Raw genomic sequence first — 144,179 nt, forward strand, 5'->3', positions numbered from 1 at the left:
GACCTAGACTACTATCTCGAGTCAGGTGACGACCCCGGTATTGTCATCACCCCTGTGAAACTTAGAGGAGCGTCGAACTACGATGAGTGGGCCAAAGCGGTTCGTCGCTCGATGATTTCAAAATTTAAATTTGGCTTCCTTGATGGTTCTGTGAAGGAACCCATGGTGGATGAGACAAAGATGAAACATTGGATTGCGGTAAATTCGATGGTGGTGTCTTGGATCACAAACACCATAGACGAGAGCTAGCGTTCGAATCTGGAAGACTTTGATATTGCTCACGAGTTGTGGAGTCATTTGAGGACGCGGTACTGCGTTGTGTCGGGCACTAGGGTTTGTCATATTAAGATGGCTCTGAGTGGCTGCAAACAGGGCACGTCGAAGAGCGTCATGGAGTACTATAGCTGCTTGTCGAAGGTATGGAAGGAGTACGTACAGTATGCACGAGTACCAAGGTGTATATGTGCGGGTTGTACGTGCAACATAGCAAAGCAGGTGGGGGACATTCATGATGAAGATCGTCTGCACTATTTCCTAATTGGCCTAGATGATCACTATGAAGCCATTCGTGCACAACTGTTAGCACGATCGCCGTTGCCAGGCCTCGACGAGGCGTACCAGACGGTTATGAATACCGAGACCATGCGCGCCAAGGCAACGAGGGGTACGGAGAGTGTCATGGCTTTCAAGGTCGGGACTAAGGCGCGGTCGAGGTTGGGAGATGCGAGTGACAGATTTTGTGGTCATTGCAACCGCGAGGGTCATGAGGAAGAAACTTGTTATCAGCTGATTGGATTTCCCGAATGGTGGGATAAGAAGAAACGAGGTGGACGAGGGCCTGGTCGAGGAGGCAGGCCGACAGTTAGAGGAGACAGAGGAATTCGTGGGGCAGCGCCGTCGACCAGTGGTGTCGCTCGTGCCAATGCCGTGAGCAAAGCCACAGGAGGGGCGACAACCACTGTGACGAGTGGAGGCGGATCGCAGGGAGCAGTGACGACAACCAATCATGAGCTTGTTGGTGTGACGAAGGAGCAAGTCCAGCAAATTGTTGACATCTTGTCACGACCACCAAACAAGTTGCAAGGTAATCTTGATTTACGATGGATTGTTGACAGTGGGGCCTCACGTCATGTGACGGGTGATATTTCAATTCTGAGAAATATCAAAACATCAAGAACTCAACAGGTTGTGCTACCAGACGGTCAACCTGCAAATTCAAATCAATATGGTTCGGTGGTCTTGGAGGATGGTTCCGTGCTCGATAATGTCCTATTTGTGCCTAAATTGAACTGCAATTTAATTTTTGTAACTCAATTAAGTGGCGAATTACATTGTGCTGCTCAATTTACTAACAAAATGTGTGTTCTTCAGGACCGCTCGACGAGGATGGTGATTGGCGTGGGTGATCGACATGAAGGACTATATTTTTTCCGTGGGGCTCCGAGGGTTCGTGTGCTAGCAGTGGAGTGTGTGGTCGACTTGTGGCATCAACGTATGGGGCATCCGTCGGGAAAAGTGTTGCAGTTCCTTCCTCCTGTGAGTTATAAGATTAGGAAGAATAAATACATTTGTGATGTATGCCCACGGGCGAAACAATGTAGGGAGAGTTTTCCAAATAGTGATAGTCGTGCAAGTCGCCCATTCGATCTTGTTCATCTTGATTTATGGGGGCCTTACAAAATACCCTCGTCGAGTGGGGCGAAGTATTTTCTTACCATTGTGGATGATTATTCTAGGGGTGTGTGGATTTATTTATTGTGCAATAAAATGGAAGTTGAATCGTCGTTTCTTAATTTTGTTGCCATGGTTAAATGTCAGTTTAATCAATCCCTGAGGGTTGTTCGTAGTGACAATGGTACCGAGTTTAATTGTTTGCAAGGGTATTTTCTAAAAAATGGGATTTTGTTTGAGTCGTCGTGTGTTGGGACACCTCAACAGAATGGGAGAGTCGAGAGGAAGCACCAACATATTTTGAATATTGGGAGAGCGTTACTGTTTCAAGGGAATCTTCCTATAAAATTTTGGGGGGAATGTATTCTGGCTGCTTGTCACTTGATCAATCGTACACCCACACCGGTCCTTGCCAATAAAACCCCTTATGAGATGTTATTTGGAAAACCACCATCGTATGTGTCTATCCGGGTATTTGGGTGTCTGTGTTATGCGTATAACCTGCGGAGTAAAAGGGATAAGTTTGCGTCTCGTGGTCGCAAATGTGTGTTTTTGGGTTACCCGTTTGGCAGGAAGGGATGGCAACTGTACGACCTAGAGACACACGAGTTCTTTGTCTCACGGGATGTCAAATTTCATGAACGGACGTTTCCATTCGCAGACACGTCGACTATGTCGCCTGCAATGCATGATGGTGATGGGGTGATTGACCAGTGGGGTTTGGATGAGAGTGGGACTGGATGTGCTCAGGAGGTGTCGCCTGCGGGTGACACGGAGGAGGTGTCGTCGCCTGCGGGTGACACGGAGGAGGTCTTGTCGCCTGTGAGGGAGGAATAACAACATGATACACCTAGTCGAGTGGAGTCAAACGTCGTCTCATCAACGACAGGTGTGGATGAGACGACGGGTAGTGCTGAGAGTGAGACAAGGCAGTGTGTGGAGGATACGGAGTTAGGAAGGGGGAAGCGTGCGAAGTTTCCGTCGACAAAACTGAAAGACTGTGTGATACATATAATACGGGAAAAATATAGTACTTCCGACAAAACACCTACGGCGTCACCACCCTCAGGTACTCCTTATCCTATCACATATTTTGTTAATTATGAGCGTTTTTCGTTAAAGCACATGCATTATATAGAAGCATTGCAAAAAGGGCAAGTTCCTAAGAGTTTTAAACAAGCGATGCAGCATGAGGGGTGGCGTCAAGCAATGGCTGCTGAAATCGACGCGTTGGAGGAACAGGGGACATAGACGTTGGAAAATTTACCGGAAGGGAAGAAAGCACTGGGGAGTAAATGGGTGTATACTGAGAAGCGTGATGAGGATGGGAATTTGTTGAGACTGAAGGCCCGATTGGTATGTCTGGGGAATCATCAGGAGGAAGGGTTGGATTATAATGAGACGTTTGCTCCCGTCGCGAAGATGGCTACAGTTCGGACTTTCCTAGCTGTCGCAGCTGTCAAACAGTGGGACGTGCATCAGATGGAAGTCCACAACGCTTTCTTGCATGGTGACTTAGAGGAAGAGATCTATATGAAGATTCCTCCTGGATTTCAGAAGAATAATTCTGACAAGGTGTGTCGAATAAGAAAGTCGTTGTATGGGTTGAAACAAGCACCTAGATGTTGGTTCCAGAAGTTGTCGACTGCACTGACGCACTATGGCTTTCGACAGTCGCTGTCGGATTTTTCTCTCTTTACCCTATCTAAAGGTACGTTGCAGCTGAGTGTGCTCATCTATGTGGACGACATGATTGTCGCAGGCAATAATAAGGTTGCTCTTGAGAGTTTTAAGGCGTACTTGAAGGAGTGCTTTAAAATGAAAGATCTCGGGACTCTGAAGTACTTTCTTGGGTTAGAAGTGGCACGCAGTAGTCAGGGGTTCTATGTGTGTCAGAGAAAATATGCTCTCGACATCATCTCAGAGGCTGGATTGTTGGGAGCAAAGCCTGTGGAATTTCCTATGGAACAGAATCATAAGTTGGCATTGGCAGATGGGCCAGATCTGTCGGATGGTGAGCAGTATAGGCGACTAATCGGACGTCTGGTTTATTTGGCTGTCACACGGCCAGTCGCCTACTCCGTACATGTATTATCCCAATTCATGCAAGCACCAAAGGAGGCACATTGGGAAGCAGCTTTGCGAGTCGTGAGATACTTGAAGAAGTGTCCGGGTCAAGGTATATTACTTTGGTCGGACAGTGCGTTGCAGTTGGAGGGGTGGTGCGATTCAGATTGGGCAGGTTGTCCAATGACGCGTCGGTCGGTGACTGGATGGTTTGTGTTACTTAATTGGGATGTCGCCAGTTTCTTGGAAGACCAAGAAACAACATACTGTTTCTCGGTCGTCTGCTGAGGCAGAATATCGGTCGATGGCAGCTCTGACGTGTGAATTGAAGTGGTTGAAACAACTTCTACGCGACTTGGGGGTGACACACGAGCAAGGTATGAGGATGTACTGCGACAGTCAGTCTGCATTGCATATCGCACAGAATCCGGTGTTTCATGAAAGGACAAAACACATCGAGTCAGATTGTCATTTCATTCGAGATGCAATCAAGGAAGGGGTCATCAGTCTGTCGTATGTGTCGATGAAGGTTCAGTTAGCAGATATCTTCACGAAAGCGTTGGGGAAGGCGCAATTTGAGTTTTTTTGAACAAGATGGGCATTCGAGATCTTGATGCTCCACCTTGAGGGGGATGTTAAGATAGAATATGTTAGATATTATTCTGTGAATATTCTGTAGAGTCCTAACTATGGTATGTTACCTAATATGTAACCTAGGGTTTAGGTAATGAGTTGTACTATATATATACGTGTGTTATTAATGAGAAGGATACGAGATTACACAATATTTGACATTTTTTTTTGGTGCGAATGAGCCAAAAGGGCAAATAAATTACAAATGGGGGCGGGGGATTCGAACCCGAGACCTATTGTACACAGACCCTCAGTCTTAACCCTAAGCCAAGACATCATTGATTCTTTAATTGATTTCAGTAGGGTAGATCTTCTGTTAGACGATCTAATCGTACAATAGAATCTAACGTGATATTAGTTTAAATCATATGCTTTGAGTTGATTGATCATTTGACATTGTATTACCATACTCTTTTGGAGGAGTCCACTTCAACTGGACAATTTAACATATGCAACTGTGTAACAATGTAAGTCATATGTCTTTATATCATCGTATTAGAGCATCTCTAATGGTAAGACAATTTGATAATTAGCTTGTTATATCACATAAGATTTCAAGCAATTTCATTGTCTAGCTAATTTGTGCTCCAATGACTAGCAACTAGCTTGTTATTTAAATTGGTCTCACTTGTCAATTAATAATTAGGCAATTTTTGGAAGCTAGTTATCAAACAAATTAGCTTATTTAAGCTAATTTACTTGTGCAATCTAATTTATTACTTTCACTCCAAAGGTGTAGCTATTAGCTTGAAACTTTTATAAATTTCAAGCTAGTCCCTAACTACAACCATTGGAGATGCTCTTATAAGCTTATATCGAGTGTTGTTAAAAAAAGTGATTGAATTAGAATCTACCCAGATTAAAAAATCTTAGATTCGGCTTATAAAAGGTTTTGAAAATTCACTTTGAAATGAATAAAAGCGAGATTAATTAATAGATTAAATTAATTTTTATCATCTAAAAAAATTGAAAATTTGTTTTTTACCCACCTAAAATAATTTATTTATTTTTACCACCTAATAAAATAAAAAATATATTTTACCACATCGGCACCTCTTAACTACAAAATGGACGAAAACGTTATAATGGGAAGTAAGCGAAAATGGTAGCTTAAATATATGAAAATCGTGGGAGAAGAGAAGGAAATAGAAAATATAGTCCTTGAAGTGGGTCTGCATAACGTTTCCGTCCATCTTTCCTATTAAGAGGTGGTAAAAAACAGTTTTTATTTTATTTTTAGGTGGTAAAAAACAATTTTATTTAGGTGTAAATTTTTTTTTAATTTTTTTTTGTACCCTAATTGATATGAATTTGATCATAGTCGCTTAAACTACGAACTGGTGTGAAGCTAGGTCTCCCCTTATCGGGTTAGCATCACTTCAATAATTTGGGCGAAAGTTAAAGCCTTCATTCCTTTTTAATTTACAAAGTCCGATTTTACTATTGACAACGAATGACCAATTATCATATTTAATTACGTAGTATCAAATAGCTATAATAATAATAATAACAATAATGCTAATAATAGTAATAATAATACGGAGTAATAATAATAAAAGTTACTCCGTAATAATTTAAAAAAACATATCGAAACTAATCTAATAGGGCATGCATGTTACATACGACTATGTATTTCCTTGCATACAAATATGCAATACACCAATACTCAAAAGAAAATTAATAAAAGTATATCAATACAAAATGTGTAACTTAAATAAGAACAAAAACTGCAAAATAAGTATTCCATAACAAGTCTCTCGAGCTTTTAATAATCCTACAATGGAAACTTCCTCCTTCCTTCTAGTATGCAATACGATAATGGCTTATATTTTGTCAATTTGTATATAGCTTTGCATAGATTAATACCAACTAAAGCTAGATTTTGATCTCCATCTTAAAAATAAAAAATAAAAAATAAAAAAAAAGATTCCACAACTTTTGTTGGAAGATAAAGATGATGTAAAGGTGGTTCTTTGTTTGTTTTAGCAAGTTATTAGGTAAACCACAAAGATGATATATTCTCTTTGTGTCGGTACATTGCTATTTAAGTCATTCTTGTGACTTGTGACTTGTGAGTGACGTTTCTTTCCTTTACCTTATTTTCTTTAGTTAACTATTCTACTTGTCCATATTTGCACGCTGTGTCATTTGTTTGTGAAGAAAGCAAGAATCAAAGGCTCAAAGCTTTTTTGGACTTTGTTTACCTTCAAAAATATAAGTGACGACAATAGCCGATAGCCAATAGGTGTCAACTTTGAAATCAGACACAAACCCCCAACGCTTTTAGGGTCTGAGTCCGATCACCGATGGCTTGGATAAATCAAGCCACTGAGTACCGGAAGAGGCCTTCGTGGCTGACTGGCTGGTGCCTTCGCCGGTAATACAATTGGTCAATTGGGAACTATCGAGAAAAAAAAAGCTATAGTCACAAAGTTATTGGTGTAAACAAGACATAATACTTTATATTTAAGGAGTTATACACAATAGTACATCGACGATTATACTTCTCGCTAACAAATCAATGGTTTTAGAGGTTTCACTAAGAAAAATGAACTCTTCCAACAAAGTGCTTAAATGTGCTATTAGCTAGAAAATCAGCCACAAAACAAAAGCCGCAACAATTTGTCAGTGACACAATTCATTCGTTGAACCAGATTAGCTCAAAAGAGATCTTGTCAAGTGCTCACGAGCCAAAGCCAGTGCCTGAGATATAGTCTGTGGAATAACAGGAGAACCTTTTGTCAGTGTTTCATTCTAAGCACATGTATATATGTGAACTGCATACACTGTACATATATCCGCTGGTAAAAAGTATCAAATACTAGTGATTTATATTGCATTTCCAAAGGAAACAATCAGATGCCAAGCAGAAGCACACAATTAGAGTCGGTCAGTCACGAACAGCACAAGGAAAATAATGACGTCTGAACGATCAAAAAACACAAAACTTAAAAACATCACCTGCTCAGATAAGGGTGCAGCAGGATCAACGCTACTGGTAGCAACTTTACTAGCAATGACATTACCATCTGTCTCAAGAATCATCCTGCAAGTGGGAATGAGAGATTAGGCCTGAGCATATCAGAACAAAAAGTATAGGAAGAGCGAGTAAGAATATTCGTGACTCTCATCATGATGTCTATTTATTGAAATATGCACACCCAAGTCATATTTAGAGGTTTGATATCCATTCAAAGGTTAATATAACAAACCAGGTGCAGAATGTTTCTAATGATATCTTAGTATGCCATGTCAGTATCTTACATGGTCACAGACTCACAGGCCCACAAGCCTGCCCTACACCAAAACTAAGGCAAATGTAATAGAAAAAGTTGAAAATTAGGATTCACCCTTGAGCTCTGTGATAATGGACACATTGCGAAAAACTGAGAACGACACCCCTGCTAGTTTATATGGAGAGACACTAGAACTCTAGAAGTCGTTACACAAGCAGCTTGAAGCTCCATAAAATTTGGCCAACCAAGCAATATGTCTTCTCCCATGGAACTTTGAATTCCCATGGACTATGGCAAGTCACAACTTACTATCAAGGCCTACTGAAGAATCAAGAACATGGGCTTATTCTACTCTAGTTTTTATCCATAGTTGATCAAATTGTTTTCTGGCACAAGAAATGAGCATGATAATAATGCAACAAATAATAATTACCTATGTTACTCCGACACTCCGGTGGAAGGTGTGTGTCGGTGTCGACACGACCCGACCCGCGACACGACACTCGACACGTGTCCGGGGAGGTGTCGACACCGGTGTCGGAAAAGGGTCCGAATTGCAGTGTCGAAATCGGGAGGAGAAAAGAAAAGAACTAAAAAAATAAAAATAAAATGCATTCGAGATGAAGATATACGTAGTAGATGATAAAATTAGTCTTACCCGGACCAAAAAACAATGGATCTTGAAGAATTCGAAACCCTAGATCTAACAATTGATGGTCGGGGAAGGCGAGAGAAGAAAAAATATGTTGGGGCTTTTGCTGTAGAAGGAAAAACAAGCATAATGAACTCTTCAATTTTCGTTTTCATTGATTATTTTCTTGAGAATCAGCCATAGTCATGGCTGAAGAGGTTTCTCTTTCCCGTCGGTTGTTTTGTGGTTGTTGGTCAAATGGTAAAACTGCTGGTCATTGACTCATTGCACAATTTTTTTTTTAACCTTTAAAAAAAATAAAATAAACAAGGGTAAGTGTGGCCCGTGTGGGAGCCTGGGAGGTGTGCCAGGTGGGAAACAAACCCACGTGCTATCTGTCATACGGAATACTTTTTTAAGGGAATCTTTCCATTACTGTAGTTTGCAGACAACCATTAGTCAACTTTTTCATTTTTTTTAATTTCTTTGTAATTTGTAGTAACACTTTTAAAGAACTATTCTTTGTACCTTTCCCTCAAAAAAACATAACTATTCTTTGTACCTCACTATCTTCATATTTTTTTTATTTGACAACTAATTTTGTTATTTTATAAAAAGTGTCGCTTTTTTATCCGACACTTTGTATAGGAGCCGTGTCTAAAAATTAAGTCAAGACACTCCTTTGACCGTGTCGGAGTGTCTGCAATTATTTGAATCGGAGTGTCGGATACTCCGACACCCGTGTCGGACACGACACCGACACCCGTATCTGAGTAACATAGATAATTACTATCAAGGCCTACTGAAGAATCAAGAACATGGGCTTATTCTACTCTAGTTTTTATCCATAGTTGATCAAATTGTTTTCTGGCACAAGAAATGAGCATGATAATAATGCAACAAATAATAATTGCACTCCGTTTGGGAGAATTCCTAAACTTGTAAATGCATATAACTTTTGACCCCAGAAACGTTCTGATGCTCCTAAGACTTCCAGAATGTTTTGGAGAAAAAACAGAGAATACAGCAGGACGAGTAACAACAGAGGAAAATAGTATAACCATGTACCAGAAACTGGGAAAAAAACACATGCTCGCCATCATCATGCTTACGGAGATAACCCCTAGTTTTCTGCTCGTTGAATTACTAAGATGGTGATACTTCAACCAGAGGACATTTAAGATTTAACAAAATAAATGCACTAGCCATAACGAATGCACAGTCTATAACCATCTTGGGAAAACTACTACAAACAGAACCATATCAACTTAGCAAGTGAAAATTTTTTAGATAGCTTTTGCTGCCATGTCTCGGGTAAGTTCACTACTTCAACATTCAATCCAAGACACAATGTTTCATAGGTTTAAGAAATTTTGAGACATTATGAAAGCAATTATCAGCCAGGATTTTGCATAAAGCACAAGAGTGATACGAAGTAACTCGGAAGAAGAAGAAAAAAGAAAGAGAGAAATATCAATATGAAAAAAAATTAGAAAATTTAAACTGTAGAAAAATATGAAATCACATAGAATCAAGTGCTTGGACATTATCCTTACCCTCTGTCGACTATCTCATCAAGGCATAGAAGTATAAGATCCAAGTTCTCAAGGGCCTCACTTTTATCAACCTTGTTCCTAGACATAAACAACACCGTATAGATAACCGACAAGCATAAGTCGAAAATCAATCAATATAACCATAGGAAAAATCCATTTAACTCTTAAAAAATCTACCTCAGTAAAAGGGTAACAGCATCATAGAAACCTTGAAGAACAGCATCCAAAATGAGTTCATTTTCATCATCACCTCCAGTCACAAAGAAGTGGAGGTCTTGGACGAACTTATAGATTACAATGTTGCTGTCAAACATAGTTATCTCAGCTGCAATGTTACGATTTATCAGGGACCATATATAATAATGAATAATCAGGAGTCTAAAAGTTCCAAGGAATGTAACTTAACAGCCTTTAACTTATTACATACACCCACGTGGGATATACTCCTTCCAACCCAAAATAACCGTCTTTCGAATTTAGTTTGTCCAGTTTTAGTGTCTTATTTGTTTATACTTTATAATGCATATGAAACCAATCATGTTTCTCTATCCCATTTTTCTAAGTGCTAACACCGAAATTACTTTCTCCTCAGATTGTACCAAAATATTTATGAAAATCATATAGGAAGGTGTATCAAGCAGGTTGACACGGAATAATGCCTACTAAACAAATTGTTATAAAATGTCCTAGGGAAAGAGTCTCATTTACACGACTCGTAAAACCAAGGTCTACCAATCAACACACAAATGTCTCAGACAATTGGCAGGGTGTTCTTATACAAAGTTGAATAGAATCAATGAGCATAGATGTGTTCCCTCAAAAAAAAAATGAGCGTAGATGTGAAAAAGGGTCTTATGTCTGAATCAAAATCCCAATAGAATGGATAACTGTTTCAAAAAAATTCATACTACCTTCACAGCTAAGTATACTGCAGAAAAGGTATAACTAAATAAGTGTGGAGACCCTTCCCCAACCAACTGAATAAAGGAAATAAAGGAAAGTGGAGGCTATTAATACTTATCAGAGCGGAGGTATCTTCGGAACATGCTGAACTATGGAAGCCACATGTTGATAGTTACATTACTTGCATACCACTTTTAGTAGTAAGTATCGGAAAGATACGCTTCAGAATTCAGAGCAATTGCTTTCAAAGAGCCAAAGGTGTCTCCTTTTCCGGTGTTCTCCTTTAAAACTTACTCCCCTTTATCACATAATAATCCCCCTGTTTGCTTTATTGAAACCTCCTAACTTTATCTTCCGGATAACTTTGTTAAACTAAAAGTTACCTTTCTCTCTCCAACTGAACAAGTCTTTTCCTCTCACAATTCAACACTTTCTCTTACTACTTCTTTTCCTCTCTCTATCCACTTGCTCTCTTTTTTCCATACATTTTACAGCTTTTCTTATCATCCATGCCAAAGACCTATATGTGTATAATACAAAGGAGTTAATCACTAAATCAATGACAATTCTTTTGCAAAGGATTTTCAGGAACTTGGCTTCTTTCTTCGATCAATTTGAAAGCTCGAAAAAAGGAGTAATAACAAGTCTCAAGTAAAATTTAAATTATCTGATCTCTTTTGATCTTCACTCATGTTCACGCTGAAAAATCCTAGAAACTTAACCAATACACGAAAGTAGAAATGTAAAGACCCCATCATCTTTGTTCTCCCTTCCAGCCTTACCTTCCTCTCTTCACATCCTCGCTACCATTCTATTTCCTTAATGGCCTCCCTGTGAATCCCGATTCTAAATTTTCAACTTTGGTAACTAGACCAAACCATTATTGTTTTGATTAATTTAAACCAAGACCCTTCTAAAGTTAATTAATCAACTGTATCAAATGTCCACAGAAGAAGAAATGAAGTAGAAATCTAAGTTATTGGGTCAAGATTTCAGCAATGCCTGTATAGATTAATTGCTCTTAGATGCATGCACCGCTGTAAAGGGGGTTCCAATTTGTGATTTCTTTTAAGCTTTTAGGTAATATACACAGGGTTGATTTAGCAAAAACAAATAGCAAGACAGCAAAGATTTGAGGTTCTAACATTGTCCTCTTTGCTTCCCCAAAAAGTTTAGGGCCAGAAAACCAAATCTAACCTCATTCCGTATCACCAACTGGATATTATTGAAACACGAGTTACACGATTTTGCAATAAGATACTCATAATCCAAAACATTGCAAATTATCTAATAAGCCAGCAAGCTAGGATACTTACAAACACTAACATCACCCTTACAAATGAATCTAGTTCCTCTAGAACATGATTTGACACAAAATGCATCTTATCAATCCGAAAGGAGTTGCTGTACTTCAGAAGCAACATCCTTAGAAGGAACATTGCTCATTCTAAATAGACAATACTTCGGAAAACAGATATCTTTGGGAGGACCAAGTAATAAAAAAAATATTATCATCAACTAGGTAGAATTTTCTGTTAATTTTGGTGACTTCAAAGTAGACAACACACGCAAATGTTTCAGAACTTCTGACATAGAGACCAAGCAACTTCAGTATTTTTATGAAAATTAAAAAACTGACACGCAGTTTAAGCCCTTATTTTCAAAGAACATGCACCTCAGATTGAACATGCTACGGACACCTTTCTAATTGACGATAGCTCATGGATTGAATTAAACAATCCAAATCCAAGAATGCCCAAAAAAGGAAGCAAGAATACAAGGTTATACAACACAAAGAAACAGAGATCAAATGTATTCATAACTCCAGGGACCAATTAACTAAAAATAAACAATTGGAAATTGAAGTGTTGAGTTGTTGACTTAGTCCCTTATCTTCCATGCACCATCCATCAATATCAAACCCACAGAGCAGTACCTTTCTCATCCTATTTACTATGCGAAGTTATTAAATTTAGGTTAAGACAATATGTTAAATTGGTGTAATTTTTAGTTTTCAAAAGCCAGGGCTGCATTTGACTGAACGTGCAAGTGCATCTTGGTTTATGATCATCAGTACAAAAAAAAAGGGCACATAATCACTACCACATGTAAAGGCACATTTTAGGGGAGCTACTCACAGTCTACCACAACACTTAAAGTCCCTTCACACTTTGACTAAAAGTACTGATGCGTAAAATATCCGTGTAATTAGTAAATTGTGCACTTCAAATGCACCAAATCCTGTACTCAAGATCTGATTGCTCAACCTGTTTGTGTTCTATCATCAATTCGAACTTTAATCATAGTTCCCCATTTTAAATCTCAACAGCATCTGAAGCTACATAAGCTTTCAAACAAAGCGTCAAAGCCATACTGCAGATCACACACGTTTCCAAACAAAACAATACAAACCAGACAGCGCTTAAGAACTCGACGCCCTCAAAACAATGTTGAGAAACAAACACTTGAGTATAATCTCTAATAAACTAATGCAACAAAACCTCAATCCTGGGTATACCTTCTGTCCTGGCATTTGTCTTCTGGGTTTTGGTAAACACGGATTTCTCATACGCCAATTTCGCTGCATTCGTAGCCCATTCATCCGAATAATACTTGACAGCTACCCTCTTCCCTTCGGAATCAAGAAGAAGTATGTTCTTCACTAATGGGCATGAGTCCTGCACAATCAAATCAAATCATAATCAAACATCATCCAGCATTTATACAGCAACAAATTACACTAACATCGCGATTCAACACCGCATTACATAAATCAAGATGGTAATAACGAATGCTTTAACGACGAAAACTGTTTAATCAAACCCTAATAAATGTTAATTTCACTCAATTGTAACATAGAAACAATGAAATCGAAACAAAGTGTTTTCTGGTTAGGGGAAATCAGATCAAAATTAGGAGTTAAGAGCAAAATCAGATCAAATCGGAATGTTACGAAAATTTGCAGGAAATGAAGTGGATCTAGAGAGAAAGACTCACTCGATAAACAGAGAATGAAGCCATATTCTGGGTGGAATCGAAGATCTGAAACTTGTCAGTAAATAGGGAGCTGACGATGGAGCAAGATCAAAGAGAGAGAAGGAGGTGAATGTCGGGGTCAATTTTGGGCTTTTAAAATCAAAAGCAACTTACTGGGTATCGGTACGCGACGGGGGCAGGGATAGGTATAATTGAGTAGGGATTATCGATAAATTACAATCAAGCCTGTATGATGCACAGATAAATAAATTAAAATGACGATTTGTCATAAATAATTTTTTTAAATCACTTTTCATACGAGAAAAACCTTTTAAAAAAAATTGTGAAAAAAGACCTTAAAATGAAAATAGAGAGACAGTCTTTTTGTGTTTCAAGCATTGACCAAAGATTTTCCGGCTTGACTTTCATTGTGCCGGTTACGTGCTCTCGTTTTTTCTTATTTACGCATTTTCCCTCCTTTTCCTCCCATATAAAAGGGATTTAAACCTAAAAAACAAAATATGGAAAACCACTTCAAGTTCTGTGCACGTCATTAATGAAGCTCAACCATCAATTTTCATCTATTGAATGTTGTAAGTCATGAATTTCAAACGTCACTTTCTTCACCTACTTAAATTGAATATATTTTTCCCATTTCTGGTTAAAATTTCTGACATTTTCTCACTTATTTTGTTCCATTTTTTGCTATGTTTTGTCTTGCTCTGTTGTACTTCAATGTCGTCCAATAAAGGAAAGAGGAAGGCATCAACATCAAGTAAAAGGAAGAGGAAAACGACAGAGTTGTTTGGGAATTACAGACTCATACAGAAGCCAAGGTAATTTACATGATTTAAACCCTAAATTTTCGATTTTTATTAAATAACTAGTTTGTGGCCCGGGCGTTGCTCCGGATTTTACTTTTAGTGGGATTTACTTATTTTAAATATGTGGGGTTATTATTTTATTTCCATGCAAGATCAGTGGCCGATCAACAAACTTACTTCCCATATCCGAAAATCAAAACAAAGTCGAGTTCTCTTCTTCATGATTAGTTGATTATTATACTCTTGTCAATGTTTCCCTCTTCTGCACTCATAATTACACTCCATTACCCTAAGTATTTTATTTTTTAAGCTTAAGTTGAGAAGAGAAGAATTGTACATTTATAAGTTAGTAATTAATTCCCTTTTGTTTGTTTTTTTCCTTTAATTCATTATTATTCATTTTAAAAAAGTTGTATTTATTATTTAAATAGAAAGATATAACATCATTGTGGCTAGCTAAGATGGTAAGAATGGTAACTTTTAATTCAAGAGGTCTAGTGTTCAATCCTTGCTACATGCTTTTTGGTTGTCAACTACATGCCATGATACTTAGTAGTGGTGATGTGGCGTAATAAGGAGGGATCTACGTGGCACATATACGTTCTTATAAACGCCTTTTAATATATTAGTATAGATTAGGGATTTTTGAATAATTAATTAGGATTATTGTATAATTAGTGCTTAATCGGATTGTAAAACCAATGTGTTAGTGTGTAAACCATAAAACAGTAAACTAAAAATTTGTGTATGAATGTTGGATTATTTGTGATTGAATTTGGTTGTGCTTGGATTAAAATCAAGTAATTGAATGAGTAGTGTGTTTTTACGTGTGTGCATCAGGTTTAACGGTAGGATTAACGTAGACTACACTTGGTATAAATTGATGGAGCCTGTTACAATTAGGTTGTTTCACGGGGGTCAGTTTGTAATGAATAATAGTAGTAAAACAACGTATGGAAAGGGGTGATAATCCTAAGGCGGGGATGGTATTGCATACAAATGTTGATGAAGTATGCTATTTTGAGTTTTGTGATTGGATTAAGAGGGAATTGGGCCATGGGATATGAAGAGGTGGGTCATATATGGTTTAGGAGGCGTGGTTGTAGCCTAAATGGTAATGGTAGGAAAGAAATTAAGAGTGATGTTGAGATTCCCGAATTTTTTAGCGCACCCGAGAAGGATGGATCGTACCAATTGTATGTGGTATATGTTAAGAAGGGGCATGATCTAAGGAGTAGATTTCATGCACATGTGAGGTGCATGGTACAATGAGATTGAAACTAAGGGTAGTGGAGGAGGGAGTAATTTTGTGAGTGGTGACTCAGAAAGGGAGGGCCCACATGTTGTCCAATTTAGCAGTACAGTCAGCCCTAGTAGTCAAAACCCTAAATCCAGTCAACACTCAAAATATGTGAACAAGTTGCCTCCAACCACAAATATGTCAAATACATTTTATGCATCATTCTTGTCCAGAAAAAACCCACCCCTCCATCAAATCTGTTTCCATTCCTCATACTCCCACCTACCCCTAAACAACCTTTCTCACTACTAGATCAAGTAGTGAGACAGAAATTGCCCACAATTTCCCTATATAAGAGAACCCTTGTTGAAAAAAGGGCACATTTAGGTGTTACAGCTGGATGTGATCAGGAGAGAGTTGTAGGTGATCAGGAGCTAGCTGGAGGTGAGCAGGTGCTAACTGGAGGTGAGCAGGAGCTAGCTGGAGGTGAGCAGGAGAGAGTTGGGTTTGAGCAGGAGAGATCTGTATGTGAGCAGGAGAGAGTTGTAGGTCATGGGAAAATAGCTGTATGTGAGGGGAAGAGAGCTGCAAGTGAGAGGAAGAGAGCTGCAGGGGAGGATATAGTGGTAGAGGGTGACTGTGAGGATAGTGACACTATTACAAAAATGGGCAAGTAAACCCTTCCAAAATGGAGCAAGAGACCTCATTTGAGGGGGTCTCTATCTCACAGGTCTCTTTGATAAAAGAGACCTTCTTATCTAGAGGGGGTCTGTTTGGTAAAAGATAGAGACCCCTTACCTAAGAAATGGGGTCTGCTATGTAAATCGTATGGAAAATATTTTAGAAGGGAATGAGACCCATCATTAGAGATATGAGGTTTGTTTGTTAAAAATATTCAGACCCCATGGGTAATATAGGGGGTCTCTTTGAATTTTTTAATATTTTTTATTCAAGAAATTAAGACCCCATATATAAGATAGGAGGTCTCTTTGAATCTCTTTATTATTTTCTATCCAACAAATTCCGACCCCTTATATAAGATAGGAGGTCTCTTTGAATTTTTTTTAATATTATGAATGAGAGATATATCCCTTTTTATACCTAATGGATCTTTTTGCATTTATTTTTTTAAAAAAATATATAAAAAGTTGCAATAGCAGGCATTAAACCCGCTACTGCGTGAAACCTGCTGACCTGATATCATGACGAAACTATATTTGCTGAATAATAATTTCTTAACATATTCCATAATAATCCGATTGTAATCTCAAAAAACACAAAAAACTATACATCAATTATAATTTCTAAAATCGAAGAGTTTTAGATCGTGACTAGTATAATACCCGTGCGATGCACGATATACTGATCTAAGTATAAATTTATATGAAATCTGATAGACAATATCATCAAAATAGTACTTATGGATACTTTTCAAATTAAAACTATTATTATTGCTCATTCAGTTTCTTACTTATTAAAACAAATAAGGGTAGATATATAAAAAATAAAAATAATAATTATTCCCACTTGTGTCAAGGATAAAGTTATCTCGTCCACCCTTTACTAATTGGATAGTAATACCTACCTAATACTCGCATGGTCACCCCATCAACCTCATTACCCGATCACTTAGCACCTACATACACCACTTACTTTATTCACTCAGAGATGACTTTCAGGCGGGGCGGGCTCTGCAAACGCGTATCCGCCTACAATTCTCTTCTCCATCTTCTCCAACGACGATAGAAACGTTACCCACCACTCCCAATCCATGTCTCGAGAAGTACAAAATAAATTTCATCCTCTATCATCACCCTCCCCCCCCCCCCCCCCGGTATACCCACACCCGCCTCAAACCTATCCTTAGGCTCAACTCTCTTTTTTGTAAGAGTTTTGAATTAAAAACTCTATTATAGAGTTTTTGACAATTCGTTTGTCTGAATAGAGTAATTGAATAAATAAATAACATATTGTATATATATATATAGATAGGACCAGGTTCCGGTGAGAACCTCCCTTAAGATGAGAACCTCTAGCAACCATTAGATTGAGATAAAATAAGCGGTCGAGATTCAATCTAATCCAACTCCCAAAAACAAGCTGACTTCTTTCTCAATTTCGCGCCCTCTCTCCCTCTCTCTCTCTCTCTCTCTCTCTCTCTCTCTCTCTCTCTCTCTCTCTCTCTCTCTCTCTCTCTCTCCTCAAAGTCTACGCGACTACGCTCTTCATTTTTCTTCAAATTTCCGAAAAAATTTGTTGCAAATTTAGGTATAATCTGTCAACTACTAGCTACAATTACACTTGATTTCTTCTGAAAATCAAAATTTCTAAAGTTTTACATTGATTTCCAGCTTCAATTTAGGGTTCGTCATCGTTTTGGGGCTAAATCAAAGACTAATGGTTTAATTTGGGGGACCTACTTCAAATTTTCCTACGACACTGTAAAATCAAGATCTATATCAGGTACTCATCTATTTTCGAACAAGTTAAATTAGGTTTTCTAATCTTATTCGTTTGTTGATGCCGAAAAGTACTTGTTTGATTTGGTAAAATTACTTTAAAATTCGTCTGCGATACTCAACAATTCACTAAAATCGTGCTCAAAATAGATCAGGTATTATTAGAATATGCTTAAAATCGAAATTTCTTTGTTATAATTCCGAATTTTGTGATTTAAAGTCAATTTTGTCGAGTGTTTTTTGCGCTGAATTTTGGTCTGAGTTTGCGAAATATTGCGTTTAAGTTAAATTGGACGAGTTCTTTCAAGATATATTTGTATCAATTTGGAATTATTTAACTTTTTTAGTTGTGTATGAATTATTAGGTGTTTTAGTTGTGTATGAATTATTTGAGCTCAAATACATGCTTATTTCAATGCTATGGAGTATTTAACAATGTTTGTGAAGTGTGAACTAATCGTGTCTGGTTATATTGAATAATTAAAACAATTTTTTCAGTTGATTTCATATCTCTAAAACCGCTCATCAAAAGTAAACTACGTCTCTGTAAAAGTAAGCTAAACCTCTCTAAAGGTAAACCTAAATCTCTAGAAAATCAGATGACTTAATAGATTTGTTGTTGCTTATGTAGCCTGATGTTGATGATGCTGTTGTTGGTTTACAAAATGAAAATCAGATGTCCTGATTGCCTTCTTAGTTGAGGGTGATGCTATTGTTGGTTACAAAATGAAAGTAACCAAATTGACTAAAAGTAAACTTAATCTCTCTAATAGTAAACTCAATCCCTCTAAAAGTAAACAAAAAAAAAATCTCTCATGAAGTATTCTTTTCTCTTATTTTAAAAAGTAGATCGAAACTTGGTAAGAGTAAATCAATTATGCTCAGAAGTAAACTCGTGAGGTTGGTTTCCTGGTTTTGAATTCTTATGAAGACTATTATAGAAATGGATGATTAGTAAATGGTGTTCTGTTTTGTTCTGTGCTGCTGCTGTGCTGCTGCTATTCGGCCTTTGTTTCTGCCTGTCTTTTTGTGTATGTTCTAAGCCTGGGATGCGGAGCTAAAAAAATGTGCAATGTTTAGAGATGTTGATAAAATCTCTCAAAGATAGAGGTAAGTGCTTGTGGCTTGGAGTTGGTTTTTTTCTGGCTTGAGTTTGGAGTGTACGTTTTGTGAGCTTGTTTTGTTTCTGCTTAGCAGCAGACCAACATCAGTGTGACTGCAGTTTATTAATGGCTCATTCCCAAGAACATCACCTTACATAGAGGAATGCCAGTTTCCGGAAGCTCTTGATCCCATGGTAGTGGCAGGCAGAATAGTGATATGCAACTTCTCGGCTGGATTTTACAACCAGACTTCCTCTCTCACTTCCATCATCAACACTGCAAATATCTTGGGATTCACGGGTTTCATCCTAGCTGTGAATCCTGCTTATGGTAATTTCATTGCAGAAACAGGGCCTTTCCCTGTGCTTAATCAATATCTAAGTACGCACTTTTCTGAAGTTGGAAATAGTTGATAACGAAGATGGTGTGTTGACCCAACAGATAAAGTAACCAGATTGTGCATAAGTAGACTAAATCTCCTCAAAAGTAAAAAACATATCTCTAAAAGTAAACTAAATAATAACGAAACTTCAAATATAAATTTCTCTTAAATATTTTGTGAAAACCTATTAGCTCAAATGGTAGAGCAATGTGAAATCGCACATGGATGTAGGTTCAAATCCTACATAGGTCATAATATTTAAATCTAGAATGGTGGATAACCATTTTAATTTCTATATAAAGTTTTAACAGTTCAACATGAAGAACTTTGTTAACCTAGTCGAATTATCAGTTATAGGAGATATGAGAGCTTGAAATTGTCCATTATGTCTCTCAACACAAAGCAAGAACTTGTCCATTGCTATTGGTTTATCAAGATGTCATTCATTAACCGGCATTGTTCATAAAATCATGTGTCATCACAGATAGTTGGAAAGAAAGAATTTCTTCCATATATTTGAAAAGTGCCTTCTGATTGACATTTCCTTTTGTTTCAGTCTCCTATATTTGAAAAGTGTACTGAGTATTACTTTTGTTACAAAGTTTTCTTATTCTTTTCCTTCGACATTGTTGGTGGAGGACTCTGTTCAAATACAATTGATTGAAGCTCCCATTGCCTTCATGCTGTGCATAGCTTACAAGTTACAACCTCAAGTTCATATGGTGTAGGTCGTTTAGGAATTTGAACCGAGATGCTGATGAAGAAAATGCAATTTCCCATGATGCATGTGCTTGCAGTTGGCTGTTTACTTTTAAATTAGTTCCACTTACTTTTTTTTGTTATTTATCTACTTTTAAAAATGTGATGTAACTTGAGATTTTTTGTTTATGTGATTTACTTTAAATCAGTTCATTTACTTTTAAATTAGATCAATTTAATTTTTGTTCAATTGATACAGGCTGCTGCAGGTTGGGGATTGGTGTGTCTCAGATGAGCACCTAGTTCTTGGTATACATCAGTAGTATGAAGTGAGGGAGGAGGACCCGACTACCAGCTCACCTTCGAAGAAGGCCTACTAGAAGCAGCTGAGGGAGGTATTCAACATGAACAGGAAAAGGATTCTTGCGTTCAAGAACAAGCCACCTACTCCTGTTGAGTTCATGCCCCAGGAGTATGCTTCTGTCCACCAATCTAAGCCCGTTAAGCCTCGCAGACACATCCCTCGGGTAATTTCTTATGCCTATTTCTATATCAAATCCACAAAATCGTTTATGTTTATCGTTGTTCGTTTAATTGGGTTGTTTTGGTTAACGTAGGATAAGGAACCCTAAGCAGAAATTGTTCTGCCACTTGCAAACTTCTGTTTGTTCTGATATTTTGTTAGTAGATGTACTTAAACCTATTAGCTCAAATGGTAGAGCACTATGCATATGCATAGGGGATGTAGGTTCGATTCCTACATAGGTTTTCTTTAAAAGTACATCAAAAAAACTCAAAAGTAAATAAAAGAAACTCAAAAGTAAATCAAAATATCTCAAAAGTAAGTCATAATAACTCAAAAGTATCTCATAAAAATTCAAAAGTAAATCAAAATATTTCACTGAAGGCCTGATGCAAACTGTTCAAAGTTGATTTTCCTTATTACTATCCTGATCTACTAAACATCAGACCCTTTATGAATATATGTGGCTTTCGTTGCATTATTAATAAGAAGTATTCAAAAAGTAAAAAAAAAAACTCAAAAGTAAATAATTTAAACTCAAAAGTAAACTAAAAATCTTAGAAGTAATCAGAAAACCTCAAAAAACTTATTACAATCAAATAATTCAAAGTGGCAAATGATCGAGCAAAGAGTCATTGACTTTCATCTCTTACAATATGAAACAAACTATAAGAAAGAAATATATGGTCGGATGTCAAAAGTAAAGGTTTTAAACTTAAAAGCAAATAAAACAATACAAAAAGTAAATAAAGATAAAAAACTAGAAAACTCCGATTATTGGAGTATATAGGTTAAAGTAAAGATTTTTTCAATTATAAGTAAATAAAATAATAGAAAAAGTAAAGACAGACCTTTCCCTCAAAAAAAAAAAGTAAAGACGAACCTACGTGGGATTCGAATTCACATCTTTTGATATTGTACCAATGAGCTAGTAGGCTAGTTAAATAAAAGTAAAGTAAAAACCAAAAAAACTTAATCCTTCTCTATGCATCATTTGCACACATGTTGGATGGAAATTCTAAGGAAACTCATCATGTTGTCCCGATTCGATGAGGTGGTGAAATTAATTGATCAATCTTTGGAAAGACCTGATATGGTCTTGATCGATGAAGATGATGCGAGCAACCTGAGTAATATGTTAATTGATTCTGATTGCTTCATGGCCCTAAAAACAGTGTTATTGCTTCCATATGGAACAATACAAGTACATTTGCAACTCTTAGATGCATTTGTGATGTTCATGCCCACCAACACTGAGGTTTCAATAGCAAAGAGGTTAGCCATGATGAACTCAGCCTCGTTCAAGTCCCTTATGCAGTTATACCTACTAAAGCCACAAATAAGCCATGGTGTCACATTCCATTTGAGTACAGTCAATATAGAAAAAGAAATGCAATCTATCGAGGTGATTTACCACATCCCCTGCATTTTTTGTTAACAACCAAGTCTCCCGCTCCCATCCAGTCTTGCACTGCGCTACTCCAGCAGCTACAAGTCTTCCCACTGCAGTTCGCTATTATAGATCCAATCATCCAAGTCAGACCAAACCAAAGACACTCACCTCAACCATAATAAGCTTAAGAAAACACCAGTAAAAAGCTTTAGAACTCTCATTTTCATAGCAGGAAAAGCCGATTGATTCTCAAAATGTTATAGAGCTAAAATTGAAACCATAAAAACTGGAAACTCAAAAAGTAAACGAACCTACGTGGGATTCGAACCCACATCTTTTGTGCTTTTGCACAATGCTTTACCAATTGAGCTAGTAGGCTAGTGTTTTTAAATAGAATAAATAAAAGTAAAGCAAAAAACCAAAAAAGTAAATCAAAATTATTCAAAAGTAAAGGCCCGATCTTCAAAACCAAAAAAGTAAATAAAAAAAACAAGCAGCCAGGCAGCATCATCAACTAAAAACCTACTGAAACCAGAACAAAATCCAAGAATCCAACATAACCAACAAAAGTCAACTTTGGCCAACATGCCAAAGAGTCAAAGGAACTCTAAAAATAACACACATCAGTGAACAACTACTGCAGCACAACACTACATCAGAATTGAAGGTGAGAGCAATTAGCTGATTTAAAGGAGACTTTGCCCTCTTCAAGATCATACCCTACAAGAAAATCCATCTGTGCCAAATTCCCAAAGATATCCACTTCAGTTGCTGGTATCATTGCAAAACACACCATATCTTCATGCACTTTAACAAATGTATTTGAAGGCTTGAGTTCGAGTTCTGCCCCAGCAAAGCGCACCTTAACAATCAGTACATCCATATTTGCATCATTCTTATAACACAATGACATAATTCCTTCTGGATCTTCTACCGGTTCAGCTTTAATGTTTTTCTTCAACTCTGCTTCTAAATCCTGATAGAATTCCTCAGGTACTAATGTTAATGTTGTTCCTGAATCAATTATAATATTACCTTCCTCAGCATACTTTGGTTTTGTATTTGAAGAGGTTGATCTTTTTCTATAATCAAAATCTACATTTCCAATTCCAGGTCCTAATCATCATTTTCAATTCAAATTTTGTTTACTAAAATTTTAAAATCCTTAAATTAAGCAATCAAATCACCGATCAAGACACTAAAACACAGAATTCCTGAAACCCTAACTTCAACAATTAAAATCGCAAATAATTGAATAAATCGGACAAATTGAAACAAAATCCAAAAATGGAATACGTACCTGGCGAATTGAAAGAGGAAAATCGCAAAGGTACAGGAATTAGAGGAATCGGAGATGAACAAACCCCAATTTTAGCAAACAAAATTGCAACAAATTAAAAAGAAAGAGCAAACAAAGTGGAAAATACTGGAAAATAAAACATTTATAAACCCTAATTTACTTACTTTTACGAAAAAATGATGAATGAGAGAAGATGCGAATGTAAGAAGTACAAAGCTATGAACTGGGTGAACGTGAATCGCAGAGGAGAGGGGATTTGTAGGAGGAGAGAGAAAACGGGGGGAAGAGAGAGAAACGAAAACTGAAAATCGGGTTGAGGGGGAGGAGGTCATTCAACAATGCGATATTACCAGATTACCCTTATTTTTTGATTTGTTCGGGTGAGATGTGGATCGTAGAATTAAATTGATCGAGGACTGAGATTAGTTCTCAGTTCTCATCTTAAGGGTTGGTTCTCACCGGATCCTGATTCTCCTCTCTCTCTCTCTCTCCTATATATATATATATATATATATATATATATATATATATATATATATATATATATATATATATATATATATAGGGTTGAGATCCGGTGAGAAGGGGCCTTATGATGAGAAGCGTGAGAAGCAATCTCAACCATTGCTTCAGGTAAATCTAACGGTGCTAATCGAGTCCCGTCCTTTTCAAGCCTGACAATCCACATACTGTATTAAATTCCCTCTCCCCCTCTCTTCCCTGGCAAAGCTTCAATGAAGCTTGAAAATGTCGTCAATTAACAATCAATTTAATCTGACCCTAATCAATTCTCTCGATCATTCACTAACACAACAACTAAATTTGATTAACAAAAATTTCAAGCATGTCCAACCCAACAAAGAAAAACATAACAAAACCAAAATCAAATAGAAATAGGAATCTGCCAATATGGAAGAAGAATGATAACTCGATGTTTCGATCTGCACCCAAAAATGGCAGGTACATCAAATACTAACCTTTATCAATACATCAAGGCACTGCACCTACAGGTATATCAACTAACCACTGCAGATACATCAACTAAACATTACAGATACATCAACTAAGCATTGCAGATACATCAACTAATTAAGGATCACATATACATAAAAAATTAATTACAAATACATCAAAGATCTACTATGGACACAATAAGTATCATGGATAAATCTCGGTTGAACTATTGAGAAAGGGAAGGCAACAAATATTATTGGGAAAGCTTACTTATTCTTTTTAGCTCATATATCGCCATTTTCAAGCTCCTCTGCAAATTGAGTTGGCAGGGGAAGATAAAAGGAGAGAGATAAAGGGGTTAGAGTGGATATCCACGTGTGACTAATTGTGACCAGACGTTGGATTGTTTTTCTTCAATATTTACGTTACTGCCCTTACTAACGCGGGGATATGGTTCGTTAGATTTATTTGATTCAACGATCCTGATTGCTTCTCACACTTCTCACCATAAGAACACTTCTCACATGAGCCCAAACCTATATATTAACGACGCTGACATGTCCAATCTAAAATCCACTCTTGCCCCGTCACCTGCGACGATTTCATTTTTTAACCCCATCACCCACCAAACTTTCTTCAACCCTTCCCACTTGGGACTGATGCACGGGGGGATCTCCCAAAAAACCGCCCCACTAACAATCTGACATCCCTATATTCGATAAATAATCCACTTTTCCTTTCAACTAACTTTTAAATATATTGACATAAGTTTATTACGAAGTATTAGAATTGACTGTTTTAGGTATAATATTGATGAAAATATTAAAAAGTTACATACATATATAATTAGAAGGTGAGTGTTCTCAAATCCAATCGATTCAAACTCGCCCCATTCGACTTACGATTTATTATATGAATATTAAATTTGCATATCTAAACTATAAATATAGACTATTATCATCAAAATAGAGCTTATAGATAATTTTTTTATTAAACTAATGATTGTTAGGTATGTTACTGCCCCATTCCATGTCTTATTTATTTAACAAATTCAAAATAGAAAAATAAGGACACGTAGATAAATTTACGTTCTTCCCCTTTCATAACAAACCTATGTCAAACATAAATTTATCTCATCCGTTCTTTACTTCGGTAGTCATACCCAGTTAACGAATAAGGGATGACTTTATGTTTATCTAAGAATAACACAACCTTCCGGACCTATCTTCTTTTAAAAGACTTCCCTCTACAATTACTTGTTAAAATAGGTAATATGCTACAACATTTTTTTAATCTTCTTGTTAATTATATAAAGAAGAAATGTTTAGTTTGTGAGGTTGATTTTCATATTACTTATTTTAGTAAGTCATTTATGAGGGGAGCCTTTAAAAGAAGACACGTCTAAAAGGTTGTGTTATTCATAGTTAATTGAAAAGTCAGCCCTTTTTAAGCAGACCGCTTAAAGATTGTATTTTTAGAATCAATTTTTCCTAAAAAATAAGTAAAGTTTAAAAATAAATGAATAAGTAAAATAAGTACATTTCAAAATAGCATGTAAAAGTTTTTTTTTAAAAAAAAACAAACAAAAAAAAATTAAAGATTTAAAAAAAATAAAAAAATAGAAAGAATCAGAAGCATGAAAGCTGTATAAGTCAAATGAAGTCATCAATGTATATTTTCTCCTTCCACTCTGTCCTATCCAACGCCATATTTTCCTCAATCCCAAGAAAGGTCATATCGTGCTCAATCACCTTCCTCCAAATTTTCTTAGGTCTTGCCCTACCCCTTGCAATTCTATCACTTTGCCACCCTTCTATCCTCCTAACCGGGGCATCACTTGATCTTCTGCTTACATATCCAAACCATCTCAAACGATTTTCCATCATCTTAAACTCATCGGTGCAACCCCTGCTTTCTTCCTAATAATCTCATTCCTCAAGCGATCCTTTCTTGTATGCCCACACATCCAACGTAACATGCGCATCTCCGCCACATTCATCTTGTGTACATGACAATGTTTCACTGCCCAGCATTCCGTGCCGTATAACAAAGCCGGTCAAAATTTTCCCTTCAATCTTTGGGGCATGCCTGAATCACATAGGAACCCTGTGGCACCTTTCCACTTCAACCAACCTACTTTGATTCTATGGGCTACATCGCCATCCAATTCTCCATTCTTTTGGATAATAGATCCTAAATAACGGAATATTTCAGAACTTTGGACAATTTTCCCATCTAAGGTAATCCCCCTGTCTCTCTATCTTGGACTCCACTAAACTTACACTACATATATTCCGTCTTGTTTCTACTTAGCCTAAAACCCCGAGTTCCAAAGTTTGTCTCCATAACTCCAACTTACTTTCCACTCCTTCTTTTGTTTCATCAATCAATACAATATCATCTGCAAACATCATGCACCAAGGTGATCTTGGATTGACTGAAGGAAATATGTCCTTCACCCAAGGTGCAGATTAATTGCGAACAATTAATTCAGTGAGATCAAGTGATCGGAACAGCTAGCTGGAGCAATGCTTCCGATCAGTGAGTTCTAATGGATATTGAACTCACAACTTACTCTTGACTGAACCTACAAGGTCACACCAATGACACGTAACAGATCACCGGATTAAATGAATCGGAAATTCATTTAATAGCTTTTCGGGATTTAAGTTGGAAACGTATTATACGATACGACCTTGCATCGGAATCGTATATCGTATCGCGAATATTCGTAAGCTAGGCGAAACGAATAAATCGTATCGTACGACGGTGATTCGTCGTATACGAAACGATAAATAATATATCGGAAATATATTAAACACGGATACGAGGAGCGCCCCACGAGCCGAGTGCACGAAGCACTCAAGGCCCATGGGCGCGCGTGCTAGGCAAGCAAGGCGACATAGCAGCGCTGGCCCATGGCCGAGCAGCTGTGTGCGCGCGCGGGCCAAGACCACGACACAGCAGCAGCAGCGCGGCCCACGGCCCAGCTCGCTGTGCGTGTCCGTGTGATGCTGCGCGGGCTTGCTAGCCGGCCTTGCCTTATGTCTTGGTCGGTTAGTAAGGTTATGTCAATAACCTTATGACCTAATTTCCAACTTACTGCAATCACAATTCAGATTACACACAACCCTAGGAGAAAACAGAGAACCCTAATTCTCTTTGTGCCTCCATAGTGTGTTCATCCCAAAAAGCAAATCTCTTGATCAATTGTCTAAGCTACGATAATCAAGACGGATCTGATCGTGTCGGTGAACCAAGTAGAGGAACGACAAGTGGAGTTCTTTGTTCGTGTTCGTTGACGGATTATTGTGGAAAACACGCTTCGAATGTAAGTTTGCTTAATCTGTGCTTTATACATGTTTCCTGGCTTTGGGGATTGTTCCGCACATGTTATTATGTTTAACTGTATTCCCCTACAGGCTACAGTGGTATCAGAGCCTTATGTATTCAAAGCATGAATTAGCATGATTATTATTGTTTTTGCATTGTCGAAAATTTTGGATTTTTTGTTGATTTTTCGGAATTTTTTCGAATTATTGGATTAATTTGCGAAATTGGCAGTTCCGAAATCAAAAATATTCGCTTTTTCGATTTTTAAAACCCTAATCTGATGGAAAACGATTTTCTAAGATCAACTCATGAGAATAGAATTGCGAAAACAGGCCTCGAAGCATCAGTTTTTGGGCGTTTTTGTTAATTTTTTATTAAAAATTAAATGTGTCGGACAGTAATTCAATTAAAAGGTTGACCTAAACTACTCGGAATTGCTTGAAATTTTAACACAATGTTTCTGGGTACATGCTTGATCTATGGTAAGAATTTCAGATTTTTCCGATAAGTATAAACCCTAATTTTGCCTTTCCCCAATTCGTAAAATTTACAACCCTAATTGAATTTTAATTAATTTTGGATTAAAAATTCGGTTAATTGAGGAAGGGGGTATAATTTCATGGGTCAGTGGCTAATTTTAAAAATGATTGGATTAAAATTTTGAATGGTTTCGTTAATTTTAATCGCACTTAAACCAAATTATTAATAATCTGAAATTTAATTGTTTATGAACGATATAAAGTTTCGGATTTTATTAATTAAAAGTTCAAACTTTAAATGTTGATTCGTTCGTTCTTAAAAGTTTGAATATTGTTAGCCCTTGATTTAATAATTTTACGAAATTGGATTGTCGTTAAAGTTTATTGAATCGTTAAAAATCGTTGTTTTTCGAAAATAAAAATCGTAACTTTTTTGAAAAATAAAATTAATGCAAGTTCGTGAAATTAAATTAAATTTTAATTAAGTTGGTCCGTATCACAAACCAAAAACACGAACACATGTGTGTGGTGGGCGTGTGGCTCGATGAGCCATGCGAGCTACCGTGCGCAATCGAGTCGCAGCAACGCGAGCAGCGGCATGCACGCTGCGTGCCGCGCGCGCTGGGCGAGAGGTCAAGGGCGTGTGTTGCACGCATTGCTGGGCGCAAGCCCTTGCGATGGTGCAGCGATGCGCTACGACGAGTCGAGCAAGGCACGTAGGGCAGCAGCGATGCTGCGGGTACGCGTGCGCTGGCATGCGATGGGTGCGGGCTATGCTCGCATGCCTCGTAGGCCATGCGACGGCTGCGATGGCTGCGGGCTATGCTCGTGTGCATCGTAGGCCACGCAATGCTAATGGGCTGGGCGCAAGCCTAGCCCAAGTAAGCACATGCCATCTTTTTTGTTGGGCTTGACTTATTTGCATTAATTTGGGCTAACGGGATATTTAATTTTAATATTTTATTTGCTTGGGCCGGGCCGCGAGTTTTAATTTAATATTTCATAATTAATTATCTGGAATAATTATTGGTTTGAGTGGGAGCCACTAAATGAAATTAAAATGAAATAATTATTTTAATTATTTCGTAGGTCTCATTATTTTAATTAAATTCAATTTTAATTAGAATAAAGTCTAAGGATTAATAATTTGGAAATTGATTAATCTTTTAGGACGCGTTTATGTGAACGTGAATTTTAATTAATTCACGTAAATACTTGCATATTAACATGGGCCATTCGTTTTAGCATACGAATGGATGAATGCGTAGAATATATATTTTATGCAATGCAGGTATTCCAAGTGACTAGTATGGCCAAATTTAGGATAGTTAAATACGGTATGCGCACCGTTCTATCTTTGAATGTAAAGTTTTAAATATGGTCTGCGTACCATGGAAATTTTGATGTAATTTATTATTTTCAAGTATTTCTAAGTTTAGAACTTTAAGTTAGCATTTGAACGAAGATTCAAGACGATGCCAAGCTAACAAGGAGGTGATGAAGATTGGATGCTTCAAGACAAGAAGTTTTGGGCCATACTAGATCACCAATTATTTATGCAATTTAATATATATATTATGCGTGAATGTATGAATGTATGTATGCTTTGCATGAACAGGTTGTTTCCTATGAATCGATTAATTTTAAGTTCACTAAATAATCGAACCAACATAGAAACAACTAGGTCCAAGTAATATTGAGTTTTAAAAATTGCCTTCCAAATCAACACTTACAAAAATCTAGGGATCTAAGATAGTAGGTTTACGCTAAAGCGAGGTGCTATTTTAGTTGACTTAGATGGTAAGGCGTCCTAAAGGAGCACGTTGATTGTGGTTATAACTCAAACAACAATGGCATTAAGTTGTGGCAATGGGATAAATTATGGCATTAATTTATTAACCAAGAGTAATTTGGAGATTACTAGGAATAGGTTTTGCTTACCTAAAATCTTAAAATACTTAAGACATGCTAAAGCTGCTTAAGCATTTAGGACTTTTGGGGTATTGGAATCGTTTCATTCATTTCGGACCATGTTTTTGCTTTTTGCATGAATGAAATGTTTTAATAGCTTTAATGATTGCATGTTTTTGCTTTTATTTCAAAGTTATTGAATTGTATGAATGGTTATTTATTGCAAATTCTTTTCGATTGTAGTAATCAAAATGGCCGCAATCAAAACACAACTCAAAGTAACTGAAATTCTGGATGTAAAATTGAACCTATCAAACTTTCTTGATTGGGAGAGGAAGCTTCGGCAAGTCCTCAGGTGGAACAACATTGAATATGTAGTTGACCATCCCATCCCCAGCTATTACTCAAAGGATATGACTCGGGAAAAGCACTATACGTGGGCAAGCTACGTATCGCTAGTGATGGATCTTATTCTTGGCTCTATCCCCAATGATTGGAGTGCAAGGTTCGTTGCATACTAGCCATGGGCACTCCTAAGGCATCTTAGGGATATATGTCGTGGTAGATTCCAACATAGTGGTCAACATGTCGACCAAAATGTTTTTGAATTGGTAAATTCATTTGAGGATCTAAAGCTTAACGCACCACTGGGTTGTTGTTTTGACGTCAAAAGACAAAAAGCAAGGGAAAGGGTCATTGATCTTGAAATGACAGAACGGACACCAATCAGAACTCATACAAAGAAAATGGTTGGGCTTCTCAACCGACTTGAGTTACTTGGTGATCCATTCCCAGATTCTGCAGCTGCGGGAATACTTTTGAATTCTCTTCACCCTGGTTATAAGAAATTCAAACTACTCTATTTTTCCAAGAAAAGGGAGAATACTCTTAGTGAACTAATTTACTTGCTTCATCAGTACGAATTGGACTTTGTAAGTGATAAGCAAACATCACTAAAAGTAAAGAGTAAGAAAATCAAGAAAAAGGTTCCGGGGAAGATCCAAAGCAAGGGTGCATCTCCATCTACTTCAGGAAGGCAAGTGGCGTCATCCAAGAAGAAGATGAAGAAGGATCATTCTCCATCTACATCGCAATGCTTCAATTGTAATGAAATTGGTCATTACAAGCGAGATTGCCCCAAACTAAAGGAAGAGAAGAAGGACGGAAACGTTGCTTCTCCTTCAGGTATGTATGTTATACATTGTAATCTAGCTAATTCTACTTCTTGGGTATTAGATACTGGTTGTGGCTCACACTTATGTTCCAATCCACAGGGACTAAGGAGAAGTAGAAAGCTTGATAAAGGCGAGATGGATCTACGCGTGGGAAATGGAGCACGGATTGTTGCATTAGCCGTAGGATCTTATTTTATTTCTTTGCCTAGTGGGTTTGTTTTGGAACTAGAAAACTGTTACTATGTTCCTAGTATCACCAGAAACACCATTTCCGTTTCAAGTTTGGATTCTAAAGGTTTTAGTTTTCAATTTAAAGACAATAGTTGTTCTTTTGCTTTGAATGGAATGTTTTATGGTTCAGCACAACAAGAAAACGGTCTTTACGTGCTAGATACAAGCAAACACATTTATAACATAAATACCAAAAAGGCTAAAACTGGTGATTCGAATCTCACATTTCTGTGGCATTGTCGATTAGGCCATATAAACATAAAGCGCATGGAATTACTTCAACGGAAAGGAATTCTAGAATCATTCGACTTAGAGAAGATTGATCAATGCGAATCTTGTTTACTTGGCAAAATGACAAAGCAACCTTTCTCAAAGGTGGGAGAAAGAGCAAGCGAACTACTAGGGCTAATACATACGGACGTATGTGGGCCTATGAGTACGAAATCTAGAGGTGAGTTCAGCTATTTCATAACGTTTACGGACGACTTCAGTAGATATGGCTATATTTACTTAATGAAGCACAAGTCTGAATCGTTTGAGAAATTCCGAGAATTTCAAAATGAAGTAGAGAATCAACATGGCAAGAAAATCAAAGCTCTAAGATCGGATCGAGGAGGTGAATATCTTAGCCACGCGTTTGATGACCATAAAAAAGAATGCGGTATTCTTTCTGAATTGACTGCTCCCGGGACACCTCAATGGAATGGAGTGTCGGAACGGAGAAACAGGACCTTACTCGATATGGTCAGGTCAATGATGGGTCAGGCCGAACTTCCTTTACAATTCTGGGGACATGCGTTGCAAACTGCAGCACTCACACTGAATCGTGCTCCGTCAAAAGCTGTTGAAAAGACTCCATACGAATTATGGACTGGGAAACTTCCAAAGTTGTCTTTTCTGAAGATTTGGGGTTGCGAAGCATATGTCAAGCGATTAATTTCGGACAAGCTACAACCTAAATCTGACAAATGTTTCTTCGTTGGGTATCCAAAAGAAACTATGGGGTATTACTTCTACAACAAGTCAGACAACAAGGCATTCGTTGCTCATGACGGTGTCTTTTTGGAAAGAAATCATATTTCCAAATTGACAAGTGGGAGAATAATAGACCTCGAAGAGATTTGAGACGAACAACAAACTCAGAACTCTTTAGAAGCAGTTCAAGTTGATGAACTTCCAAGGTCTTTAGAAGAGCCAGTGGGAGTAGTTCCTCAAAACGTTGTTGCCCCTCGTAGGTCAAATAGAACTATTTTTCAGCCGGACAGATGGACAGGCGTCCTCTTGACTGAAAACTTAGACGTTCTCATATTGGATAGTGATGAACCTTTGACTTACAAGCAAGCTATGACGAGCCCAAGCTCTATTAAATGGTTAGAGGCCATGCAATCTGAAATAGACTCCATGTCTGAAAATCAAGTCTGGGATTTGGTTGATTTGCCGGATGGGTTCACACCTATCGGATGCAAATGGGTCTTCAAATTGAAGAAAGACAAAGATGGAATTGTATACATATACAAGGCTAGATTGGTAGAAAAAGGTTACAGGCAAGTTCACGGCGTTGACTACGATGAAACCTTTTCTCCAGTCGCGATGCTTAAGTCTATTCGGATAATCCTTGCGATTGCCGCTTTTCATGACTATGAAATATGGCAAATGGATGTCAAAACTTCCTTCTTGAACGGTGTTCTTGAAGAGACTGTGTTCATGACACAGCCGGAGGGTTTTGTCGATCAAAAGAACCAAGGAAAGGTATGCAAGCTTAAGAAGTCCATCTACGGACTAAAGCAGGCATCAAGGAGTTGGAATAAACGATTTGATGAAGCAGTCAATAAGTTTGGCTTCATCAAGAATCAGGACGAATCTTGTGTATACAAGAAGGTCAGTGGGAGTAAAATTGCATTCCTAGTCTTGTATGTTGACGACATACTGCTTATTGGAAACGACATTCCTATGTTGGAGTCTGTAAAGATTTGGCTCGGGAAGTGTTTCTCAATGAATGACTTAGGAGAGGCACAGTACATATTGGGCATCAAGATCTATAGGGATAGATCTATGAGGATGATTGGACTAAGACAAAGCACTTACTTTGACAAAGTGCTAGCTAGGTTCAATATGATGGAAGCCAAGAGAGGCCATCTACCCATGTCACATGGCGTATATCTAAGCAAGAATCAGTGTCCCAAAACATCTGATGAGCGTAGAAATATGAGTGTAATTCCATACGCTTCGGCTATTGGATCCATCATGTATGCTATGATTTGTACAAGGCCGGATGTTTCGTTCGCACTCAGTGCAACGAGCAGGTACCAGTCAGAACCAGGTGAGGCGCATTGGACTGCTGCCAAGAACATCCTAAATTACCTGAAAAGGACTAAGGATCAGTTTCTGGTTTATGGTGGTACAGATGAGTTGATTGTTAAGGGCTATACGGACGCAAGCTTTCAAACCGACGGAGATGATTTCAGATCACAATATGGGTTTGTGTTCTGCCTCAACGGCGGAGCAGTAAGCTGGAAAAGTGCTAAGCAAAGCACTATTGCGGATTCTACAACTGAAGCCGAGTACATTGCTGCCTCAGAAGCAGCAAAAGAAGCTGTTTGGATTCGGAAGTTCATCGATGAACTTGGTGTTGTCCCCTCCATTAAAGGACCAGTGGCTTTGTATTGTGACAATAGCGGAGCCATTGCCCAGGCAAAGGAGCCTAGGAGCCACCAGAAGTCCAAGCACGTACTGCGGCGATTTCATATACTTCGAGAGATCGTTGAAAGAAAGGAAATCGAGATTTGCAAGGTTGGAACTGACGACAACGTCACGGATCCATTGACTAAACCGTTGCCACAAGTGAAACACAACGCACATGTAGCAACCATGGGAATCAAGCATGTTGGAGAATGGCTTTGATTTTCTAAGTATTGTTTTAGAACATCTGTTAGATCTATGTTTAAAACAATTGGTTTAACCATTTCATATTTATGAAATTTATTATTTCATATTCATTTAATTGTGGTTTAGAATTAAATGATAAGTCCATGTGATTCAAATCATTCAAATGGGATGTCAAGATGGATTCTTTGGCAAAGAAACACCCATAAGTGAACTTGAATATTGAAGTCACAAAGGATCCCTAATCCAGGTCATTGAAAGGTGGACGACCAATGACTAATGAATATTAGATTGCAAGTAGATTACTTAGTTCTGTTTCTTGAACTAGAGTGACTGGATGTCAGAATCTTTTGCATAGATACTTATTGGATCTTGTATCGGATTGACCATGAGAACGCTTTAAGAGATTAAAGTCATGTCATAGGTATTTCTCATTAATGGTGATTAGAAACCGTTCCTCAGAACATGAGCGATTATGTCTGCTCGTTTGAGAATTAGTTTGCTTTGATACTAGCTAAACGTCGCACCGTAAAAGGAGGCTATAAAAGCAGTTATTGGGCGTACTATGAATCAAAGTGAGTGTTCATAGATTGCAAGAATAGATTGTCCTCCTATCTTTGATAGGATATGGTGTTGTTGTGTAACAAGGCCTCTCGGAGAGTTAGATACTGTAAAATGCATGGCCGTGCTCAGAATGGTTAGGCTTAACCTTCTGCAAAAGTTTGACAGTTGAACTCTATAATCCGAGAAACACTTCTGGACCTAATAAGGATGGCTTGGATCTTACCTTATGTTCAGTAAGTAACACTAAGCGACAAAGGAATGTGGATGCACACTTGTCTGAATGACAAGTGGGAGATTGAAGGAAATATGTCCTTCACCCAATGTGCATTAAGTCTAATACCAAGGTTCAGATTAATTGCGAACAATTAATTCAGTGAGATCAAGTGATCGGAACAGCTAGCTAGAGCAATGCTTCCGATCAGTGAGTTCTAATGGATATTGAACTCACAACTTACTCTTGACTGAACCTACAAGGTCACACCAATGACACGTAACAGATCATTGGATTAAATGAATCGGAAATTCATTTAATAGCTTTTCAGGATTTAAGTTGGAAACATATTATACCATACGACCTTGCATCGGAATCGTATATCGTATCGCGAATATTCATAAGCTAGGCGAAACGAATAAATCGTATCGTACGACGGTGATTCGTCGTATACGAAACGATAAATAATATATCGGAAATATATTAAACGCGGATATGAGGAGCGGCCCACGAGCCGAGTGCACGAAGCACTCAAGGCCCATGGGCGCGCGCGCTAGGCAAGCAAGGCGACACAGCAGCGCTGGCCCATGGCCGAGCAGCTGTGTGCGCGCGCGGGCCAAGACCACGACACAGCAGCAGCAGCGCGGCCCACGGCCCAGCTCGTTGTGCGTGTCCGTGTGATGCTGCGCGGGCTTGCTAGCCGGCCTTGCCTTATGGCTTGGTCGGTTAGTAAGGTTATGTAAATAACCTTATGACCTAATTTCCAACTTACTGCAATCATGTAATACCCCGAATTTTTAAAACTCGATTAATTATGCTTAATTATTTTTATTTAGCTTAAAATCGTTTTAAAGCCTTAATTTGAACTTTATTTTAATTAACGAAGTTTTATTTCGCTTGAATTTTTAATATTGCTACACGATTTATTTTTTCACTTTATAATTTAATTTTCATATTTACGAGCTTAACGAACTTTTAAAATTTTAATTATTTTCGGATTTCTAAATTTATTTTATTCGGAAACTAAAGTAAATATTTAACGTTCTTATTTTTATTCGGAAACTAAATTTATTTTTCGTTAACGATATTTTTTTTTTATAAACAATTAATTTAGCTAAACATTTCTATTTTTAGTAGTTTCTTAAAATAGCAACTAAAATCTAAAATTTTACCTATTCTAAAAATTATGAAAATGCTCATGCACACTCAAAGCCAAAATACACAACTCTCTTCTACTCCTCTTTCACGTGTCAACCAAGTCAATGAGCAGAAAATTTTCTTACTTTCTTGACTCCTCTTTCTCCCTAATTCAGTCCAAGTTCATTTCCTTGGGCTCCAAGTACTACAGCTTCTTCTTCAATCTACATGTCTTCAAAAACCAGAAAATTGAGATGGAATTTCAACAACAAAAAAAAAACAAAATACAATTTCAATCATCCCTCCCATTCTCTTCTCTGTCGAACCACCACCACCCTCAGTGGCTGCTGCCACTGAAACCACCACCAGCAACCACGTCCCAGAACCACCACCACGCCTCACCCTAGCTCCCCTGCTCTCTCTCCTCGGACGAACTCCCCTGCCTCCCCTATTTCTTTTTCTTTTCCCTGCTCGCAACACCATCCACGCCGCACCACCACCTCCAGCCACACTCACCCTCTCTCCAACCAACCCCGACCACAAATCCCGACAAGCCGCCGCCCAGAACTAGCCGGAAACCCCTCAAACTCCCCCTGTTTTCCCCTGCTCACGCGACCACTTTCCCCCCCCCCCTTCGCTGTTTCACCGCCGCGAGCCACCTTCCACCGTCGCCTTTGGCGCGTTTCTGCTCGGCTGCGCCGCCCGAACACAGCCACCCCAGCGTCCCGTTCTCTCCTTCCTTTCCTCCTCCTTCGTGCCCTGCTGCTGCTTCCTCTCTCCTTTTTTTTCTTTTTCTCTCGACATTCAGGAAGCCAGGAAATCAATTCCTGACTTTTGAATTCTTTCCCTATTAAACCCAAAATAAAAGTGTTGGGCCCAATTCTAACATTTGGGTTTTTGGTAAGCTCAATTCTTATCTCTATTTCCAGATTTATAAATTTACCCTTCATGTTTTTCTAAATAAATTTGTTAAAGTATTTCAATATATGTTTATATAAATAATTACTAATAAAATTGTTTATTATTTTAGGTAGGAAAATATACTTTATTATCGGTTTTACTAAAAATAAGTTACTAACCATGTTTATTAAAAATGGAATTTAAATGATATTTTGTGTAAATCAATTTATGAAATATAAATATATATTTTGATTGGTATTTCGATTAATAATATTTTCATTAAATTATGAAATTATGTTTTTATTAAAATTCGTTACTTATAAATGAATTCTTATAAAACTTATTATTCATAAAATGGTGAGTTACTAACTTAATAATTTAATATTTTGAAAGAAATTAGACTCGGGGCTCAGGACGAACGAACCAAGGAAAAAGGCCTAGCAATCATGGAATTGAGGTAACGGCTATTGCTAGTACCCGCAATCCCCTTATAAATGTATTATGAAATTATGACGTTATGATTGAATTTATGAATTAAATGTTTTGATGTGTTTTATGGATTGTGGGAATGAATTATGATTTGTTTGAATTATTCGTTATAATATGATTTGATTGAGTTTTCTCATAAAATGATGTTCTTATGATGCCACGAATGAAAAGATGTTTTATGGATCCCAGGATCCAAATGATGCTTTATGATCTACAAAGAGTTATGTTGTTTCAACTGAAATACAAGCCAAGGCTTGGTAAAAATACATAAAACATGATAAATGAAAGTGAAAGACCTGGTTTGTCTGGCGGTATATAAACTACCATCTTCCTATCTACCGGTCATGCATGCACCACGGACACCTGTCCACCCATGGATTACGAGCCCAGGCTCCCATGGTTTATGAGCCCAGGCTCAGGGCCCAGGCCCCATGTTACGATGAGCCCAGGCTCTTATGGGCCCAGGCCCAGTGGAGAATTCCTTCACGGTTCGTACTTGCCGACAACTAGCATGTTAATTAAAAGTTTATGAATGACGTTTTTCATTAAAAGTTTATGAATGAATTAAATATGATGTTTTATTAAATGTTTTACCCATTCTATTCCCCCTGTGTTATTAAATAAAATGAGTTGAAATGAATTTACGTTGCTAGGGTAGTCGTTACTGAGTCTTCGGCTCACCGTTTTGTTTTCCGTTTTAGGTACTGCGGGGAACGATGGACACGAGTAGTGGCGAGGAACTTCACTATTATATTATTCACCTAGTTTATGCTTAATGTTTTAATAGTTTAATTAAAGACTTTTAGTAATTTATGTACTTATATTTTGGGAATATAAAGGATTATTATATTAGATTTGAGGTTTTTATGGCTTATGTATGATGTTGCCTTGTAACTTCCAAAAGAGAATTACGGCAGGTAATGTCCCGACCAAATTAGGTTAATTCCGCTGCTAATTATGCCTTAATAAGTGATTTAGAGGTCGGGGCGTTACAGTTTGGTATTCAGAGCAAAGGTTCTGGACCATAAGTGCTAAACCTTACGGGTTTTTGCGCATAGTAGAATTCAATAGGCTTTAAGCAAAGAGTTTTAAGGAATAAGTTAAAAAGAATATGTTAAAATCAAGTCAAGTTAAAATGAAATGAGTGTGAGCGTAGGAACGCACGGGATAAAAGGGATTCATTTCTTATGTTATTGATGTTTTCTTGATTGAATATGTTATGCGAAATATCGATTATCGAACTTACCAACGATGCCACGAACGAAGCTCACATCAAAGCGCAACATTCACAATGACGTCTCCCACAATGATGTTTCCTATGATGATTTCTATGACGACCAACCTATAGAAGACCCCAAGGAGATGATGGAACGATTAAGAAACTGCACGTACGTTGTCAACTGAATTAGTCAAAGATTCTCGGCAAACGAAAGTTACTAATGAGCACGGAAAAGCGTCACTATTTAAGAAGTTTTCACCTTCGAATCCACCAATCTATGATCGCAAGCCAATTCGATGGAATTTAAAAGACTAGATCAATCATATGGATCAACTACTCGAAACTTTCGACATACTCTAACGAATGGAAGCGAATATCGTGCGAAAAACGAATACTTGTTATTTATGTCAAGGAAAAGATTATTTCGTTAAAGATTGTCCTAAACCATCTCCAACGAATATCGGAACATTAACCTCGACCAATCATTAACGAAACAACAATAATGCTAAATCCATCACGCCCGTCAACATACGTAAGAAATTACATGATAAAGGACAAAGGTGACGCCAACACTGATATTATTTTGATTTAGCTCTCTCTCGCTTTAGAGTCGAACTTCCCTTGATTTTATGTTTACCGTCACATGTCATGTTATGAGTTTTCTACCCTAGATAGACTAGGCAAAGTCTAAGCATTTCCTTGGAAGAAGTTAAGTTAAGCATAGTGCGAACTCAAAGATTTTGTTGATAGTTTTGAGGATTTTGATGGTTGTGAAATCTTTAAGGATAATATAAACGTTAGGAGTACCAAACGAGCATAAGGCTGTGGTTGATCACTAATTATGTTAAGATTATTCTAATTTTTAAAGTGTTAAAGTTATGAACAAAAGTGATTCTTGGGTTACCTTTCCGATGAATATTTTGATGTTTATAAGTACTAAAGTCTGTTATCTAGAAGATGATTGAGTAAGGAAGCTAAGAAGTTATACAGAAAAGTTATGAACCCAACATGAGTTATGATAAGAGACCCAGTTGAGTTGAGCCATGAATAAGATCTTGCGGATTTTACCAAAGTAAGCTATCAAGAATTAGTTTGTCGATAAGGTTTAATGATAGGGTACCGAAAGAACATAAGTTTGTGTTTTGAGTGGCGAGTCACCGATTAAATCAAGGATTATTCAAGGTTTAAAGCATGCGAGTAGAATTGATTTTTGAGTTACTATTCCGCACTCTTTATAATGATTGCTCTATGGTTGTAAGTATCTAAGTGTATTTTCAGATATGTGAAGGAAGCTAAGCTAGAATTTTAAAGTTATGTAAGAATATTATGCGAAACCAAACATGATTGAGGTTACACATGAAGTTCTGAGAATTATAAAAGAAGTTATCAAGAATTAGTCTTTCAGTAAGGTTGATGGTATTCTTGGTTTACCTTTCCGCGTCTTTAATAGGGATTATTTTTGTGTATTTATCTAAAAGGATACTTGATAATCTCCATAAAGGAAGTTGAACTAGAGAATGTAGGGTGTTACAAAGATGTTATCTATGATTTATGGTGGAAACATGAACCTGAGTTTGCGTAAAGCTTTGAGGATCTTACCAAGGTAATTTACCGAGAATTAGTCTGTCTATCAGGTTGATGGTATCGATGAATGTTGTGAAATTCGAAAAGGATTATGAATGATTGAGGAATACAATGGAGTTGAGAGTAGAGAATCGACAAAATGACATGTCTATAGGACCAGGTAGTCTGAACTGAGTTTTCTATGAGCTAGATTGTTTCTAATAAAGGCACACTTGATGGCTTAGCGTTATCTGCAAAATACGAGATTCATTGATTTAAAATATTAAGGATAAGTAATGAAGTCGTATGTCTAACGATATATTTCTAGCCACGTGATTGGAATGGAACCCCTGCAACGAACATAGTCGACGAAGTTATTCAACGTAGAAGAAAAGATCGGGGTTCGAAATCAAAACGTATCGAATAAAGAAAGTCAACGACAAGATTCCTGCAGCAAAGGAGCCAATAGCAAATGGAAACGAAATATTATTCGCCTAAAAACGATATGATTTACGAATCACGATGTTGTATGAATAAGGTTAATTAATGATGAAAATTTCGGAAGCGATATGCGCTAATTGAGTCTCAAACTAAGATGTGTTACCATCACTAGTATATGAATATTATGCTTATGTTAATTGTGCACGTTTCAATTAAGAATTATTTCTTTACGATATGCTTTATGGATTATGTTTACGCTGGCATGATTGTGTTGTTAATAACTAATGTTTATACATGGAAGCCGTCTCCAATGGAAGTTCTCCCGAGCTCAGAGTACGAGATTATTATTATAATAAATAACTTTTACAACTATTTGAGTATTGCAATTGATAGATAAATATTTATTTTCATTATATATACATATATTTTCAGAATTATAATTTTGCATTAAAAACTACTACTTTTGGTGGAAAATATTTTCAAACAGGATCTCGCAAAGTAAAATAGGAGCCTAGTCTATGCTAACAAGTTTGCCCCTTTTATGTTCTTTGCTCCTCGATCCTATTATATGAAATCAAGTGGAGATACGAAAGACGATGGCGAAATGTAATTGGCCTTAATGACGATTAAGGATCAATATATAATTTTGCCCCTTTTGCATTCTTTACTCTTCGATTCTAGGTCTCGAGTTGAAGCGGAGTCCTAAAAGATGATGGCGGAATGAAGGCTAGACATTGTCGGGATTGAAATAAAATTTTGAGATATTGGTTTTAAAATAAAACATCATACTTTTATTCGAGCGTTTTCAATTTTCAACAAACATTTTATAAATCTAATTTTCAAGTTTCGAGGACGAAACTTTTTCTAAGGGGGTAAGAATGTAATACCCCGAATTTTTAAAACTCGATTAATTATGCTTAATTATTTTTATTTAGCTTAAAATCGTTTTAAAGCCTTAATTTGAACTTTATTTTAATTAACGAAGTTTTATTTCGCTTGAATTTTTAATATTGCTACACGATTTATTTTTTCACTTTATAATTTAATTTTCATATTTACGAGCTTAACGAACTTTTTAAATTTTAATTATTTTCGGATTTCTAAATTTATTTTATTCGGAAACTAAAGTAATTATTTAACGTTCTTATTTTTATTCGGAAACTAAATTTATTTTTCGTTAACGATATTTTTTTTTATAAACAATTAATTTAGCTAAACATTTCTATTTTTAGTAGTTTCTTAAAATAGCAACTAAAATCTAAAATTTTACCTATTCTAAAAATTATGAAAATGCTCATGCACACTCAAAGCCAAAATACACAACTCTCTTCTACTCCTCTTTCACGTGTCAACCAAGTCAATGAGCAGAAAATTTTCTTACTTTCTTGACTCCTCTTTCTCCCTAATTCAGTCCAAGTTCATTTCCTTGGGCTCCAAGTACTACAGCTTCTTCTTCAATCTACATGTCTTCAAAAACCAGAAAATTGAGATGGAATTTCAACAACAAAAAAAAACAAAATACAATTTCAATCATCCCTCCCATTCTCTTCTCTGTCGAACCACCACCACCCTCAGTGGCTGCTGCCACTGAAACCACCACCAGCAACCACGTCCCAGAACCACCACCACGCCTCACCCTACCTCCCCTGCTCTCTCTCCTCGGACGAACTCCCCTGCCTCCCCTATTTCTTTTTCTTTTCCCTGCTCGCAACACCATCCACGCCGCACCACCACCTCCAGCCACACTCACCCTCTCTCCGACCAACCCCGACCACAAATCCCGACAAGCCGCCGCCCAGAACTAGCCGGAAACCCCTCAAACTCCCCCTGTTTTCCCCTGCTCACGCGACCACTTTCCCCCCCCCCCCTTCGCTGTTTCACCGCCGCGAGCCACCTTCCACCGTCGCCTTTGGCGCGTTTCTGCTCGGCTGCGCCGCCCGAACACAGCCACCCCAGCGTCCCGTTCTCTCCTTCCTTTCCTCCTCCTTCGTGCCCTGCTGCTGCTTCCTCTCTCCTTTTTTTTCTTTTTCTCTCGACATTCAGGAAGCCAGGAAATCAATTCCTGACTTTTGAATTCTTTCCCTATTAAACCCAAAATAAAAGTGTTGGGCCCAATTCTAACATTTGGGTTTTTGGTAAGCTCAATTCTTATCTCTATTTCCAGATTTATAAATTTACCCTTCATGTTTTTCTAAATAAATTTGTTAAAGTATTTCAATATATGTTTATATAAATAATTACTAATAAAATTGTTTATTATTTTAGGTAGGAAAATATACTTTATTATCGGTTTTACTAAAAATAAGTTACTAACCATGTTTATTAAAAATGGAATTTAAATGATATTTTGTGTAAATCAATTTATGAAATATAAATATATATTTTGATTGGTATTTCGATTAATAATATTTTCATTAAATTATGAAATTATGTTTTTATTAAAATTCGTTACTTATAAATGAATTCTTATAAAACTTATTATTCATAAAATGGTGAGTTACTAACTTAATAATTTAATATTTTGAAAGAAATTAGACTCGGGGCTCAGGACGAACGAACCAAGGAAAAAGGCCTAGCAATCATGGAATTGAGGTAACGGCTATTGCTAGTACCCGCAATCCCCTTATAAATGTATTATGAAATTATGACGTTATGATTGAATTTATGAATTAAATGTTTTGATGTGTTTTATGGATTGTGGGAATGAATTATGATTTGTTTGAATTATTCGTTATAATATGATTTGATTGAGTTTTCTCATAAAATGATGTTCTTATGATGCCACGAATGAAAAGATGTTTTATGGATCCCAGGATCCAAATGATGCTTTATGATCTACAAAGAGTTATGTTGTTTCAACTGAAATACAAGCCAAGGCTTGGTAAAAATACATAAAACATGATAAATGAAAGTGAAAGACCTGGTTTGTCTGGCGGTATATAAACTACCATCTTCCTATCTACCGGTCATGCATGCACCACGGACACCTGTCCACCCATGGATTACGAGCCCAGGCTCCCATGGTTTATGAGCCCAGGCTCAGGGCCCAGGCCCCATGTTACGATGAGCCCAGGCTCTTATGGGCCCAGGCCCAGTGGAGAATTCCTTCACGGTTCGTACTTGCCGACAACTAGCATGTTAATTAAAAGTTTATGAATGACGTTTTTCATTAAAAGTTTATGAATGAATTAAATATGATGTTTTATTAAATGTTTTACCCATTCTATTCCCCCTGTGTTATTAAATAAAATGAGTTGAAATGAATTTACGTTGCTAGGGTAGTCGTTACTGAGTCTTCGGCTCACCGTTTTGTTTTCCGTTTTAGGTACTGCGGGGAACGATGGACACGAGTAGTGGCGAGGAACTTCACTATTATATTATTCACCTAGTTTATGCTTAATGTTTTAATAGTTTAATTAAAGACTTTTAGTAATTTATGTACTTATATTTTGGGAATATAAAGGATTATTATATTAGATTTGAGGTTTTTATGGCTTATGTATGATGTTGCCTTGTAACTTCCAAAAGAGAATTACGGCAGGTAATGTCCCGACCAAATTAGGTTAATTCCGCTGCTAATTATGCCTTAATAAGTGATTTAGAGGTCGGGGCGTTACAAATCACAATTCAGATTACACACAACCCTAGGAGAAAACAGAGAACCCTAATTCTCTCTGTGCCTTCATAGTGTGTTCATCCCAAAAAGCAAATCTCTTGATCAATTGTCTAAGCTACGATAATCAAGACGGATCTGATCGTGTCGGTGAACCAAGTAGAGGAACGACAAGTGGAGTTCTTTGTTCGTGTTCGTTGACGGATTATTGTGGAAAACACGCTTCGAATGTAAGTTTGCTTAATCTGTGCTTTATACATGTTTCCTGGCTTTGGGGATTGTTCCGCACATGTTATTATGTTTAACTGTATTCCCCTACATTGACCTCGTCAATTCGTCCATGACTATAGCAAAAAGAAACGGGCTAAGTGCGGAACCTTGATGCACTCCAATCGTAATGGGGAATTCTTCGGTCTTACCAACACTAGTTCTCACACTCGTGCTCAATGGCGAAGCTATGTGGGGGCCTAGGTAGGCCATGGCCCCCCCTAAGATTCTAAAAATATATAAAAGTTGCACTTGTTAATAACTTCCTCCCTTGGCTGAGTTGGTATTTGGTGTTAGCTGCCAAAATTGTAGTTCTGTGTTCGAATCAGATGACTAACATTTCTTGATTCTTTTTTTATTTTTATTTTTATTTTTTATTGAACTTATATTCATTTCTCAAACTTCTTTTATTATTTTCATTACATTTCTTTTTTTAGTGCTTTAGATTTTTCATAAAGTATTATCCAATGGAAATAGAGAATAAGTATGTTGTCCAACAAAATATATATACGTTTAATACTTAATATATGTTACTTAATTTTTGTTACCTAACTACTTTAAACATAACAATACTTAACCGGTGTTACTTAAAACTTCTTTGTTTATGGTGTCCAAGTATTTTAGTGTTTGTATCTTCAAATATTAAGAATATTCGGTCAATTTATATTTTACTGTAATAAACAACAACAAAAATATAGTTGAATTTATTATTGAAATTATAGTATTCTATTTTAGGGAATTAGACAAGCACTCCTATATAAAATTTTGGCCCCCCTTATACAAAAGGTCTGGCTTCGCCCCTGCTCGTGCTGTATATTTTTGAATATTTCAATTAAAATTTGACTCGTTTTCTAGTTTAAATTGTTTTTTTTTTTGTAAAATCTAAAATAATTAATTACCATTTTAGTAAATTCTACGTAATGCCAAATTACCAATATGTTTTGCATGAAACATGCAACATCGTCATTCTAGTTCAATAGTTGTAAATTGAACTAGCATAAAAGCAAGGCTTTCACTATTTGATTTATAGTTTTGAAATACACGTAGCATAACGAACCGTGAATTAATTGATACAAACTTTTGTATAAGGCGGTCTTACGAAAAAGACCGCCTTGATGGCAGCCAATATGCCACGTAACATCTGATGTGGCATGACTCATCAACCTTTTATTTTAATCAAAATATAAATACACATTTTCTTCCCATTTTCATTTGAAAACCCTAATTCCTTTCTCTCTCCTCCAAAGCTCTCTGTCTCTCTCTCCTTCAATGCCGTCAACTTCTCATCAAAATTGACGACGGAGGTGGCGAAGGCGGTGGCGGAGCTCCTTCCCGTTCCACCGAGTAGCACGAGATGAAGGAGGAGCAACGGTGATTCTCTTCCTTTTCGACGCCACGGAGGAGCAACGGAGGTGGCTTGTTGAGGTAATTCCTCATCTCTCTCCTTCATCTGAATTTCTCTTTTCTATCTCCTCTGAAATTCTTCAATTTTTTCGATTTTGATTTTTGAAACCCTAATTTTTGATGATTTGAATAGAAGAAGCGGCGGCAGTGGTGGTGGTGGAGGAGGAGAACAGCGAAGTCGATTGTGGTGTTTAGCAGCGGGATCCTGGTGGCCGGCGGGATGGGGAAGCGAAAACCAGAGCGGCGAAGGAAAGAGAGGAATGAGAATCCGGCGTCGCCGCCTTGCCATCGTCGCAATCGAAGGTTGTCGGAAATCTAATCTCCTTTGCGCAACCTATAAATTTCCGGCTTCTCTCTCGCTCGAACTAAATCTTCAAGGTATGTAATTCATTTTTTTTATTGTTGTCGATTTTGATGGTTCAAGCTATGGTTATGCTGAAGTTTTTGGATTTTGATTTTTGATGTAATTAGGTCAACTCTTGAGATTTTGTTTTTGATTCGATTACGTTTTTGTTTCGCTTCGATTAAATTGATTAGGTTTTTGTTTAATCCTTTAGGTTTTTGGTGTCGATTAGATTGGATTGATTAGGTTTACTTTTTTCAGTTTTTTCAGTTTATGTGGATGTAATTGATTTGTTCTTGTTTCCGGCAGGAAGAGGAGGCTTTGCAGTGGTGGCGGTCTGGCTGATGGTTGTGCAGTGTTGCTGCTGCCGTGTGATGCCGATTATTGTGATAGAATCGCTGCAGACTGGGGATTCGTAGCTGGAAGCACTGGTGTTTTAGTTTTAGTTAAGAATTGTAATGTTTTAGTTACACTTTTTTTGTATTTAGTTAAGAATAATTATGTTTTAGTTTTAGTTATAATTCTGAAATAATTGTTGATGGACTTATTTTCTATGTTTTAGTTATTAATTTTTAAGTTTTAGTCACGATTTTTTTGGTTTTAGTTAAGGTTTTTTGAGTTTTAGTTACGTATTTTTGAATTTTCATTCAAGGCTTTAGTTATGATTTTTCGAGTTTTAGTTATGATTTTATCGGTTTAAGTTACGATTTTCTTGGTTTTAGTTAACATTGTTTGAGTTTTAGTTATGTATTTTTGAGTTTCAGATAACGAATTTCAGATTTTTAGTTAAGATACAAATTTTTAAGCATTGAAAATAATTAGTTAAGCAATTGAATCAATTAGTTAAAAATGAAACTAATAAGTTAAGCAATTGAATCAATTAGTTAAAAATGAAACTAATAAGTTAAGCTTCAGAACCAATTAGTTAAGCAATTAGTTAAGTAATGTAACATATTAGTTAAAGCATGCAACCAATTAGTGAAGCACTGAAATCAATTAGTGAAGCACTAGAATCAATTAGTTATGCACTGGATTTAATTAAGTTATCACTGGAACTAATTAGTTAAGTTTAAAATTCAATTAGTTAAGCAACGAAACTAATTAGTTATGCAACGAAACCAATTAGTTAAGTACTGAACCAATTAGTTAAGCACTGAAACCAATTAGTTAACCAATGAAATCAATTAGTTAAGCATTGCAACTAATTAGTTAATATTTTATGAGTTTTAGTTAATAATAAGTTTGTTTAAAATTAATAACTATTTGACTCATAAGTTTAACTATTTGTCTTTATACCTTAACTATTTTGTTATTCAACTAGTTATGATTATTATTAATTTTAGTTATGTTTTACACTAGTATAGTTATATAGTACCAAAAAAAAATTGAAAATTTTAATTTCAAAAAAAATTCGAATCGAAAAAATAAAATTTAAGCCTGAAATTCAATTAGTTAAACCTGAAATCCATTTAGTTAAGCTTGAAGTCCAATTAGTTAAGCATAAAGTCCAATTAGTTAAGCCTGAAAAAAAAAATCGAAAAAAAAATTTCAAAAAAAAAAAAATTTCAAAAAAAAAATTTCCAAAAAAAAAATTACATGCTGACGTCAGCATGACGTCAGCACACGCGCCAACATGGCTGCCAGCAAGACTGCCAACAAGGCGGTCTTTCCTGTGAGGCGGTCTCACACAAAAGTTTCTCATTAATTGAACTATTTATAGATTGTGTAAACTATTAACTATCCACTTATTTTTTTTTTTTCCAAATTTCCAATCCAAATATATAATCCGAAAATCAAACTCTACCAAGAATTATTTTGATCCAACCGAATATATGAAAAAAAAAACTTCGATCGAGCTTGTTCCCGGTTCGTCTGGGGTGGTGCTTGAATCATAAAAATAAGGGAAACAAAAGCGCCAAAATAAAAAAAAGAAGAAAAAGAGAAAAAAGAAGAATCAACCAGCAAATTAAACGTTGAGATTGAGAAGTTTCCTCCTTCCACTGTTCCACAGTCCAAGGGGGGAAGGAAGGAGGAGGCAAACAAGCTGAGAGAAAGTGTACAGTGTACACCCGTATTGCTTTTGATTTCCTAATTCCCCAAATCGTCTTCCTTTTTTCCTCCTTTTTTTAGCCACTTTCTCTGGAATATTCAACAATATTCCCCCCTTTAATGCGGTTGATTCAGAATCAGATCAATCAAAATTCCCAAATCTCTATTTTGGGAAATCCCCAAGTCGATTTGTTAATTTTGGGGAAATTTGAACACGAATTAGAGTGGGGTTTGGCTCAGATTTTGAGATGGGTTCGTCGGAGAGTACAACGTTGTCATCTTCGTCGAATGTTGCAGGTTTAATTGTGGATGATGATTCAACGTTTGTTGATTCATTGCCGATTTATGTCAGAGAATTGATCGCCGGCGGCGCTGCTGGCGCTTTTGCTAAGACCGCGGTTGCTCCCCTTGAGAGAATTAAGATTCTTTTTCAGGTTAATTTGAAAAGTCCAAACATCTTTCGTGTTAATTCCTTTGCCAATTGCATTGTGTTCTTAGTTGATTGATGAATTAAGGGAATTAGTAATTTATTTGTTAGAAAGGCTAAGGTGAAGAGCATGTTTTAATTTGAATTATTTTAGGGATATTATTTATTTGGTGATTTATACTTCTTATTGATAACTGTTGATGCATGTTAATGTGTTATTATGTTATTTAATAATCTTGGACACTTTGAGGAATTTTCTTTATATTCGAGTCTTTGATTTTGAGCCCTTGTAGAAGATTTAGTTGTTTAGTGTTGAATTGAATGCTCCGTATACAAGCGCATCATCCAGGGGCGATCACTAAATTACTGAGTGTAGTGCTTATATATTAGCGTTTTACACATTTGTAGACTCGAACGGATGGATTTCATTCTCTTGGGGTCTACAGGTCACTGAAGAAGGTGCTAAATCATGAAGGAATTCAAGGGTTGTACAGGTAACTCTATGTTGGATACTCATTTTGAAGTTCTAGTTCTCTTAGATTGGTGCTAGTTCACTAGTTGTTAATTTATATTCTGCTATTTTATTGTGTATTAGAGGGAATGGTGCGAGTGTCCTCCGGATTGTTCCTTATGCAGCTTTGCATTACATGACATATGAGAGGTACCGTTTTTGGCTGTATGATAATTGTCCTTCACTTGGGACGGGGCCTGTTGTAGATCTTATAGCTGGCTCAGCAGCTGGTGGAACCGCAGTTCTATGCACTTATCCCCTGGATTTGGCGAGAACGAAGCTCGCTTATCAGGTGCTTAACTTAAGTTCATTATGAGCTATGACATTTTTCGTTTTACTTATCCTAAATGGAGTTTTTAGTTGGTTTTTCATGGCGTTTGTCATCATTTATGTGTTCTAAGGTAGTGGACAAACGGCCAACTTTTAGGAGCAGTAGCAACTCCTCCCCATCATATAGTGGAGTACAAGATGTGTTTAGACGTGTCTACAAAGAAGGCGGTGTGCGTTCCCTGTATCGTGGCGTGGGTAAGTTATTGTTTAGGCGAATTGGATCTCTTTTAGCTTGCAGTTTAGAATTTAAAGGGTTTAGTTGAGTGTTGCTCTTGTTATCACCCAGTTATCACCCGGTTTTCCTCTTCATATATTTAGTTTCTTGGTCACACACTCCCACCATAAAGCATAAATTTTAGGGAAGATTTAGGTCAGTGTTTAGTTAACAAGACAACCAGCCATGCTAGCTTATGTGTACTTATGTACTATGTTCACCTTGTATCATTGTGACTTGTTGTTTGACCAGGACCTACACTTGTTGGAATCCTTCCATATGCTGGTTTGAAGTTCTACATATATGAGGAGCTCAAAAGAAGAGTTCCTGATGAGCATCAAAAATCTATTGTATTACGTCTTTCGTGTGGAGCTTTGGCTGGCTTGTTTGGACAGACCTTCACATACCCATTGGATGTTGTTAGGCGACAAATGCAGGTAAATTTCTTATTGTATTCTATTTTCTTGCGCTTTCTTTCCCATTCCGTTTTCATTTGATATTACTCTGTATTTCTATTTTCAGGCAAAATGAATTCCTGTGTTTTATTTTCTGTTTAGGTCTTCTTTGATGGACTGGCATTTCTAGGGATGCTAGAATTCATTATTAGACGTGGATGCACTTATATTTTTGTTCTTAATGCCCATTATATACCTTATTGGTTGTTTTGCTCAGCGCCTTTGGAACAATGTTTTACTGATTTATTTATTTATTTATTTATTACTCCATTCTGCGTGGTTTTTATGATCAATAACATACTAGTTGGATTCCCTCTCCCATATCATCTGAAAGGATGAGTTAGCTTTGCCCTTTCAAAGAGGTTAACCTGATTTTTTTCCTTATAAAAAAAAAAAAAAAAAAAAAAAAACATACTGGTTGGATTGAGGCCATGACTTCAACTATTCCCAGAGCCTGCCAATGGTGAACATAGACATTTTGTAGTAAGTGGGAGTGTAGTAAATATACCACAAGTTATTGTTGCAAACTCAAGATGCTAGCATAAATTTTGAATGGGTTCTCGAAAAGTTGGCAGTTGCTCTGTTGATTTTAAGGAGATGCGACGGGATTAGGTCATGTGAAGTGATCCGTGCTACTATCAATCAGTTTCCTACAGAAATACATGGTCTTTGGACATGTCAAGCTTATGTTATCCAGTCGTGTTGATTTGACCTGAATATGGCTGTGCTGTGACTGCCGTCCATGTGACATGAGTATCATATAATCAGCTGTTCGTGTAAAATGAGACGGGGAAGTGTGTATTGTTAGTTTCATTCCGCATAATTGAACAATCAGATTTTTTTTGTTTATCCCTTTGTTGCCATTTTTTGTTCCGGTTCTGGTTCTTATGATCAATTTGGCGAATGAGAAAGCACAATTTGGAAATCTTAGTCATGGTCAATCCACTATCGCCATCTTTAGATGGACATCTCTTATCTAACAGTTAATTTTATTGTACAAGAGTGTATGATTACTTGTTGATCAGATGGTTTACGTGACAATAAATTCCATGAGAAGTGTCAACTTGTGTGTATGAGGGCTGACTTTTGGATAAAATTGTTTCCAGGTTGAAAATTTGCAGCAAGGTGGAGCAAGGTATAGAAATACCATCGAAGGACTTCGAGGCGTTGTGCAAAGTCAAGGATGGAGGCAGCTGTTTGCTGGTCTGAGTATTAACTACATCAAAGTTGTCCCGTCCGTAGCCATCGGTTTCACGACTTACGACATCATGAAGTCTTGGCTGAACATTTCGTATCAGCACAAACGACAAGGGATATCTGGTGGATGAAATTCAAACTCAAATTTAACCAAGACAGTAAGGCCAAGGCCAAGGTACAAGGAAATGTGAGTCCTCTAATTTGATGACATACATGTTCACGATTGATGTATTTTTGACTCAAAATCTTGAGAAAACTAGATAATTAATTTAGTACAGATGATTAATATATACTATACTTCTACATTGATTCGACTCAGATCTCAAATTGAATGCCTAATTTGTACAGAGCTAATTGCACTCTAGACTTCACTCAAAGACAGAAAACAGAGCAAAGAAATACAAAGTTATGGACTGTAGAACGACGCCCCACATTTGCATTTCCAACTAATAGGCTCATAATTTGCAAACTGTATCCCTAAGTGGCCGCCGCTGATGGTGGGTACTTGAATGGCTACACAAGGATTGCAACCATAACATTTGTGATCACAATCTGGGGGTCTTGAACCCAGTTCATTCATTCCTCTATAGCTTTCTGCTTCTGATGTCTTCTTTGAATCCTATAAAAATGTTTAGCAATGGTAAGAGAAGGAGAGAGATATAAGTAGACAAATAATGTGAGAAAGGGAGAGAACGGAGATGTTATACCTGTATAGAACTGTAGGGAGCTTGCTGTGAAGTTTCTGAAACTCCACCAATACCTGAAAACAGAAGATTCAATTAAGTTAAGAACAGATGATAAAGATATAATTGTTTTGACTCCGGGACTGGAAGTAGCCAAATTTCTTACCTGATAGTTGAGAAGAAGTGTCATGATTTGGAATCAAAACCCTACTAGTTGCAGGAACCCAACCCACAATTTGCACAAGTAATACTACAATGCAGATGAACAACCTACTCCTCCTCATTGCTCCCAAAAACTCAAATGATGAATGTGATGATTATGTATGTCTATTTTTTTAGAGAGAGAAAGTTAGAGTGAAATATGATTCAGATTACTTTGAGTTGAACAATGTTATGAATGATTTAATGCTCATTATATATGAAATTTCTGCCAATAAGTTTATTGGCTTTTCTTCTTGCATTGGGAGGAGAGGGAGAGAGAGAAACAGAGAGAGAGGTTTGCTTGAAAGACAAGGGATTGCTGCTGCTGATAGCTCTTCATATATCAATGACAACTCACTTGCAAAACACCAGAAAAAAACACAGGTTTTTTCTTTGTTTTAATTTTTATTTATTTTAGGTAGGTTTGAATCTTTGATTGTAAGACACCTTTTCTCTGTCAAAATGACAGCTGCCATTTATGGATCTGAGAAAGAAGATACTGAAAAAGAAAGGGAAAATAGGGATCTGTCCTACAAAAATCTCTGCCTTCCTTCTTTCTTAGAACAAGGTAAATTAAAATATAAAAGAAAAAATAATAAAAAAAAGAGAGTTTAGTAGTTTAGGGGTAGAGCATAGGGATCCTTGACTGCAGTGCCTTTTCTCTGTAAAATATTATTTGGTTTCTAGATCAGGTAAGAGATCTTCAGTTGCAGAAACCCCTCTATTTATTGTAGGAGTATCTCAATTTATGATTCATTCACCAGTTTTTTTTGCAGGTTTAGCTTCTTTATTGAGTTTGTTACTCCCAGTACTCTTTCTGTTAAGCCATTTCCTTTCTTGTTTCTTTATGGATTGGTTGTTACGGAGTACTTGTTAGCGATCGCGGGCGAAGTAATAACGTAACGTAACGTGTAGTCCGTATATATAAGTACTATGTCGAATCTTTAGGTTTAGGGGTTTCGAGCTTGCAATAACGTGACTATTATACCCTCAGTCTCAATTTATTCTCTCTAGTTGACCAATTTTTGTAAGAGCTTTTTTGTCAAAACGGGGAGTAAAATGAGACGGATGAAGTAATTATGAACCGGGGTTAATTAGAGAAAATGGAGTACTATGATGTGACTATACTAGTACTATTACTATGTAGAAGTATATTGATACAGTGGACTTGGAGTATGTTGTATTTGCAGAAGTTACAGTGCTGACAGTTGTTCTGATTTGTAACTGTCATGCAGCAACTTATTTCGAATTTCCTCTGGATTTTATATTTATAGAAAAAACAAATGAAAAATCAGTATCTGAAATTCTATTTTAGTCATGCAACAGAGAGAGATTGGAGAGTGACTATTTATCTTGTGTAAAAATACAGTGTTTTTTATTTTTAGTCATGAAATGAAAGCTGCTAATCGCTGTTCTTTGTATTTATGAAGTCTAGTGACATGTAACCATTCGTCCATTCTTATGTCTGTGTATTGAGTGTATCTATCATCCAGCTAACGTGTGACCAAGCTTCAAAATTAAAACTACGGAGTAATACGGAGTACTCTGTTATTGTCAAATTCTCGGAAATTGATTTTGAAACCCATTTTGCTTTTAATTGGTTTTGACACAAATTTATGGCCCTGTTCGTCTGATCTTTATTTGTCTGAGCTGAATTGAACTGAATGAAGTTCAAATGAACTGAATTGAATAAAATGGAACTGAATTGAATAGAATCGAATGAATAATAAATACTCCATAATGAATAACAAATACAACAAATAACAAAAAAGGTTGTAATAATACTAAGTATTAAATAATAATAATAATAATAATAATAATAATAATACCATGCTCTCACATTGGTATGCCAAAATCATTTCACCAAATACCCTTATTGTACTTTTAGTTGAAAAAAGAAAGAACGTTGATGGAGTACTTCGTATCTTATCTATGGAGTGCCACTTTCTTCACTTATTTGGATTCGTTGCTTGAAGATATGCTAAAAGTTAGTGTTCCTTTTGATTTTATTAGTTAGTCACATGCGAAAAGGGGCGGCAGTTGCATCGCCCATCAATTAGCTAGATCAATGTCGTTTGATTTTTTATAAGTTTGGGTTAATCATTGTTTCAGTGAGGTATCTTTGCTTGTACTCACGGAATTGTTAGTCACTAATCCATTCCTCAAAAAATATAAGAAATTCTAAGGAGTACAATATTTCTCGAATGTGTTTTTCGTATTACACATAAATTGTGTACTCCGTAGTTCAATGTTAAGTAACCTAAATAAACGATCGATTTCCGGCTAAACTGCTATAAGATATTCAGTTCCGTCGTATGCAAAAGATATACTCCCTCCGTCCCTTAATACTCGATCTGTTTTGACCGGACACGCTTGCCAATACACAATTTTAACCACTGATTTCTTTAATTACCTGTTATAAAAACTTATAAAAATATTAATATTTTGAAAATATATATTAAGATAAAACCAACAATATATTATATACTAACATTTGTTTTCATATATTAGAAATAAAATAGGGTCAAAGTGAATTATGTGAATAGTGCAAAAAGTAAAAACGGGTCGAGTATTAAGGGATAGAGGGAGTAGCAACGAGAAAGTCGGTTGAATATTAGCAATGCCCTTGACGAGTTGACACAATGAAGATATTGTTACTAATTTCAAGCCTTATGCAAAAACATACCAATTGACATTAGAGATTGCTTAAAGTAAAACGAGTTGCGATCTTCAGCGATAGATTAGAAAAAGGAAAAAATATTTGCTTTCTTGGTGACGTAGACAGTGAATCATAACTTTATAAAAAGGAAATTTTGACTTCTTCTAGAATTTTAGTCGGAAATTGCTCTAAACAAAAACTCCGTAGTTGCAACTTGCAAAGGAACAAAGGGAAGAACCTCGCACAAGATCATAAATTCATAATCATTAATCATAAATCAACATTATTTTTGGCCATCTAAATTATGAAAATGATTAGACTTATTAAGGAAACAGGCTGCCAAAAATACAAGAAACAAAGAACAACATAGATTTGTACAGTGCCAGATTTGGAATAGTGGTAGGACATAAATGGGAAAGTAAATAAGAAAAAATCATTTAATGATTAATAAAAAAAGAAAAGGGAAGAACATTAAGAAGTTTAAGGATGATTGAATGATTGGAAGTGATATTGATAATTCACTGCTGCTGTGGATTCAGAATTAACAAGACAAGACAAGACATATGTGTGTACAACGTAGGTGTAGTACGGAGTACATCCTATTTCTGTGTTTTACAATTTCTACTGTTGTTCTTCTCTGTTGTTCCCAACCTTTTCCTTCTTGTTTCACATCATACCTCAATTCTCTAAGTGTAGTCAATGACCCCTTCATTTAAGAATTGAGGGAAAGATGAACGGGAAATGAAGATCCGTTTACAAACCCAAAATTTCATGGTAAATTACTGTGCCACACGGTTTAATGACCGCGCCACTTATCATAGAGGAGACGAACTGATTTTTAAAGCAAGTCTAATGCCTAATAAAAGCCCCATAGCATATTAGGTTTCTGATAATCTCAGAATTATGGATGCCAAATAGTTCAGATAAACACTCAATCTTTTGATTGGTTGTACATGTCACTAATGATCTATTTGAGAGAGAATATTCTCATTGCTCATACATCAATATATAAATTTCTTACTTTGGAGACTTTTTTTTCTTTTGGCAATTCTGTACAGTATGAGCAGAAGTTATGGAGTATCCTATAATTAGGATTAAAATTTATGAATGAAAAAGAAGTTTTCTTTGACTCAAGACAGGAAAAGACCAACTTAGCCACAAAGACACAAACCTCAATATCATACCCTTTCCACAACCAAAGACTCCTTGTCATGGGAGTTTAATCACATCAATTGCAATCCGTGGACTATAGACCATGGTGCACATAGAGCATGGTGCACCATGTGCACCAAAAGAACACATGTGCATAAACAAAAGAACATGACACTACGACAAAAGAACATGCAATATAATGTTTTACTTTTTTGTTATAAAAAATCACAATTTATTAAAAATATTAAAAAATAAATGTCCATGTTCTTTTTACGTAACCAGATGTTCTTTTAATTATATACTAATGTTTTTAAGGTGCACCATGCTCTATGTGCACCATGGTCCACCTTCTAAATTGCGCATCAATTGCACTCCTTTCTATAATAAAATTATCTGAACTAAAATGAAACTAATACAGTACGAACTACGAAGTATAATAGATCTGACTTGAATTGAAATAAATTATAGTCAAACTTAACTAGACTGAATTTATTATACCTGAATTCAACTCAAATAGACAGAATGAGTCCAAAAGAATAGGCGAGTCTTAATATCAAAATTTTCATAGAAATCGTCTTTTTTTAGCCCTCGACACTACCCAAATATTTGCTTATGTGTAACAAAATATGAAATTACTCTTATTTGTTTTTCAATAATACAATAAATTAATACTCCGTACATGAACATTTTTATTGAACACAACCAGTCTCAGTTAAAGGTTGGAAGATAGGATATCCAAAAAATCCAGATCGACAAAATTCAATTTGAAAAATCTGAATATCCGATCCAAATGTCGAAAATTATATCGGATAAAAATTGAAAAATTCAAAAAATCCGTATATCCGATCCAAATATCGAAAATTGTATTGGATAACCAATTTTTTTCGGATATTCAAAAATTGTATAAGGTGATTATTTGTTGTTTATTTATTTGTTTAAAACTCCAATTATGTAAAATTTTAAAATCGGACCCAAAACTCCGAATATAGAAAAAGCGGAAAGCTCTTTTTTGTATCAAATCGAATGGCATCTTCATTTCACCACTTGTTTGAGATTTCAAATTTGAGTCTCTCATCACACATACTCCGTATGAACCTCCATAGTCCGTACCACATAACCAACCCACTCGTGAATGGGTTTTGGGTTTACCTTTGTTTTCCTATCTTTCCATGGTTGGCCTCGCCCGCTCATCAATGGATACATCCATAGGAAGGGATAAGTTAGTCGGGTCTGATCCAGGACCCACATAACCAACACCAATGTCACCATCACCCAACGCGTGGATGGTGCAGGGGTCTGCACGTAGATCTACGTGCACCTGCACCAAAACGCAAAAACATTAAAAGAAAACGCAAAAAACAAAAAAACGAAAAAGAACATAAAAAACTAAACAGAAAGAACTAGAGTAAACAAAAAGAACATTAACTAAACCTGAAAAGAACACTAATGTCAAAAAACTAAAGAAAATGTACAAAAATAAAAATAACATATTCTCTCTCCTGATAACTATAAAAAGAACAACTATTTTTCAAAAAGAACATCGTGTGAAAAATGCAATAGAAAAACAAAAAAAAAAATACATATTATCGATAATATTATTAAATATTAAAAAACTGTAAAAAAATTAAAAAGAACACAAAATAATTATAAAAAAGAACAACAACTTTTTTACAAAACACAAAGAACAAAATTAGAAGAAAAATAAAATAACAAAAACTCAAAAAAAAAAACCACAATAAAATAAGAAAAAAGAACAGAACACATGAAAAAAGAACATCATTTTCTTTTTCCTTATCAAACAAAAGAACAGAATGAAAGGGACGAAAAGAACAACAAATCTATGTTCTTTTATTAGTTGTATTTGTTCTTATCAAACCAATTAGTGTTCTAATTAAAAAGACGAAAACGACGATACTTTGATGCACTTAAAACTAGATCTATATTTTTATTTAAATGTATTTTTGTTTTTATCCCACACATAAGATCTATGTTCTTTTATTAAGTGTTATTTGTTCTATTCAAACGATTTTATGTTCTAATTAAAAAGACAAAACGACGATTTTTTGATGCACTTAAAACTAAATCTATATTTTTAAAAAAAAGTATATTTGTTCTTTTACCACGAATCAGACTATGTTCTTTTTTAAGTGTTATCTATTCTTTTCAAACCATTATATGTTCTTTTTTAACAATCTATGTACGTTGATATAAAAGAACAAACTATGTTGATGACACAGTAAAAATTAAGTTGTGAAAAAAAAACATAACAATCCGAAAAGAACATTAGATGAAAAAACAAGGAAACGTACCTTAAACACTTGATCAACATTTATCAGAAGCATCAACATTGAACTAGTGTTTTTCTTAATTCACTCATTTTCAACAAACGAGAAACATTCAGAAGAAATTTTAGAGAGAGAATAAGGAGAAAATGTATTTTTTTACTCTTTCATTTACCATCTCACTCTTTCTCTCTCGAAAAATCTCTCTTATGTTGAGAGAATATAAATCCTCTCCCCTCTCTCTCTCTCTCTAAAATGTATTTCTAAAATGACTAATGGTTATGACTCATAAGTACAATTATTATATATATAGTTGCTGAAAAATAGAAAATGAACAAATAGGAAGTAGAATCAAAGAATTGAAGAACAGAGAAGGAGAAAAGAAAAATTGTTAAAGAAGTGCATAATGAGAACCGTGCACGTGTTTTTATTTTGTTCTTTTAACAGAGTATTATGAAAAGAACAAATGAAAAGTCTTAAAGAACAAATATAGAGACTAAAAGAACAAGTCAAGTACTTTGTCCCACAATAACATATGATTCGGAATCATCATTTTCATCATTCTGTTATGAATTATCAAGCACATTATTCATAATATCTGAAAAAATAATAGGTTAATATGTATAAAAACAAGAAAAAGAACGCAATCAAAATAACAAAGGATAAATAAAAAGTAACAAGAAAAATAACACAATAAAATAAAAAGAACAAGTTATGAAATGCAAATAATATTGAAAATAATAAAAAAGAAGAACACAATAAAACAAAAGAACAAATTATGAAACGCAAATGGTCTATTTTTCTACTATAATGAAACTGTTCTTTTAATACGAGCATAATGTAACTGTTCTTTTCATTCGAGCATATGTTCTTTTAATACGTAAAACTGTTCTTTTCTGAAAAAAATCGTAATTACATAATCAAAATCTTCAAAATCAACGATTTCAACGAAATCAGCATGTTATTACATAATTTGATTCATTAAAATCATCAAATTCATCAAAACACGATTATTACAAAATCAAAATAGTCAAAATCATCAAAAACACAACTATTACAAAATCAAAATCATCAAAACATGCCATTTGTTATTACAAAATTGAAAATTTACCTCCCAAAATCTGATTATCAGCTGTAGAATTCAGATTTGAAGAAGAAGAATCAATTTAATTTGATGTTGAAGCAGAAAAATCAACGAATTTTTGGGGATTTTCATTAATTTCTCTCTCTAAAACCCATTTTAGAAAACCTAGACTTTCTCTCTCCTCTTCACAGTTTGAATTCAAAACATAAAACCCAGAAGAATATATATCGCAAAAATAACAAAAATCAAATAAAAACGCGATAAACATAACTGAAAAGAACAGAGCCTTTAATGTTCTTTTGTTCAGGGGTGTTCTTTTGTTCAAGGGCATTGTTCTTTTTTCTAGGAATTTAATGAAAACGCGCGTTTTGTATTTAATGTTGGTCGTTTTAATCCCGGTGCACCTAGAGCTACGTGCACACGCCTGCACCATCCAAATTGCCACCATCACCAACCCCAAAAGAATCCTAAAATCGTATTGGATCCTATCCTAAATTCCTAATAGCATCACTAGATAAACAAGAAAGGAAATAAAAAAATGGAGCACCCCAAATAGTTGATTCGAAGGAGATAATTGGTCAACTCATTTATCAACACTTTGTTCTGTCCACCAAATTTATTCCATTTCTCTTACTAATTTTCTTCGATAGATTTAAATTCTACCTTTTATCATTCACTTCTTCATCGAATTCACCTTTTTGTGAAATCAATTTTACATAATTTCCAATGGCAGACCACCCAGCAGCAGCAGCATCAAAACCAGGAGATCATCACCCAAGTACGAATATTTGATTTTCTTTACATTCCATTTTTCATTTATTTTGGATTTTGTTTGTTTTGTTTATGGGGTTTGATTTTTGAATCCTGATTGGCTATGATTGGGGCTGTTTCGGATTTTTTGTGGCTTAATTTCTTGCGATGTTATATTTTTTGATGCTCTCTATTTTCATCCTAATTTAAAAATAATTAGGTTATCAATTATTGTGGGAATTCAATCACTGTATTTTTTACTCTATCAGATTAGGGTCTAGATAACTTCAAATGATATGAACTACGGAAATTAACCCAAATCAATTAGTTTGTATTAATATGATGTTAATTCCACAATAATTAATTGGTCATTCTTTTTGAATTTCCCCTCTTTCTTAGAAGCTTGAAGGAAGTTTTATAGATTGAAATATTGTTAAAGTGGAGTTCTCCAATTGAGGGGTAGAGGTAGTTACAGCCCCCAACTAGAAGCAAATAAGGTTTTTGTAACAATTACGCGTGGCAAAACAACTCCTACCCTATGTTACTCGGACATGGACATGGACATGGGTACGTGTCCAAGTGTCTGACTTGGCTATTTTGTGAAAAGGTTCCATGATTTTGGTCCAGAATGAAGTGATCGGCATCCGTAGCCATGTCCGAGTATTGAGGCATCCGACTCGGGTGCTTGAGGTAAAACGAAGAGTTCAAGTAACATAGCTCCTACCATGTCATAGTTAAGGATCCTTCCGAGTTTGGGGGACGGCCCTTGAAGAATTGTTACCCTATTTGGTTGCTAACTAATCAGCTGTTTTATTGGCCTCCTTGGATTAATGAGTCAACTGGATTTAGAGAATTAGCTCCAAGGCGGTTGTTATGAGCATTAAGCTAATGTCATTGCGGTAATACTTGGTTCGAGAACGTAGTGTTGCCATATATCATGTGCTTTTGTGATTCTATGATTTGGATGAATTCTGTCTTTAGTTCAATTTTGTACAAGTGCTCAAATAGAAGGTATTATGTTGATGAATGTTTGATTATAATTTGCTTTGTGGAATGTGGATTCAAGGTCATATGCAAATATGTGTCATAAAGAACTGTGTCTTACTCCTTCAGATGCTAGTAAAATTGAGTTTGGACAGGATATTTCTGTTTCTCTTTTAAATCACCTAGACTGTTTCCCTTCTTTCTACTTTACAAGGAATTCATATAGTATATGGAATTCCTCAGCTTCACAGTTCATGAAATACTATAGTATTCGGAATTCCTCAGTTTGGGTTACATCTTGAATCTTGATGCTGTATGGATATCAAGGACACTGGAATATTTTAATAGACTTCATGATCACGGACAACAATCACGGGTTTTCTGGATTTTATTTTGATGTTCTGGAATTGAACAATCCGAAGATCCGATAAGTATGAATAATTGTGCTGGTTTCAGATATAACTTTGCTTATTTCTGACAAAAGTTTGCTTATTTATGTCAGAAGAGGTGAAATCTCCCAAATTTATTGAAAAAACTAAGGAAGAGATTGAATCACTCTTTCATCATAAGTCACCAGAATCACCACATCATGATCGCCATCGCAAGGAAACTCATGGGACAAGTGAAGATATTGATGAAAGCACATCAGTTGATGAGATTAAAGCACCAAATTTATTTGAACGGATAAAGGAAGAAGTTGAAGCCATCGTTGGAGCAATGCATCAAAAGAAGGATTCAAAAGATGACAAATAAGAGAGTGCTATGAAGTGGCTGTCACAAGAATTTCAGTTTGATTTGATCCTCACTTCTCCCAGGATTCAGATTCATGGGATGAGTGTAAGTCCTTTTTTGAATCTTACTCGTATTTGTTAGACACAATTCAGCCACCAAGATTAATTACATTTGTTTATGTAAAATCCAATTGTTCTTCCGGAAATACAGAGGATGAATGTTACAAAGTTGTATGACATTTCAGTGTTGTGCTCATGTTATCATGTATCAACCTATTTTCTTATGAGATTTCAACTAGTTTTGTCATATAAATTGCAGAAAGAAATCTTGGATATCATTTTCCGCTGCCCCTTTTGTTGTTTCTTTTGTTTAATAGAAAATGTATTTTCTGGGTTAAAAGTTTAAGTGTAATTTGTACTAACAATGTGACAATTAAATCTAAACGGATGGTAGCGGACCTGCTTCCAAACAATAATTAGTCATGTACATGTTGGATGCTTCATTTGTCCTACATGTAGTTTCATAGTTTCCCCCCACCACAGAGCATACTCTTCCATAGTCAAACTGGATTTGTCAACTTGAAACATTAGTTAATCATATGTTTTCATCACTAACCTACTTTTTGTCTTCTTTAGTTTGAATGTTAATTTGTTTTACTACAACAATCTCCAGGTGCCCTTCCCCTCATTACTAGGCTTCTAGTAACCAAAGTTTGAAAGGGACCCAGTTTCATGGTCCACGAGATTAATTCCAGTATTTAAATTTAAGAAAAAGGAAGAAAAATCCACAATTATTTTCAAAGGATTTCAAAAATACTACACCGTACTAATTAGTACGAACATTTATCCTTTCTGTTTCCATGTTTTGTTGGTCGTTTTTTTTTTGGTGTTAGCACCCGGTTCAAACTTAGGGCTAATCCGCATTCGGGGCGAGTTCTGGGTTGATAGGTTCCAGTCCCCTCCCAATTGTTGTTGCGGGGGATCGAACACGAGTTCTTCGGTTCAACCTTAGGGCTAATCCGGATTCGGGGCGAGTTCTGGGTTGATAGGTTTCAGTCCCCTCCCAATTGTTGTTGCGGGGGATCGAACACGAGTTCTTCCTACCAAGTTCAGCCCCAATCACCACTGAACCAACAGACAATTGATTTTTCTAAGGGTTAATTCATTATGCACAAGGGTTGTTATTTGATCGACAATACTGCACTCTAGTCTAATGTAAGAAGTATAATTTGGTTTATCGTTTCTACCTTAAAACTTGAAACTCAATGACAAAACCAAATAAAGACATATAAATGCTTTTAACCTCAAAAACCTCCTTTATTAAGGAAGCTTGTCTGGGGAAAATAAAAGAAAAGGGCAAAGCAATTCCCTTCCCTCTCATCATTACCGTTACAATTTCTGCTCATTCGAATTTCAAATTTCAAAATTATCTTCATTCTTATAACCTCACTCTCACTCTCATTCTCTCTCTCCTCTCACTTCAACTCAAACTACACAGCATTTCCCCAACATTTTCCCTCCTCTCCAACAGCAACAATCCAAACAACAAAAACATTAAAATCTCCAAAAACTCAAAACAAAACAAAAACATATATTTTCTCTGTTCTGAAAATGGGTGCTTCATCAAACTGGCTAAAATCCTTAATTACTCATAAAAAACCCAACCAAAATGATCATCAAGTAAGTAAGCTTGAATTATCAAATGGAAATACTTCAAATTTCTCTCTCCCTTTTTCCGTTCTAATTTTCAGCATTTGTTTGTAGGAGAAAGTGGGAACAGGGAAGAGCAAAAAAAGATGGTGGCTTTGGAAAAACCAATCAATTAAAGGACCAGGGGTGACTCAATCAGAACCGTCTGATTATGCTGCATCAATTGCTGGTGGAGATGCAAGAATTAATGCTGCCATGGCTGCTGTTATCCGTGCTCCTTCTAAGAATTTCTTGTTTGTTCGTCAAGAATGGGCCGCTATTCGCATCCAAACTGCTTTTCGTGCTTTTCTGGTATATTCTTATTTTCTTTTACTGTTTTAATTTCCCATTTTTCTGAATTTTGTTGTAATTGGTATGTGAATTTTGGTAATTGTTTATGTTTCTTTGAACAATTTTCAAACAATTTTCTATTCTCTTGATGGATTTTGGTAATTTGAACTTATTTTCTTGTAAAAATGAAAAGAAGTGAATTTTGCTTAAATTTGAAATGTTACATTTGTGGGGTAGATGAACTGTCCAAGTAACATAACATGAGGAAATGAGGTGGTGAAGGGTGATGGTGTTATTGTGGGGGTAAATCATACATGGACTCAGCCTCCTGGTAGTCTAATGTAGAAGAATTGGGGTAGATATTGACTTGTATGTATGTATGTATGTATGAATGGTAGGCGAAAAGGGCTTTGAGAGCATTGAAATCCCTTGTGAAGCTTCAGGCTATAGTTCGAGGTCGATTGGTGAGGAAGCAGGCTGCAGTTACACTAAGGTGTATGCAGGCACTTGTTAGAGCCCAAGGGCTTGTTAAGGCTCAACGTGTGAGGATGGCTTTGGAAGGACGGGATGAATCCAGATCACTCGATAATCTTCAACTTGATCCTGTTAAAGAAGCTGAGGTAACAATCAATAACAATTTTGACATCTAAATCTAATACCTGCATGTTTTATGTGTCCTTACTATTTGTCAATTTATAGGAACGATGGTGTGACAGTAGAGGAAGCGCAGACGAAATCAGGACAAAGCTGCAATCAAGGCAAGAAGCAGCTATCAAGAGAGAGAGGGCTATTTCATATGCCGCCACTCAACAGGTAAAACTATCAGCTTACTCAACTATGCAGAAATTTCTGAGAAATTCCGAGTTAATCTCAGTGATTGGAAAATTTTTGTAAATATTTTGCCCGAAAATTATATATGGTATAATGTTAAGTGTTGACTGTATATTTGTAGGTATTGACTGTATATTTGTAGTTATTGACTGCATATTACTCGGTGTTGATTGTATACCATTTGTAGTTGAATGTATATTTTATGATTGATGATGAATTACTAAAATACAATATTGTTTATTGGTAAGTGATTGACTGTATATTTATAGTTGTAGATTGTTTATTAGTAGAAGGTTATTGTATATTGTGAGCTGTTGACTGTATATTATATAGTTGTTAATGTGTTATGAAAATACAATAACGACCGTACATGTGGTCCACATTTGATGACATGTCACTGTATTTTAACCCACATTTAATGGCATTTTCGTAATAAAATCATCAATTATTTACGAAAATGCCATTTGATTAACTCGGAAAGGCTCGAAATTTCTTGTACTACAGTTTGTTTAATCGTGAAATTTGGTATTGCAGCAATTCAGAGGCAGCCCAAATTTAAACCCTGGAAAGAACAAACCATTTACCACTAATCAGCCTCCGAAACTTGACAAGAACAGCTTTGGTTGGAGTTGGTTGGATCGTTGGATGGCTGGCAAACCATGGGAAAGTAGATTGATGGAGGAAGTTCCAAGTGACCACCTTCCATATATGTCACCACTCTCAAAGAAGCAAAATAAATTGAAAGTTGGTGAGTTGTCAACTAGTTCAGAAAAACTTGGAAGAAACGACTCATCAGTGAGGATTGTCAGAAGGCCTAACTTTGTAGGACATACAACAAATTCGAAGCTTCTGATTGAAGAAACCTCAACTTCTACCTCATCTTTGTCAGCTTCTAGAACACCAGCGTCAAGTAGTACGAGTAGAACAGACGAGAGTAGTAGCAGCAAACCCAGATACATGAGCCTTACAGCATCTAACAAGGCCAAACAACAGAATAGTTTTCAGAGGCGCCCATTGCAGGAAATTCAGAATCATCATATGTCTTGGACAAGAACAAGATTCAGTGGGGAAGCTCGGACTAGTATTGATTCGGCCCCTATCCCTCATTCACTTCCTCTATGTGGAGATCTTTACCCGCCTTTTCAAATGGAAATACATGATTGGAGGTATCGTTAATTTTTGCAGAAAGATGGTAACTACACTTTTGTGTTTTTTTGCTCTTCTGATTCCATTCAAGAGAGTTCAACAGCTTGTTGTTATTTAATCTTTGTGATACCAAAAAACAAATTGACTTCCATTATCAAAGAATTGATGGTGAAAAACATATATATGGTGAAAATATATGATACTCAAGTGTGTATGCGCGCGTGTGACTAAATTAAGTGTTACTTTTTTATTTTTTTTGTTGTGACAGCTGAAGCCATGTGTTTGTGTATTTGTAATCTGAAACTGCTCAGCTTCCTTTCAACAGTGAATTTGGTAAAGTAATTCGTTGTGTATTTGTGTTCTTTTGATTTACGATACTTAAAACTAGTAAAACAGCAAATGTTATGTAAAAAAGATAACCCGATGCTTTTTATTATGAATTTTGTTTTGATATGCAAAGTAGGAAAAATGAAGCAAAAAGTACTAACTAATAACAAAAACAATTCAACTAGTAAACGCCTTGAACTTGCAGAGAGCCCCCTACATCACGTACCGAACACACAACTATAATCCTCGCCGAAGCCTTACCCTCAACGAATAACATAAGTAATAGCTATTTTTATTGGGCAACTTTGGTATAAGAGCGCCTGACAGAGACGTTAAACAAAGACCGTGCTAAAAAAATCTAATTTTTTTTTTAGTACTAACTCAACTAGTTTAAAACTTAACTAATCGAAAAAAGTAGTTAAAGTATAAAACAAATAGTTACATTTACGAATCGAATAATTATAAATTTTAAACAAACTTTTTACTAACTAAAACAAATTTGATCTTGACTAAACTGAAGAAATCTTAATTGTAACTCAAAAAGTCATAAATAAAACTCGTAAAATTTTAACAAAAACTTTCGAGATCTTAATTTAAGCTCAAATATTTTAACTAAAATTCAGCGAAATCTTAACTAATACTTGTGAAATTTTGTTTTTTTTAAGACCGTCTTATATAAAAATTTGTAATGGTTATTTTTTTGTTTTAAAAAAAAATCATAAACTAAACCCGGAATCTCTATTATATAAGTGAAGAGGAGATCAAAGGGTATTTCGGTAACACCACTTTTGGTGTCCCCCTAGGATAAGACTAAATTACCCTCTGAAATTTCACAATTAAATTCAATTAAAAAGCTAATTATTTATTGATTTAAAAATCTGATTATGGGTTAATCCCCATACGTGTAAAATTTAATGGTCTAATATTTGGAGATCTTTGACTTTCTATAAAATTAGAAAACTATTATGTCATTTATTTACCATAAGAATGGTAAGATATGATTATGTAGAAAAGACTATAAGAGTATAGTTGCACGTAGTATGTACAAGATCTTTGCTTACGCCCATACATCAATATTAAGTAAAAATACAATTTTAAATTTTTAATAATTTCGCATGCATCGCGCGGATATAAGATATATATCTCTATTTTATAATGGAATTCATGAGAGTCGATCATTTTAGTAAATGGCCTTTTGGTGTCCCCCCAATGAAATAGACTATAATACCCTTAATAAGTTTTAATTTAATTTGATTATAATAATTCTAAAAACTGATCATTTATGTCATATTGTAAAAAATGAAATTTCAATGCAGGTGACAACCAAAAGTCAACAACAATTTAATTTAATTCTTATAGAAAATATGAAAGAAATTATTAAGGCAGTAAAAAAAATTGGAATTCATCCCTTCAATCTTACATTTTTTTTTATTACAGAATTAAACTTAGTCTTACTCTTAACCATACCCTAATTTTATAGGGTTATACAAGCACTTTGCGGCAAAAAAATAAACAAGTAAAAACACAATATTTTACGTTTATTTTAGTTAATTTGTTATTACATTAATTCCTAAATAGATTTTATTACAAATATGTATATTTATTTTCCTTAATTTTAAATAAATTTTCTTACATGTTTTAGAAAATGTACATACTTTTAAGAATGTGTAGCGTGTATATAGGACTATGTTTTAATTAACAAATTAGAGAAGAAAATCATTGAAGTGTTATGTTAGTTCATTATGATATAACTTTAGTTTAATAAATTAGGTGTCCATATAAGATATCGATAATACACCTAAAACATTAGAAAATACTTGCGTATATATCAAATCAGATTTTAAAAAATATATGCACGCATTTCGTGCATAAAATACTAGTTCAAGAATATGGCAATTAAGTTGCTGGGTAGGAAATTTTCCAATGAAGTTGATAATACCATCCTATTGCATGATACAGAAGAATATGAGGAGGCAAAATTTTCCGAAAATCCTCCATTGTTCATCATGTTCACGATCATCATCATCGAGAATGGTCATCTTTGCTAACCAGTCACCATCAATGCCATTCAACCCCGGCGGTTCAATAATATTCTCCAAACAGTTGCCATCATCATCCAGAACGTCAATGGCAACAAAAGCACCAATTTGATACCCTAATTTATAATCATGTTTACAATCGATATTCTCCCATAGAAAAGACTCCTTAACCCAAGTCCAAACTCCAGGAGTGACTTAATCAGGCAAACCATTTTTACGTACTCTCAGCCATCATAACATTAGAACCAACTCTAGTTGGATCAAGTGTGAACTCTAGATCAACCTGAAACACAGTAGAATCATGATCATACTCCCTGGTGATGGTGGAAGGACTTTGTTTACAAGGGCAGTCATTTTTGTGATGAACCTCACGCCAATTGTAAAAAATAAGCTCAACTTGTATGTTCTTTCAAGTATTTTTAGGGTCATCGTCGTTGAATTTGCAAGTATGGAAGGTAGTATTAGATATTGTCGCAGGTAGGTGTGGCAACTTGGGTCAATGGGTTAGGTTCGGGTTTGGTTTCGGGTCGATTTTGAGTTGTATAAAAAAATGTCAGAAATGTTGTAAAATTTATACAAAATATGATAAATGGGTCAAATTGGGTCGATTTCAGGTCATTCGGGTTTGGTTCAGGTTGGGTACGAGTTTCTCTCAGTACGTAACTTCATGTCGGGTTCGAGTCGGGTTATCAGGTCGGGTCAGGGATTGCCAGCCCTAGCCGCATGGTGACCGTAATCCATGGCTAGGTTGCACGAAAACGGGAATAGAGAAACGCAAAATGGTTGTGAAAATTGAATTAGAAGGATTAACTACTCCCTCCGTCTCTTTTTGTTCTTTACGTTTTCCTTTTTGGGTATTTCAAAATGTTCTTTACATTTCCTTTTATATTATCACATAAATGACTTAGTATTCTATCAAAATTTGTGTCCAATTATTATTTTAACCAATTAAATTCATTGGGTCATTTAATCTCACACTTTTCCATTGGGACATTAAGGCCCTGTTTGGTTAGGAGTTGTTAGCTGTTAGCTGATAGCTTGTTTGACTAGCTGTTAACGGTTAGCTGTTTGCATTAGCTGATTTGACTAACTGGTTGCATTAGCTATTTGTGTAAAAGTGTTTGGTAAATTAGCTGATAGTTGTTAGCTGTTTAATATGTAAAATGACCATTAAGGACATTGGCATACTTTGTTTTTTTTAATTAATATTAGACAAATAGTTTATTGTGTTGATTTTTTTCTCTTTATTTTTTTAATAAACAATGACTGAATAAAATAATTTTTGAAAAAAATATTTTTAATTAATTTTTTTTAATAATATTTTTAATTAATTTTTTTTAATAATATATATTTTTCAAATAGAGAAATATTACTAATGATATTTCAAGCATGATTGCAATATATTTCAATTGCTTCAAAGTACTAATATAAAATTTATTACAAGAAAAAATGAATCTAGTAAATAGGGTGAAATGAAAAAGAAAGTGTGAGTAATGTTTTTAGGAGAAAAATAATGTTGGGTACCAAGTTTGATAGTGGTTGTAATTATAGGCAATATTAGGACAAAATAGTCATTTTCATCCACTTTCTCAAACCTCTAATTGCAAAAAGCTCATATATTGGCCCTGTTTGGCAATTAGCGGTTAGCGGTTAGCTGTAACGGATTGGATTAGCAGTTTTGACTAGCTGATTGGTTTAGCAGTTTTGACTAGCTGATTGAATTAGCAGTTTTTATAAAAGTGTTTGGTAAATAGCTGTTAGCGGTTAGTTGTTTGAGCATGCAAATTACAAATAAGGACATGACGTATTCTATTGTTTAATTTTAAATTACTAATTGTTATAATGATAATAATATATTTAATCATGTATATATGGTATACTTGTGTGTGTATGTATATACTATCATAACAATAATTAAACATTTTTCAACAATTTTCAAAAAAAAATTGTAAATATATTTGTGCAAATAAATAAGTCAATATTAATATTTTACTAATATCAAATTAATAAAATTGTGAGATCAATTTTTATAGTTTGTAGATTAATTTTGCATTGAAGTTCACTTATGAATAACTACTCAAACGACATGCCTCGTGCAAGAAATTACACAACGTTCACTTGTATCTACTAAATCACATCTAAAATTGAAATTATATAGAATAGCTTTTTCTTTTTTAAGAAAAGAGAAAAAAAACTAACTAAATCAAGGAAAAAAATAGAAGATTAAAAAGAGGAGCAAATTAAACAAGAATAAAATGCATAATTTTTTTATTTTTATTTTTTTTAAATAAAAAGAGGCTGAAGAGCTAAAAAAAGAAAAAAATAGAGAGAAAACTAAAATAAATCAAAGGATAAGCAAGAAAATTTGAAAATAAATACAAAAGCGGAAAAAAAAAACCAAGAAGAAATAAAAGGAATAGGAATTAAAATAAACAAGAACAAAAAAGGGAAAGAAAAAAAAATTACAAAAAAACTAGCCTTCAATCTACTATGGGGTGAGAGTGAGAGTGCAATTTGAGAGGTAGGTGTGAGTGAATGGAAGACAGAGGATAAAATTGTAATTTTAGATATCCAATGCTATCCTCTAACTCAAAAAACTCCTCCAAGCAACTTTTTTGGAATTAGAGGATTCATCTAAATCCTCTATCCCAATCCGCTAACTACCAAACACCTACATTAGAGGATTAAGTTGGTCAAACCTCTAATTTGGTTCAATCCTCTAATTTTTTCTCAATCCTCTAACAACCAAACACACCCATTGAGCTTTTTCAAAATTAGCTTTTTCACTCTAAAACTCTCTTCCAAACCTCTCCTAACCAAACACTTCCAAATAGCTTTTTCTAAAAGTCAAACCTCTAATTCACCCCAAAAAGCTTTTTTTATCTCAAACCTCTCCTAACCAAACACCTTGTACTCCGGACCAGCAGAGTTTAATTTTGGCCTTGCTACGGCAATTTATTAGTATAAGGTTTCTGAATTAAGCCCAAACATTACGTACTTTAGGCCCAATATTTTTAACATGGACTTGCTGTCAAAATATGAAACTTGAATCTACAAGCAATGAGCCAATTATATATTATTAAAAAATTTACTACTTTGTACAGTTGTACTCCGTATAATCTTTATGTTAAACCCTATTATAGTATAGGATTGTTTATAATGTGGTCTATACCGCAAATCAAACTTTTTTTTTCTTACGATTCAGTACAATATGCAAATTGATAATTGCAGTGCAATTTTCCATTTCGACCAAACAGTGATTTGTGGTTTAAAAAAAGTGCAATTTTTTAAAGGATGTCAACTAGTTTAGGCTTTCTTCGTTTCTATTTTTGGGAGTTTTCAAAATCAATAATGATTAATATAGATGCAATCGTTTTTTAATTTACGTCAACCTAAGTTAAATAACTTTAAAATCACAAAACCAAAATCTTAAAATTGGCGGTGATACTGTTTAGATCTGACCGATGAAATATCATATGTGAATGTCCTACATGATAAAAGAAGACAAAGAATGATCATTTTCTAATTCTAAGGACTACTCTTCTTATTTTCATATGACTAGTTGTTGGATCGTGCGCTAGCGCGCACGGTCCCCAAAATATACAAAATTGTTTTGGAAAAATGTTACGTAAAGACTGAAACTTATAAAATATGGTAAATGCAGGAAAATGATCAATGTTAAGAATGATAAGAAAGTTGAATTTGAATGCAATAGATAATACGAAACTATAAATACGTTTACAATATAATTTCAATTGATAGTTCGGGGGCACCAATAGCAAGCTAAATAGTGTATGTGTATTTCTTAAAAACAGAATTACTAATTTAAAAATCAAGTGGTGTACTAACTTAATAACTGGAGAAATTTGTGCTTGGCTTAATGTTTTAATTAGTATTTGGGTGGTAAAATGGGCATACCATTTTGGCCCAAAATCTTAATACACACTTAAACCCAATATCACTCATAAGGCCTCAAAAGCCTAATAAGGCACTATATACATATATCCCAATGAGGCAAGGTAATAAGAGGTCATTCTCTAACCTTAGAGAAGTGACCCTACTTTCTCTCCTCCAAATACTCTTAATTTACACATCAATTATAGTACGTGGCCGGAACTCAAAGGACTCATACCATCGTTTCAACTTCGAAACAATTTGGCGCAGTCTGTAAGGTTAGGTTACCTCACTCTTAACATCGGTAAGACAAGTAACAACCTGCCAAACTTTGTCTACATGTCCACTGAAAAGGTTTTCAATTGTTTTATTTTTTTCATTTGTAACCTCCTAATTAGGAAGACCATGATTTTAAGTTAAATTATACACACACGTAACAGGTCTTATTGAAGAAGGTCCAGATTTACCATTGTACTGATGCCTTTACGACCAACGTACTAACTGCTAGGAAATAATACCTTAAATTTACAAGCACGATAAAATGAGATTTAGTTACAAGGAAATAGACTCTTGTAAAAAGCTCATGTTACACCCAATAGATGCAAGAACAAAAATATTGACTCCCACATTCAGCACATGAAGTAGCTAGGCAGCTAGCTAAGAATTCGCTAAATATTTTTTCCAATGCGCCCAAGTACCCAATATTTGGCTAAAATATTTTTATGATCCAAAATCTTTCACTAAAAAGGAACTTCGGGCGTCAAAAGTTAAAAGGATAACATTTCTACTAACCGCATATCTCAAATTCAGACAAGAGGTCACATATAAGAGAGTATGCCCACAACAGATTCTTCTTACTCATATCAAAATGAAAATCACTTAATCAAAGATACAGTTAAAATCTATGACAAAAAATGTAGAGCCATCATTTGCTTCAGTTGTAACATGCCCGATTATTGCAGAAGATTTAAAAATATCAGGCTTTTGCTGCTGCCAAGGTCTCAAACCCAACCTGAGAGACCCATTTCCGACAGTTGTTGAATGATGCAAGGGTCCTCCAGCCAACCGAATAGCAATTAGCATTTAGCAAGTCGCACCTCCCTCCATTGAATTTGTCAAGGACCATCTTTCAACAACATAGTTGATAACCTACGAGATAATATTGATGAAAACAAATTCAAACTATCAGTCAGTCTTTGATTAACCTTTTGAATATCTTACTCAACAACTCTAACCATATCTGCGTACATTTTAAATTTGAATTAACCCCATTTCATGACTTTGGGGACTTGTTCCTCCACTTTTTCATTCCCTTTTTTTTTCCTTAATTCTTGTGCAAATAATAAATGTCAGGAACCTTCAGGTACGGACGTAGTATTAGAGTGTTGTAGAATTTCAAGGGTTCAAATGTTGTAAAATCTCGGTTATGATGTCAGAAGAGGTAGGCGATGGAACAAAGTGTACAATCAATAGTGGAAGGAAATGTGGTTTCTCGAGGACTAAGCGTGAATTTGTAGATATACCCAAGTGGAAAGGAGATATGTGTTTTAATTATATGGAGGGACATCCCTTTAGGATGCAGGATAGGGTAAAATCACAACAGTTTCAGTTAACAGATCCAAGGGAGAGCAATAAAATACTACAAGCGGACATCATATACAGAGTATGAAAAAAGCATCTCTCCCTCGACATATTGCCAAATATTCTATTTGTGAGATACTATAATAAATTAATCATTGACTACTTCAGCTTTTGCTTTACTATTAGTTTCTTGAATTGTTCTTTCCTAAACAGGTACTCCAACAGAAATACCAATCAGGTAGGGCAAATATCATCTCCTTACTCTTTTACTTAGGGTACTTATGGTACAAAGTTGCGAGCTAATAGCCTAATAGAACTTGAACATCCATTAAGGGGAAGAACATGCACTTTTTATGTTTAGGTGCTAACTTGGTGCTATTAACAATTTGTCAATTGTTTCTGGCCTATTTCTATCTCTATCTTTATCTCTCTCTCTCTGCATTACATGAAATTTGTATGGTTACCTAAAATTTCATTAAATTTGTATCGTGTACAATCAAGAAAAATGAGTCTAACAAATTTGATAAAAGCACAGAAGAATTTTGGGACACATTAGAGTTAAATCACCTCATGATACACACTTCTTGACAAAACACCTTCTGGAAATCTGTATTTAGAAGCTTGGGCTTCAGAACACTTCCTGACTGCAGTAAGTACCCTTATACAGTTATACCTATACCTATACCAGATGTGTAATAAGTAAGTAAATATACAAAGAAAACGACAAACAAGTACAATAACCAATAAATTTTATAACTGGATCAATTTCCCAAACATCAGTTCCCTCACTCGGTATTTCCACATGTTCTTCTTCAGATTCATTTAGGGACATTAGGGATTTTTCTAGCTCACCTAGAACCAAGGAATTCACTATAAAATCTAGGACCAAGGACTTAGGTGTAAAAGACAGATTTTTGCCCTTAAATACAGAAAACCGATTTGTGAATCCCTTTAACTTCGGAGGAGAGGGTCAGTCATTTAAGTACAAAAATTACTAATCACCTATTGACGCTTGGCAAACTGCCATCTCACAACTCTGAACAATATCTTTCCTGATTGGTACATCAAACACATCCCCAGCTAATGTCATAAGTTCCTTATCTTCAAAATGAAAATTCGGCGCATGTATTAGCAGATCGTGGTACACTCCGAGTCTCCGACACAAATAGCACAACAAATCAGCAACAACAGAAAGCATTCTTTCTTCTGAACTCGACCCAAGATTTCTAAATGAAAGTAGTAACTGACTAATTAATTGTCTACTAATTTAACTAGAAAATTTTCTAAAGGTTACTCGTTACAATTCGATCATCAACTACTCCGTGTCAAAGATTGTTAGATATCTCACTAACAACCTAAGCTACTTTCTCAAATCCAAGAATACTAAACACCAGACACCAAAAAAAAACATAAACAATCTAAATAAGAATGACTCAAATGCTCAAACCTCATAAAACAGCTAATTGTGGAGGCTAAAATTTCACTTTCAAATGAACAACAAATAAATTCTCTCAAAACTTACAATACGAACTACAAACGGACATTATATTGAGATTGTTTCATTACGAAGTTTATTGTTACAATGTTATTCTCTATGTTTAATTTGGGTGGTTAGACACCATAATTTTCAATTTATAACCCTCTTAGTATAAGTGATTTTTCAATTAGTTTGTAGAACTCAATTCGTTTCTTTACTACAAAACCCTCTAAAATTCAGAATTCAACAAAAGTTTTAGTAAGAGAACTTACTCATTGATGTAGTACACAATTATTTTTTCATATTTCCAGTATTCAGTGAGAGAAATTACAGGGTTGGGGCTCACAGTCATTTGAGCGTGTTGGGGCAGATTCAACTTGGACGCCATTAAAGAAGGTTCGTATTTCTCATCCAAGGCCTGATTTTTTTTACATTTTCCAATCGTTTAATTTAGGATATTAGTGATGGAAATTTTTGTTAGGTTATGATACATATGACAATTCATAAATCATGCGGAAAAACCATAAACCCAGGAAAACATATTATTTACACATAATCATTTAGCATAGATTAGATGCATACTCTTTGTTGCGTGCCTTCCCTAGCTGCGCCCGAACCGAACAAGAACAAGTCTTTAGGACTCCAAGTGTCGTCCCTCCGTAGATAGTCCACAGCACGTCCGGATCCGCCTTAAGATTGACCAACTAGAATCGCCCTTAAGGTACTATTATTTTCGGCACTTTATAGGCAAATGTGTGTCTGAATTTTTCTCTCAAAAACTCACTTTGAATACTTTGAAACTTGTGTTATAAATTGTGAGCCCTAGCCTCATATTTATAGCGGTATGGAAAGGGAATCGAAATCCTATTCAGATACAAATTAATCAAACCTAGAATCCTACAAGAACTCTAATTTAATTAATTTATCAAATAGAATTTAGGAATTTAATCATTAACCGAACTCTGCATGTTTTAGGAAACGTGCACGAACACAAACACTTGCACACACACGCACGGCAGCCACGATGGGCCCCATGCGTGCGCGCGAGCAGCAACCCACTCAGCGCCCGCGCGCGCTGCGCGTGCTGTGCGCGCTGCGTGCTGTGCGCGCTGTGCGCGCTGCGCGCTGCGCGCAGCCTGCTGGGCCTGGCCTTGCGCTGGGCCTGGCGTGGCTGTTTGTGCGGCGCGCTTGGCTTGCTGGGCGATGGCCTGGCTTCGTGCTGGGCCTCGTCCGGCAGGCCTCGTCCGATGCTTATTCGTACGATGCGCTTCCGATTAAATTTCCCGATTCCGGAATTCATTTCCGATACGAACAATATTTAATATTTCCGATTCCGGAATTAATTTCCGTTTCGAACAAATATTTAATATTTCCGTTTCCGGAATTATTTTCCGATTCCGGTAATATTTCCGATTCTGACAATATTTCCGTTTCCGGCAATATTTCCGATTCTGGCAATATTTCCATTTCCGATAATATTTTCCGACACGTACCATGTTTCCGTTTCCGGCAACATCTACGACTTGGATAATATTTATATTTCCGATACGATCCATATTTCCGTTTCCGGCAATATCATCGTTTCCGGAGTATTCATTCCTTGCCTGTGACGATCTTAGCTCCCACTGAAACCAAGATCCGTCGGTTCCGAATATTCATAGATGGAGTATTTAATGCTATTAAATACTTGATCCGTTTACGTACTATTTGTGTGACCCTACGGGTTCAGTCAAGAGTAAGCTGTGGATTAATATCATTAATTCCACTTGAACTGAAGCGGCCTCTAGCTAGGCATTCAGCTCACTTGATCTCACTGAATTATTAACTTGTTAATTAATACTGAACCGCATTTATTAGACTTAACATAGAATGCATACTTGGACCAAGGGCATTATTTCCTTCAGTCTCCCACTTGTCCTTAGGGACAAGTGTGCATTTCCTAATTCCTTTGTCGCTCGATGCTTGCTCTTGAACATAAGGTAAGAGTTGTCATCCTTATTATGTCCAGAGGTGTTCCTCGGTTTCAGAGTTCAACTGATCAAATAAACAGATAATCATAGCCTATGATTCATCCGAGCACGGCCATGCATTTCACAGTTTCTAGCTCTCCGAGTGGCCTTGTACAACTTTTAAGCATCTCATCCCGATTTATGGGAGGACAATCCCAATCTTGCGATCTTGAGATTAGACTTCGTTTGATAGGTGATTACCTGAGCGTTGCCTTTATAGCCTCCTTTTACGGTGCGACGGTTGGTCAACGTCAAAGCAACCAGTTCTCAAACAAGTAATCTCAAATCACTCAGGTATTGAGGATTTAGTGTCTAATAATTTAATGAAATTTACTTATGACAGACTTTCATCTCTTACAGTAAAGTTTCATAGGTCTCGTCCGATACTAGTCTTCCCAAAGTAAGTATCTATGCAAATGATTATGACATTGCCATGTCCACATAGTTCAAGAAACAGAACTACTAGTCATCTTGCATTCTAATCGTCTAACGTTTTCTATGCGTCCAATTTTATAGAAAACTCCGATTAGGGACCATTTTCAACCTTTGACATTCAAGTTCACTTGATAGACATTTCTTAGTCACAGGACTGGTCCTGACAGTCTATCTTGAATATATCGTCAAATTGAAGGGACTCATCATTTAATAAACCACAAATTAAATGGAAAAATGAATTCTTTTCATTTATTGTGAATGATTAACCAATAATGTTTTACAAAGATTTAAACTCTAAAACTTTAAAACATTAAACAGAGACATCAAAGCCATTCTCCAATATGCTTGATTCCCATAGCTGCAGTGTGCGAGTTGTGCTTCGCCTGCGGCAGAGGTTTAGTTAATGGATCTGATATGTTGTCATCAGTTCCAATTTTGCTTATCTCGACTTCTTTTCTTTCAACGAACTCTCGTAGAAGGTGAAATCTACGAAGTACATGCTTGACTCTCTGGTGGTGTCTAGGCTCTTTTGCCTGTGCAATAGCTCCGTTATTATCACAATACAGGGCTATTGGTCCTTTAATGGAGGGGACTACACCAAGTTCTCCTATGAACTTCCTTAGCCATATAGCTTCCTTTGCTGCTTCATGTGCAGCAATGTACTCCGCTTCAGTTGTAGAATCCGCAATGGTGCTTTGCTTAGCACTTTTCCAGCTTACTGCTCCTCCGTTGAGGCAGAAGACAAACCCAGACTGTGATCTGAAATCATCTTTGTCGGTTTGGAAACTTGCGTCCGTATAGCCTTTAACAATTAATTCATCATCTCCACCATAGACCAGGAAGTCATCTTTGTGCCTTTTCAGGTACTTCAGAATATTCTTGGCAGCAGTCCAATGCGCCTCTCCTGGGTCTGACTGGTATCTGCTCGTAGCACTGAGTGCGTACGCAACATCCGGGCGTGTACATATCATAGCATACATTATTGAACCAATCAATGATGCATATGGAATCCCATTCATTCGTCTACGCTCATCAAGTGTTTTTGGGCACTGAGTCTTGCTTAGAGTCATTCCATGAGACATGGGTAGGTAGCCTCGCTTGGAGTCCGCCATCTTGAACCTATCAAGCACCTTATTGATATAAGTGCTTTGACTAAGTCCAATCATCTTTTTAGATCTATCTCTGTAAATCTTGATGCCCAATATGTACTGTGCTTCTCCTAGATCCTTCATCGAAAAACATTTCCCAAGCCAAATCTTGACAGAGTTCAACATAGGAATGTCATTTCCGATAAGCAATATGTCGTCGACATATAATACTAGGAAAGCAATTTTGCTCCCACTGACCTTCTTGTATACACAAGATTCGTTCGCGTTCTTGATGAAACCAAAGTCACTGACTGCTTCATCAAAACGTATATTCCAGCTCCTGGATGCCTGCTTCAATCCGTAGATTGACTTCTTTAGCTTGCATACCTTTTTAGCATTCTTTGGATCCTCAAAACCTTCAGGCTGTGTCATAAACACAGTTTCTGTTAAAACGCCGTTTAAGAAAGCAGTTTTGACATCCATCTGCCATATTTCGTAATCGTAATATGCAGCGATTGCTAACATTATTCGAATAGACTTTAGCATTGCAACTGGTGAAAAGGTTTCATCGTAATCCACACCGTGGACTTGCCTGTAACCTTTTGCAACCAATCTAGCTTTGAAAACTTCAAGTTTCCCATCCTTGTCCTTTTTCAGTTTGAAAACCCATTTGTTTCCAATGGCTTGGTAGCCATCTGGCAAATCGACCAAATCCCATACTTGGTTTTCAGACATGGAGTCTAATTCAGATTGCATGGCTTCTTGCCATTGCTTGGAGCTAGGGCTCGTCATAGCTTGCTTGTAAGTCGCAGGTTCATCACTTTCAAGTAATAGAACGTCATAGCTCTCGTTCGTCAAAATACCTAAGTACCTTTCCGGTTGAGATCTATATCTTTGCGATCTACGCGGGGTAACATTTCTAGATTGACCATGATTCTTACCAGATTCTTCTAAAGATCTCTGAGTTTCATCCTGAATGTCATCTTGAGCATTCTCTAGAGTTTTTTGTTTGACTCGAATTTCTTCGAGGTCTACTTTTCTCCCACTTGTCATTTTGGAAATGTGATCCTTCTCCAAAAAGACACCATCTCGAGCAACAAACACTTTGTTCTCAGATGTATTGTAGAAGTAATACCCCTTTGTTTCCTTTGGATAGCCCACAAGGATACATTTGTCAGATTTTGGATGAAGTTTGTCTGAAATTAATCGTTTGACGTATACTTCACATCCCCAAATCTTAAGAAAAGACACATTTGGAGGCTTTCCAAACCATAATTCGTATGGAGTCTTTTCGACAGCTTTAGACGGAGCTCTATTTATAGTGAGTGCAGCTGTATTTAGTGCATGTCCCCAAAATTCTAATGGAAGTTCGGCCTGACCCATCATTGACCTGACCATGTCTAGCAAGGTTCTGTTCCTCCGTTCTGACACACCGTTCCATTGTGGTGTTCCAGGAGGAGTCAATTCTGATAGAATTCCACATTCTTTCAGATGGTCATCAAATTCATAGCTCAGATATTCACCGCCTCTATCAGACCGCAGTGCCTTAATCTTCTTGCCTAATTGATTCTCTACTTCACTCTGAAATTCCTTGAATTTGTCAAAGGATTCAGACTTATGCTTCATTAGGTAGACATAACCATACCTACTGAAGTCATCAGTGAAAGTGATAAAGTAGCTGAAATCACCTCTAGCATTTGTACTCATTGGTCCACATACATCTGTATGGATTAAACCCAATAGTTCATTTGCTCTTTCTCCAACTTTAGAGAAAGGTTGCTTTGTCATTTTGCCAAGTAAACATGATTCGCATTTACCATAATCCTCTAAGTCAAATGGTTCTAGAATTCCTTCTCTTTGAAGTCTTTCTAAGCGTTTCAAGTTTATATGGCCTAATCGACAATGCCACAGATAGGTGAGATCTGAATCATCCTTTTTGGCCTTTTTGGTATTTATGTTATATACTTGTTTGTCGTGATCTAATAAATAAAGTCCATTGACTAATCTAGCAGATCCATAAAACATCTCTTTAAAATAAAACGAACAACTATTGTCTTTTATTATAAAGGAAAATCCCTTAGCATCTAAGCAAGAAACTGAAATGATGTTTTTAGTAAGACTTGGAACATGGAAACATTCTTCCAGTTCCAAAACTAGCCCGGAGGGCAACGACAAATAGTAAGTTCCTACAGCTAATGCAGCAATCCGTGCTCCATTTCCCACTCGTAGGTCGACTTCACCCTTGCTTAACTTTCTACTTCTTCTTAGTCCCTGTGGATTGGAACATAAGTGTGAGCCACAACCTGTATCTAATACCCAAGAAGTTGAATTAGCAAGTATACAGTCTATAACGAAAATACCTGAAGATGGAACGACTGTTCCGTTCTTCTGATCTTCCTTTAGCTTCAAGCAATCTCTCTTCCAATGCCCCTTCTTCTTGCAGTAGAAGCATTCGGATTCAGAAGTGGGTTGACTGACCTTTCTCTTTGCAGATTTGGCGCCAGTTTGCTTAGTTGGGCTGGCTTTGTTGCCACCTTTCTTAGCATTCCTCTTCTTTCCAGATTTCTTGAACTTGCCCCCACGCACCATAAGCACATCCTGCTTATCACTTTTGAGCGTCTTTTCAGCGGTCTTCAGCATACCGTGAAGCTCAGTGAGCGTTTTGTCCAGACTATTCATACTGTAGTTCAGTTTGAACTGATCATACCCGCTATGAAGAGAATGGAGGATGGTGTCTATAGCCATTTCCTGAGAAAATTGCTGATCCAGCCGACTCATATTCTCAATGAGTCCAATCATTTTGAGAACATGTGGACTTACGGGCTCGCCTTTCTTAAGCTTGGCCTCAAGAATTTGCCTATGAGTCTCGAATCTTTCGACTCGAGCCAGATCTTGGAACATGTTCTTCAACTCACTGATGATTGTGAAAGCATCTGAGTTGATGAACGTTTTCTGCAGATCCGCACTCATGGTGGCGAGCATTAGACATTTCACATCCTTGTTGGCATCAATCCAACGATTGAGGGCTGCCTGAGTGACCCCGTCGCCTGCAGCTTCGGGCATCGCCTCATCTAGGACATACTCCTTTTCTTCCTGCATAAGAACTATTTGCAAGTTCCTTTGCCAGTCAAGGAAGTTTTTCCCGTTCAACTTCTCCTTTTCGAGAATTGATCGAATGTTGAATGAATTGTTGTTTGCCATATTAAAAACTACAATTGAAAAGAATAAACAAATAAATAACCATTCACAGTTTCTCTTAATAAACTTAAATTCTGGCATACATGCATAATTCAATGTTTATTAAGCATTTTATTCAAATTATGTGTTCCGGCAGGTGTGAATAAAATGATTCCAAGATCCTAAAATCATTGAAGAACTAAGCACAGTTTGTCGACTTAATCCTAGAACATCTTAGGTAAGCAAAAGCCTTTTGCTAATAGTCTAGAAACTATTCTTGGTTGATAGGTACGTCTAAGAACTTATTAGGTAAACCTATCGAATTTGCCACGACATAAAAGGACTCCTTACTTATATCGTTGAGTTTCACCAAAACTAACATGTACTCACAATTATTTGTGTACCTTGCCCCTTTAGGACCAATAAGTAACACCTCGCTGAGCGAAAACTATTACTAGATTGATGTAAAGGATATCCAAGCAAGTGTATATTTTGGCATGGCACCTTTTAACTCAATTTTTAAGTTTGGAACTTAAGGCTCTTACTATGTTGGTTAGATTTTAAGTGAACTAAAATCCTTAATCATGCAACATAATCAAGCTTTTGATCTCATGCATTTTAAGACATATTTAAAGCAATAAATAACTTAAAACATGCATAAGATATTTGTGATCTAGTATGGCCCGACTTCATCTTGAAGCTTTGACTTCAAAGTCCGTCTTGAAAATCTCTGTGGGAGGCACCATTTTCTTCAAATAGGATAAGCTATAACTAATTACAACTATTTGATGGTTCGCAGACCATATTTGAATTGAAAAATAACTTTGGTACTTTAGACCAATTACATTCAAATTAATGGTACGCAGACCATATTTTCTATCCTATTTGGGCCATACTAGTCACTTCATAACCTGCAAAACAGTACATATACAATATATACCATTCACCCATTCATTATCATGAATGGCCCACATAGCTGGTTAGTAAAACACATTATGCATCACGTAAACATTTGCAGCAATTAATCAAGGGCACCAATAATCTACCAATTATTCAGTCCTTATTAATTCTAATCAAGTTGTTTTAACCTTAAGGATTTGTAGACCTAATCAAGAGTTTATGACTAAAAAACGCTCCCACTTAAACCAATAAATTCATATGCTTTACCAATTTTAAACATAAAAATGTATTTCTAGTCTAACCGGAAACATACAAATTTAATTAAAATTTAAAGCTCATATAAATTTATAATTGAATCCAAAAAGTTTAATTTAATTTCAGTCGCATTTAAATTAATTCATGATTTTAATTTTAGTAAAATAATTAGAATAAATAACATTTATTATAATTATAATATTCAAAATTAAAATCCAAGAAAATAATTTAAATTATTAATTTTAAAATTAATTAAAATTATGTGAACTGAAATTTTCAAATTAAACATTCAGAACGATCTAATCGTAACGCAAACACCCTACGCGTTGCATGCCCATGGGCCGCACGCACACAGCCATTGCTGGCCATGTGCGCGCAGCCCATGCGCTCGTCGCATAGCTGCTGCATCCCTATCGCAAGCCTCCGCACGCATTGGTGCTCGCTGCGCGCGCCAGCGCTCATCGCACGCGGGCTATCGCTCGCAGTGCGCGCGCGACATCGCTCGCTGGGCGCGCGACATCGCTCGCTGGGCGCGCGACATCGCTCGCTGGGCGCGCGACATCGCTCGCTGGGCGCGCGAGCCATCGCTCGCTGGGCGCGCGACATCGCTCGCTGGGCGCGCGACATCGCTCGCTGGGCGGGCGACATCGCTCGCTGTGCGCGCGAGCAATGCTAGGCGCAGCGCTCGTGGCACGCGAGCTTGCGCTCGCTGCGCGCGAGGCTGCGCGCTCTTGTGCGAGGCAGCGCGCGTTGTGGCGCAGCTCGCTTGCTGCCCACACGCGACTGCCTTGGCTCGCCCTACGCCCATGCCCATTCGTCCATTGGTCGTGGCACACGACACAAGGCAGGGCTGCTGCCTTGTGCTCGTGCACTACGCCCTTGCTCATTGCATTCGTGCCGCACGGGCGACGAGCTCCCTTGCTCGTCGTCGCATGCCCGCATTATACAACACCCCTTAAGGGTAACACGAAGCGTCCATTGCTTCGTGCGTGCAAGTTATATGAACGAATCGCATAAAAATTTAAAATTTATATTTAAAATTAATGACAAATTAATAAATAATATTAATTTCATAATTTTTAGGGCGAAAAATCGAAAATTTATTATCCAATTGATTTCCGATTGTTATGGATTCAAGTCTAGGTCATAAAAATTAAAATTTATCGTAAATTTACAATTTTTATGGTGGTTTTTAATCATAGGTTTCTAATTAAATTACAATTAATTATGAAAATCAAATTAATTCTAAATTATTCTAATTTTCAACAAATTAATCATAATTAATAATTAGATTGCATAATTAACAAGACTAGGCATTCAAACTTGTTAAACATATGCAGTAGGTCAATCAAAAATTCAAGATTTATCAACAAGAATCGCAAATATTTAATTTAACATCTTAAATTTACGAAATTTTGCATTCGAAAAACTAAAACCTTCGAAAAGTCATAGTTAGGCTTCGAATTTGAGAATTCTAGGTTCGGCAGAAAAATACTGTTTTTTGTCAAAATTTTAGAATGCCTTTTACATGCGGAATTGACACAAAAATCACTCAATTCGGATGAGTAACGAAGAAACTGCCGAAAAACTGCGTACGTATAATTAAATAAACGCAATTTGCAATTAATTAACAATTACGAAAATTAATCACCCCTTTTAATTCTTGCAAATTTGTAATATTTAACCATGTTCATGCAATTTAGATTATGAAAATAATAAGGGGCTCGTGATACCACTGTTAGGTTATGATACATATGACAATTCATAAATCATGCGGAAAAACCATAAACCCAGGAAAACATATTATTTACACATAATCATTTAGCATAGATTAGATGCATACTCTTTGTTGCGTGCCTTCCCTAGCTGCGCCCGAACCGAACAAGAACAAGTCTTTAGGACTCCAAGTGTCGTCCCTCCGTAGATAGTCCACAGCACGTCCGGATCCGCCTTAAGATTGACCAACTAGAATCGCCCTTAAGGTACTATTATTTTCGGCACTTTATAGGCAAATGTGTGTCTGAATTTTTCTCTCAAAAACTCACTTTGAATACTTTGAAACTTGTGTTATAAATTGTGAGCGCTAGCCTCATATTTATAGCGGTATGGAAAGGGAATCGAAATCCTATTCAGATACAAATTAATCAAACCTAGAATCCTACAAGAACTCTAATTTAATTAATTTATCAAATAGAATTTAGGAATTTAATCATTAACCGAACTCTGCATGTTTTAGGAAACGTGCACGAACACAAACACTTGCACACACACGCACGGCAGCCACGATGGGCCCCATGCGTGCGCGCGAGCAGCAACCCACTCAGCGCCCGCGCGCGCTGCGCGTGCTGTGCGCGCTGCGTGCTGTGCGCGCTGTGCGCGCTGTGCGCGCTGCGCGCTGTGCGCGCTGCGCGCTGCGCGCAGCCTGCTGGGCCTGGCCTTGCGCTGGGCCTGGCGTGGCTGTTTGTGCGGCGCGCTTGGCTTGCTGGGCGATGGCCTGGCTTCGTGCTGGGCCTCGTCCGGCAGGCCTCGTCCGATGCTTATTCGTACGATGCGCTTCCGATTAAATTTTCCGATTCCGGAATTCATTTCCGATACGAACAATATTTAATATTTCCGATTCCGGAATTAATTTCCGTTTCGAACAAATATTTAATATTTCCGTTTCCGGAATTATTTTCCGATTCCGGTAATATTTCCGATTCTGACAATATTTCCGTTTCCGGCAATATTTCCGATTCTGGCAATATTTCCATTTCCGATAATATTTTCCGACACGTACCATGTTTCCGTTTCCGGCAACATCTACGACTTGGATAATATTTATATTTCCGATACGATCCATATTTCCGTTTCCGGCAATATCATCGTTTCCGGAGTATTCATTCCTTGCCTGTGACGATCTTAGCTCCCACTGAAACCAAGATCCGTCGGTTCCGAATATTCATAGATGGAGTATTTAATGCTATTAAATACTTGATCCGTTTACGTACTATTTGTGTGACCCTACGGGTTCAGTCAAGAGTAAGCTGTGGATTAATATCATTAATTCCACTTGAACTGAAGCGGCCTCTAGCTAGGCATTCAGCTCACTTGATCTCACTGAATTATTAACTTGTTAATTAATACTGAACCGCATTTATTAGACTTAACATAGAATGCATACTTGGACCAAGGGCATTATTTCCTTCAATTTTTAGGTTTGAATCTTCGTTTTCTCGCACCTTCAATTCCTCTTCTCGATTTGGGGAGAGGAGAAGATTAGAGAAGTTTCCATAGCAACTTTCATTTGATGCAACGAAGAGAAAAGAACTACCACTTTCAGGAGTTAGCATTGATGAACCACTCTCACTTTGTTCAATATTACCAAGTACACATGACGTGAAACTTCATTTCGACATTATATCATAGTGCATGTAACAACTATAAAACACTATGATATAGCCGAAAAAAGCAACAAACAGAAACAAAACCACAAAGATCAATGTCTCAAATTCTTACAAAGAAGAGCCAAAAGGCATTTCAGAGTAAAAACTCTTGAGTTAATGTATCTTCTATGTCTACCCTCATAATAATAATAATAATAATAATAATAATAATAATAGTAATAATATATATTTTCATATACGATTCAGTAGTATAATAATTCTAGGGTGCTACTGACCTGCACCATTGGAAATTCTGGAGATGTATAAGTTCAAACAAACTTCTCCTTAACACATTCATGGCTCATGAACCAAATCTTCCTCGTCAGCTTCCAACAATATTTTGTGACCCTGCAAAGTGTACTGCTTATGCAGAATATACATGTGAATTTGATTAGAAAAAGGTTGCATGATCAAATACAACACACTTAGTTCACTGATCAAGCATTAGGCACCATCTTATAGCTAGAGGCATAGACTTAACATCAATTGATGCGGAAGAAAGCAGCCAAAAGAGTTGATGCAGAGTTGGAATGTCTCGTCTAAGAAAAGGAAATCATAAGTACGATATTCATAGTTTGTTAACATCCCAATTTGATACTACGTGAATAATTAACACACGAAAATAATGGATTTTAAAGATGGAAAAGAAAGAGGTCAAGTGAACAAAGACTTAATAATCCTGTCCATATTCTTAACGAATTCCCTTACAGAATAATGATTTGCACTTGGTGAGTAAGTGCCTACAATGCAATTAACCAGAATGAGGATATTCAAGTCTAAGAAGCACCATATTACATAATCTATTATGAATGCTAAAATTATGAAAACAGAAACAATAAAGTATAGGGTATAAACACAAGATTAGTTGTACTGTTTTAGTAATAGTTGATTTTTTTCATACAACCTTTATAATAAGGCTTCAACAATTCAGTGTTTGGTATCCAAACAAGATGGGGGGCAAAAAGGTAAACAGCTGAAGGAAAATTTACATCATTTCCTCACTAATCAACTTGAGCTAAGCCCAAGTGAAACCGGAGAAAATAACCCAAATACTAATATCACGTAAAAAAAACCAAATTGAACAGAGAAATTGAGCTAATAAACAATAAAATATTTAAATTGACCGAAAAATTGGATTATACCTTGATGAAATCGATTTCTTTAGCTTGCTACAGAAGCACTGCCTGCAGCATATCAAACCACACTTGCGAGTGTGACAATTCCTCAAACTCTGCTGCCATAATCTCTCGGAAAAAACACAATTAAAACGCCAGATTAAACCCCGGAAAGGGAAGCAAATTCATGTGAAATACTAAGCTTAGAGAAACATAAATCGAGTAATATATTGACAACAAAACAAGCACACCATTTCGAAAATTCGAAAGGAATCAAACAAAAAAAAAGCTAAAACTTAAAGAACGGAACAAATTCACAAGAAAGCAACGACAATTAGTAACATAAAAATCGCGAATTTATAGAACTAAGAGAGAAGGATTGCAAACCTTTAAACCACAGCAAACTCGGCTCCATCTCCAAGATCAAAGGGAGAACCACTTTAGAGGAGGAGAGATAAAAAGGAAGAAGAGAGGAGAGTGAATGAGTGAAAGTGCATAAGCTAATGGCGGCTGCAATCGAGGTCGAAGGAGGAGGAGACATTTCAGAGAAGATGGAGGAGGAGAGAGAAATGGCAGGGCCGTAAATCATGAAAGAATTTAAGGGTGTGGAGGTAATTCCACTATTCTTAAGGGAAGTTTAAAAGGGACTCCTTGCTTTTTAAAGGGGTAGGATTTTAATGTGTAACCTTATTTGTTCTTATAAAGTGGACTCTCTCTCATATATAATAACGGATCCGGCCATTACCCATATTTAACCGATAATGAACAAGCTCTAACTAATTAATGTTTTGGTGGTGTAAGTAATTAGAATGTTTCGAGTCCTTCAAAGGCGATTACCTATTTTTTTGAGCTGGTATCAAATCTCTTGTACTACATCATTTGCTATTTTTATACGAGTAACTCTTTACCCACAGAAAAGTTCAAAATAAATGAATAACTTTGTACAATCTCTCTATTATTTTTTATTTTTATGTTTTATTTTTCCACAATATTGTGGTATTAACAATGACCATAGGTACATATTATAAAAAAATTACTCTATAAAGTGTAATATAAGGAAACTATATATAGAAATGAATCTGACAAGATCTTACATGAATACGTTAAACTATTAGATTCCATTTTCATTGAAATCTCTCATGATCCCAAATATAAGACAATAAAAAAGGGCAGTGGTAGTACGTATTAGATATAATAATCGTCGGGATAGGTTGGGCTTTTTTCCAGAAGTATAATAACCCGATAGTTGATACTTGAGGCTAAATCATCCAAACCGGGTCACGTGGTACCGATACGTGATCAACTCTTATTTGTTAACCCCACTTCTATCTATATCATTTTCTAATTTGTAACCCTTCTCTATCTATCATGGCATTTGAGAGTCTAAAAAAACCAAAAGAGGAAATATAGGTGATACCTTAAGTAATAGTAAGTCACTATAGATTAATCCTTGTTTGGACCACCCAAAAAAGTTTGCCACTATTTGGAGATCGATACATAACAATCAAAGTTACTCGAAAAATGTTAGGACCATAACAAAAATTGTACTAACATACTTTGACAGACTTGTCAAATAGAATCTTTTTGTCTATCAAATTGCAAATATATGTTTAATAATTAATGTATTCAGATTTGAAGTAACAGAATTCGAGTAGTAGTATCGCGCGGCTTAATGAGACAAGTCAGACAACTCACTAACAAAATGAATCGGTTAAAACGTCTTTCTTACTTTAAACATTTCTTGGAGTATAGTGACATAAATTGTTCGGGAGCAAGATAAAAATTGACAAGTATTGGAAATAAGTTAAAACCAAACTCTTTTTAGCATTGATTTTAGTCTCAAATTGGATATTGCATATTTTTATGGGACTTTCGACTATGTGGTATGTAGTAAACCAAGTTTTTTAAAAGCTTATGATGGGAATGCGAGTACGTAACTAACATTACTTATGTTGCAAAAAAGAAAAACAAATTAAAACAAATTAATTTTATCTCGATATTGTGATTAACAAATGGCACAATTGCCGCGTTGTGGAACACAATTGTTATAAAAGACAATTTTATAATATCCCAATGTAGTAGAACGCTTGCGGTTATCCTACAACATTAGCACGTCGTCAAAACTTATGTGCATTCACAACTAACAAGGCTCGATTTAAAATCAAATTAGATATTAATTTCTAACTGAATAGAAAGATTTTGTACTCCATCCGTCCAAAAGTAATAACCGTGTATAACCTTAAGTTAGGATGCCCTGATAAGTTGTTAATGACTTAATGGTTTATGATTGTTTTCGCTTTATTTACTCTTATTATAGTGATAACCAATATAAGAATAATGGTCCTTTTAACATAAAATTAAGGTGAGAGTGATGGATAGCTCAGTTGGTTAGAACTTCCATCCCGGTTCCAGGTGATCCTGAGATCGATTCTCATCCCCACCCTTATGGCTCATTCGCACCAAAAAAAACCCATAAAATTAAGGTTTTACGAGTACTCGACATCATTATTACAATTGTTTCCTAAGAAAATATTTAATGAAATCGTAAATATTATAATGATTAAAAACTAACTTGTAATCAATGTAATAGGGTAAGTATGCGTTTTATTCATCTTGTTTTCGTTAGTTGTTTACAAATTTTTATATATGGCGGTCTTATATAAAATATCGTCTTAGTATCATATAAGTTAAGTATTTAAATCAAATAGTTAAGCAATGAAATCAATTAATTAAGCAATGGAACAAATTGGTTAACACTAGAACTAATTATTTAAGCACTGAAACCAATTAGTTAAGCAATGAAACCAATTAGTTAAGCACTGGAACCAATTAGTTAAGCACTGGAACCAATTAGTTAAGCAATCAAAGCGGTCATTTCGATAAGGCGGTTTTACACAAAAATTGTCGTTATTTTTTCTTGAACTCATCTTATTTGAAATTGCATTAAATTAGAACTTACACTAGTTATAAATTATCTTGGTCCAAGACTTATTTTTCCTAATCTTATTTTATTTGAAATTAACTTAATTTATCCGAATTTATTTTTCCTAAAATAAATAGAAATTAGGTGAACATGTTAGAGGCTAAGATAACACTGGTTACATATATCTATACATTGTCTTACCATAATAACATGAATGCATGTCACTCATGGACATGGAACTATGGAAGCCATCTCTTAAATTGCCGGGGAAATAATGCTTGGGTAATCTGGTTATAACAGTTCGTATTTGTAAAATGTAAACATAAAAAGAGATAGTACACATGTCTAGAAGCAATTATAAGGCCGGATACGACGGTATTCAGTGAGGTAGTCTACATCGCTGGTGGACAACGATAAACTGACTCATACCCACCCTTTAAAAAAAAAAGTTGGAAAGATGGTCCACCCTTAATTAAATGCGTACAAGTGTTACTAACTTGTTATATACTATCAACGGTAATATAAGTATTGTCATTGTTGTATATATACTGTCATAGTTGTATTAAAATATTGTCACAATCACCCAGAAAAAAGGAAATTATGTATACAAGTGTAATGAAATAGAAAAAGTAAATGGACTACTTAAATGAATGGATAAAAGTGTTGCATATTAAATAAATGGGTAAAAGTATGTATACAAGTGTTTTATAAATATTATCATCATTTGCATAAATACTGTTATTGTTGTATTAAAATACTGTCATTGTTGTATCAATTACTGTCATATTGCCGATACTTAATAATTTGTTTGACTTTTCAACTCATGAAGCAAAAATACAATTTTACCCTAAGAATGGGGTCAGTTTATCGCTGTTCACCAGGGATACAGCCTGCCCTCACACAGTCTAATAAATAATGAGAGTAAAACAAGCTAACTAAATTCAAGTATATAAAATTGGAAAAGAAACAAGAGTGTCAAAACCAGTGTCCCATAGTAACACAACAAAATCAAGCAAAAAAACACTCTTTCATTCATTAATGTTGCATGTGCTTACATTAATTAATTTTTTTTTTGACGGGAACATTAATTAAATTAAACCAAGGAAATCTCTTTTGTTTGATTTTCCCTTAAAATACTACATCCGTTTAATAGGCGTACTTTAACTTTTAACACTATTTACAAATTTCAATTGGACTACTATTTATGATTTATGGGGAATGAAAAATATAGTCTTGTGGAGTCTTGTTTAATTCGTCTATGATATGTACTTTTGGATATCAATTTTTTTATAATTTTTACGAATACAAAATTAGCGATATTGATGTGCAAACATTTACATTGACAAACGTAAAAAGATGAATTGTCCCTATTATTTTAAAACGGAGGGAGTACGTGGTAAGTATATATAAGCTTCGAATCATTACAAAAAGCATTTCCTTTATAAACAACTTCTTTGATCCAGAAAAGAACACGTAGTAATGGTTGTATGCTTTCATCTAATGAAGTAGGGGGTGTTTGTGTTTTTTTAATAGGGAAGAAGAAGAAAGCCTACTAAACTAGTATCTATAACAGGTTTGTCAACCCAACTCCGCAGGTCTTTCTCTAAGCTACTCCCAATCATTTTAAAACTGATGGGATTCTACCATATGACCTTTAAGTCACAGTTAGGTGAGTTCCCCACCAATTTCACCAACTTGTGTTGGTTACTGTGTGTGTTATTATATTATCTAATACTACCTCTGTTTCATAAAAAAAATTACAGTTACTATTTACACAAATATTAAGACAAAAGTAAAAAAGTTGGTTTAATATAATAAAATATGGATAAATTAAGTAAGATAAATGTGGAAAATGGTGAGTATTTGTAAGAAAAAAAATGAATAAAGTAAGAAAAAATGAGTGAAAATTTATAAATATTGTGGCGTAAGACTGTAAGAGGGTAAGGTAGTATGATATACATGTATTAATATTCTTCGTATATTTTGCATGTAGACTAATCAATGAAAACATTCCAAAATCAAGGAGAATTGCACTATTCTACATGGTATCACAACTTATGCTTCTATTTCTTGCGCATACTCTCCTCTTGTGCAGCACGACTCTAGAATCTAGTCCCTCCTCCTTCTATGCTTTCGCCGTTAACAATATCAAGAATACAATCCTTATGGTTATTGATCAAGAGACCGAACGATCATTATGTAGCATGGGTAGAATACTTTCAAATTCACGTTTGTGTTATCAATCACTTATCAATTGACGAACGCCTTTTATTATATTACTAATACAAGATAAATAATCTACATATCGTGATTTACATTATGGCTGTTAAAAAACTACAAATGTTACATGAAAAAGACTTTACCTTTGTAATGCTAAAATATTTTATTTCACTATTTATTTTTTCCGGACATCTTAGAAACATATGAGAATAAAACTAAGCATCTAAGGATTAGTGGGGCATGGAAACTAAACTAAGAAATGGGAGGTAAATAGGTAATGTTACCAAAAAAAGTAAGATGCTACGAAACAAATAAAGGTCTTTCACTTTTACATGAGAAACTTTGAATTTGTTTTTGTTTAAATGTTTAATCCATCATTACACAATACAAATATGGCCTACATATGAATTATGATGGGGTATTTCTTAATTTGTTTTTTACCCTTTCGGCATCGTAACATGTTAAATTCTTCTTTGTTATCTTTTGAATGCAGAAAGCATGTCTCATATATTGTCTGGTTATTTAATCTTCGTATGTGAGCGCTTGTAACTTAAGTTTATATGTACTCCTTCAAATCTGATTACATACGAGTCCAATAAGAAATATTCCGGACATTTTTTGGTGCGGAGTACGGAGTAGTAATCATGGTAAGTTGGTAGACTATTACTTCGTATATATATAGTTTGGGATCGTGACTACGCGAGTGATTCTTCGTAACATTTTTCTTCAGCAAATTAAAATTAAAATTAAAATTAAAATTTTGTGAGTAATTAAGACCCTGTTCTTTTTTATTGAATGTCATAAAATTCAATTCAGTTTAGCAAAATTCAATCTATTTTAACTCAATTCATTTTAGACTAGATTTTCGCCCATGTGGCGCACAGATTTTATTAAATTGTTAAGTTAAAATAAAACTCCTATTACAACTGCTATATTTTGTATACTAGATTTTAGCCCGTGCAATGCACGGATTCTATTAAATTGTTATATTTGATTAAAACTCCTATGTATATACTCCGTACCAATTTTATATATTAGATTAGATTAGTTTTTTTTTTATTTTGCATTGAATTTCATTTTAGATTTAAAAAAAAAAAATTATGAGAGTGTTTGTTTTTGGATGAAATTGTATATGCGTAATATTAAAAATTAATTAATAAAAATATCAACGTGTCACTTAATTATTTATCTACGTGATACTCTACTTTTTTTTAATTCAAAATTAATTTTGAAATCTTATTTTTCATTGGCAGAAACCATTAGATTTCCTACGTGGCGCTCTAATATTGGATTAATATTTGATTTTAAATTGAATCTTATTTATTTTATTTTAGATTAGTGTTTGATTTTGGATGAATTTTATTTTAGATTTATTTTTTAATTTTTAGAGTGTTTGATTTTAGACGGAGTTGTATGTATTAATAATTAATTAATTAAAATATCTACGTGACACCTAATTAATTATCTACGTGGCAATTGATTTTTTTAACTCAATTAGAAATCTTATTTTTCATTGACCGAAAACATTAGTAATCCTACGTGGCGCTCTAATATTGGATTAATTAATAAAAATATCCATGTGGCACTTAATTATTTATCTACGTGGCACTCGACTTTTTTAATTCAAAATTAAGTTTGAAATCTTATTTTTCATTGGCCGAAACCATTAGATTTTCCACGTGGCGCTCTAATATTGGATTAATGTTTGATTTTAAATTGAATTTTATTTATTTTATTTTAAATTACTATTTGATTTTGGATGAATTTTATTTTAGATTTATTTTTTTAATAATTTTTTTTTTTTTGATAAGTTGGGGTATTTTATTCCAGAGCTTTTAAAGCTTAAACAATCAACCTTGTTACATTGTGCGATTGAGTAGTGAAATGGAATAATCTAAGACCAGTCCCCAATTACAAGTAGGATTATAACCATGCGATGAACTCGGCATCTCTGACAAGACCTTGCTTTGCCAATGAGTCAGCTACCATGTTTGCACTTCTTCCTCTATGTGTGATTGACAGGTTCAGCCATTCTTTTCGTGCATTGCGAATATAGTTTAGTTGGAAGTTTAGATTCCATGGCCCTCCCGTATCATCGTTGCACCATTTGACCGCGTTCACGGAGTCAGATTCAACAAGTATAGGCTGAGATTTGATGGTCGCATTTGAAGCCGTGATCTGCAATGCTCGGTAGATGGCTAGTACCTCAGCACTATTGATTTCAATTGGAGGAATGGGACTTGAGAACATGCATTTGAAGAGGCCACAACTTCCCCGCAGGACACCTCCAATGGCCGACATCCTTGGAGAGGGTTTAAATGAGGCATCAACGTTCCATTTAAGATGACCCGGGATTGGTGGATTCCATGATACAATAACTTTGGGTGGTCTGTTTAAACCAACCATGCCATCGGAGGCTACCCATAGGAGGCACGATGGGTTCCTGATTATATCCTCGCTTGAGTACGGGAAAGGATCCCCCCATCCCTTTATCCACCAGCTAAGGCGAAGGAGAACAAGATTTTGCAATTGTTGTATAGACATTGATGAGTTTTGGAAGATTTTGCTGTTTCTTTCCTTCCACAAGGACCAAAGGATGATGAAAAAACTTGCAAACCAGACTTTCTTGAAAAAAGGATTGCCAGCCCAATATTTCCATTGTACGAAGCATTCTTTTAGAGTAAAGGGGAAGACCCAATTGAGCTCCCATATTGACAGCCACCACACCCATAACGACCGAGCTACGTCGCAATGAAGAAATAGGTGATTACATGTTTCTTGTTGAGTTCCACAGAGGCTGCATATTGACTCGGATTGAGGGATGATTCCGATACGGCACAGCTTGTCCATTGTGTTAAGTTTCTCAAGTAGAGCTATCCAAGTGAAAATCTCAATGCAGTGGGGGACTAGCCCCCGCCATACCCCCTTTAAAGCACTGTGTTGCAGCGGTGAGGCTGCCGTGGCAAGCTCGTGGCAGAAGGATTGTACGGAGAAAGCGCCAGATTTATTCGGGGTCCATATGGCCTGATCATCACAGCCAGGAGCAAGGCAGACTCGGTTAAGGAGAAGTAGCATGGCGGTGTGTTCTGCAATATGTCTAGGCCCAAAAATTCGGAGTCAAGAGAAGGCCCATCGCCAAATGCAGCCATCCCAAAAACCCATGGATGCAACATATGCGTTTGGTTCCGCACTGATGGAGAAAAGCCGTGAGAACTCACACTTGAGAGGTCTCTCACCCACCCATGTATCGTGCCAGAACAGTGTGCTCGAGCCATCCCCGACCTTTTTTCTTGTTTTCATAGTTGCCAGCAATTTGGCAATTGGATTGTTTAGAATTTGGTAACAAATGTTCCTCCATGGTCCCCCTAGGGACGGTATTGATAGGTCTCTTATCGTGAAAGAAGGAGGATAGCCATATTTAATTTGGACTACCTGTTGCCGCAGTGCATTCGGTTCACTAAAGAACCTCCATACCCATTTGAAGAGGAGACCAAGATTACGATGAAGGAGATTGGCAATTCCAAGCCCACCAAATTTTTTGGGCTTTTCGATTATGTCCCATGCGACAGGGGCTAGTGGTTTCTTCTCTGACTGTCCGCTCCAAAGAAAGCGACACTGAATACTATTAATCTTCTTTATGATGCTTTTCGGAATAGGGTAAATTGACATGTAATACAATGGGAGACTAGAGAGGGAGGCTTTTATTAGTGTAGCACGCCCGCCGATTGACAGTAGTTCCCCTTTCCATGTTTCAAGTTTTTTCTCAATTCTCTTCATGATCGGATCCCACGTGATTAAGCGGGAAGAAATCACACCAATGGGTAAGCCAAGATAAAGAAAAGGAAAGCCACCAATTTTGCACAATAGGGAGTCTGCAGCATATTTCAACCAGGAGGACTCAACATTTATTCCTAGTATTGAACTCTTATGAAAGTTCACTTGGAGACCCGTGGCAAGGTGAAAGAGTATGAGTGTTTTCTTGATATTCATGAGGTAATCGATGTTTTGGGGGCAGAATATGATGGTATCATCGGCGTATTGTAAGTGAGTGAGCCTCATACGCCCTCTAGCGACTTCAACTCCTTCCCAGAGATGAATAGATGTGGCTTTCCGGATGATGAGATTCAGTGATTCGACGACAATATTAAATAAAAAAGGAGATAGGGGGTCCCCTTGCCTAAGCCCCCTTTGTAACTTGAATGGCAGGGATGGAGAGCCATTAATGAGTACCGAAGCCGACGCCGTCATCACACAAGATTTGATCCAGTCGCGCCATAGAGTGGGGAAGCCCATCTGCTCAAGCGACCAATCAAGAAAATCCCACGATACACAATCAAATGCTTTGTGGAAGTCCAGTTTGAGAATAATCATTTTTTCCTTTCTTCTCGTGCATGTGTCTATGAGTTCACTGGCAATTAAGGCTCCATCGAGAATTTGTCGGCCTTCGATGAAAGACGGCTGATAGGGTCCGATAAGATGGTCCATGACCTTTTGTAGTCGGCGGGCCAGTAACTTCGACATGATCTTGTAAATACAACCCATCATGCTAATGGGCCGAAAATCCTTGAAACCCTGTGGATTTTCTATTTTTGGTATCAAAGCGAGGAAGGCAGTGTTAGACCCAATGGGTAGACGGGATGAACTCCATAACTCATCAACAATGCTATATACGTCTTCCCGAATTGTCTCCCATGCTGTTTTTATGAATTTGAAGTTGAAACCGTCAGGACCCGGAGCCTTCTGACTATCACATGATGCAACTGCTTCATCGATCTCCTCGTGGGAGAATCGGGCAATAAGGGAGGTCCGTTCTTCATCAGAGAGACGTTGAAAGTCTAGGCCAGGGAAGGTAGGTCTCCTTACAAACTCCTCCTTAAATATGCCTTTGAAATAATTGCAGGCTTCATTCTTTATGTCATCAGGTTTGTCAATAATACCTCTATCTGTGGCAAGAGAATCAATGCAATTCCTTCTCTTCCGAATTGACGCTAAGGGTGTGAAAATATTTTGTGTTTCTATCTCCCTCTTTTACCCATTTTGCACGCGAATTTTGGGCCCAGTAGGTCTCGCGCCTTTTCATCCGAACCCAGAGATCCAGTTGGGCTAGCTTTCGGTTGTGCAACTCTTCTGCAGTTAGGGCTCTTTTGTCTGCAGATTTTTTTAATTATATTATTAGAGTGTTTGATTTTAGATGGAGTTGTATATATTAGTAATTAATTAATTAAAATATCTACGTGGCACTCAATTAATTATCTATGTGGCAAACGATTTTTTTAATTCAAAAATAAATTAGAAATCTTATTTTTCATTGGCCGAAACCATTAGTAATCCTAGGTGGCGCTCTAATATTTCAGCAAATATGCCTCCTTTATATATATATATATATATATATATATATATATATATATATATATATATATATATATATATATATATATATATATATAGAGGAGGGCTCATATGAGAACACCTCCTTTATGTGAGAACACATCCTATGTGAGAATAGATCTTAACCCTTGAATCATCTCTAATCTAACAGCCTGAAATGAAGGATTATTAATGGCAATTTGGTAAATTCTTTTAAGTATAATCAGCCCATAAAATTCAGTTTTCACGTAATTAGTTTCTCTCTCTAATCTCTGCTTTCTCTCTCTGTTTTCTCGCCTTTCTCTTTGATGTTGCTGCCGCCATTAGAGCACCTTAATCAAGGTCCAATTCGTCTCCAAATTCGCTTCAGAATTCAATTCAATTCTCGAATACATTCATCTACTTGATTATTTCAAGGTATTTTTTTATCAATTTTCGCAATTTTGATTTGTGTATTTTGCTTGATAATTTTCCAATTTCTGACCTAGTTTTGATTATCGATTCCAATTCTATTAGTATTGAATTGAAATTATTAATTGTTGATTATCGAATTGTTTATTTGCTGAATTTCGTGAGCTTCTTTTATAATTTGAATTGCCGAATTGCACTCATATTTGGTGAGTTGTTTTTGTTTTGTTTTTTATTTTCTGATTTGTTTTTTATTTTGATTTTTGATTTGTATTTGTTATATATTTTAGATTTTTGATTATCTATTTGTTCCTTTGAATTTTGTTTTTAATTTATGTGTTCAAATTTGTATTCAATCATGTATGTGTTTCATGTTTTTGATTTACAGATCAGTATTCTTTCGAGCAATGGCATCAGAATTTCATCATAGTTCGTCCTCATCATTGACGGAATCAAGTGAGTTTTCTTATTATTGTGTCTAATTTGTTAACGTTCTGAATAATCGCTATAAATGTTCTGAATTTGTAACCCAATGTTCTATGTACATATTATACACGTTCTGAATTGTTTTTAAATTCGTTTTTTGATCATGTTGTGAATAATGATCACCTCTAATGAACTCCAAGTTGTAAATTATTTTTGATGATGTGAATGATTGCATTATATCTTCGGCATAGTCGTTTAAAATGTTTTGAGTAATACTTGCTTCTAGGATTTTGTATAGTTCTCTATTTTCCTGTCTCATTCTTTCTGATGTTCTGAATTATTCTTACATTGTTCTCCACTTTTAACCCAATGTTCTATGTAAACTTTATACATGTTCTGAATTATTTTTTTTGTTATTTTTTTCTAGATTCTGTTGTGGATAATGAACAATATGCAAGTTGTTCTAATTCAAATGTGGCTGTTACTCCTGAAGTAATTCCTATATTAAGTCCAGGGGGAACGAGAGAATGGATTCCATGTTGTTCTGATGAGTTAAAACCTGTTGTAGGGATGAAATTTATGAGTGTCGAAGAGGGTATTTCATTTTATAAAGCATATTCAAAAGCTGCTGGTTTTGTGATGAGGAAATCTACTGCTACAAAAAGGAAGGCACTAGACGTTATTGCTTTTCAGTATTGTTTATGCAACAAGGCTGGTTTCAAAGAAAAATCAATAGTTAAGGTTGGAGGCATGCCAAATGTTAAAAAAGGGGAAGGTAATGAAGATAAAGTACCTATACCTCGAAGAAGGCTAGTTACTCGTGTTGGTTGCAAGGCTCGGATGGTTATGAAGTATAAAAATGAAGGTTTTTATGTGGTGACTGAATTCCGAGAGCCACATGTTCATGCTCTTTACACCCCGGGTTGTCTAAAATTTCAGAAAGCGGGTAGGAAAATGAATATTCTTCATAAGAAGATGATTATTGATAATTCGAAGGTGAACATTGGTCCGGTTAAGACTTTTAGATTGATGAAGGAGTTAGTTGGATCGTATGATAACGTTGGTGCATCCAAGCAAGATTTCAAAAATTTTCATAGAGATTTGAAGGCTTACATTGAAGGATCGGATGCCCAAATGTTTGTGAATAACTTTCAGAACAAGAAGTTGTTATGGAGTGCATTTTTCTTTGACTATGAGGTGGATGAAGACGAGCAACTTTGTAAAGCTTTTTGGGCAGATCCAATATGTAGAAAGAATTATGCACTCTTTGGTGATATGGTTTCTTTTGACACCACATTTCAAACAAATAGGTAATTTCTTGTCATGTTCTGAATTCATCTAAATTTTGTTCTACATAATATTCATGATGTTCTAAGTTAAAATCTGCATGTTTTAAACATTACTCATCAAGTTCTGAATGCATGGTTATCTTGTTCTAATAACTGTACATATGTTCTAAATATTATTCAGCATGTTCTATATAACTATTCATATGTTCTGAACATTATACTGAATGTTCTGAAATTTGTTTTTAGGTATAATATGATATTTGGCCCATTTACTGGAGTTGATCACCACAAGAAGTGTGTTACTTTTGGTGCTGCTTTAATAGCCCATGAGGACATCGTGTCTTTTGAGTGGGTTTTTAGAACTTTCCTCAAGGCAATGGGAGGTAATGAGCCAGCTTGTTTGATTACGGATGAAGATCCGGCAATGAAAATAGCTATTCCTAAAGTGTTTCAGACCGCTGAGCATAGGTTTTGTATGTGGCATATAATGAAAAAAATGCCTGAGAAAGTCGGCCGTCAGATTACGCAAGATACCCTGTTTCTTAATAAAATTTGCAAATGTGTTTGGAGTGAAGAGATTGAGCCAACAGAATTTGAAGAGAAATGGGGAAAGGTTCTTGCTGAGTTCAAGCTTCAAGACCATGAGTGGTTGAAGCAGTTGTATGAGAAGCGTCAAATGTGGATCCCAGCATACTTTAGAGATTCGTTTCTATGTGGTATCATGAGGACTACATCAAGGTCAGAGAGTGAGAACAATTTTTATACAAAGTTTACCAATCCCCATCTCACTCTAGTAGAGTTTTACATGAGATTTGAGAGTGCATTGGATGCTCAAAGACATACTCAAGGTCAATTTGACAATGATTCTAAACACAAGCATCCAGAATGTAAGACTTCCTTTGCATTAGAGAAACATGCTTCTAAAATCTACACTGTTTCAGTCTTTTATGATTTTCAAGAGGAGCTCGAGATTGGTTGCTTTCACTGTGGACTTGAGGAGTACAAGAAAGAAAATGGGTTTGAAATCTTTACCATTAGAGAAGGATGTAGAATAAGAAAGTTCGATGTTAGTTTTAACCCGGCTAACCTAGATAGTAAGTGTATGTGCAAGATGTTTGAGAGGTTAGGGATTCCTTGTAGGCACATGGTTTGGGTGTGGAAGGCAAAGATGATTGAGTATATTCCTGATGCTTATGTGCTAAATAGGTGGACTAGTTTGGCAACTAAAACGCCAATTTTTGATTTAGAAGGAAATATCTTGGAGGCATGTGTTAACTTTGTTGATTGTAAAAGAATGTTAAATGAGTTATGGTCAGAAATTCACACATGTGTGAGTTTGGCTCAGGGTAATGAAGAAGATCTTACTGATCTTGTGAAGAATTTAAAAGGTTTAAGGTTAAACTTGGAAGCTAAGAAGAGTTCTAACAATCATGAAAACAATGGTTCTCCTAGCAAAGCAACAGACATCGAGCTACTGATTGGAGCTACCCTTCCTACTGAAATTGTGGTTAAGCCGCCTAAAATTTCAAAGAACAAAGGCACGGGGGTTCATGTTCCAGGTACAGGTAGTGACAAACGATTGAAAGGTGACAAGGAAAAGGCAATTGAGCAAAGCCAAAAGAAGAAAAGGTTATGTAGAGGTTGTGGAGAGCTTGGTTACCATGATATCCGGAATTGCCCACATAAAGTGAAAGAAAATTGTAAGTTATAAGTTTTTATAACATGGTTTGGATGTAAAAAATTCTATTACCTTGATGTTCTGAATAAATTATCATATATTCTAATTAATATACATGATGTTCTAAACTTATCACTATATGTTTTAGGGAATTCTGCATTCTGTTCTACACAATATTCATATTGTTCTAACCAATCTATATCATGTACTACACTTAAAACTGCATGTTCCAGGAAACTGTGCACTATGTTCTACACAATATACATAATGTTCTAAACTATAGAATTATAATGTTTTAATTTCAATGATGCTTTTTATTCATTATGTAGTTCCCTTGACACAATTTGTTTTTTTTTTTTTTTTTTCAGAATTGTCATTAAAAGCTTCTCGCCAAAGAATACACAATTTCATCATTCACCATCGCCACATAGATCCTCTCACTTTTTGAAGTGTTATTTTTTTATAGTTTTTTTTTTTTGTGTTACGTTTTTGGACATTGTCATATTTTCCATGAACAATGTATATCTATATAGTTTTTTCATGGCTCTGAAAAATATACTTTATGTTCCTTTTGCTTAACTATTATTTTCAACAATTAAAAGGTATCCCCATGCATATTGTTGATATTATTATTTTCGCCCGCATGACTTCTCATTTTAGCTTATCGTTGTACAAAAGTTCACTTCATTCATCTACAATACAAACACTAAACCAAATTTTAAGAAATAAAGTTAAAAGTTCGATGTTATGAGTAAGTAAAGTAATTGTTCTAATTCAACTAAGTAAATGTTCTGAATTCAAAGAGACAAAGTTCTTAATTTAAAAAGTTCTTAGTTCTTAAAAAAGTTAAAAGTTAGTGCACAAAATGTAAATGCTCTAAGTCAACTTACCATACGTTTTGAAATAACATAGTATTTGTTCCGAATCACGTTCAACAAGAAATGATTACAAATTATTGGAATATATTTTATTTGTTTAATAGACTTGTTTCTATTTGCATTAATTAAATCAAGGATAACAACAAATTATGAAACAAAGTCATTGCATTGAATATTTAGTTTGACAATACTAAATATCAATAATACTAAATTTTGATAATGCTAATTCTCACATTTTTCAACTAATTATGCTAATACTCATAGTATTTATAATACTAACAAGAAATTCACATAAATGTTCTAACCACTTCAGAAATATGTTCTAACAAGAAAGCCAAAAATTCTAAGCATTTAAGCTACATCTTCAACACAACCTATTTATAACAAGTACGAAATTTGATGCTACATGTAAGCTACATGTTTCTAGCATTGATCTACAACTAGCTATTACAATTTCCTCAAATTTTGTTTTCTAGTGCCCATGTTCTTGATTTTGAAATCATTGTATGATGTTCATCATTCTCTTTGTGCGCCAATAACTTTCCACAATATTCAACTCTCAATCTCTTCATTTGCTCAAACTGCAATGACATCAATTTGAAGGTTAGAACAAAAAAATAGATGTTAAATACACTTTGTTTTAAGCATTTAATCCAATTGTTCTAATAACTAACCCTATATGTTCTAACAAATTCAACAATATGTTCTAAATATTTTCTGAACTCATTTAATATAAGTTCTAACAATCAATACACTTTGTTCTAAGCATTTCATCTAATTGTTCTAATAATTAATTCTACATGTTCTAACCTGTTACGGTATATGTTCTAACAAGTTGAACATGTTCTGTATCAACAAGTATATGTTCTAACTAGTTAAGGAACATGTTCTGTATAACCAAGTATATGTTTTGAGTGTATTCCAATGTTCTAAACTCATGAGGCTTAGCATTAAATTTAAATTTTAAACACTTACGTTGTCTTTTTCCAGTCCCGGATTCCATTCCTTTGCACTCTCTCCATAATAAGTTTCCATGTGCTTCAGCAAAAACACTCCACAATCATCATAATTGGCGTTGCTTTTCCATTTCATATTCAGGTTTCTTGTTTTGAAATCAGTTACAGAACTTTTGTTTCCTCCATTGTGTCTTGCAAAATAATATTCTGCGAAGCCTTTCAACTGTGAAATTGTCAAAGTGAGAAACATTATTTTTTCTGAAGTTTAGGAATATGTTCTGAACTTGTAGCACAATGTTCTAAATATTCTTTCTATATGTTCTGAATTTGGAAAATTTTGTTCTGACAATAATTAGTTAGTTAAAATCTATGTCATCACTTTAACACAGATTTAGATAGAAAGCGTACCATATTTCTTGGTTCATTCTTGTATTTTCCCAAATACGTCATAGGGGGTGTAATGCATTGGTTGTCAATCACGTCCAAACTGCCATTCATGAAGTTAATGCACAATAGATAGTAATGACCACCATTAACTATCGGAAAAAACACCTGAAAATTTAATGTTTAGAGTTATGTTGCTGTTTGTGAAAGTAGTATAATATTACGTCAACACTGTCACACATAATTAGAATCATACCAATTGAACTCTTTGCAAGCTTGTTACTTTAGCATGTGCTAGTTCTTCATCCATTCTTTTAAACAAAGCAGGATATCTTTCATTGAACTTGATACTCGAAAGAAAGTACTTATCTTTGCATAAGATGTCCTGAAAATGTTTAAATATTTGTCAAAAAAAAGTGCTACTCGAATTTTAATTTAGACATCATTTTATATGTATTAACTTACATATGGCTTTGTGCTGAAGAAAAATCTACTTTCTGTTCCTACACCTCGCCTTCTGTTTTCAACATTTAAAAGGTATGCCCATGCATCAGCTATATTGTTGAGCATATGATTTTCGCCCGCAAGACTTTTCATTTCTTCTCTTGTGATTTTGTTTAGCTTATCGTTGTACAAAAGCTCACTTCATTCAACAAAAACACAAATATTATATCAATTTTTGAGAAATAAAATTAAAAGTTAGATGTTCTAAATCAGGAAAGTAATTTTTCTAATTCAACTAGGTAAATGTTTTGAATTCACAAAGATAAAGTTCTGAATTCAAAAACTATGGATTGCACAAAATGTGAATGTTCTGACTTAACTTAGTAATTGTTCTAATTCAACTAGGTAAATGTTCTGAATTCCTAAAGATAAAGTTCTGAATTCACAAAGATAAAGTTCTGAATTCAAAAACTATGGAATGCACAAAATGTCAATGTTCTGACTTAACTTAGTAATTGTTCTAATTCAACTAGGTAAATGTTCTGAATTCACAAAGATAAAGTTCTGAATTCACAAAGATAAAGTTCTGAATTCAAAAACTATGGAATGCACAAAATGTCAATGTTCTGACTTAACTTAGTAATTGTTAAACTAGGTAAATGTTCTGAATTCACAAAGATAAAGTTCTGAATTCACAAAGATAAAGTTCTGAATTCAAAAACTATGGAATGCACAAAATGTCAATGTTCTGACTTAACATAGTAATTGTTCTAATTCAACTAGGTAAATGTTCTGAATTCACAAAGATAAAGTTCTGACTTCACACATATAAAGTTCTGAATTCACAAAGATAAACTTCTGAATTCAAATAATATATAAAATCTTAATAATGAAAGTGAAAATTTATAACTTACTCAATTGGTCCTTCAGCAAATGCATAATCAGCCATCCTTCTTTTAGCAACATCTACTCTCTTGAACGCTGCATCATGTTTGACCATGAAAGGCGATCTTAAATATTGCGGGAGCTTCTCAATGCATCTTTGACTCTTTCTACTTTCATCATTTCCCCTGTACAAATTATCACACAAATATATAATAAAATCAAAGTTCTAAATCATAACACTTTGTGTTCTAAAAAACATTAAGCATTCGAATCTTTAAACAATTCTGAAAATAATAATTGTTCTAATCCATCAAAATACCAAAATACAATTATTTCATTGTTTCACGGTTTTTCCAAAATAGGAATTACAATAAATTATGTGTAATTACCCCACCTGCTCATCTATTTTCTGTTTTGGCTCCTCATATTTTGGCGAACCAGCTTGCTTTCCATCAATATCTAAACCAGTTGGTGTTTTAGTAGTTTCTGTTCCCATTTGCTGATCATTGTTACCCAAAGTAGCCTCTGTTGGAACAACATCAGACGCTCTTTCCTTAGGGTCATCATCTTTACCCGAACTTGGCTTGTTTGTTGCATTTTCTGTGTCTGTTTGTTCTTGGCTTTTGACATTGTTTGCTGCATTTTCCAAGGATTTTTGAACTCCAAGTGCCAGATCCAAGTCCAAATCCAAATCCATATTTTCAAACGATTCAGCACTGTCGAGAGAAATCACTTCTGTTGGCTTTAATGCAGATGAAGATGGAATATCCCTAAGGATCACTGGTGATTCTGATTCTGGAACAAAGATGTGTGTCGTTGTTGTAGCAAATGGGAGGGGTTGCTCTTCTTCTTCATCGGTTTGGCTTTGGGTCAACAATTTGAAGCCTAATATATCAGATTCATCTCTTGCCTTCTTTTTCTTTTTTGTTGGACGTGGCTTGACAAATTTCTTACTCATACCTATTCTCTCTTGGTAATCTTCCCATGCCTTAGCCATTACCACGTCCAATTCCTCAATGAATCCAGGTTCATCAAACATTTGTTTGTCCTGGCTAAGAACTGAAGGACTCTTGACTTTTTCTTGTGCTTCGGGCAGAATTGGCTCAGTTGGCTTATTTGTGTACTTGCTCCAAATATTATCGACCAGCCTTTTCAGTTCCTCTGCTGTATCGCCTTCTTTGAAAAGGTCAGATGCTTTATCTACCATAACATACATCTCGTTGATATTTGAAGCCAGTGCCTTAGCCAAATCCCCAAATTTGTCCAGAAAGCCCTTCATTCAAGTAAAACAGATTCATCAATTAGATATATGTTCTAAGAATTAAGTCTATTTGTTCTAAATATTCTATAATATGTTCTAAGGAATGTATTCAATGTTCGGAACTGTGCTAAAACTATTTTTTGAATTCATTTAATATAAGTTCCAACAACCAATACACTTTGTTTTAAGTATTTCATCTAATTGTTCTAATAATTAAACCTACATGTTCTAATCTGTTATTGTATATGTTCTAACTAGTTAAGTAATATGTTGTAAGTATTTAATCCAAATGTTCTATTAATTACTTCATATGTTCTAACATGTTACTGTATATGTTCTAAATTACCAATTACCATCAATCAAGGGTGAGAAAAATGGAAAATACAAAATCTCATAGACGGCAATGCATTCTAGAATCATAACCAGAGACTATCTTGTTCTATGGTAAAACAATTATGTTGGAATCACCAAACAATATGTTCTAACTAGTTAAGTAATATGTTCTGAATATTCTAACCATGTGTACTAACTTGCATGGTAAGTATTTAAATTCTATGTTTCCAGTTACTTACCATAATGTTGTAGGATGAAGTTGATGAGCCTGCTTGCAAGTCAGGATCTTTCTGGTATATGTGTTCTTCAACTTGTTCTTCTAGTAATCCTTCATAAGCTATTCTTTTGAGCACAACCCCCTTTCCAAAGCCCCTCTTGTTTTCAATCTTCATTCTTTCTTCTATCCTCTCACTGTTCCAGACTGAAAGGAGAGGGAACTCTCTTGGTTGCACAATCTTCTCCCTTTGCAACCGGTCAAAATATGTAATCTGTATAGAGTTTGAATATTTATAAATATTTTGCTTCAAGTAATTAAGACATACGCAATGACAAAACTCTTTGCTAAAAGCAGAGCGACTTTCAAAACAAAGAAGGGCAACTTTTAATCCTAATCTGTAATAATCAAGCAAGTTTAAGACTTTAAGATCAAACTAGCAAATTCATAGGCTATTTCAATTAAGTAAATGTTTCATTGTAGATTGATATTCTACCAATTAAAATTATATGTTCTAACAACTTTATCAATATGTTCTAACAACTTAATCAATATGTTCTAACAAAATTATTTAACATGTTCTAACCTATTGAGGAATATGTTCTGCAACTTAAGATATATATTCTAAGCAGAAAAAGAATATGTTCTAAACATTTAAGTATGTGTTCTAACCAGTTAACATAATTGTTCTATACTTTTAAACTATATGTTATGGGCAGTGTACATACCAGTAAGAAAGGCAATGGTCCAGTGAAATAAGCATTTCCTCCTTTCCATTTTTCAACAGCTATCTTCATATTTACAAAAGTGTAATGGCACCAGTCTAATTCATGAATTTTCTGTATGTCCATGCAGCTATACAGAAACTTGTATGCCACTTTCGGTCTTGATGTTGAGCATATACAAGTATTTACTACACACACCACGAAATGCCATAAAAATTCATCACACAAGTCTTTTTCACATAACTCATTCAACCTATCTAATACTTTTGACAGGTATGGACTTCCACTTTCCATGTTAAAGAATCCCCTCCATGTTCTCAGAAATGAAACCCATTCTTCATCTTCTTCCTTCTTCGGTTCCACTATTTTCCTTCCTCCTATTGGAAGCCCGTACACAAGGTGTATGTCTTTCAACTGAATATCTATTTCTTCTTTATTATCCATCACCAAATTAACTCTGTTGGCGTCTAAGCTTGTTACAAGTTCAGCAGAAAACGCAGACTTATGGGCACCAATATCTAAATCAAGGAAGGCACCAAAGCCTATTTTCCTAATGGCAGCTCTGTGTTGTCTCGGAATTTTAGGAATAAGTGCCATGAACCAATTTGGTGGTATTCTTTGGACCAAAAGTCTAGCCTTTTTCTTCTCCACCGGTTTTGATTTGTTATCCACTTCTACACAGTCTTTTGATCTCGAGTGCACAACAACTGCAGACTTGTGCTTCTTGACATCTCTAACAACAATTTCATTCCCTTGTTTCCTTTTTGCAATATGTTTCCTTCTTTTGTCATTCTTCTGATTCACTTCCTCTTGTTCTTTGTTTACATTGGCATTGGTTTCTTCATTGATGATAGGTTCAGTTTCTGCATTGGTTTGAGTTTCGGTTTCCCTGCAACACATGAAACAAATTAACTTAATGTTATAAATATGTTTATATGTTCTAACAATTGAATTTATATGTTCTAACAAGTGAATCTATATGTTCTAATCAGTTAAGCTACATGTTCTAAGCAATTAAGCTATATGTTCTAGCACAATGAGAGGTGATGTTTAGATAGATTAGAAAGATTTTATTTTGGATTAAACCTTGCAAACTACTTAAGTCATAGAACTAAAAACCAAAACAACAATATAGGAACATCATAACAGCAACACAGATTATAACTATTATTAGAATCTTAAAAACCATTTTGGGAATAGGTATGGTACAAATTATATATAGAAACATAGAAAAGTTTAGTAGGTCCCAACTTGTTGCATATTGATACACATGAATACTAATCTTGGGGCAGAAATCAGATACATTCTAACATACATGTTGGTGATTTCAAGTCTAATTAATCTACTAGTTTTCTATTTGAAATATTATGTTTTGTCTTAAACCTGACAGTCTCTTCCCGTCCTTTAGTGAGATCAGGCTCTTGTTCTTGGTTTCCATTATCAATGCTTTCTTCATTGATTTTAACTTCAGTTTCTTGATTGGTGTGATCTTCGGGTTCCCTGCAACACATGAAACAAAATTAGTTCTTTTTTAAATAGGTATAAATATTTTAACAATTGAATTTATATGTTCTAATAAGTGAACCTATATGTTCTGTAAATTGTTCTATATGTTCTAATCAATTATGCTACGTGTTCTAAGAAGCTAAACTATATGTTCTGTAGATATGGAAGGCTTTAGAATGAAACCTAATCATATATCTAACACAGTAACACCCAAAATGGAAGATTAGCAATTTCCATTCAATGTTGAAGGTAGCGGTAACAATTAGGAATAATGTAACTTCACTTGTGCAGAGAAAATGTTGTAATTCTCAAGAAAATGTGCATGACCAAAAAGACTTTAAGTCAGCTAAACTTAGAAACAAACTTAAGCCATGTTACTCTTCTGAAGGTAGCGGTTTCACACAACAGTGAACGACATTATCACTGGTCTTTTTGCAGCCAAATAAGCTATTTATTATATTCTCTTGCAGCATTTGAATTCCACCAAACATGAAAATGATATTTAAGTACATAACCATCATGCCAAATCGATCCCATGTCTTGTCACAGTTTCAAAATACTCTACAAGCATCAAACTGATTAGAAATCCACATGAAACATCAAGCACAAAAGTAATCTTGCTACACAACTAATCTTGCATGCGGCAGAAAGTGACTAACCTAAGTTCTGAATTTACAGTATGCTAAAAGTTACTACAAATGGCTAATCAGGTAATACAGCAAAGGCAATCCAAATTAAAGTTTGATGTTACTTGGACTAGAGATAAGGAACTGGATAGTACTTTGGTTCAATACAAGTAATTGGTTTAGATTGAAGTGCCCAAAGGTCAAACACAGATGCATGAACATATCCAACTACTATCCAAGGTTGGCGTTTTCTGATCGTCACATTTAAAAGTCATAATTCTTATTAGAACATGCCGCCAGACAATAAAGTTTAAACTAAGACACCATACATGCCTCAAGCTTGGTTGAATCGACACGCGTTTTGTTTCATAAGATGAAAGTAAATTTTATGCTAGTCACACCAGCAACTTCATCAAACATTGTTAACTTTGCAGAGAAATCTTGGAAATAGGGTTCAAACTTTACAAAGTTATCACCAAAAGAAGTACTACAAGAAATCATCTGCACTATGGATACATTTTAAATATTAACAACGTAACTGACACATAAAAAAGTTAACAACAACACAGGAACAAACCATCAGGGAAACTCAAACACCAAAACTAATAGATGGAAAGAGATAATGGCATCTAGTAAAACTGTCAAACGGCAGATAACACAACATATAATTAATTTCACCAGCTAGCTTTCAAATCCAGAACATGTGCACTTATATTTAGAACATATGCAATTATGATGTTCTACAAAGTGATCTATGATGTTCTACATAGTGATTTATGATGTTCTAAAGTATTGAGAGTATAAAGTATTACTCTAAATCGTTCATGATGTCGTTCAAAAGTGATGACGGGACAATTGGCTCCGTTTCTTTGGCGCGTTCATTCTTATTTCCTCTGTTTAAAATTTCAAAACAAAAATATCAATTAATGTCGAAAATATCTTAAAACTATCAATTCTGAAAATAATTCAAAAAATCACAAATTAAATTCTTTTAAAAAATTCTGAAAATTCATAAAAGTTCATAAAAATTCTCAAAATCGCTAGAAACATACAAATATTAGCAGAAAAAATAATTACAAAAATAATTTCGAAAAATTACGAAAAAATTACAAAAATTACGGAATTAATAAATAAATTTCTCTACAATTAAAGCACTGAATTCTTACTCTTCAGTATTGTCTGGATTTGTTGCTTGTTTGTCATGTTTGTGTTTGCTGAAAATCAAAATTCAATAAAAAATATCTTCAATTAATGTATATACAACGAACGAAGTTCGAAATTAGGTTACAAATTCGCTTACCTTCGTCGTTCGTATTGTTTTTGTACTCCAGTCATCTTCAATTGAAAAAATTAGGTTAAAATTTGAAAAAATTGTAGAAGGAGAGAAGAAATGTATAACAATTGAACTCGAATTTACCTTAAATCTTCAATACACCGGCGGCGATGGTGGTTTTCGCGAGAGGAGAGAGAAAATCGGAGCTGCGATGGTGGTTTTCGCGAGAGGAGAGAGAAAATCGCTGAGGTTTCTGCGAGAGGAGGGAGAACAGAGAGTCTTGAACGGGAGAGAGAAAGAAGAGGAAAGGTTTTAGAGAGAGAAAGTGGTGGGGTTTATTGATAGAGACGTGGCTTTTAATGGGGAAGGTGGATGGGTTTGCTCACATTTAATCCTAGCCATTAGATTGAATCTAATCCTACGGATTAGATTCATTCTCATATATACTAGTATACTCACATAAGGATGTATTTTCACATGATCTCTTCCCTATATATATATATATATATATATATATATATATATATATATATATATATATATATATATATATATATATATATATATATATTAGATTTGATTAAATTAGTGTTTGATTTTGAATTAAATTTCATTTTTTTGTTTGATTTTGGATTAAGTTGTATATATTAATAATTAGTTAAATAAAATATCTACGTGGCACCTAATTATTTATTTACGTGACACTCGACTTTTTTAATTCAAAAATAATTTAGAAATATTATTGGCCGAAACCATTAGATTTCTCACGTGGCGCTCTAATATTGGATTAGTGTTTGACTTTGGATATAATTTTATTTTAGATTAGAGTTTGATTTTGGATTAAATTTTATTTTAGATTTATTTAATTATTAGAGTATTTAATTTTGGATGGAGTTGTATATATTATTAATTAATTAATTAAAATATACGTGTGACACCTAATTATTTATCTACGTGGCACTCGAGTTTTTTAATTCAAAAATTAATTAGAAATATCAATTTTCATTTGCCGAAACCAATAGATTTCCTACGTGACGCGAAAATGATAGCTTATATACATGAAAATCGTGGAAAAAGAAAATGAAATAAAAATATAATCGTTGAAATGAGTCCGCATAACGTTTATGTTCATCTTTCCGGTTCAGATATGGTATAAAGTAATTTTAGGTGATAAAAGACAATTTTTATTTTTTAGGTGGTAAAAGACAATTTATCAATTTTTTAAAAGCGGTAAAAAACGATTTACTCTCATTTGAATGAAATTTGACGGAGTTGTTTTTTGGGGGGTAATTTACATTATATTTTTTTAAAGTAGTGTGAAGCCGTGAAGGTGCATGGGTTCTGAAAACAAAAAGTTGGACAAGTCTAATTAAGGCATATATTAAGCCTATACTCCGTAATTTTTAGTGCCCAAAAGTAAAGACCGTATATATTCCCACTGGCCACTGCTTCTTCTTCTTCCTCAAGACTGTCTCCATTAATATAGAGTAGAACTTAATGGTCAATTAAACTTGAAAAACAAGACTTTTGTAGACTTTATTTGTGGCTCTGCAAATTTGAAGTTGGAGGTGAGTTACTGGATTTTTTTACGTGTATTCCAACAATGGCTGGTCTTCTTCTTTGTAGCTTGGGTTTGTGAAGTTTAGCGATGATATTTTTTTTTGGTTTGGTGGTTCTGGTAATGGAGAGGCGATTAATGGCAGAGGAGAATCAAGTAATCAACAATGGAGTGTTGTAATTTGTAATCTTGGAATGCTAACATTAATGATCAATTTCAATAAATTAACTGTAAATTCCACTATGCAAAAAAAAAAAAAAAAAAAAAGCCAACTCACCTACCACCTCACCGTCCACCTCATACGGTCGGTAACCCCAAGGGTTACCAGATCATTGTCCTAAATACTCCCTCCGTTTTGAAACATCGGGGACAGTTTACAATTTCACGCATGCCAATGTAAATGCTTGAACATTAATATCTCCAATTTTGTATTCGTAAAAATTATAAAAAGTTGATATTCCTAAAGTACATATCGAGACGAGTCAAACAAGACCCCACAATTTTTCCTTACACATAAATCACAAATGATAGTCAAATTAAAATTTGTGAATAGTGTCAAAAGTTAAAATTTTCCTATTACTCCCTCCGTCCCAAAATTATCTTCCTGCTTTCGTAAACGAGCGTCCCAAAATTATCTTTCTGTTTCTAATTTTGGCTACTAAGGTCCCCACTTTCTCATGTACTATACTCCGTATTAATTAAAATTGAATTGAAAACCCCACCCATGTACTATATTCCACTTTTCCCATGTATTATATTCTCATTCACATGTACTTTATTCCACTTTTTCATACAACTCAATCATCATTTGTACTTTATTCCACTTTTTCATGTACTATATTCCACTTTTCTTAAAATCCGTGTTTTTAGTCAAACAGGAAGATAATTATGGGACGGAGGGAGTATTTCGAAATGGAGGTAGTATATTACACGTGAAATTTAAAATTTTAGACCAATCACAGGCAAAGATATCATACCCTTAGAGTATATGTAGCTTTTTCGATTACTTCAATATCTGAAATCATACTTCCCCGATACGAATTACTCCCTAATTGCTTAAGAGTTACGACCAACCATCACATAAGTGTACGATGTTTCCTTAAATTAAGAATAACAGTGCACGTATGGTCGAGTCCGGTAAGAAAAGGCTACATGTACACCTAGTGTACAAGATTCTCTTGTACACCACCATTAATTTGTTCACACATCATCAAATTCACTAAAAAATGAGAATAAAAGATAATAAATATGTCATTTTAACCAATAGAAAAGCATGATATACAAGATACCTTGTATACTAATTGTACATGTAGTAGGATCCGAGTCGGCAAAAGTGGGAGGGAAGATTCCTGATTTCCAATAGTCTTGCACTGCACACTTTTAGCAAGGAAAAAACATTGTTGCGTGTAGATTGGAATTGCTGTCGCATAACAGAACAATTACGAAATGATGGAGCAAATTAAACTTTTAAATAGTACGGACTACTCCGCTATCTAAATAGATCTTTCACTAATTTTATACGCGACGGAGTACAAAATAATTAAGTTTTGTGTAAACTTGTCTTGTATATAACTTTTATATACGGTGGTCTTATATAAATTATAAAATAACGTCTCGGGATCATATAAATTAAGCAATAATATCAATTAATTAAATACTGAAACTAATTAGTTAATTGGAGCCAGTTAGTTCAGCAATAGAATTAATTAGATTTTAGCCCGTGCGACGTGCGGTGCACGGTTTCTATTAAATTGTTACGTTAAAATAAAACTCTTATATATATATCAACTGCTATATTTTATATATTAGATTTAGATTGGTTTTTCTTATTTTGGATTGAATTTCATTTTAGATTTATTTATTAATTATTATACTGTTTGATTTTGGATGAAATTGTATATAAGAAATATTAATAATTAATTAATAAAAATATCTACGTGGCACCTAATTATTTATCTACGTGGCATTTGACTTTTTAATTCAAAAATAATTTTGAAGCCTTATTTTTCATTGGCCGAAACCATTAGATTTCCTACGTGACGCTCTAATATTGGATTAATGTTTGATTTTGGATTGAATTTTATTTTAGATTAGTGTTTGATTTTGGATGAATTTTATTTTAGATTTATTTTTTTAATTATTAGAGCGTTTGATTTTGGATGGAATTGTATATATTAGTAATTAATTAATTAATTTAAATATCTACGTGGCACCTAATTAATTATCTACGTGACACTCGATTTTTTAAATTCAAAAATAAATTAGAAATCTTATTTTTTATTAGCCGAAACCATTAGTAATCCTATGTGGCGCTCCAATATTAGACGAATTATATACCTCTACGTCGATGAGGACCATTTCCAAACTAATTAAACTATTTTATTTGCGGAAGTTCACCACATCAATCAAGCGTGAAACACGAACTTTTATTTTCCAATCGTTCTTAGTGGAATTTAAATCATGGGTCAAAGAAGTAGCCATTGATAACCAAAATTTAAAGTCAAAGATGTGATTGTGTGTGGGTTATGAATTGAACAACACGAACAATTTATAGGATTAATCTATTATAAATTTGAATATAATTAGAACTTTCAATATATATCTTGAAGAGATATAGTGCATTAGTATTAGTACGTAACTTGGAATCATGATTTGATTAGAATCCTATCTTGAAGAGTTTTTTTTTTTTGATGGATATCTTGAAGAGTTATAGTGCATTAATATGTACATTGCGTTGATTAAAACTTTTACTTTAAATAGTACATTCCATATTCTTTATATGTATTTATCAAATAGGGCTAAGCATTACGGATGGCCAAATACATACGTATTTACAAAGGCATACAACATATATGTATCTAATTAAAGGCATTACGGATACGCATGTACATACATATTTTTTTTTTTTTTTAATAGGTAAGAAGAAGGGACCCTAACTGAACCAGCACCTAGCACAGGTTACCAGCCCAGCTCCGCAGGTCATCGCTTGAGCCACTCCCAAGCATATTTACATTAGATATTTAAATAGTGTTTATCTTCACCATGTTTAAATTATACGGCATATCAAATCTATACTAATATATTAAAAGGCGTTGTGGAAAATGTATATGTGTCACGTAGTACTCTCCTCACACCACATCATCCACTCACCAAGTATTATGTAATGGACTAATAAGAATAAACTATAGGATTGCCTTACACAGCTGCATATATGTCTAATTTAGTGTTTATTAATTTGACGCACTTAGTTCCACGAGAAAACAAATTATACAAATTGTAAGATAATATGATTGAAAACTTACTTGCCAGGATAAATGACGACTTAGCGTGTTTGTGTATTTGACGAACTTAACGGATATTTTTCATTCTATACACACTTAGTTCCACGAGAAAACAAATTATACAAATTGTAAGATAATATGATTGAAAACTTACTTGCCAGGATAAATGACTTAGCGTGTTTGTGTATTTGACGAACTTAACGGATATTTTTCATTCTATATAGAACACAAGTATTTTAGTCAAATATTGAGCTCAAGAAAAATCTAAAACTTTAGTTATTCAATGTAGCAATCGGGGCATCGCCCGGGCCACACACTAGTTATAGTGTTTAAATATTGTTTATCTTTACATTTGATAACCATATGGCATAATTTTATATAATTAAAATATCTATGTGGCACCTAAATAATTATCTACGTGGCACTTGATTTTTTTAATTCAAAAATAAATTAGAAATATTATTTTTCATTGGCCGAAACCATTAGTAATCCTACGTGGCGCTCTAATATTTCAGCAAATATGCCTCTTTTATATATATATATTAGATTAGTTAAGCACTTGAATTATCTATTACTATATATATTAAAAGACACACAAGGAATGACACGTGTCACACCCTAGTGATTCCTTATATATATATTTTTTATTTTTTTTTTTCCTGCCGAAAAAATTTCAACATATTTTAAAGAATCTTAAAAAGACACACAAGGAATGACACGTATCATCTCCTGGTGTGTCCTTAGTTATTTAAAAAATATTTTAATTGAAGAATCTTTTAAAATATCTGGTTTCCTTTTTTATTTTATTTTTCTTAGTCTTTACTTCTATTTAATATAATACAAGTATATATGAAAAATAAATTATGATTTCATGTATTACGAAAAGGATTAAAAATATATATTAATATTGGTTTGAAGAATATATATATATATATATATATATATATATATATATATATATATATATATATATATATATATATATATATATATATATATATATATATATATATATATATATATATATATATATATATATATATATATTAGAATTGGAAAAATCATATTTTTTTTATATTACTGTTCTTATAATATAAGTAGTAATAGAAAAATAGCAAAATATATTTTTGACTTTAATAATAAAATTTTCAAAAAAAATTCATTATACTCTTAACCAACAATAGTTAATAAATAAATTACTCTACACGTGTTATTATACAATTATACCCAAACATAATTTTATTTTATTTTATGTAAAGCAAGTGTTAAAAGGGGGGTTCAACCAAATTACTTATAAATCCAAAAGCCAATTGGTCTAAAAAATAGAGTATTATAATTGGTATGATTATCAAATCAATACCGGCCATATCCATAAATTTGGATAGATTGAGGGTACGGGTATGGTTACGATTACGGATGTTATTCAATTCCAAGAGAAAAGGGTACCTAAAAACTGTATGATAAAAAAAATTCTTATATTTTCCCAACTTAAGTATTTTTGTCGAAATACTAAATTCTTAGAATCGCACTAACCACTTTAGAATTCAAAGAAATAGTAATTTTTTTTGATTAATAAATTATTCAGAATCGAAAAAAATATTTAGTTTCATCCGCGCGTTGCACGGGACCTAACTTAGTTTAGTTAAAAATGGAACCAATTAATTAACTAAGCAATGAAACCAATTAGTTAAGCAACGAAATCAATTAGTTACACAATCAAATCAGTCTTTTCGATAAGGTGGTGTTAAACAAAAGTTACCGCGTCTTATATACTTCATTCGTTCTTATTTACATGATACAATTTCATTTCAGAAAAATTCCTTTTTAGTTGACATAATTCTATTATGGGAAAATTTTGTACGGTGAATGATCATATTCACCCTCATTTTTCTGGTGATTTGATGAAAGTAATGATTGGTTGATTGTTGTTAAGGGGCACTTTTGTCCTTTAACTTTTCATTTTACCTCTCCTTCATATGTGTGCCAAAATCAATGTGTCGTGTAAATAAGAACCGAGGAAGTACAAAGTATACATATACTCATAAGATTGTTAATGTCAATGTAATATCAATCGACTATTACACCTTCCAACACATTTTTAGTTGATTCATTTGACTTTTCACGGTTTTACGATGCGACTTAAAACGTAAATATCTTCAACTCTACATGCGTACAAATTCTAAAATGTTGATATTCTAAAAATACACGGAATACACTAAACCTAATCTAACCAAAGTCAATATGTATATATTATTTCTTATAGGTTAATGAGAATTCATGGTCAAACTTTTTAAAGTTTAACCCAGAAATATGCAATGGGACAAACATCAAGAGGCGAATGAAGTATGAATAATATGAACACCAGAACTTTTAACACGATTCCTATAACTATTAACACAAAATAATACTCCATAAATATTGTACCAAAACTATTTGATTATAAAATATAACTGTAATCTTATATTGATCATAGGTTGGTGATAATTAAGTGGTTGTAAAATAATTGTCACTTAAAAACACTTTTAACTTGATAATTTAAACTTTTGCACTAAAATATTGTGCGAGTAATGAAAAGTAGACAATTATTTACTCCGAAAAGGAGGAGTAGGAAATAATTACTCCGTATGATTTAATAGGAAAATGGTAATGTCTAAAAAGGATTAAGAAAGATGGATGTCTCCTTAATCCTTTACCATTAGCTATCAACATCAAAGGTTGGTGGGAGCCCATTCCTTATTTTGTCAATGGAAAAGTTCCTTTTTTTGTCTATCACTTCAATAATGATAAGGTGGACACATATGGATTCAAGATGAACAAAATTACCTGAATATCCGATTCTTAAGTAGGAATGGCAATGGGTAGGGTCTGGGTAGGGTCTAGCAATACCCAGACCCGGACCCTAATTTTTTGACCTATACCCATACCCTACCCTTACTTTATAGGGTCTAGAATTACAAGATCCTTACCCGGACCCTATGGGTCCAGTAGGGTATGGGTAGGGTCTAGGGTCCGGTGTGGGTCCGTATTGCCTATTTTTTCTATAACTTTTTTCAATTTTTTTTTATATCCAACCATATGTAATGCACAAAAAATACACAAGACAAACGATTAATTTGACATTTTGAAACAAATAAATCCTAGTGCCCCAAATCATCCTTGTATTTCCTTAAACATATTACAATTTAATGTACTAAGGTCACGAATTAAAAAAAATCTCAGGTTCTCAAGTACACAATGTCAATGTTAGAGGTTTTTTTGACTAGTGAGTGGTAGTGTTGAATGGTTGTTAGAGGAGTAAATGTGATTTTGTGGATTGCCTTAAGGTTTTGTGTTATTTTTATATTTCTTTAATGAAATTTGAGCGGGTTTAGTTTAGGGTCTGGGTAGGGTATGGATCTTAAGGGTCTATGGGTAGGGTCTGGGTAGGGTAAGGGTCTGAAAAAGTTGGACCCTTACCCTACCCTATTCGATATATCATATGCCCATACCCTACCCTTACCCAATAGGGTCTAGAAAATTAAGACCCATACCCTAATTTTAAGGTAGGGTCTGACAGGGTCAGGGTAGGGTCCTGGACCCGTTGCCATCTCTATTCGTAAGCCCTCCGCATCTAATTTGAAAATTTCATATACTAGATACTAGGGGTGAGCACAACAGGGTACCCTGTTAAAATTTCAGGAATCGAAACTGTAACCTGTTGTAACAGGTTCCTCAAATTGGGAACCGGGACCGAAACCTGTTACATCAAGTTCCTGAAAATGAGAACCGGAACCGGAACCTGTTGCAACAGGTTCCGATTCAGGGTATCCTGTTATTTTGAAATTTTAAATAAATTATTGTTATTTTTATTGAAAAACAATCTACTTTATGGGTTGGGCTTTAATTGTTTTATAGTTTGGGCTTAAGATGTAATTCTATATTTATATTTTCCCAAATTAGCTTGGATTGTTTTATATTTTGGGAATAGGAAACATTTTTATATGGCCCGCTTCCTTATTTTGGGTACTCCATGTGAGAATTAGTGAGTACAGGGTACCCGTTTCAAAAATATGAGAATCGGAACCGGAACCTGTTGCAACAGGTTTCCAAATTTGTTACCCGACCTTATTCGAACTTATAGGACCTTATTGGAACTTATACGACCTTATTGGAACTTATAAGAACTTATTGGACCTTATTGGAACTTATAAGAAATTATTCGAACTTCTAGGACCTTATTCAAACTTATTGAAACTTATTGGAACTTATCTGAACTTATCTAGAATTATAGGACCTGGAAAATAAGGTCCTATAAGTTTAAGAGAACAAGACCTAAGTTAAATAAGGTCCTATAAATTCAAATAAGTTCAGATAAGTTTCTATAAGTTCAGATAATTTCAGATAAGGTAAGTTCAGATAAGTTCAGGCCTTATAAGTTGAATAGAACACACCCTTATTTTAAGGTAACTTCTGACCAAGACACCTTCGATAATTGATTCTTGTTGACAAGTGAAAAATCACTTTTGTTTGTGAAAGATAATTAATTATGAGGTTAAATAAATAAAAGGAAAAATTAATTTTAAAAATACAACATTTAAGTGGTCTGCTTAAAAATGGCTTACTTTTCGTTTAACTAAGAATAACACAATTTTTAAAACCTATCTGATTTGAAAGGGTTCCTCTCAACTATAACTTGCTATAATAGATAATAGTTTTCGTGGCACATATTACTCTCTTTTCCTTTGTTTTTTTTCTTTTTCTACAGCCATTAAAAGACTTCTTCTTACTCTTATCTCCTTTGTTTTCTTCTACAACCATTAAGACCCTTCTTCCTCCTCCTCCTCCTCCTCTTTAACTACGATTAAAAGGGATCAAACTGTATCCAAGTTGTGGCGGGATGAAAATCCAAAATCTGATTAGTATCCAATATCAACTGAACCAAATTACTACAAGTTGACAAAACCGCATGATTAGAAAATGTCACATTGTTACTGTTAAACCGCAGAAGATAACAATATTGATGGATGATAATATAAGTGAACAACTTAAACATAATTGGTTATATTATTGGTTTATATAGGAAACCAAAACATAACTCTATTGGGTTTAGGACTCTATTAGATTCCTAAATTAACACAACTCTAGTTTCCTAAATATACTAGAACCCTAGATATATCATAACTCTAACACTCCCCCCGCAATCGTAACGGCAGTAACACGAACGATACGATTGAAGTGTAAAAATCATGACGTCCGAAATAATCAATTTGATGTCGAGACAAACATGTACAATCCTGTTGCTTTGTTGCGGCACACTCCGCAATAATTGGTGAAGAGTTTTGCCGATGCTAGGACACATTGAGCACCAACACAAACGCAGGTACACTCTTGCTTTGGATTCCGCGCAAAACCATCGAACAGGTATACTCCTTGTCCGATTGAAGCTTGCGCACCACATCAACAATTAGTCACACTAGCGCAGGTACACTCCTGCACACGCGATTGCAAGTACACTCTTGCACGCGCAAAAAGATCAACTCTAAGAGCAGCAACACCAATCTAGTTTCCTCTCCACTTTATATTTAATGTCAATTAAAACATGGAATTCCACTGTATACCCTCAAAGCAAGGGCACATCAAACATACACCACAATAAGCAAAGCAAACACCATAAAAAAAACTAATCGATAGCTCCTTTAGGTTCTAGACCACGCTTAATAAAATAGGAAAAAAAATCTCAATTTTAGAGAGTTAACAGATCCAACCAGTGGGTTTTTAACTCATACCCACCGGCCGGAGACTTTTTGCGGATGTGTAGGTTCAATCCAAAATTATGGATAGCTCCAATACCATGTTAAATACGGGCCAGGGTCGGGCCCGTCATCCATAGAGAGTCTACTTAACAAGACCAAAGGAGGGTTCACCTTAAAACCATATGGCAATAAGGGGAATAGCCCATTGGCCTTACTAAGCGATTGACTCTCTCCTTTTTTATCAATGTGAGATTCTCACACGTGTTGTTTCATGGGTCAGATCTTAACACTTACCCTCACGTGTGAGGTCCCTTTTTAGTTCGCTCACATGTGATGTTTCATGAGTCATGGCGCGTTTCTCGACACTCCCCCTCACATGCCATTTTAATTTGGCCCAGAATATTAATGGCCAAAGGTCCAAGTCATGGGCCCGGCTATGATACCATATTAAACTGCAGGAGATAATAATATTGATGAATGATAATATAAGTGAACAGCTTAAACATATCTGGTTACATAATTGGCTTATATAGGAAACCAAAACATAACTCGGTCTATTGGGTTTAGGACTCTTTTAGATTCCTAAATTAACACAACTCTAGTTTCCTAAATATACTATAACCCTAAATATACCATAACTTTAACAATTACCACTCCTCAAGCTTAGACAAACACCAATTAACAAAGGAATCGGACCCAAAATCGAAGTCAAAGCAACATCTATAGTTCTGAAATATTTCCTAATCTCTTCTGGGATAGAACCTAGAAATTCGGCCAGAGAAGCAAATTTTCAAGCTTTTTCAGCTTCTCAAATCCAGGTGGGATTGACCCAGATAAACTATTCTCATACAAATAAACGTACATTAACAACCTGGAGTATCGTCTGAGGCGAAAGTTTTATATCGGAGGAAGTACTTTGTAACAATTTAGAATATTGTCCGAGTCGAAAGGAAAATTTACAATTACTACCTTTGTCTTTAGTGACTTTGTAAATTACTACACAACTTGTTAAAAGTTGTCAATTACGTACTACCTAGTTATTTAGTTTTTTTTGTCAATTACTACATTAGCTCATATTTCGGCCAATTAGTCACTAATTATATCATAATCAATCGTTCACTACAAGATATTGTACTATTAACGACGGGAAATCCCGTCGCGAAAGGGCAATAATCATTGATTAACGACGGGATTTCCTGTCGCGAACCCGTCATAAAAGGGGGCCGTCGTTAATAGAAATCCCGTCGTAAATCCATCGTAAACCCGTCGTAAAAGACATTTGCGACGGTTATTCCCGTCATTGTTTGCTTGTTTGTCCCGTCGCAAAAGGCTTTTGCGACGGGATTTTTGACCCGTCGTAATTAGGTTGTCGTTAAAGATACAAATTCTTGTAGTGGTTAATCATACTTTAACTATTTTAATTAATTAATAATTTTAAAAATAAATTAAAGTATTAAAGTATGGTTAAAAGTTGATTATGAAATATTTAAGAAAAGAAATAATATAAATTAATTAATGAATTTTTTTTTAAAAAATTAACTTTTTAATTTTTTAATAATTAATTAAAATAATTTAAGTATAATTAACGATTGAGTATGATATGATTAATTACTAATTGGCCAATATGTGAGTTATGGTAGTAATTGACAAAAATAACTAAATACCTAATTAATTATTAACAACTTTTAACAAATTAGATAAGTAGTAATTTACAAAGTTACTAAAAATCTAAAAAGTAATTTACAAAGTTACTAAAAATCTAAAAAGTAATTTACAAATTATCTGAGCCGAAGACAGTGTGTACAATGAAAACCCAAAAACTCCTGAGGCCGTACGAAGTTAACAAACCATTCTCTTTTAAAAAACAAAGTGTCTTTTCTTTCAGGGATAAACGAATAATACAAAAGGTCCTTAATCAAAATATAAAGGCCACTTTCAGTTTTCACATGACTTCCCAACCATAGTGATATTAAAAGGTGGCATCCCCTTATCTCTGATGGCCGTCCATCCCCACCTGAAGAAAAAGATTTTCATTTCAATTGCAAAATGGGAAACTCAAAAGTTACATTAATTTCAAATTAGGGTGTAATTTTTTGTTCACAATTTTTTTTTTTTTTTGAGAAACTATTTAATTTCATTAATCAATCAGAAACTTAATACAAGCTAAACAGCAAAAGGAAACACAAAAACACCAACAAACTAAGAGGGAGCAAAAGGAAACACAATTTTACTTAGCTAAACTTATTTTTTGAAAATTTTATTTATTTAATTTTATCAGAACTTTAATTAGTTTATCTAAAATTATTTTGTCTATAATTTGTCAAATTTGAGAGAGCGTCGAAACTTACTGGGACTTATTTCATTTGAACATATTTCTATTATACTTGGTATCCTAGCCTTTTTATGATGTTCATAATTTTACTGACTAACATGACAAATTTGTTTAAATTTTAAATTAAAAACAAAACATCTACCTTGGAAAAATATCATATCAACCAAAAACTATTTTAATTCGATCTATAGACAATTAATGTGTGCATAAATACTACTTCTTTAGTTCCAAAATGTTCTTTACGTTTGGTATTTTGCACACGGTTTAACGACTAATTAATGTGCATTGAGATTTCTCTACTTTTTCGTTTAAACTAGGCGACTTACGTTTATTTATAATGTTTTCTCTTTTATCAAAAATCTGACATTGGGAAAATGGAAAATATTTAATGCCCCAATAGAAAAGTGTGAGAGATTAATTAATCCGATGAATTTAATTGGTTAAAATAATCCTTGACACAAATTTTGTTAGAATATTAAAGAATTTATGTGATAATATAAAAGGAAATGTAAAGAACATTTTATGACACCCGAAATGGAATACGTAAAGAATATTTTGGAATGGAGGGAGTAATATATATATTGACCAAACTTCTTCTATACTTCCTCCATTCCAAATAATGTAACACTGGTATTTCTTTCATGAAAACGTCCCAATAGTTACAACATATTTTTTTTGAGAGGTAGAAAAAATAGATTATGGGTCAATCCGCACGAAGGTCACATCTAAGTTGTCATTGTTTACAATCGAAAGTAAATTTGGACTATTACAATGTACTACTCTGTGCATACATATGAGTGCTAAAAAATGACAAACACTTATAATCCAATTTGACGCCTCATTTGCTTCCTAAAAATATATGCTTGCATGATTTTCCAAAAGTCGAACTGTTGAAGAAGAGACTTGATATCACTAATGATGGTGTGAAGTTTTCACGAGGCCTTTTTGTCAAAGGACCAACTCAACCAAAAGCTTAAGCTGATGGTTGAAGCCCCAAGATTAGTTTTATACTCTATCACGTCCCCTCACATGAAAGCCCTTTGGGCTTGAAATGTGGATGCAGCATAGCTTCCTCATACCTAGGGCGAAATATTCCACTTTGAAAGGAGGGGTAGATGAGATTTGAACCCGTGACCTTTGCGTCACACTGGCTCCGATATCTTTTTAAGGGCCAACTCAACCAAAAGTTTAATCTGATGGTTGAAGCCCCAAGATTAGTTTTATACTCTATGACCCATGAAACAACACGTGTAAAAGTCCCACATTGATAAAAAAAAAATGTAGAGATTTAATCACTTAGTAAGGCCAAGGGGTTACTCCCCTTAAGGTGGAACCTTCTACGATCTTGTTAAGTGGACTCTCTCTCTACGTGACAGGTGCGACCCAGACGCGTATTTTTTCCACATACCTTTGACTGAATTTATGACCATAAGATTGTCACTTTCACTACAGTGATTGATGATGATGGCTTGGATAATTGGGAGGATCATAATGATTTTCTCAATCCCGGAACGCCTCCAAGGCTGCTGGACCTGCAAAAGACGTGAACGGATCAAGTATTTAGGTGAATATTATATTCAGTAAATACTCTAATTAGGGATATTCGGAAATGATGGATGTTGGTTTCAGTAGGAGGTAAACAAACTGTCGAAAGGCAAAGAAAGAATATTTTCCAGAAATGAAGATATTACCGGAAACGGAAATATAGTTCATGACGGAAATATAAATAAGATTGAAGTTGAAGATATTCCCGGAAACGGAAAATATGGTTCGTATTGGAAATATTATCGGAATCGAAAATATTGCCGGAAACGAAAATATTACAGGAATCGGAAATATTGTCGAAATCGGAAATATTGTTGGAATCGGAAATATTATCGAAAACGTAAATATTGTTCGAATCAGAAATAAGTTCCGGAATCGAAAAAACGAATCAGAAGCACGAAACGAGCGACGAACCATTGCACGAAGCAATGGTCCATCGCTCATGGGCCTAGGCACAGCGCGAGCCAGCCACGAGTCCAGCGCTGCTAACCCAGGGCGCATGGGTCAGCATTGCTGCGCCTTGCTCGCGGACCAGCGCTGCTAGGCCGTGTGCACAAGGGCATTGGTCGGTCGGTTTGCTTGCCTTGCAAGCAGCCGGCTAACCCTAATGTTTTACGGTTTTGGATTTTGGTAAATTCCTAAAACTTTCCTAAAACGCTCTAGGGTTTTGCCTCCTAGGGTTTTTCCTATTTCCTATAAATACATGGCCTATGGTCATGAATAAACACATCAATTAAAACACAATTCAATTCTTTTTGCCTATCTGCACCTAATAGTGAAATCCCTAAATTATATTATAAACCTTATATTATATCCTAGTTGGTAAGATCTAAGGCGGATCCGAATGTACTGTGGACTTTCTACGGAGAAACGACGATTGGCGTTCTAACTTGTTCTTGTTTGATTCGGGAGCAGCAAGGGAAGGCACGCATCACAAAGTGTGTTCATTAAATTATGCTAAATGATTATGTGCATTTAATTTGGATTCTGGATTTATGGTTTTTCCGCATGACATTGGATTGTGAAGGAAATAATGCCTTTGGTCCAAGTATGCATTCAATGATAAGTCTAATAAATGCGGTTCAGTATTAATTAACAAGTTAATAATTCAGTGAGATCAAGTGAGCTGAATGCCTAGCTAGAGGCCGCTTCAGTTCAAGTGGAATTAATGATATTAATCCACAGCTTACTCTTGACTGAACCCGTAGGGTCACACAAATAGTACGTAAACGGATCAAGTATTTAATGGCATTAAATACTCCAACTATGGATATTCGGAATCGACGGATCTTGGTTTCAGTGGGAGCTGAGATCGTCACAGGCAAGAAATGAATACTCCGGAAACGATGATATTGCCAGAAACGGAAATATGGATCGTATCGGAAATATAAATATTATCCAAGTCGTAGATGTTGCCGGAAATGGAAACATGGTACGTATCGGAAAATATTATCGGAAACGGAAATATTGCCGGAATCGGAAATATTGCCGGAAACGGAAATATTGTCTGAATCGGAAATATTATCGGAATCGGAAAATAATTCCGGAAACGGAAATATTAAATATTTGTTCGAAACGGAAATTAATTCCGGAATCGAAAATATTAATTATTGTTCGTATCGGAAATAAATTCCGGAATCGGGAATTTAATCGGAAGCGTATCGTACGAATAAGCATCGGACGAGGCCTGCCGGACGAGGGCCCAGCACGAAGCCAGGCCATCGCCCAGCAAGCCAAGCGCGCCACACGAACAGCCAAGGCCACGCCAGGCCCAGCGCAAGGCCAGGCCCAGCAGGCCGTGGCAGCGCGCACAGCGCGCGCAGCGCGCGCAGCTGCGAGCAGTGGGCTGCGAGCATTGCTGCAGCTCGCGTGGGCTTGTAGCTCGCGTGGGCCATGCGGCCGTGTGGGCTGTGCGCGGGCATGGCCTGCACGCTTGCGGGTCATGCTCGCGTAAGTGTTTGTGTTCGCATACGAAACCTAAAACGTGCAGAATTCGTTTAATGATTAAATTCCTAATTCTATTTGATAAATTAATTAAATAAGAGTTTTATTATAATTCTAATTTAATTAATTCGTATCCTAATAGGATTCCAATTCTCTTTCCATACCCCTATAAATATGTGGCATGGGTTCACAATTTATGACGAGTTATTCAAGTATTCAAAGTGAGTTTTTGAGAGAAAAATTCAGTCACACATCTTGCTCAAAAGTGCCGAAAATTTATAGTACCTTAGGGGCGATTCTAGTTGGTCAATCTTAAGGCGGATCCGGACGTGCTGTGGACTATCTACGGAGGGACGACACTTGGAGTCCTAAAGACTTGTTCTTGTTCGGTTCGGGCGCAGCTAGGGAAGGCACGCAACAAAGAGTATGCATCTAAATTATGCTATATGATTATGTGTAAATAATATGTATTCCTGGCTTAATGGTTGTTTCCGCATGATTTATGAATTGTCATATGTATCATAACCTAACAGTGGTATCACGAGCCTCTTATTATTTTCATAATCTAAATTGCATGAACAAGGTTAAATATTACAAATTTGCAAGAATTAAAAGGGGTGATTAATTTTCGTAATTGTTAATTAATTGCAAATTGCGTTTATTTAATTATACGTACGCAGTTTTTCGGCAGTTTCTTCGTTACTCATCCAAATTGAGTGATTTTTGTGTCAATTCCGCATGTAAAAGGCATTCTAAAATTTTGACAAAAAATAGGGATTTTTCTGCCGAACCCAGAATTCTCAAATTCGAAGCCTAACTATGACTTTTCGAAGGTTTTAGTTTTTCGAATGCAAAATTTCGTAAATTTAAGATGTTAAATTAAATATTTGCAATTCTTGTTGATAAATCTTGAATTTTTGATTGACCTACTGTATATGTTTAACAAGTTTGAATGCCTAGCCTTGTTAATTATGCAATCTAATTTGTAATTATGATTAATTTGTTGAAAATTAGAATAATTTAGAATTAATTTGATTTTAATAATTAATTATAATTTAATTAGATACCCATGATTAAAAACCACCATAAAAATTGTAAATTTATGATAAATTTTAAATTTTTATGACCTAGGCTTGAATCCATGATAATCGGAAATCAATTGAATAATAAATTTTCGATTTTTCGCCCTAAAATTATGAAATTAATATTAATTTATTAATTTGTCATTAATTTTAAATATAAATTTTAAATTTTTTATGCGATTCGTTCATATAACTTGCACGCACAAAGCAATGGACGCTTCGTGTTACCCTTAAGGGGTGTTGTATAGTGCGGGCATGCGACGACGAGCAAGGGAGCTCGTCGCCCGTGCGGCACGAATGCAATGAGCAAGGGCATGGTGCACGAGCACAAGGCAGCAGCCCTGCCTTGTGTCGTGGGCCACGAGCTATGGACGAATGGGCATGGGCGAAGGCAAGGCACGGCAGTCGCGTGTGGGCAGCAAGCGAGCTGCGCCACAACGCGCACTGCCTCGCGCAAGCGCGCGCAGCCTCGCGCGCAGCGAGCGCAAGCTCGCGTGCCACGAGCGTCGATCGCACGCAGCGAGCAATTGCTCGCGCACAGCGATCGATGGCTCGCGCACAGCGAGCGATGGCTCGCGTGCATCGAGCGCTGGAGCGCGCGCAGCAAGCGCTGGCGAGCGCGCACAGCGAGCGATGGCTCGCGTGCATCGAGCGCTGGCGCGCGCGCAGCGAGCACCAACTTGTGCGATGGCTTGCGATGGGTAGATGCAGCAGCTATGCGACGAGCGCATGGGCTGCGCGCACATGGCCAGCGATGGCTGTGTGCGTGTGGCCCATGGGCGTGCGATGCGTAGGGTGTTTGCGTTGCGATTAGATCGTTTTGAATGTTTAATTTGAAATTTTCAGTTTACGTAATTTTAATTAATTTTAAAATTAATAATTTAAATTATTTTCTTGGATTTTAATTTTGAATATTATAATTATAATAAATTTTATTTATTCTAATTATTTTACTAAAATTAAAATCATGAATTAATTTAAATACGACTGAAATCAAATTAAAATTTTTGGATTCAATTATAAATTTATATGGGCTTTAAATTTTAATTAAATTTGTATGTTTCCGGTTAGACTTGAAATACATTTTTATGTTTAAAATTAGTAAAGCATATGAATTTATTGGTTTAAGTGGGAGCGCTTTTTAGTCATAAACTCTTGATTAGGTCTACGAATCCTTAAGGTTAAAACAACTTGATTAGAATTAATAAGGACTGAATAATTGGTAGATTATTGGTGCCCTTGATTAATTGCTGCAAATGTTTACGTGATGCATAATGTGTTTTACTAACCAGCTATGTGGGCCATTCATGATAATGAATGGGTGAATGGTATATATTGTATATGTACTGTTTTGCAGGTTATGAAGTGACTAGTATGGCCCAAATAGGATAGAAAATATGGTCTGCGTACCATTAATTTGAATGTAATTGGTCTAAAGTACCAAAGTTGTTTTTCAATTCAAATATGGTATGCGTACCATCAAATAGTTGTAATTAGTTTTAATTATAGCTTATCCTATTTGAAGAAAATGGTGCCTCCCACGGAGATTTTCAAGACGGACTTTGAAGTCAAAGCTTCAAGATGAAGTCGGGCCATACTAGATCACATTTATCTTATGCATGCTTTAAGTTATTTATTGCTTTAAATATGTCTTAATTATGCATAAGATTGTGGCTTGATTATGTTGCATGATTAAGGATTTTAGTTCACTTAAAATCTAACCAACATAGTAAGAGCCTTAAGTTCCAAACTTAAAAATTGAGTTAAAAGGTGCCATGCCAAAATATACACTTGCTTGGATATCCTTTACATCAATCTAGTAATAGTTTTCGCTCAGCGAGGTGTTACTTATTGGTCCTAAAGGGGCAAGGTACACAAATAATTGTGAGTACATGTTAGTTTTGGTGAAACTCAACGATATAAGTAAGGAGTCCTTTTATGTCGTGGCAAAATCGATAGGTTTACCTAATAAGTTCTTAGACGTACCTATCAACCAAGAATAGTTTCTAGACTATTAGCAAAAGGCTTTTGCTTACCTAAGATGTTTTAGGATTAAGTCGACAAACTGTGCTTAGTTCTTCAATGATTTTAGGATCTTGGAATCATTTTATTCACACCTGCCGGAACACATAACTTGAATAAAATGCTTAATAAACATTGAATTATGCATGTATGCTAGAATTTAAGTTTATTAAGAAAAACTGTGAATGGTTATTTATTTGTTTATTCTTTTCAATTGTAGTTTTTAATATGGCAAACAACAATTCATTCAACATTTGATCAATTCTCGAAAAGGAGAAGTTGAACGGGAAAAACTTCCTTGACTGGCAAAGGAACTTGCAAATAGTTCTTATGCAGGAAGAAAAGGAGTATGTCCTAGATGAGGCGATGCCCGAAGTCGCAGGCGACGGGGTCACTCAGGCAGCCCTCAATCGTTGGATTGATGCCAACAAGGATGTGAAATGTCTAATGCTCGCCACCATGAGTGCGGATCTGCAGAAAACGTTCATCAACTCAGATGCTTTCACAATCATCAGTGAGTTGAAGAACATGTTCCAAGATCTGGCTCGAGTCAAAAGATTCGAGACTCATAGGCAAATTCTTGAGACCAAGCTTAAGAAAGGCGAGCCCGTAAGTCCACATGTTCTCAAAATGATTGGACTCATTGAGAATATGAGTCGGCTGGATCAGCAATTTTCTCAGGAAATGGCTATAGACACCATCCTCCATTCTCTTCATAGCGGGTATGATCAGTTCAAACTGAACTACAGTATGAATAGTCTGGACAAAACTCTCACTGAGCTTCACGGTATGCTAAAGACCGCTGAAAAGACGCTCAAAAGTGATAAGCAGAATGTGCTTATGGTGCGTGGGGGCAAGTTCAAGAAATCTGGAAAGAAGAGGAATGCTAAGAAAGGTGGCAACAAGGCCAGCCCAACTAAGCAAACTGGCGCCAAATCTGTAAAGAGGAAGGTCAGTCAACCCACTTCTGAATCCGAATGCTTCTACTGCAAGAAGAAGGGGCATTGGAAGAGAGATTGCTTGAAGCTAAAGGAAGATCAGAAGAACGGAACAGTCGTTCCATCTTCAGGTATTTTCGTTATAGACTGTATACTTGCTAATTCAACTTCTTGGGTATTAGATACAGGTTGTGGCTCACACTTATGTTCCAATCCACAGGGACTAAGAAGAAGTAGAAAGTTAAGCAAGGGTGAAGTCAACCTACGAGTGGGAAATGGAGCACGGATTGCTGCATTAGCTGTAGGAACTTACTTTTTGTCATTGCCCTCCGGGCTAGTTTTGGAACTGGAAGAATGTTTCCATGTTCCAAGTCTTACTAAAAACATCATTTCAGTTTCTTGCTTAGATGCTAAGGGATTTTCCTTTTTAATAAAAGACAATAGTTGTTCGTTTTATTTTAAAGAGATGTTTTATGGATCTGCTAGATTAGTCAATGGACTTTATTTATTAGATCACGATAAACAAGTATATAACATAAATACCAAAAAGGCCAAAAAGGATGATTCAGATCTCACCTATCTGTGGCATTGTCGATTAGGCCATATAAACTTGAAACGCTTAGAAAGACTTCAAAAGGAAGGAATTCTAGAACCATTTGACTTAGAGGATTATGGTAAATGCGAATCATGTTTACTTGGCAAAATGACAAAGCAACCTTTCTCTAAAGTTGGAGAAAGAGCAAATGAACTATTGGGTTTAATCCATACAGATGTATGTGGACCAATGAGTACAAATGCTAGAGGTGGTTTCAGCTACTTTATCACTTTCACTGATGACTTCAGTAGATATGGTTATGTCTACCTAATGAAGCATAAGTCTGAATCCTTTGACAAATTCAAGGAATTTCAGAGTGAAGTAGAGAATCAATTAGGCAAGAAGATTAAGGCACTGCGGTCTGATAGAGGCGGTGAATATCTGAGCTATGAATTTGATGACCATCTGAAAGAATGTGGAATTCTATCAGAATTGACTCCTCCTGGAACACCACAATGGAACGGTGTGTCGGAACGGAGGAACAGAACCTTGCTAGACATGGTCAGGTCAATGATGGGTCAGGCCGAACTTCCATTAGAATTTTGGGGACATGCACTAAATACAGCTGCACTCACTATAAATAGAGCTCCGTCTAAAGCTGTCGAAAAGACTCCATACGAATTATGGTTTGGAAAGCCTCCAAATGTGTCTTTTTCTTAAGATTTGGGGATGTGAAGTATACGTCAAACGATTAATTTCAGACAAACTTCATCCAAAATCTGACAAATGTATCCTTGTGGGCTATCCAAAGGAAACAAAGGGGTATTACTTCTACAATACATCTGAGAACAAGGTGTTTGTTGCTCGAGATGGTGTCTTTTTGGAGAAAGATCACATTTCCAAAATGACAAGTGGGAGAAAAGTAGACCTCGAAGAAATTCGAGTCAAACAACAAACTCTAGAGAATGCTCAAGATGACATTCAGGATGAAACTCAGAGATCTTTAGAAGAATCTGGTGAGAATCATGGTCAATCTAGAAATGTTACCCCGCGTAGATCGCAAAGATATAGATCTCAACCGGAAAGGTACTTAGGTATTTTGACGAACGAGAGCTATGACGTTCTATTACTTGAAAGTGATGAACCTGCGACTTACAAACAAGCTATGACGAGCCCTAGCTCCAAGCAATGGCAAGAAGCCATGCAATCTGAATTAGACTCCATGTCTGAAAACCAAGTATGGGATTTGGTCGATTTGCCAGATGGCTACCAAGCCATTGGAAGCAAATGGGTTTTCAAACTGAAAAAGGACAAGGATGGGAAACTTGAAGTTTTCAAAGCTAGATTGGTTGCAAAAGGTTACAGGCAAGTCCACGGTGTGGATTACGATGAAACCTTTTCACCAGTTGCAATGCTAAAGTCTATTCGGATAATGTTAGCAATCGCTGCATATTACGATTACGAAATATGGCAGATGGATGTCAAAACTGCTTTCTTAAACGGCGTTTTAACAGAAACTGTGTTTATGACACAGCATGAAGGTTTTTAGGATCCAAAGAATGCTAAAAAGGTATGCAAGCTAAAGAAGTCAATCTACGGATTGAAGCAGGCATCCAGGAGCTGGAATATACGTTTTGATGAAGCAGTCAGTGACTTTGGTTTCATCAAGAACGCGGACGAATCTTGTGTATACAAGAAGGTCAGTGGGAGCAAAATTGCTTTCCTAGTATTATATGTCGACGACATATTACTTATCGGAAATGACATTCCTATGTTGAACTCTGTCAAGATTTGGCTTGGGAAATGTTTTTCGATGAAAGATCTAGGAGAAGCACAGTACATATTGGGCATCAAGATTTACAGAGATAGATCTAAAAGGATGATTGGACTTAGTCAAAGTACTTATATCAATAAGGTGCTTGATAGGTTCAAGATGGCGGACTCCAAGCGAGGCTACCTACCCATGTCTCATGGAATGACTCTAAGCAAGAATCAGTGCCCAAAAACACTTGATGAGCGTAGACGAATGAATGGGATTCCATATGCATCATTGATTGGTTCAATAATGTATGCTATGATATGTACACGCCCGGATGTTGCGTACGCACTCAGTGCTATGAGCAGATACCAGTCAGACCCAGGAGAGGCGCATTGGACTGCTGCCAAGAATATTCTGAAGTACCTGAAAAGGCACAAAGATGACTTCCTGGTCTATGGTGGAGATGATGAATTAATTGTTAAAGGCTATACGGACGCAAGTTTCCAAACCGACAAAGATGATTTCAGATCACAGTCTGGGTTTGTCTTCTGCCTCAACGGAGGAGCAGTAAGCTTGAAAAGTGCTAAGCAAAGCACCATTGCGGATTCTACAACTGAAGCGGAGTACATTGCTGCACATGAAGCAGCAAAGGAAGCTATATGGCTAAGGAAGTTCATAGGTGAACTCGGTGTAGTCCCCTCCATTAAAGGACCAATAGCCCTGTATTGTGATAATAACAGAGCTATTGCACAGGCAAAGGAGCCTAGACACCACCAGAGAGTCAAGCATGTACTTCGTAGATTTCACCTTCTACGAGAGTTCGTTGAAAGAAAAGAAGTCGAGATAAGCAAAATTGGTACTGATGACAACATATCAGATCCATTAACTAAACCTCTGCCGCAGGCGAAGCACAACTCGCACACTGCAGCTATGGGAATCAAGCATATTGGAGAATGGCTTTGATGTCTCTGTTTAATGTTTTAAAGTTTTAGAGTTTAAATCTTTGTAAAACATTATTGGTTAATCATTCACAATAAATGAAAAGAATTCATTTTTCCATTTAATTTGTGGTTTATTAAATGATGAGTCCCTTCAATTTGACGATATATTCAAGATAGACTGTCAGGACCAGTCCTGTGACTAAGAAATGTCTATCAAGTGAACTTGAATGTCAAAGGTTGAAAATGGTCCCTAGTCGGAGTTTTCTATAAAATTGGACGCATAGAAAACGTTAGACGATTAGAATGCAAGATGACTAGTAGTTCTGTTTCTTGAACTATGTGGACATGGCAATGTCATAATCATTTGCATAGATACTTACTTTGGGAAGACTAGTATCGGACAAGACCTATGAAACTTTACTGTAAGAGATGAAAATCTGTCATAAGTAAATTTCATTAAAATTATTAGACACTAAATCCTCAATACTTGAGTGATTTGAGATTACTTGTTTGAGAACTGGTTGCTTTGACGTTGACCAACCGTCGCACCGTAAAAGGAGGCTATAAAGGCAACGCTCAGGTAATCACCTATCAAACGAAGTCTAATCTCAAGATCACAAGATTGGGATTGTCCTCCCATAAATCGGGATGAGATGCTTAAAAGTTGTACAAGGCCACTCGGAGAGCTAGGAACTGTGAAATGCATGGCCGTGCTCGGATGAATCATAGGCTATGATTATCTGTTTATTTGATCAGTTGAACTCTGAAACCGAGGAACACCTCTGGACATAATAAGGATGACAACTCTTACCTTATGTTCAAGAGCAAGCATCGAGCGACAAAGGAATTAGGAAATGCACACTTGTCCCTAAGAACAAGTGGGAGACTGAAGGAAATAATGCCCTTGTTCCAAGTATGCAGTCAATGATAAGTCTAATAAATGCGGTTCAGTATTAATTAACAAGTTAATAATTCAGTGAGATCAAGTGAGCTGAATGCCTAGCTAGAGGCCGCTTCAGTTCAAGTGGAATTAATGATATTAATCCACAGCTTACTCTTGACTGAACCCGTAGGGTCACACAAATAGTACGTAAACGGATCAAGTATTTAATGGCATTAAATACTCCAACTATGGATATTCAGAATCGACGGATCTTGGTTTCAGTGGGAGCTGAGATCGTCACAGGCAAGAAATGAATACTCCGGAAACGATGATATTGCCGGAAACGGAAATATGGATCGTATAGGAAATATAAATATTATCCAAGTCGTAGATGTTGCCGGAAACGGAAACATGGTACGTATCGGAAAATATTATCGGAAACGGAAATATTGCCGGAATCGGAAATATTGCCGGAAACGGAAATATTGTCTGAATCGGAAATATTATCGGAATCGGAAAATAATTCCGGAAACGGAAATATTAAATATTTGTTCGAAACGGAAATCAATTCCGGAATCGAAAATATTAATTATTGTTCGTATCGGAAATAAATTCCGGAATCGGGAATTTAATCGGAAGCGTATCGTACGAATAAGCATCGGACGAGGCCTGCCGGACGAGGGCCCAGCACGAAGCCAGGCCATCGCCCAACAAGCCAAGCGCGCCACACGAACAGCCAAGGCCACGCCAGGCCCAACGCAAGGCCAGGCCCAGCAGGCCGTGGCAGCGCGCACAGCGCGCGCAGCGCGCGCAGCTGCGAGCAGTGGGCTGCGAGCATTGCTGCAGCTCGCGTGGGCTTGTAGCTCGCGTGGGCCATGCGGCCGTGTGGGCTGTGCGCGGGCATGGCCTGCACGCTTTCGGGTCATGCTCGCGTAAGTGTTTATGTTCGCATACGAAACCTAAAACGTGCAGAATTCGTTTAATGATTAAATTCCTAATTCTATTTGATAAATTAATTAAATAAGAGTTTTATTATAATTCTAATTTAATTAATTCGTATCCTAATAGGATTCCAATTCTCTTTCCATACCCCTATAAATATGTGGCCTGGGTTCACAATTTATGACGAGTTATTCAAGTATTCAAAGTGAGTTTTTGAGAGAAAAATTCAGTCACACATCTTGCTCAAAAGTGCCGAAAATTTATAGTACCTTAGGGGCGATTCTAGTTGGTCAATCTTAAGGCGGATCCGGACGTGCTGTGGACTATCTACGGAGGGACGACACTTGGAGTCCTAAAGACTTGTTCTTGTTCGGTTCGGGCGCAGCTAGGGAAGGCACGCAACAAAGAGTATGCATCTAAATTATGCTATATGATTATGTGTAAATAATATGTATTCCTGGCTTAATGGTTGTTTCCGCATGATTTATGAATTGTCATATGTATCATAACCTAACAGATTGTTCATAACCTAACACTTTATTCATTTTGGATGGAGATATAAATGGAGTTTTCTTTGAAAAAAAATGATTTTTCAAAAAGATCTGGGTACCTTGTTATCTGACCCGGATCAATCGGGTATCCGTTAACCGGGTACCCGATTTGCACGGGTCGGGTCATGGGACGACATTTTAACTACCCGCAAAAGCGGGTACTCACTTTTTCGGGTACCCGATATGCCGGGTACCTGGTAATAAACACCCCTACTTGCAATGCCATACTATTATGTATGCACGTCTATAGTCTCTCTGTTTCACAATTAACTAGTTAGCTCCAGTGCAATGCACGTGTTTATTAAATTTTTGAAGGTTGACAACAAAAAATTGGAAATTGTTTTTGGTAGTTTCCATATTTTTGTTTCAGATTTCTATAAAACAAAAAATAAAAACCAATACCGAAGGGTGCCAAAAGAATTTTGATTTAGCATTTAGTTCTATGAAACAATACAAAAAAAATATGGTCACTTCGTAATTTACACACAATAAATATTGAAGGAGTATAATCTATTTTATTTCCAAGAAGAATTTATTTTACAACCCAATTTAAAAATAATTAATTAAAAAAACATGTGAAGTTTTGGAGGGAAAAAATAGTTGTGCTTTAATATAATATATAGATGCATCCCTTGAACTTTTATGCTATTCATATGCTAACTTTGACTTCAATTTTTTTTACCAAGGCTATGTTCTGTTTGACTTATTTCAAACACAATAAGTTAAGATAAGACCAGATAAGTTTAAATAAGTTTAGTTAAGTTCAGATAATATAAGTTCAGAAAAAATAAGTTCTTTTCAGACATTTAAAACACAAATAAGTTTAGGCCTTGTTTCGTTCACCTTATTTCCACTTATTTCAGAAAAAATAAGTTCAGATAAATTCAGTTAAGTTCAGATAAGTTCAGATAAGATAAGTTCAGGAAAAATAAGGGTTAGCCAAGTACCATTTTGTAACTAAAATAAGTTTTGATAAGTTCTAATAAATTCAGATAAGTTCAGATAAGTTCAGATAAGATAAGTTCAGAAAAAATAAGTGGAAATCAGGTGAATAGAACACAGCCTTATTTCAGTCAAAATAAGATTTTTAGATAAAATAAGTTAAGATAAGTTAAGATAAGTTCAGTTAAGTTCAGATAAGTTAAATTAAGTTCAAATAAATTCATATAGTATAAGTTCAGACATAATAAGTTGAATAGACCGGAGCCTATGGGGAAATATGTAAAAAAATTATCAATACCAACTTTTTTGCATAATATCAAATATTATATAATTCTTAATAATAGAAAGTTAGTATTATTAATGGTAAAAGTTATACGTAGTACATTAATAAGTATATCAGTTAAAGTGATACATTTACTAAAAAACGGAAGAATGATTAAGGTCATGTTCTGTTCACCTTAATTTCAGGAAAAATAAGTTCAGATAAGTTTAGATAAGTTCAGTTAAGTTCAGATAAGTTCAGAAAAAATAAGGGTTGACCAAGTACAATTTATAACTAAAATAAATTCTGATAAATTCAGATAAGTTTACATGTTTAGATAAGTCCAAATTAGATAAGTTCAGAAAAAATAAGTAAAAATTAGTTAAATAGAATGCAGCGTAAGAAAAAATTTCTCGCAAGTGGGCAATTTAAACTACTTTACTAAGAAAATATGCAAACTAATTTTGGTCCCCGCATGTGAAGTAGCCAAATAGCCAATCATTGAATGGTATCAATGAAGGGTATATTTATAATAACACATGCACACAACACTGTCGACACAACACACGACTTTTCTATGCATTGTGACTTTGACGGCTTATGGAAATCGGCATCGGCAGCAGGAATGATTATCAGAAATAGTTCAGGGAAGTTTTATCCCCTAATGGCCTAACTTACAAATTTGATTCATTTCAAGCTTTTATGGTTGAACCCCTCCGCGTTACATAATGGTTTTCATGAAACCATACACCTCAACATCAAAAATATCTGCATCTAACTTAGTGAGAGGGTTATCAAACTGAATTAAGAACCAACCATTACCTAAATACCTGAACCTGATCTCACCCTTAGTGTTGTTCCACTCTTTATTGAGTCTAGCAATGATAGCATCCTGAGGAATGAACTCACCCCAAGCCCTCCCATAAAAGAAAGATTTTTCCATCAAAGAGATCTCATCATCAGATAGAGTAGGGGCATTCAGAGATATCACAGCGAGAGATTCACTGTGAACCTCTGTAGGGACAATGTGTGAAGTGTGCAAAGGTGCGGAATTGGGAGCATCAATATAATTGTGACTTCCCACAGACTCTGCATCTGAGTTGGAGATGGGTTTGGGGATGGTATTAACTGAACTACCAAAAACACAGGCAGATTGAGATTGAGCGGGAATTGAAGAATTGTTTGTCTTGAAAAGTGAGGCATAGTTGGTGGTTGAAGGAATATCAGACATGAATAACAATTTCAAATGAGTGTGAAGGTAGTGATGATTCAGAGAGGTGAAGAGAGGAAGGGTAGTGGTGTGATTACTACAATGCACATAATGAACGTATTTATAGTGACCAACATTCAAAAAAGGCCAGGGTGACATAAACCGAATATTAATTAAGGATATATAGAAGGACATAGTAAGCAACATACTTAACTGATAATTTTAGGAGATAAGTCAATGCTGAAAACAATATAGTTGATGATAGGGCTATTTAAATTATCCAAATTTAACATTAAACATCGATTAACAACAGATCTAGTTTTAAAATAGTGGGTTAACATCGAATTAAAAGAAACTTGGGCATCAAGGTCAGGAAACCAACACAATCTAGGCCAAGAAATATCATCATGAATATCTTGAAGAACACGAATAGGGTAGAAAAACACCAGATCATAAGAGATAAAACGAATATGACAAATTCCAAGGCAATAATAATAATTAGTTGAAATTAAGTACTTCCCTGAGAGAATCGAAGAGGTAGAGCGACTCCAGCAAGAAAAGTCCGCCGATCTCGTCCACCAAGAACAACCACGCATCTTATTGGCCACAATGAAGCAGCAAGAATTTCCAAATAAAAATAAATCCACTAAAAGTGGATTTCCTTCATAATTACGGATGGAGAAATCAAGACAAAATTCCCAAGAACAGATCAGGGCCTTTGAATCAAGATCCAAAGGTTGAGAGTGAAAAGCCGAATAAATCCCATTATTAATCGCAATTAATAAGGAATTAATGTAGGATATAGGGTAATAATTACACTGAGGGATAACTTTACTTTCATGGTTTTGGATTTGCAGAGAGGATCGAACAAAATCAAGAAACAACAATGGAGACGAATGGGTAGTGAGGGAGGCGGATGAAACGCGCAAATTTGATGGTGCAGGCGTGTGCACCGTGCTCTAGGTGCACCGGAAACAAAACGACACAAAAAACACATAAAACGCGCGTGTTTCATTAAATCCCGGGAACAAAAAAACATTTTCCTTGAACAAAAGAACAATACCCTAGAACAAAAGAACATTAAAGGCTCTGTTCTTTTCAGCTCTGTTTTTCGCGTTTTTTATTCGATTTGCTTTTTTCTTGCGATATATATTCTTTTAGATTTTATGTTTTGAACTCAAATTGTGAAGAGGAGAGAGAAAGTATGAACTAGGTTGTCTAAAATGGTTCTTAGAGAGAGAAAGTAGTGAAAATTCCCAAAAATTCGTTGATTTTTCTGCTTCAACATCAAATTAAATCGATTCTTCTTCTTCAAATCTGAATTTTGCAGCTGATAATCAGATTTTGGGAGGTAATTTTCCAATTTTGAAATAATAAATTCTAGGTTTTGATGATTTTGATTTTGTAATAATCGTGTGTTTGATGATTTTGATTATTTTGATGATTTTGTTTGTGTAATAATCGAGTTTTGATGGTTTTGATGATTTTAATGAATCAAATTATATAACAACACGCTGATTTCGTTGAAATCGCTGATTTTGAAGATTTGGATTATGTAATTACGATTTTTTTTCCAGAAAAGAACAGTTTTACGTATTAAAAGAACATGTGCTCGTATTAAAAGAACAGTTTCTTTATGCTCGAATTAAAAGAACAGTTTCATTATAGTAGAAAAATAGACCATTTGCGTTTCATAATTTGTTCTTTCATTCTATTGTGTTCTTCTTTTTTATTATTTTCAATTTCATTTGCGTTTCATAACTTGTTCTTTTTATTTTATTGTGTTATTTTTCTTCTTACTTTTTATTTATCATTTGTTCTTTTGGTTGCGTTCTTTTTCTTGGTTTTATACATGTTAACCTATTATTTTTTCAGATATTATGAATATTGTGCTTGATAATTCATAACAGAATGATGAAAATGATGATTCTGAGTTGTTCTTTTAGTCTCTCTATTTGTTGAACAAGGTACTTGACTTGTTCTTTTAGTCTCTCTATTTGTTCTTTTAGTCTTTTCAATTGTTCTTTTTATAATATTATGTTAAAAGAACAAAATAAAAACACGTGCATAGTTCTCATTATGCACTCTTTCTTTTCTCCTTCTCTGTTATTCTTTGATTCTACTTTCTATTTTTTCATTTTCTATTTTTCAGCAATTATATATATAATAATTGTACTTATGAATCATAACCCTTAGTCATTTTATAAATACATTTTAGAGAGAGAAAGAGGAGAGGATTTATATTCTCTCAACATAAGAGAGATTTTTTGAGAGAGAGAGAGTGAGATGGTGAGTGAAAGAGTAAAAGATATATTTTCTCCTTATTCTCTCTCTAAAATTCCTTCTGAATGTTTCTCCTTTGTTGAAAAATGAGTGAATTAAGAAAAACACAAGTTCAATTTGGCTTATCTAGAGGACGTGATATTTTCCGAGGATTGAGATCAGTTTTTGAAGATTTATTAAAAGATGTGTTCTTTTCAAACCATTATATGTTCTTTCCTCTAATGTTCTTTTCAAATTGTAATGTTCTTTTCACAACTTTACTTTTACTGTGGCATCAACATAGTTTGTTCTTTTAAATCAACATAGTTTGTTCCTTTATATCAACGTACATAGATTAAATTGTTTAAAAAGAACATATAATGGTTTGAAAAGAACACATAACACTTAAAAAAGAACATAGTCTGATTCGTGGTAAAAAGAACAAAATTACTTTAAAAAAATATAGATTTAGTTTTAAGTGCATCAAAAAATCGTCGTTTCGTCTTTTTTTAATTAGAACATAAAATCGTTTGAATAGAACAAATAACACTTAATAAAAGAACATAGATCTGATGTGTTGGATAAGAACAAAAATACATTTAAATAAAAATATAGATCTAGTTTTACGTGCATCAAAATATCGTCGTTTTGTCTTTTTAATTAGAACAGTAAGTGGTTTGAAAAGAACAAATACAACTAATAAAATAACATAGATTTGTTGTTATTTTCGTCCCTTTCATTCTGTTCTTTTGTTTGATAAGGAAAAAGAAAATGTTGTTCTTTTTCATGTGTTTTGTTCTCTTGTTCTTTTTTTTTGTCTTTTTCTTATTTTTTTTTTGAGTTTTTGTTATTTTATTTTTCTTTTGATTTTGTTCTTTGTGTTTTCTAAAAAAGTTGTTGTTCTTTTTTTTAATTATTTTGTGTTCTTTTTAACTTTTTAACTTTTTTACTGTTTCTTAATTTTTTATAATATTATCGATAATATTTTTATTTTTATTTTCTGTTGCATTTTTCACTTGATGCTCTTTTTGTAAAATAGTTGTTCTTTTTATAGTGTATCAGGAGAGAGAATATGTTATTTTCAATTTTGTACATTTTCTTTAGTTTCTTAACATTAGTGTTCTTTTCAGCTTTTGGTTAATGTTCTTTTCAGCTTTTGGTTAATGTTCTTTTCGTTTACTCTAGTATGTTCTTTCTGTTTAGTTTCTTATGTTCTTTTTATATTTTTTTGTTTTTTGCATTTTGGTGCAGGTGCACGTAGATCTACGTGCAGGTCCCTGCACCATCCGCGCGTTGGATGAAACGAGGAATAGGCTAGGGTTCTTTTTGGACTTGGGTATCTCATTAGGTCTTTTTTTTTCTTTTTTCTCTTTCTCTCTCTAAGTGATTTTTTTTTTTTTTTTTTGAAAGGTAAGGAGAATATACTTAGGAGCCTCTCCGCACGAGAGTCACTCCTGAGTAATCATTACACAAGATAGTAGCTAATCTCTGGCTATTAGTAGGATCTATATACATATTTCCAACAATTAGGTGACCGACATTCGCTATCCAATCTGCAGCC

The 144,179-nt window shown here is 35.3% G+C and overlaps 9 protein-coding genes and 1 long non-coding RNA gene across 16 annotated transcripts; 4 read left to right on the plus strand and 6 right to left on the minus strand.

The window, feature by feature from the left end:
- Window positions 1–6,804: 6,804 nt before the first annotated feature.
- LOC110801048 (coatomer subunit zeta-3) lies at window positions 6,805–13,860 on the minus strand. Its single transcript, XM_022006363.2, has 6 exons — window positions 13,695–13,860; window positions 13,216–13,375; window positions 9,972–10,119; window positions 9,795–9,872; window positions 7,333–7,417; window positions 6,805–7,086 (listed from the first exon to the last, which is right to left on the minus strand). Exons 1-6 carry the CDS (start codon window positions 13,716–13,718, stop codon window positions 7,027–7,029), a joined length of 555 nt encoding a protein of 184 aa, XP_021862055.1. The 5' UTR covers window positions 13,719–13,860; the 3' UTR covers window positions 6,805–7,026.
- Window positions 13,861–48,548: 34,688 nt separating this feature from the next.
- On the plus strand, window positions 48,549–52,201 carry LOC110801056 (mitochondrial carrier protein CoAc1). Of its 2 annotated transcripts, none has more exons than XM_022006372.2 (6): window positions 48,549–49,196; window positions 49,598–49,683; window positions 49,785–49,992; window positions 50,102–50,225; window positions 50,497–50,681; window positions 51,806–52,201. In XM_022006372.2, exons 1-6 carry the CDS (start codon window positions 49,011–49,013, stop codon window positions 52,025–52,027), a joined length of 1,011 nt encoding a protein of 336 aa, XP_021862064.1. In that variant the 5' UTR covers window positions 48,549–49,010; the 3' UTR covers window positions 52,028–52,201. The 2 variants fall into 2 exon arrangements, with proteins under 2 accessions (XP_021862064.1, XP_021862066.1); XM_022006374.2 differs by having other exon boundaries at window positions 49,058–49,196; window positions 49,636–49,683.
- LOC110801057 (EPIDERMAL PATTERNING FACTOR-like protein 6) lies at window positions 52,073–53,331 on the minus strand. The gene is made up of 3 exons (XM_022006375.2): window positions 52,746–53,331; window positions 52,604–52,656; window positions 52,073–52,515 (listed from the first exon to the last, which is right to left on the minus strand). Exons 1-3 carry the CDS (start codon window positions 52,861–52,863, stop codon window positions 52,303–52,305), a joined length of 384 nt encoding a protein of 127 aa, XP_021862067.1. The 5' UTR covers window positions 52,864–53,331; the 3' UTR covers window positions 52,073–52,302.
- Window positions 53,332–60,450: 7,119 nt separating this feature from the next.
- On the plus strand, window positions 60,451–62,735 carry LOC110801058 (uncharacterized). Of its 2 annotated transcripts, none has more exons than XM_022006377.2 (2): window positions 60,451–60,735; window positions 62,197–62,735. In XM_022006377.2, exons 1-2 carry the CDS (start codon window positions 60,684–60,686, stop codon window positions 62,442–62,444), a joined length of 300 nt encoding a protein of 99 aa, XP_021862069.1. In that variant the 5' UTR covers window positions 60,451–60,683; the 3' UTR covers window positions 62,445–62,735. The 2 variants fall into 2 exon arrangements, with proteins under 2 accessions (XP_021862069.1, XP_021862068.1); XM_022006376.2 differs by having other exon boundaries at window positions 60,456–60,735; window positions 62,194–62,735.
- Window positions 62,736–63,676: 941 nt separating this feature from the next.
- LOC110801041 (protein IQ-DOMAIN 6) lies at window positions 63,677–66,629 on the plus strand. 2 transcript variants are annotated; one of them, XM_056831236.1, is made up of 5 exons: window positions 63,677–64,102; window positions 64,187–64,423; window positions 64,840–65,022; window positions 65,102–65,215; window positions 65,768–66,629. In XM_056831236.1, exons 1-5 carry the CDS (start codon window positions 64,034–64,036, stop codon window positions 66,407–66,409), a joined length of 1,245 nt encoding a protein of 414 aa, XP_056687214.1. In that variant the 5' UTR covers window positions 63,677–64,033; the 3' UTR covers window positions 66,410–66,629. The 2 variants fall into 2 exon arrangements, with proteins under 2 accessions (XP_056687214.1, XP_021862047.2); XM_022006355.2 differs by having other exon boundaries at window positions 63,736–64,102; window positions 64,801–65,022.
- Window positions 66,630–73,498: 6,869 nt separating this feature from the next.
- LOC130464052 (uncharacterized) lies at window positions 73,499–88,585 on the minus strand. Of its 3 annotated transcripts, none has more exons than XR_008924347.1 (4): window positions 88,129–88,585; window positions 87,223–87,346; window positions 74,788–74,864; window positions 73,499–73,788 (listed from the first exon to the last, which is right to left on the minus strand). It is a non-coding gene; the product is annotated as an uncharacterized lncRNA (long non-coding RNA). The 3 variants fall into 3 exon arrangements; XR_008924346.1 differs by having other exon boundaries at window positions 74,788–74,893; XR_008924348.1 differs by lacking the exon at window positions 74,788–74,864 and having other exon boundaries at window positions 88,129–88,574.
- Window positions 88,586–95,167: 6,582 nt separating this feature from the next.
- Window positions 95,168–95,788, minus strand: LOC130463612 (uncharacterized). The gene has a single exon (XM_056832796.1). It carries the CDS (start codon window positions 95,786–95,788, stop codon window positions 95,168–95,170), a length of 621 nt encoding a protein of 206 aa, XP_056688774.1.
- Window positions 95,789–100,192: 4,404 nt separating this feature from the next.
- Window positions 100,193–103,341, plus strand: LOC130464369 (protein FAR1-RELATED SEQUENCE 5). Of its 2 annotated transcripts, XM_056833903.1 has the most exons (3): window positions 100,193–100,755; window positions 100,981–102,434; window positions 102,781–103,341. In XM_056833903.1, coding segments are annotated over exons 1-3 (2,016 nt in total). In that variant the 5' UTR covers window positions 100,193–100,195; the 3' UTR covers window positions 102,783–103,341. The 2 variants fall into 2 exon arrangements, with proteins under 2 accessions (XP_056689881.1, XP_056689880.1); XM_056833902.1 differs by lacking the exon at window positions 102,781–103,341 and having other exon boundaries at window positions 100,981–102,524.
- A 194-nt stretch (window positions 103,342–103,535) lies between these two features.
- Window positions 103,536–106,139, minus strand: LOC130464360 (uncharacterized). Its single transcript, XM_056833898.1, has 6 exons — window positions 105,989–106,139; window positions 105,096–105,273; window positions 104,887–105,015; window positions 104,655–104,798; window positions 104,266–104,469; window positions 103,536–103,871 (listed from the first exon to the last, which is right to left on the minus strand). Exons 1-6 carry the CDS (start codon window positions 106,072–106,074, stop codon window positions 103,749–103,751), a joined length of 864 nt encoding a protein of 287 aa, XP_056689876.1. The 5' UTR covers window positions 106,075–106,139; the 3' UTR covers window positions 103,536–103,748.
- Window positions 106,140–106,344: 205 nt separating this feature from the next.
- Window positions 106,345–112,063, minus strand: LOC110792029 (uncharacterized). Its single transcript, XM_056832797.1, has 7 exons — window positions 111,925–112,063; window positions 111,791–111,838; window positions 111,437–111,517; window positions 109,876–109,992; window positions 108,496–109,381; window positions 107,793–108,041; window positions 106,345–107,232 (listed from the first exon to the last, which is right to left on the minus strand). Exons 1-7 carry the CDS (start codon window positions 111,957–111,959, stop codon window positions 106,345–106,347), a joined length of 2,304 nt encoding a protein of 767 aa, XP_056688775.1. The 5' UTR covers window positions 111,960–112,063.
- Between the last annotated feature and the right edge of the window lie 32,116 nt (window positions 112,064–144,179).

This window comes from Spinacia oleracea, chromosome 6 (genome assembly GCF_020520425.1).
Source record: "Spinacia oleracea cultivar Varoflay chromosome 6, BTI_SOV_V1, whole genome shotgun sequence".
Lineage (NCBI taxonomy): Eukaryota > Viridiplantae > Streptophyta > Magnoliopsida > Caryophyllales > Amaranthaceae > Spinacia > Spinacia oleracea.

What these genes read in the sequence shown, in the direction of transcription:
- LOC110792029 (XM_056832797.1), bottom strand. Translation starts at nt 111,959, where the DNA reads ATGACTGGAGTACAAAAACAATACGAACGACGAAG. An exon ending in GACATCATGAACGATTTAGA is followed by an intron (nt 109,993 to 111,436) that starts GTAATACTTTAT and finishes CATGTGTTGCAG; the next exon opens with GGAACCCGAAGATCACACCA. An exon ending in CTTCATCCTACAACATTATG is followed by an intron (nt 107,233 to 107,792) that starts GTAAGTAACTGG and finishes ACTTGAATGAAG; the next exon opens with GGCTTTCTGGACAAATTTGG.
- LOC110801048 (XM_022006363.2), bottom strand. Translation starts at nt 13,718, where the DNA reads ATGGCTTCATTCTCTGTTTATCGA. An exon ending in GATGAGATAGTCGACAGAGG is followed by an intron (nt 7,418 to 9,794) that starts GTAAGGATAATG and finishes TCCCACTTGCAG; the next exon opens with GATGATTCTTGAGACAGATG. An exon ending in CTGCACCCTTATCTGAGCAG is followed by an intron (nt 7,087 to 7,332) that starts GTGATGTTTTTA and finishes GTTATTCCACAG; the next exon opens with ACTATATCTCAGGCACTGGC.
- LOC110801058 (XM_022006376.2), top strand. Translation starts at nt 60,684, where the DNA reads ATGGCAGACCACCCAGCAGCAGCAGCATCAAAACCAGGAGATCATCAC. An exon ending in ACCAGGAGATCATCACCCAA is followed by an intron (nt 60,736 to 62,193) that starts GTACGAATATTT and finishes TATTTATGTCAG; the next exon opens with AAGAGGTGAAATCTCCCAAA.
- LOC110801041 (XM_022006355.2), top strand. Translation starts at nt 64,034, where the DNA reads ATGGGTGCTTCATCAAACTGGCTAAAATCCTTAATTACTCATAAAAAA. An exon ending in CTGCTTTTCGTGCTTTTCTG is followed by an intron (nt 64,424 to 64,800) that starts GTATATTCTTAT and finishes TATGAATGGTAG; the next exon opens with GCGAAAAGGGCTTTGAGAGC. An exon ending in ATCCTGTTAAAGAAGCTGAG is followed by an intron (nt 65,023 to 65,101) that starts GTAACAATCAAT and finishes GTCAATTTATAG; the next exon opens with GAACGATGGTGTGACAGTAG.
- LOC110801056 (XM_022006372.2), top strand. Translation starts at nt 49,011, where the DNA reads ATGGGTTCGTCGGAGAGTACAACGTTGTCATCTTCGTCGAATGTTGCA. An exon ending in GGAATTCAAGGGTTGTACAG is followed by an intron (nt 49,684 to 49,784) that starts GTAACTCTATGT and finishes ATTGTGTATTAG; the next exon opens with AGGGAATGGTGCGAGTGTCC. An exon ending in TTGTTAGGCGACAAATGCAG is followed by an intron (nt 50,682 to 51,805) that starts GTAAATTTCTTA and finishes AATTGTTTCCAG; the next exon opens with GTTGAAAATTTGCAGCAAGG.
- LOC130463612 (XM_056832796.1), bottom strand. Translation starts at nt 95,788, where the DNA reads ATGTCTATACAACAATTGCAAAATCTTGTTCTCCTTCGCCTTAGCTGG.
- LOC130464369 (XM_056833902.1), top strand. Translation starts at nt 100,196, where the DNA reads ATGCCAAATGTTAAAAAAGGGGAAGGTAATGAAGATAAAGTACCTATA. An exon ending in ACCACATTTCAAACAAATAG is followed by an intron (nt 100,756 to 100,980) that starts GTAATTTCTTGT and finishes ATTTGTTTTTAG; the next exon opens with GTATAATATGATATTTGGCC.
- LOC130464360 (XM_056833898.1), bottom strand. Translation starts at nt 106,074, where the DNA reads ATGGTCAAACATGATGCAGCGTTCAAGAGAGTAGATGTTGCTAAAAGA. An exon ending in GCTTGCAAAGAGTTCAATTG is followed by an intron (nt 104,799 to 104,886) that starts GTATGATTCTAA and finishes TTAAATTTTCAG; the next exon opens with GTGTTTTTTCCGATAGTTAA. An exon ending in AGAATGAACCAAGAAATATG is followed by an intron (nt 104,470 to 104,654) that starts GTACGCTTTCTA and finishes ACAATTTCACAG; the next exon opens with TTGAAAGGCTTCGCAGAATA.
- LOC110801057 (XM_022006375.2), bottom strand. Translation starts at nt 52,863, where the DNA reads ATGAGGAGGAGTAGGTTGTTCATCTGCATTGTAGTATTACTTGTGCAA. An exon ending in CACTTCTTCTCAACTATCAG is followed by an intron (nt 52,657 to 52,745) that starts GTAAGAAATTTG and finishes TTCTGTTTTCAG; the next exon opens with GTATTGGTGGAGTTTCAGAA. An exon ending in CTCCCTACAGTTCTATACAG is followed by an intron (nt 52,516 to 52,603) that starts GTATAACATCTC and finishes ACATTTTTATAG; the next exon opens with GATTCAAAGAAGACATCAGA.